We start from the raw sequence: 144,179 nt of genomic DNA, 5'->3' as shown, positions 1-144,179 counted from the left end.
AGAGGCTGCTGCAAAGGAAGTGCTTCTTGCCAATCTTGCTAAGAGCGAAGCCGAACGCGCCTGCACCCAAGCTCTGGTTGCCAAGGAATGGCTTCTTCGAGAAGCGTTGCCTCAGTTATTTTAGCTTTACGTCTTCACGCTTTCCTTTGTACATAGAAAAGGTGTTTTGACACTTGTATATTTTCTTTGCAGGTTGTGCATCGGGTCTTCTCAGAGACTACTTATGATGATGCCATGAGCGCAGCCCTCAACGCTTCTCACGAGGATGGGGAACGGGCCGGCTTCCTGCTTGGTCTAGGGTTCGTTGAGAAAGGCTTCCCGCCTTCCAACTTCCCTTTGTACAATGTTGATACTGAAGCCATATACGACCAAGCAGTAAATCAATACGCCGCCTTCCCGCATCCAGTGGTGGAGAAGGTGAACCAAGTAGCTGCTGCTGATGATGGGCTAGCTATCCTCAAAGCTTTCCTTGAACTGCCACGCTCTACCGATGGGGCTGGTCCAAGTGGAAGTGGCCCTGAAGCCTGATCCTGAAGATCCCTTCCCACTGCTAGGATAGTTTTAGCTTGTATTTTTCTTTTCGTAGGCGGGTAGTTACCTGGCCATTCTTGTAATAATTCATTTGTGAAATATTAATCTTTTTGCGTATAAGATTGTTATTTCCTTCTTTGGGTTTCTTGCTTTATAAACTTATGACTTGCATACTTAGTTTAAATTAGCAATTTTCCAAGTGTAGAATAAGTTAACCTGTTGAACGTGGTTGATAATAGGTGTGAAGTTTTGCTTCCTCTTTCGTGATTGTGCGGGTAGAACCGTCACTTGCACTTAGGATGGCAAAACTTTACCCATATCTGACCTGCGTGTAGGTTTTCCTCATCTTTTGAGGATAAGTTAACCTTTGAACGTGGTTGATAATAGGTGTGAAGTTTTGCTTCCTCTTTCGTGATTGTGCGGGTAGAACCGTCACTTGCACTTAGTAGGATGGCAAAACTTTACCCATATCTGACCTGCGTGTAGGTTTTCCTCATCTTTTGAGGATAAGTTAACCTTTGAACGTGGTTGATAATAGGTGTGAAGTTTTGCTTCCTCTTTCGTGATTGTGCGGGTAGAACCGTCACTTGCACTTAGTAGGATGGCAAAACTTTACCCATATCTGACCTGCGTGTAGGTTTTCCTCATCCTTTTGAGAAATTTGTTTTGAACCGTTCGACGCGCGGTTGTCAATAGGTTAGTGTTCAGTTTCCTTTCATGACTCATGCGGATAGACCGGCACTTTCATTTAATGGGATCATTGAACTCTTCCCCTTTGACTGACCTGCGTGAAGGTTTTTTCCTGTTATTGGGTTTGTGCGGGTAGGACCGCCTTCCCACGCAACGACTTCACGTAATGTGAATGCCGTCACCAGTGTTGCATAGTTAACCGTTCGACGCGCGGTTGTTGATAGGTTATTGTTCAGCTTCCTCATTATGATTCGTGCGGATAGACCGGCACTTTCATTTTTGGGTGCTGAACCTTTCCCCTTCAACTGACCTGCGTGAAGGTTTTTTCCTATTATTGGGTTTGTGCGGGTAGGACCGCCTTCCCACGCAACGACTTCACGTTTAGTGAATATTGTCATATTAGTGCAGAAAAGTAAAATCATCAGCTTCGATGTTCTAAAGAGAATCATTTCCATTAGAAGTGGCTCTTGGCCTTCTTTACAAATTGGAATTGATTTACATGTAAACTGTGTAAATGAGCTCCCTTCCATGTTGGGGTGGGAGTGCCATCGAGCCGATACGCACCTGGTTCGGGATCTCGTTCTTTACGCAGCATGTAGTCTCGATATTGAAGCTGGAATTTTTATTCGTGTTTTCCCCCGCTGGGGTTCTACGCGCACCCGCCTGCTCAGCCTTTATTGCGCCACGAGGTGCGCGAGCGTCCCATCTCTGACAAATGCTTCTACCATGTCTTTTACGTCTATGCATTCTTCAGTGTTGTGGCCTTTTGTCTTGTGAAAGTCACAGTATTTGCTCCGATCAGCATCGTGACGATGTCGGATTATTGGAGGCTTTGGCCACGGGAGCTCTTCAGTGGCGAATATCTCAGTGACGCTTTTGGTGAGTGGCGTCCATCTGGAGTTTCGGTGCGGCTGTACATTATCCCTTCCGCCCAATCGATGTTGCAAGCCGGATGAGGTGTTGAATAAGCAACTAATGTGACATGCTAACTTGATTTACATGCTGTAGGGTTGCGGATAGTCTAGTAAGCACAAATCCTCAACCATATATAATGCCGGTTTTAAAAGGCAAGATGAAGACTCATCATGTACTAGTATTCCTCTTCCTCATCCACTTAGACGGGTCGCTATGCGACGCGGAAGGAGGCAAAAGGGGGCGCGGTGGGCGTTGTACACCGCCGCGGGATGCCGTTGGTGGGGGGATGGAGGAGAGAGGCGAGAAAGAGACGGGGTGGGGCCCACTAACAGCTATTGGACGGTTTTAATTAAAACATTCAATTTTATATTTTATATATATATATATATATCATTCACTCAATCTCTACAAACATCTCATTCATCTTTTTAAACTTTCTAAAACTTTCACCAAAAATATGTCTTTTGAGTCATCTTCGACACCCGACTACTACTCCGATATCGACGATATTTCAAATTCGAATTTAGAGGATGAAGTGATATTTAGTTCTATTCGAGAGGCTACCGGACTCTTAGTTGAGCTTTGAGAAAGCTCACAACCACAAACAAGATGACCTCATCTTCAACGGGATCGTGCAGGTGCTCATGACCGATTGATGAAAGATTATTTTTCGCCGGAAGCGACTTTTGATTCGGAATGATTTCGGCGGCATTTTCGGATGAGTCACCAACTATTTTTACGAATAGTTGGTGATTTAGAACGCGATTATGCAATTTTCCAACAACGATAGGACGCGATAGGTAAACCGGGATTTTCTCCTATGCAAAAATGTGCGGCGGCAATTCGTCAACTATCGTACGGGACTTCTAGTGACGCCATGGAAGAGTATTTACAGATATCGGAGACAATGGGTCGTGAAACATTTCACACATTCTGCGAATGTGAGTATAATTATTTTAATTATTTATTTTAAAACCTTAATATTTTGAGTGCAAATTTTATGAACTTTGTTAAAATCAGGTATTCGTCAACTATATCATAAAAAATATTTGAAGAGAACGACTCAAAGTGACGTACAAAAAATATACAAGGTGCATCAACAAAGACACGGTTTTCCCGGGATGTTTGGTAGCCTCGATTGCACACGCAGGCCTTGGGAAGCCTGCTCAGTTGCTTGGCAAGTTCAATATCATCGGGGTGATCATAATGGACCAACAATTATGCTTGATGCGGTTGCATCATTTGATCTTTGGATATGGCATGTGTTTTTTGGGATGCCCGGTGCAAACAATGATGTAGCTGTGATAAATGTGTCCCCTAATTTTGACCGCCTCATAGACGGAGTTGCACCCTGCACCTCATTTTCCATGAATGATGTCAGCTACGAATACAGATATTATCTAGTCGACGGTATTTATTCGGAGTGGGCCACGTTGGTTCTTAGCTTCACACGCCTGACTGACGATAATCGCCAGTAGTTCAAGAAAAACACAAGTCGGCCAGAAAGGACATTGAAAGGGCATTCGGGGTATTAAAGAAACGTTGGTCTATCATTTGACAACCGGCTTGTTGATACCAAATGGATAACCTAAGAAACATAATGTACAGTTGTATTATCTTGCATAATATGATATTTGAGGACACGGGTTAAGGAATTTGCCAAGGCGAGTACAACGATGAGCCATAGCCGATCTCAACACTAAACGAAGATGAGAAACTTCCTAATTTATTAAGAACACGAAAAAGGGAAACGAATTTCAACCTTCGAGCGAATTTTGTTGAACATCTTTAGAGTAACAAGCAATATGAGGACGACGACTAAAAATAGATGTAATTTTTCTTAGTTTTATTTATATTTAATTTAGTTTGTTTTTTATTATTATTGTATTTTGTATTATTATTGTATTATATATTATTGTGTTGGTTTTTTTTTGTTTTATGAATAAAAAAAATGTTGGGCTTCGATGCCCCTCACTTAGAGGTGCACAAATCGGTTTTTTTGAAAAAACCGGTTCGGTTATTAACCGGACCGGTTTTTTTTATCCAGAAAAAAACCGGTTCGGTTAATAACCGGACCGGTTATTAACCGGTTTTTGTCAATGAAAACTCAAACCGGCCAAACCGGTTTGGACCGGTTTAGAAACCGGTTAGAACCGGTTATTAAACCGGTTTTTTTACAACCGGTTTTTAATAACCGGTCTAACCGGTTAACCGGTTTTTTTTTTTTTTTTTTTTTTTTTTTTTTTTTTTTTTTTTTGCTTTAGGGTTTAGGGTTTCGTTGTTAGCATTCTTTGCTTGGAAGATTAAAAACACATAACTTTCATTTATAGCTTTTACATTAAAAATACAAACATTAAATCGTTATCGCATATTCGTAACTCAAAAATACAAACATTAAAGAATGCTTAGACACGATTACATTAACAAGTTGATGTTTGTTACTCATTTTCTTCGCTACCCGATCCCGAGCTATTCCTTAGGTAATCGTCGTACGCGGCTTCTTCATCGGTCATTGGTTGAGTGTGTCCTTGATTGACCTCGTCTTCATACAAGGCCGCCTCATACTCCATTTCCCCCTCGAGTGAGCGTTGATGTTGTGCCCTATCTAAAGAGTCCAAGTAATCCTTGTAGCAAATCGACATCTCTACAGCTGGTGGAGTGAGTCGAGTCCTCCTAATCGATATAACCCTGCCAGAAACAGAAAAAGCAGACTCCGAAGCTACCGTGGAAGCTTGGACCGTTAGTAAATCTTTGGCCATGGCGGCGAGGATCGGAAACTCATCCTCCTTACCTCTCCACCAAGCCAGCAAATCAAGACTTCTAAATTCATCCGGAGTCATGTGTTTCACAAAGTTGGTACCACCATACCTTCCAAGTTCACTGCTTGGGGTGTTTACCCTTTGACGTTTACCGGCGTCTTCCCAAATCATGTAGTACATCCCCATTTCAAGGTCGGTTTGGGATTGGGATTGGGCAACAGCTCTTAACGAGTCATGAATTTGGGAAGACGACCCGTGTTTTGTAAGGTAAACATCATACATGTTTGCCAAGGTGGTGTTGAAAGCATTCTTTAAAGTTTGGTTATAATGGGGGTTTTGATCGTCGTTTAACTCTAGCTCATCACAAATTTTTTCTATTAAAGCTTCAACACCACCAACATTGATGCAAGGGTTTAACGCAGCCGCACAGGTCAAAACAGCGGGTAGTTGTTGAAAATATTTTCTAAATTTTTCTTTCATTTTTGCACCCATATCAAAATAAGGTGCACCCCTACAATGAATTTCAGTCAACTTTGTGCACATGACAGCAATTTTTGGTAAAGCAATGGGGCTTGTTGGATAGTAAACCCCGGATAAACTAGTTGTGCAAGATTTAAAAATTTGAAGAACCTCCGTAACGATCTCAATCAATAACCAGTTTCTAGGATCGTACGGTGCACATTTACCCCTATTTGACAAAATTTGATGAAACGCAATTAACGATTGTTTTTGTTGGATGGCTTTCTCAAACATTTCACAAGTCGAGTTCCATCTTGTTGGACAATCCCAATTAGGCCCCAACCATTGACAGTTAGCTTCTTCACAAAATTTTTTGTATCTTGAAAATGTTGAATTGTTGCTAAAAACATCTCGTAACATTCTTTTAAAATTGTTTCTTTGCGTTTCGATCACGTTTAACCCATCTTGCACGGCCAAGTTGATAATATGTGCAATGCATCGGCTATGAAAAAACGCTCCATCACAGATAGGTTTATACTTTAATTTTAAATGGCCAACCGCGGCCGTATTGTTGGACGCGTTATCAAACGATATTGAAAAGATTTTATCTTCAATCTTGTATTGTCGAATGACTTTATCCAAGAGTTTAAAAATATTTCTACCCGTGTGCGGGTAATCAAACAATTGAAACGCAACGGTTCGTTTCATCATTTGCCACGACCGGGGGTCAACCCAATGAGCCGTCACACAAATGTATGAGTCGGGCGAACCATTAGGTACCGACCACACATCCGTTGTTAAGTTCACACCAGTTTGTAAGTTTGAAAAGTATGAAATTAGTTCGGATTTAGCGTTTTTCCATGCTTTAAGACAATCTCTTCTAAGGGTCGAACGACTTACGTGTTGGTAGCGTGGTTGAACATACTTTTGCATCATCTCCGTGAATTGAGGGTTGTCGAAGTGGTTGAAAGGAAGTGATTGTTGAATCACAAAGTTGCCAAACTGTTGACGTACCGCTTCAAGGTCGTACGTAAACACCGTTCCTTGATTCGTCATCTCCGGCTGCGAACTACTTCCGGATTCGTCCTTCAAGACCTTGCAAGAGGGCTTTTCTACATGAGCTCTTAAACTGGAGTTTGCTTCTTTGTTATAAAACTTCAAACAATGTTTGCATCTAGCTTTTTGGGTTCCGTTAGACATTTCGCATAGGTCGAAATGTTGCCAAATATCTTGGTTTCGTTTCGTGGGGATGACCCGAACGACGGTTTCTCCCGTGTTCGAGGCACCCATGTTGACCGATGAAGCAGCACTTTGGGAGGCCATGATAATCGACTACGAATTAAGAGTGGTATACTCGAGTATGAAATAAACGACTACGAAAGAAGAGCGTTTGGAGTTGTATAATCGCGTATGAAATAAACGTTTAGAGCGTTTGGAGTTGTATAATCAAGTGTGATCTAACCAATACCCAACCTAAACTATATATAGATGTTTGTGGGGGTAAAATGGTAAAAAAACAAAAAAAAAACGGCTAAAAAACGGTCAAAAAAAAAAAAACGGCTATAAAGCCGTTTGGTAACGTTCGAAAACCGGTTTAACCGGTTAACCGGTTATTAAAAAACCGGTTAACCGGTTTTTTTTATAACGGTAATAAACCGGTTATTTTAAAAACCGGTTAACCGGTTTTTTAATAACCGGTTATTAAAAAAAACCGGTTATAAAAAAAACCGGTTATAAAACCGGTTTTGGCTCCAAAACGTATAACCGATACGTAAACCGGTTACGTAAACCGGTCAAACCGGTTTTTAAAAAAACCGGTTTTTAAAAAACCGGTTTCCGGTTGAACCGGCCAAACCGGTTCCGTAACCGGTTTTTTTGAACACCTCTACCCTCACTATAGAGGGACACTATAGGTTGGGACTTCAATGCCCTCTGTGCTCACGTAGCGCTGATGTGGCAGCTTCGATGCCCCCACCATAGAGACCAGCCTTAGAAGATCATCCCTCTTTTTTATAAGTTCAAATATCGTGATTTTGTAACGTTTCAAGTAAGAACATTTCTAAAACACATGCTTTAGAATACGAATTTGTACTTTATATTTATTTATTATTTTTCTTTAATAGTTAATATTTTCATCATGGATCAAGTGAAATTAGAACCCACAATCTTTTGGTTGAATGTCATACACCTTTGTCACTAAACCAAATTACTAGTTGTTCACATTATATTTTAACAAAAAAAAAAAGGAAAGAAAGAGAAAGGCTATGCACGAATGATCAATAATATACACTTTGTATTTTGAACGAGTAAATATTTACATTTTGTAAGATTTGAACCCAGAAATCATATAAATTACAAATTACAATAATATGTTGTGGAAGTAAATTGAGAGTACATTGTTTTTTATGATTATGATTCTAAACATATTTTTACAGCAATTAAATTATTATGTGTTTTCACCTTCATCACTTTTTTAAGAATAGCTTGAAACCGTGCACCACATAGGTAGGTATAATATTTGGATGATATTTGTATTGGTTAAGACTTTTAATGGTGGGCCCTTACGTTATCAGAGTCGATGGGCCTTAAAAACAAGGTACTTTTTTAGGTAGGTTTGTTGAGGTACGGAAACTTGTACTATCTATTGTGATTTTTTTTTTTTTGGTTTTCAAAACAGGGTCCTTAGGAAATTTTACATTTATTTATCAAAACTGTCTATTTGAAAAAGTCTTTATTAAATTGGTGCATTTTGTAAAATTCAAAGAAAGTCTCGTTTATTATTAGTTATCACCCCTAATTGCCTAAGTGCAAATCATTTTATAAGAAAGGACAGGGCACTAATACGAGTAGGGCGGTATGGCTTCCAAACCACTCGGTAACATCGTCGCCACCTTATATGGGTAAAACGTATGGCTTCATTTTATAACAATTGTTTGCCACATAAAATTTACTTCATAACTAAGATTGGAGAATTAAAATAAACAAATAATTAATTTAATATCCTTTTGAGTAGGTGATGCCAGTAATTTTATAGTTTGTTTAGACTTAAGGGTAAAAATGATATTACAGTGCAGGATTAGCCAATGCACGGGTAGTTCCCATACACGAGCTCCACACCCTCCACCCTAATATCCTAATTCAGATAATTTAGTCTTTTTTGAGAATCAATTTCAAACTCCAAACCCATCAATGGCATGGGTTCCCTTATATTGTGTTTATCGCTGCCACATATGATGCAGTTAACGAAACATTTATGCGTGTACGTTTTCTTGTACTTGTATAGGTCCGTATTGTTAACACTGCATCTGAACTTCCAACTAGCCAATGTTGCAACTATATAATTTTCAATTTCAAATATTAACATTAATATAACAACTCAAATTAAAAACGATAAAAACACATAAAGTTAAAAGAAAATATAACCATTGAGGGTCATCTATTCTATAAAGGGTGACAAAAATGCAAAATGATTTATGGTCACAGAAATATCATAAAAAAAATAATAACTAAAAATTTAATAAAAAAACGAAAAAAGTAAAAACATATAAATGTTTTCACCGTCTTTCTCGTTCTAAACAAAAAAAAAACAATATTGAAGAAAAAAGATCATTGTGTTTTTTTATTACATTGTATCTTTTTTTTTCGTCATTGATCGCGTATTTTTTCTTAACATTCTTTTTCTTGATATTGTGTTATACTACTCAATATTATATTATATCGTGTTAGACATTGTGTTATATTTTATAATTTATTGTTTTTTTTAATTTGTATATTAAGTATATCACAGACACATGGATTGTTAATGGCGAAACTTTTCTAGAAGTATGTTTTCTTGTACTCGCTTAGGGTCGTCTTGATATTGATAATACTATATCCAAGGTTTTCAAACCCGGACCGGCCCGGCCGGCCGGCTGGACCGGTCTGATCGGGACCCGGTACTAATACCGGTCCGGGTCATGGTATTTGACCCGTTTTCTAATAGACCGGCCGGGTTTTGCGGGCGGCGGTCGGACCGTACCCAGTGACCCATCGGATGAACCGGAAAAACAGATCTTGACGGCGGTCATGACTCACATAAACACGAATCATTCTTTGATTTAAGATCTGGGTGGCTCAATCGAGGCCACCTCGACGTTGGGAGGTGAAACTGACACCAAACAATCGATGTTGAAGGCAGTGGTGTTGATTTTGAGAAGCCGGAAAAGTAATCGGAAATCTTGCTGCTGGCGAGCTCTTAACGGTGGTTAATGTACGACCAAATTCCTTTATGCATACATGTTATATTATTATATTATAATATAACTTATATTGTAAAATATGGATGAAGCCAAAGATGATGTAGAGAAGAAGATTTGAAGTTGGCCCAGATGTGAAAGAAGATAAGGTTTGGTTGAAACTATTAAAAAAGTAACCTAGTTTGTAACTTAAATATTTTTAACATTCATGAAAAGTAGTAATTTATATATATCTATAATATATATATCAACGAAACCCCTAAAATCCTAAGTGTCGTGATGCGGTCGCTCCCCCTTTTTATGAAAGTCACCAGATTGATTGATTTTTAAATAGAGGCCTCTCATTGATTTAAGCCGAATTCATGGGTATGGCTCTTACCAAAACCAGATAGCTCTTAAACAGGTTATAACATCTCATTAAATTAAAAATTAATCTTATCAATTATTTAATATGAAAATCCTATAAAATAGGGATATACTAAAATTTAATATCCAATTTAAAAAGAAAGATATTATTTATAATTAATAAATAATTTTATAGTAAAAAACATAAGTGGGTCATGGGTCACCAAATCCAGATAACTTTTAAACGGGTTATAACATATCATTTATTTTTGAAATCCTTTCATCATCAAACCCTAAGTATATTATTAACTTTCGTATAATAAAGAAAATTAAAATTCAAAAAATAAATATTAAAAAATGAAAAATGTAAAACAGCCATCAGATTGTTTTATTTGTAAATGAAGGTTTCTCACATATTTGACCCGAATTTACGGGTAAAGGTCTCACCAAATCCAGATAGCTCTTAAACGGGTTATAACATCTCATTATATTAAAAATTAATCTCATAAAATATTTGATGTGAAAATCCTATAAAATAGGGATATACTAAAAATTAATATCCTATTTTATTTAAAAAAAAGATATTATTTATAATTAAGAAACAATTTTATAATAAAGAGTTATAATAAAGAAAATAAACGGGTAATGGGTATCGCCAAACCCAGATAGCTTTTAAATCGTATTGTAACATATTATTTATTTGTGAAACCATTCTGTCATCAAACCTCTTGTATATTAATTATTAACTTTCTTACAATAAATAAAATTAAAATCAAAATATACATATACAAATATTAAAAACGAATAATGTAAAACAACCCCTGCAATACGGGGGATAAAATCTAGTGTGTGTATATATATATATATATAGGGTTAGGTTAGAATAAAAACCCACTTAAGTTGTGAAAATTGTAGAAACTCATTCTCAACCACATATTTTTAATTAAAGATTAAATCTTGTGATCCACAATTAAAGTTAATAAAAAATGTAAAAGTTTATTTACATTTTCTCTCTCTTGAAAACATATATAAAAATTACTAAAAAATGTAAAAAAATAGCAAAACATTTTTTTTATGTTTTCGATGTTTTGTATTAAATATTACAACATATATTACGTGTAACAAAAAAATAATGATGTTACATAGGGTTTTCACGGGTTTTCTCAACTCAAGAGGTTTTCAAATTATACTTCTCCTATATATATATATATGTGTGTGTGTGTGTGTGTGTGTGTGTGTGTGTGTCTTGTTACATTTAATACAAAACATCGAAAACATAAAAAAAATATTTTGCTATTTTTTATATTTTTTATTAACTTTAATTGGGACCACAAGATTTAATCTTTAATTAAAAACATATGGTTTAGAATGGGTTTCTAGAGTTTTCACAACTCAATTGGGTTTTTATTCTAACCTAACCCTATATATATATATATATATATATATATATAGGGTTAGGTTAGAATAAAAACCCAATTAAGTTGTAAAAACCCGCGAAAACCCTATGTAACGTCGATTTTTTTGTTACATGTAATATATGTTGTAACATTTAAATATATATATATATATATAGGGTTAGGTTAGAATAAAAACCCATTTAAGTTGTAAAAACCCGCGAAAACCCTATGTAACGTCGATTTTTTTTTTGTTACATGTAATATATGTTGTAACATTTAATACAAAACATCAAAACATAAAAAAGAAAATGTTTGCTATTTTTCCACTAAGTAAACCGTTAAAATGATACAGGTCTAACACTAAGGCAAATCGCTTTTTTTTGTTTGATTTCCGACTCTTTAATCTTCAAAAAAATATGTGGCAAAGCCTTGCATAAAAACTTCCCCATCGTACGTCCAAGTCTTTCTATTCGCCTGTGTCGAATATTAATTGGTCATGTCAGTCGGACGTGTCTCCTCATTTCCTTCTTCATGTTGTTCGGCTAGCTTGTTTTTCCTCTTCTTCATCCAACTCGGCAACTGAAGAGCCTACCCATAAGATTGTCTCATGGGCAGGCCCTAGCCCAATAATCCGAACAAGGCCCATTAAAGGCAAGCCCAATAGCACAACATATTCTATAAGACGGTTTGAGAAGGAAAACCATTTGCGAGGGAAACTCCATGTAACACGTCCGATCTGGTGGGTGGCCCGAGGCACGCATGACCCGGGATAGGAGGCAGTGACCAGGAGATAAAGATCTTCAGATTAGCAAGGCCCAAGGGAAAGAAGATCGGACCAATGGACTCGGCCGAAAGAGATAAACCTTTGGATTATATGTATAAACACTCTCTTCTATAAATAGAGAGGAGATAAACATTTGTAATTCATTCACACTCAATACAATACATTCTCACTTTGAATTAGCATTTGATCCCATTCTTGAGATAGTTAGGAGCCTTCCTCGGTCATCCGGAATAGGTTCCAACATTGGTGCCACCCGTGGGACCTCTTGATCACAGGTCTTACCGTAACATCAAAGAATGGCCGATAGCGAAGAAGCAAGTGAAGTAAGTGAAGTTCAACAAGAACCAGACGCCCGGCCGGAAGCCGAGGGGGGCCCATCCTTGTGGAGGATATCACGGGGCGAGAGGATGAAGAAGGGGAGCCCCAAGACGATGAAGGCGAGAAGGAGGGGTGGATGGTCAATCTGGAGTTCATACGAGCTCACAGAGATACCTTAAGAGCCTTTCTTGATGAGTAAGAGAAGAAGGAAAAACTAGAAACACTTCGGACTTGGCTCTCCTTTGAGACGCCCGGGTCACAGTTAAATACAGAAGACCCAGGTGTCCCTGGAGGGGGTCCTGAAGCGCTGGTTGAGTCTCTGGTGACACTCTTATCCACCTCTAAAGGGAATGAGAGAATGTCAGAGAATCCGTTGGAAGTTCCCTACCGACCCAGGGACACATCCGATGTCTCCAAGTTCACCAAGCGCATAGCTGAGGCACTGCTACCCCCGAAACTAAAATATCCCTCCACGGTCGACAAGTATGACGACACGCAAGATCCTGAAGACCATCTGCATGCCTATCGGGGGGCTGGGCTGGTGAGTGGTTGGTCCATGCCGGTATGGTGTCTAATGTTCCCCCAGACGCTAACGGGGGGAGCCCGGGTGTGGTTCGATAGCATAGAGCCCGGAAGTATTGATAGCTACGAGGAATTAAGAGAAAAGTTCCTCCAAAATTTCAGTCAGCAAAGGAAGGCCATGAAAAACCCCAACGAAATCCTTCATAAATGAAGGAGGGACGAGGAAAAAGTAGAACAATTTAATGGAAAGATACATATCTGAAAGCATGAACATAAAGGGTGTACCAGAAGTAATGAAGATTAGTGGGTTCATTAATGGAGTAAGGTTTTCCCAGCTCACAGAAAAGTTGGGGGAAGACTTCCCAGCCACCTTTTGATCAGTTCATGGACAGAGTCAGAGCCTTTGTCAGGGGGAAAGACACGGGTTCCAAATTTAGGGAGTGGGAAGGAAAAAAGGGAGAAACAGTGGGAAGGTATGTGGGTAACCAAGCAGGACGGGGAAGGACATCGGGAGAAGGGGTCAGATTCTCCCCTTACAAGCCCCCACATCCTGCTAGTACATCTTACTATCCCCCACGGTTGTCCACCCCTGGCAGGTCAGAAACTTTCCGTCCTAGACCTCTTTTGGGAGAACGGTTAGGCATGGGGCATAGGGATGTGATGATAGCTGACCGAGCTAAGTATTCTCCCAGACCTCCCACCCAATTGAAACATCCCTAGATACCCAATTCCCAGGGGTTCTATAATTATCACAAAAGTTCAGGACACTCCACCGAGAGTTGCGTGCAGCTAAAGAAATTATGGGAAGCCGCCCTAAAGGCAGGCCAGTTGCCACTCCCTTCCAAGGAAGAGGCTTCGAAAATCAAGGAAGAGGATGCAACAACTCGGGTTCTCCACGTACTGATTATTACTTACTACCCGACTCGTTTTATATTCGGGAAATTTGTAACACTAAAAAGTAGCACGTTTATCGAGGAATTACTATACAATTTATATTTATTTAATATATATATAACTTTGGAAAATTTACATTTATAGCCCAAAACTAAACTTTAACCCTTTATTGTTTCCATCACAAAACTTCAAGGACTAAAATGCAACTTTTACTTATTATCTTTCTAACCCATATAAACAAATCCATGATTCAGGACCCGTTAACCCGAAAGCCGTACCCGTTTAGTTTGCTTGAACCAAAATTGTCGTGCTAAACTAGGAATTGAATCACGTTTGTGATTTCCCATATCATTATCGGCCTAAACAACTCTTTTAATTAAGAAACAAGATCAGATATAAACGTGTATTGATTCTCTAGCTAAACCGTCCTAACCTAAAATTGATTATATAACCTAGGATTCATAATAACTCAATTCCACACGTCTGCACCCCTCTAAGATAAGCGCCAACTAAAGCCCAATATTTAATTTTATTATTGATAGCTCGTTATACCCTGTTTATCATCCTTATAAGCCGGCCCTGTTAATTCAAATTAACCAGTGTTTACTCATCATTTAAGGTAAAAATTTATACATCTGAGTTCGTTTTGATGCGCTTTACCATAACCCTAACATTAATTCGTCGAAGGTTTAGCGGATTGATCGATTGATGGGTTAGGGTTTATGATCAAACTTGGTTTTTATTGGTTTCTGTATATATAAAACTGTTTATAAATCTTAAGCAACTGACACATCAGCACGCATGGCTGGTGTGTGTGTATTCAACTCCTTGGGCCGCCCACTAGCGCGGGTTCCAGTCCCGGCCAGCGATTTTTAGTTATTTTTAGTTCTTTATTGTTTTCATTAGTTTTAATGATTTATAATATATGATAATTAATATTAAATATTAAATAAACGATATTTTATTAAACCGACATCATAAGGTTAAACTTTTCGTGTAAATTAATCTAGTTACAAGTTTTCTTATATATATATATATATATATATATATATATATATATATATATTAAACAAACAATTATTTTACTAAAATCTAAACACCAATATTGATGTTTCTCATCATAAAACGTTTTTACAAATTTGCTCATATTTATTAGATATATATTATAGGTATATATATATATATATATATATATATATATATATATATATATATATCTTTGTGTGTGTGTGTGTGAAAAAATCCCTATATAGGGAAATATGTAAAAATCAGCATTGTACATTTGCATTAAAAACTTGCATTTTGGGAAAATATGTAAAAATCCCTATATATACATATATGTATGTATGTATGTATGTATGTATGTATGTATATGTATTATTTTTAAAACAAAACTATGATAAACGTATTAAACGTATTAAAAGTGTTAACTATATGTTTACCATCGAATTTCGCTAAAATTTTCAAAATATAAATTTTATGATAATTATATAAATAAACGTTTATCATTATAGAATATCTCAACTTATACTTATTCAAACTAATTATTTGTAAGTTCGATTATACGATAAACAATGATTTTTATAAATAAATGATAACAATAATCCGTAGAGATCAATAATTCAATCCATAACGTACCCAATTATAAATATAACTCAAATCATATCGAAATCCTAAATTCATTATATGTATTATATCATTTATAATTCATTTATAATATTATATTATTTAATTAGGATCCTTGTCGATAATTCTTGAATAGTGTGATTTTCACTTTCTTGTGGTATTCATTCCCGTTTGGCTTATTCGATTAGGTGAGTTTATCATTCCCCTATTTTACTCAATTTTCTAAATGTTTTGGGGACATATGCGTACGTATTCGTACTTTCATACTATATATATATATATATTCAAAAAAATGCATACGTGTTATTGTGAGTGATTTAATCAAGCATACGTATACTTGTGTTACCATTCAATCAATCGCATATTGGGATTACTATTCAATCAATCGCATAGCGGGTGTTCCTGCTGGTGACCAATGCCCGATTCGCTTGGCAACGGTCTATATACTTGTTTATGGTTTGATTTTATTTACCGCACTTATCACGTCATGCTTATTTATATTGTTGTGTCAAAACTCGTGATATTCTCACTCAACTTTATGTTGACAAAATCCATTTTATACGCATATGCAGGTTGATTGTATTGAAGATTGAAGTTTGGACATGTAAACGAGACCTTAAGATATAAACAAGTTAATCTTTATTTGAACTTATATGTGTATATTTAAATTGTTTATTGTATTCGGATATTGTGTGTAAAATTTAAATAAAATAATTAATTAGATATTGTCACGTTTATATTATGATAGTATCTTCGAGCTGTGAGCAATCGGATCACGCCCCGAAATTTTCGCCTTAGGTTGGGGTGTGACAGATTGGTATCAAGCCGAAGGTTATAAGATAGGTCGTTAGAAATTATCCTAGACATATGTTAGGAACCCTATACGTGCTTATCTAAATTGCCTTATTTTCTATTTAATAAATTTTTTACAACTTGTTTAGATTAATTATTTAATCGTATTTATCTTATTTATTTATTGCACACACATAAATTCCGAGGCTATGCCTCACATTCAAAATATTTTTCTAAATCTTTTATGTTAGTATATTGCCTCAAATTCAAAATATTTTGTTCCTTCACCTTGAAGCATGCGGGTATGACAAATGTCGTGCAACCATAACTTTAAGTGGTACCCGTAATCAGCTAAACGGTTGGGTGGTAAACATAACCGGCTAAACGGTTATACTTCTAGATTGTGTTTTTAGTTATTTTAAGTTTATTTAATTTGTTGATTCGATATTTAGTTGAGTCTGTAGGACCAATATTCTATATTGTTTTTAGAATTGTGTATGTCGTTCTAGTTTGCTTTTAGTCGGTGTATTACGTACTCGGTACGTTTATTTTGTAGGTTAAAATGTAAACTTTGGATAAATGGGGACCCTATATAAGGGACACTTTACCCATTTCTCCACAACTCCAACACAACTCCAAGACAACTTTGGGAAATAAAGTTTCTTTCTCTCACCTACTTCTCTCTTTTCCTCTCTTTTATAATAACAAAACTAAGATCCGAGATCCGAGTGTCGTTGGTGATTTCTGCTAACCAACAAAACGGATTGATCCGAGTCAAGTCTTGAGATCCATCTAGAGGACCTACAAGTAGTATCAGAGCTTTCGGCTCAACTTTTTATGGTTTTCGGGTCAAACTTTTCGGATTTTGATTTTAGTTTTTGTTGGATTTGAGGTTGGATTTGGATTTGAGTCTGAACACCGAATACGTTAAAGCTGACAAGATTTATACCGAAAAGATCAAAACTCATCATGATGATGTTGCAAATCTCAAACTAAAAATCTTTCAAACATAATAGGAAGTTGTATACTACAAAGACATAGTTTCAAATTTAAAAGATGAAAATGAAAATTTAAAAAATGAAATTTCAGTTAGCAAAGCAACTTCCGAGAAACATGAAAAAGCAGTTGAAAGATTTGAAATAGCATCTAGTAAGTTAAATGATATTCTTGGAGCACAGAGGAGTGCTAAACAAAATTCAGGTCTAGGCTATGATTATCCAGCCGTGCCTCCACCGTTAAATGATAATGATGTGTTGTAAAACACACGTATTTTCCGCACGTTTTATCTACGTATTATATTATATTTTATATGTTTTAACTCGTTTTAGATAGCTTTTACATAATTTTATTCATGTTGTAGGTTTTTGGTGAAAGAAAGAAACAAACCGAGCTTTTGGAGTGGTTTACAAGCCTTTTACGCATACGTTTTCAAGTAAAAACTCAAGGCCCGGCCCGTATGCATCATAGAGGCCCAAATCTTATATTATATTATAATATATAAAAAAATAAAAAAAACGCTAGGGCAGCTACTAACCTGCGATCGGCAGCAGGAGCAAGGAAGGACCAAGAAGAAATCTTTTTTCAGCTAGGGTTTGAAGGTTGTGGCGGCTAGGGAAGGAAGAAGACACAAGAACCAAGCTTCGGGATTGAATCCCCATCGTTTTTGACAGCAAGAGCAGCCCCGGAATTGCCATATCCTTTCGCCTCTTTTTCATTGTTCATACAATTTTAGTTTCTTGCTTAATTGTTGAATTGTTTTGCAATTACTTGAGAGATTGAATTGTTTATGATTAGAATTGATTATTGGATAATTGTTAAGATGGTTGGTATGAGTTTTATGATGATTTTATTGAGTGTTTGCTGCTGTCCAAAGATGATTATAGGCTAATCTTGTTAGTTCTACCTAGGGATGATGATTATTGTTAGTGTTTGATAGGTTTTATGGATTGTTTGATTAATAGACATTAATTGTTATTGTAAAGTTTGATTTAGACATGAAATAGGTTATGTTTAGTGGCTGGAAATTTTGGTAATTCATTACATGAACCCTATGTGTTGATTGATTAGTTTTGTGTTAATTGATCGATGCATTGTTTGATTCTAGACTTGGTGTTTAGGGTTTGTTTGCGGTAGGTACCACCGTAGGGTTTTGTTGCATGATTTATTGGATTAAGTACAGCGGTTAGGCATCTTCTTTGAGACCGAGAGGTGATAAGAAGTAGGGTCGTCTCATTACCTTTGCATGCTAGAATAAGCTTGCGTGAGAGCGAGTTCGTTTCTTGTCAGGTTTAGGTGTTTTGAGCGATTAGTTGATTTATTTTGGTTTAAGTTGAATTGTTCCTCTATCCTTAGTTGTGTAGTATTCATTTCCATTAGAGTCTAGTGTTGGTGAGACCGAGAGGTGATCCTTCATTAGAACACGTTAGCAATTGTTTCCCAGTTTGGTCGTTTTAGGTGATTTTGAGTAGTTTAGGCTTGTTGAGTGAGACCGAGAGGTGATCCAGTGAGCTCGAGCGATCCTTAGTCGTGTCATCTTTAGGAACCAATGTCTTGAAGCCATTCAATCCATTAGCTTGTTAGGCCTACAATTTGATTCAGACCTAGGTAGACGTTTTTCTCTATCCTAAGTTAACATAGTTAGTTCCCCGTTAAGTTTTCTATTTTTGGTAAGTTTTGTCAGTCAGTCTAGTTAGTTCAATTAAGTTAAAAGAATTCAAAAATCAATTAATTATTATTCTTAGGTAGGTCTTGTCTAGGGTTAGTAATCGTTAGCGTCTTACGTGTCCACGTGTTCGATACTCGGACTTCCTAGGTCTATACTACTTGCGATCGGTACACTTGCAGGTTGTGTATGGTTTTAGGATTTTCGTTTTAATATTAAAGCTTAGTTGTGAGGGTCATTATTATAGGATTATTCACCTATGCCTCCACCGTTGAATGATAACTATACTAGCCTACCTCACTTTTGTTACAACACCCCTCCAGAGGAAGAAATGGTATATGGAATTGGTCATGTACCAAAACCAATAACATTTGTTCCTCCAGCTTCTAAAGCAACTGCTCCAATACCTGTAACTGTTGATTCTAGCGGTGATTCATCTTGTTCAGCTGGTTGTGTTGAAGAAAGTGGGTCGGTGGAAACGGACACCAGTTGTGATTATGAAACCGTTTGTGATAAAATTTTTGTTGAAAAATGTGACAACGAAAGTAGGCCTGTTGAGGTGAACATATCAAGTTGTTCATCATTAAGTTGTGAGATTGAGAATAATTCAACTAAAAGCAAAGTTTTTGAAAATGAAAAGACAAGTACTTTGTGTAAATGTGTTCCACCAAATAAATGATCATTTTCTCAAACAACCAATCAATTAAGAAATCCTCGGTCATACAACTTCTATGATAACAACTATTATGGTCTTTATCAACAAAATTTTGTTGATCCATATTACACAAATGTGTTTTATAATCATGTTTCTTTCCAAGGATCACCTTTCCCACCACACCAACCACATTACAGTTTAGATGAGTTCTTTGGCACTCCTAGGAGAAAGTGATGTTTAGTGTGTTGTCACTCTTCTCACCTTGCATGACATTGCAAGCAATGGTTCAAGCAACAGCTTGATATTCAAAGGCAGCTTAGTCAGTCCCCAAAAGGAGCTTTTAGTAGCCCTGATTCAAGGATTGATCAAGCTGATAGTGAACCTAATGAAATGGATGTGAGATCCAAAGTAAATAAAGTAAAACACAAAAAGAAACCTTTTTGGAAAACCAAGAAGGATAAAATAAAAAAGGATCCTAAGACTATAAAGTCTGAGGATTCACCAAAAGCAGTTTCAAAATCAAGAAAAGAGAAGTCCAAAATTGTCAAAACTAAGGAACAAGTTTTTGCTTGGATACCTAAGGACTACTCTTCATCAAGTGAGGCTCCACCAAGAAATAAATGGTTTTCAGGAAATAAAATTAAGTTTGGTTGGTTTACGAATTACCTTCCCAGGACAAAGGTATCCTGGGAACCCTTGTCTATTTGAATGCTTAGTGCATGCAGGGTTAATTAAGGAGGACTATCAATAGTATTCAGTACTTAGATAGTGATTGCACCCTGCATATGATGGGAGACGAACCCTTGCTATTTGATTCTAAACCATTCGATAGAGGATTCGAGTCTTTCATAAGCGACATGGGAGGACAAACTTCAAGGAAGGGAAGCCTTGTTCAAATGGCTAAACCACAACTTATCGAGCGTTTCTCAAACTAACCTCGTCCAACTGCTTATCTCAAGTGATGGATCCAGCATCAGCTGTTGGGTCTCGGTTTGAATTTCTTCAATTTTGTTATACAATGTGATAATGCATGCTTAAGATAGTCCATATGACAACAACTTTGCTGACCTTTTCACTAAAGCAATAGATCATGCCCGATTTGAATTACTTGTCGAATCGTTCAGCAGGATCAATTTTGATTAAAATACCCTATCTATATTTTTGTACGTAAAATTGTAAATATTCTTAAAATGTGTCATAATTTTAGAGAGAGAAAATGAGTTAACTTTAATTCACCAAAAAGATTTTAAATTTATTTCAAGAAAAACAAAAACAAATCATTTGATTTACCAAAAAGATTTTATATTACTTTTAATAAAATCTAAAAGGAATTGTCCCGTTTAGAGGGAGCTCCTACTTAGAGGGAGTCGGATAAGTAAAATTTTCAAATTTTGAGAAATTGATCCAACCCTTGGAAAATAATAAGAAATTATCTCTAACGATTCTAGCACATGAAAAGAATAGATCAAAAGGCAACAAGATCATTGCTTGATGTGCAGATAAGCTTGACAAATGAGTAAGTGTCATCTGATATAAACTTCAATATCTGCCTATGATAGTGGTTACACGTTATGAAGCGGTTTCCGACCCCAATTAAAGTCATATCAATGAAGGCAGAAATGTAAATAACATGTTATACAAGCCTCTCTTTACCTGATCACAGTTGTCTTATATTGTCGTGTGTCTATTTTATGTTATTGTGTGAAGAAAAGAGTCAGAAAAGAAAAGAAAATTGTTAGAAAAGACAAGAAAAGAGTCAAAAAATATATATATTTTTTATATTTATTTAATATATATATAACTTTGGAAAATATACATTTATAGCCCAAAACTAAACCTTACCCCTTTATTGTTTCCATCACAAAACTTCAAGGAATAAAATGCAACTTTTTCTTATTATCTTTCTAACCCATATAACCATATCCATGATTTTGGACCCGTTAAACCGAAACCCGTACCCATTTAGTTTGCTTGAACCACAATTGTCGTGCTAAACTAGGAATTGAATCATGATTGTGATTTCCCATATCATTGTCGACCTAAACAACTCTTCTAATTAAGAAACAAGATCAGATATAAACGTGTATTGATTCTTTAGCTAAACCGTCCTAACCTAGAATTGATTATATAACTTAGGATTCATAAAAATTCAATTCCACACGTCTGCACCCCTCTAAGACAAGCACCAACTGAAGCCCTATATTTAATTTGATTATCGATGGCTCGTTATACCCTGTTCATCATCCTCATAAGCCGGTCCTGTTAATTCAAATTGACCAGTGTTTACTCATCATTTAAGGTAAAAGTTTATACATCTGAGTTCGTTTTGATGTGCTTTACCATAACCCTAACATTAATTCGTCGAAGGTTTAGCGGATTGATCGATTGATGGGTTAAGGTTTATGATCAAACTTGGTTTTTATTGGTTTCTGTATATATAAAACTGTTTATAAATCTTAAGCAACTGACACACCAGCACGCATGGCTGGTGTGTGTGTTCAACTCCTTCGGCCGCCCACTGGCACGGGTTCGAGTCCCGGCCAGCGATTTTTGGTTATTTTTAGTTCTTTATTGTTTTCATTAGTTTTAATGATTTATAATACATGATAATTAATATTAAATATTAAATAAACAATATTTTATTAAACTGACATCATAAGGTTAAACGTTTCGTGTAAATTAATCTAGTTACAACTTTTCGTATATATCTATATTATATATATATATATATGCATTTATTGTATATATATATTAAACCAACAATTATTTTACTAAAATCTAAACACCAATATTGATGTTTCTCATCATAAAACGTTTTTATAAATTTGCTCATATTTATTAGATATATATTATAGGTATATATATATATATGTATGTATATATATATGTATTATTTTTAAAACAAAACTATGATAAACGTATTAAAAGTGTTAACTATATGTATACTATCGAATTTCGCTAAAATTTCCAAAATATAAATTTTATGATAATTATATAAATAAGTGTTTATCATTATAGAATATCTCAACTCATACTTATTCAAACTAATTATTTGTAAGTTCGATTATACGATAAACAATGATTTTTATAAATAAATGATAACAATAATCCATAGAGATCAATCGTTCAATCTATAACGTACCCAATCATAAATATAAATCAAATCATATCGAAATCCTAAATTCGTTATATGTATTATATCATTTATAATTCATTTATAATATTATATTATTTAATTAGGATCCTTGTCGATAATTCTCGAAGAGTGTGATTTTCACTTTCTTGTCGTATTCATTCTCGTTTGGCTTATTCGATTAGGTGAGTTTATCATTCCCCTATTTTACTTAATTTTCTAAATGTTTTGGGGACATATGCGTACGTATTCGTATTTTCATACTATATATATATATATATATATATATATATATATATATATATATATATATATATATTCAAACAAATGCATACGTGTTATTGTGAGTGATTTAATCAAACATACGTGCTACTTGCTTACTTGTGTTACCATTCAATCAATCGCATAGCGGGTGTTCCTGCTAGTGACCAATGCCCGATTCGCTTGGCAACAGTCTATATACTTGTTTATGGTTTGATCTTATTTACCGCACTTATCACGTCATGCTTATTTATATTGTTGTGTTAAAACTCGTGATATTCTCACTTAACTTTATGTTGACAAAATCCATTTTATACACATATGCAGGTTGATTGTGTTGAAGATTGAAGTTTGGACATGTAGACGAGACCATAAGATATAATCAAGTTAATCTTTATTTGAACTTATATTTGTATATTTAAATTGTTTATTGTATTCGGATATTGTGTAAAATTGAAATAAAATAATTAATTAGATATTGTCACGTTTATATTATGATAGTATCTTCGAGCTGTGGGCAATCGGATCACGCCCCGACATTTACGCCTTAGGTTGGGGTGTGACAGAGGACGAAGATAAATATTTTGTTGACATGATGTGATGAAGAGAAGAGGATTAAAGACATGAAGACAAGCTTGCCAAGAAGGGGAAGGGTGAGGCGTTCCCACGGAATCCTGTTTGGATGAATGCCCCTCTATCGTTTTTGGGACTAACTAATGAGGACGCTAGGGAAATGTCGTTGTACATATCGGCCAGCGTGTCGCCCGAGTCCACATAGACGGAGGAAGCGGGGTTGAGGTCATGTACGAGCACTGTTTTGCAAGACTCCCGAAAGAGGTACGGGACTGCTTGGAAGAAGATGTATGCCCCTTGGTGGGTTGCTCGGGGGAGGTAGTTAAGCCTTTGGGTTCCATAACCCTCCCTTTTAACTAGAAAGAAGGAAGAAAGACTCGGACCGTTCAGCTTCGATTCTCAGTAGTCAGGGCTCCTTCAAAGTACAATATCATATTGGGACGTCCTTGCATGAGAGCTCTCTGAGCCATCGCGTCCACAGCGCATGGGTTCATTAAGTTCCCAACCCCTGAAGTTGTAGCAACAATACGGTCCTCAGCCAAGATTGTAGCCAATGTGAAAGCGGAAGAAAAACGAAAAAGAAACACGTAGGGACAGAGGAGTGGGTCCTGAATGTGGAGTTTCCCGAACAAACAGTCAAGATAGGGACCTCGCTGACTGATAAAGGGAAGGCAGGGTTGAAGGAACTACTGTTAAGGAACATGGATGTATTCGCATGGAGGCAAGAAGACATGACGGGGATTCCCCGGAACCAAGTTCAACACATCATCAAGGAATTCCATTGGATGGAACCTGTCAAGCAAAAGAAAAGAAGTCTGGGGCCCGAAAAAAGTCAAGCTGTACTAAAAGAAACCTGGAACTTATTGCAAGCCGGAATAGTTAAGAAGGTAAAATACCCCCAGTGAATATCCAACCCAGTGATGATAGCCAAGTCTAACAATAGTTGGCGAATGTGTATCGACTTCAAGGATCTGAACAAGGCTTGTCCAAAAGATGCATATTCACTTCTTGAGGTGGAAAAGAAAATAGAGTCTTTGGGAGAGTATCCTTTAAGGTGCTTCTTGGACGCCTATAAGGGATACCATCAGGTACAGATAGACCCCAAAGATGAAGAGAAGACAGCTTTCTATACTGACGAGGGAACCTTTTGTTACACCAAGATGCCATTTGGTCTGGAAAAACGCAAGAGCCACATACCAGCGCTTTATGGACCAGCTTTTTGAAGAACAGAGAGACAGAAACGTGGAGATCTATGTGGATGATCTGGTCATCAAAAGCAAACATGAAGAGGGAATGCTGAGGGACATTAGGGAAACGTTCCAAACATTGAGAAGGGCCAATATGAAGCTGAATCTGGGAAAATGCTCTTTCGGGGTGGAAGAAGGGAAGTTCTTGGGGGTGTTGGTAACAAAGGGGGGAATTCAGGCTAATCCGGAGAAGGTGGAGGCGTTGATCCATATAAAGTCTCCCAAGAGCCTCAAAGAACTACAAAGGCTCAATGGAAGACTTGTGGCTCTAAATAGGTTTCTTTCCAAAATAGCAGAAAGAACCATGCCCTTTATGGCTGTCTTGAGTAGAAATACGAAGAAGAAGAAGTTATGCTGGCATCGGGAAGCAGAGGAAGTCTTCCAAGACCTGAAGAAACACCTATGCAACCTCCCTACGATTGCAACCCCCTAACCGGGAGAGACATTGATACTATACCTCTCCCAAACGTTAAAAACAATAAGCTCCGTGCTGATGGTTGAAAGGGGAGAGACGCAGGTACCCATTTATTTCATTAGTCGTACATTGAAGGGACCGGAAGAAAGATATTTGCCGGTGGAAAAACTGTTATTGGCTTTGATTTACACAGCAAGGAAACTTCAGAGGTACTTCCAGGTACACATTGTGTGAATACTCACCGACCAACCTCTACAACAAGTGTTGTCGAAGACTGAAGTCTCAGGCAGATTGACAAAGTGGGCAGTGGAATTGGGGGATCATGCACTCGAGTATCGACGAAGGACAGCCATCAAGGGGCAGGTCCTGGCTGATTTCTTGGCTAAAACAGAAAGGGGAGAGGATAACGAAAAGGGGGAAGGACCTGAGGTAGGGGTAAGGGGAAAACAAAGGAAGGGGAAGAGGAACCTTGGTGGAAACTATACACCGACGGGGCCTCCAATGAAGAAGGAAGCGAAGCAGGACTAATTTTGGTAAGCCCCGAAGGGATAGAGCTAACTTACGGGATACGGTTAAATTTCCCAAGTACGAACAATGAAGCAGAGTATGAGGCACTTTTGGCTGGCCTCAGAATCGCCAAAGAAATAAGGGTAAGAAAAGTGCAAGCTCATGCCGATTCCCTTCTGGTAGCCAACCAGGTGGGAGGGACCTACGACGCTAGGGACCCAAAAATGAAGGAATACTTGAAAGTGATTCAAGGACTGATGAAGGAATTCGAAGAAACATAAGTAATACACATTCCCAGGGGTTCAAATAAAAAAGTAGATGCTTTTAGCAAGCTGGCTGCGGTAGCTTTTGATCATTTGGCAAAAGAGGTGAAAGTAGACACCCTCCAACAGCTATCGGTAAACGGAAGCTATAGTAACCTCTGTGGAAACCCAAGGGGGCAGTTGGATGACCCCCCCCCCCTCATTGAATACCTTCATGAGAGGAAGATGCCAAAAAATAAAGAAGAAGAAAGGAAGCTAAGGGTCAAATCGTTTCAGTATGAAATGATTGAAGGAGGTTTATACAGAAAGTCTTATTTAGGGCCCTCCCTAAAGTGCATTGACGAAGGGGAGGAAGAATACGTTGTAAGGGAGATACATGAAGGGATTTGTGGATGCATATGGGAGCTAAAATGGTAGTGGCACGAGCAATGAGGGCTGGGTACTACTGGCCAGCGATGTTTCTCAGCGCTGTCAAAGAGATACAAAAGTGTGACAACTGCCAAATTGTGACATTCCGCTAAACAGGCCTTTTTTTTCCGTACAATGTTTAATTATGATTTCTTAATGTTAATTCCCACATGATTAAATTTTGTTAAGTTTAATCACGACAAGTCTAGCATAGACCCGCATATGCATGATATATTGCAAATAAGTAGTTTATTTATAATTAAATTACTTAAACTTACGGAACTTGTCCGATGAATACGGACCTTTGTGATATTTTTAAACGGCTCGAATTCATATACTCGAATACATATTTAAACGACCCAATAGGCTTGAACTCTATGATATACGACTACATATATATATATATATATATATATATATATATATATATATATATATATATATATCCGAATAACATATACGAAATGGTTGTTTGAGCGTTAAAGATTATTATAAGATACATGCACCTATATATGAGGGTGAAAAATCTTACACTAAATTATAGATTGAGACTTCTCATCTACAATTATGTAAGTAAATAAACACCTAGACCCATCTATGTACAAAACTTATAAACTAATAAACATTGAAACAAAATTCTAATATTTTGGGGCACTTGTTTTTGTGTGTTATAAAACAAAAGCTCGACAACTTAAATCCTACACAAAAGAAAAGGATAATAATAAAAAAAAAAAAGAGACTAATATACATGATACATGATGCATGCATACATGCATGGACAAAATAAGAAAATCTAATCATCATAATATCTATCGTATACACCACTATCTTAACTCTTTCCAACTTCATATCCTACTTACTCGTATCTTGACCAATCTCTTTCAATGTTACATACTCTTTTCAATGAAAAGGTTTTAACTTATACAACACTCAAAAGAAAGTAACTTGGATTATTATAATTTAAAAACACCATACTCCACTTTCCTATATAAACAAATCCAGGTTGGTTATGAACAAGCACACCCTCAAACTAAAGTCAAAACTCCACTCTCATTCTTCTATGCTACAACCGGCTTCACAGTCCCGCTACCACCTTAGAACAACCACCTCCCTACCATCTCTCTTTCAAGTGATGAAATTTTCACCACAGTACCGCCACCTTTAACCGTCATGACCATCTCCGCCTCCCTCCCTTACTTCACGGTTATAGCTCCACCAACACCTTACCACCTTTCATCGCCATCTTCACAATATGCAGCGGCCACCATAGCACCCACTCCTTCACCGCACACCACCTCCACCGTAAAATTTTCGTAACGTCACCACAACGCATCGCCGTCAGACCTTCACCACACACCTTCGCCACCTAAACATCACCGTAATCCACCGCAAAATCACCGTAACATCCCCGAGGCTACACCGCCACGTAACGAAACTCCTCGTAACGCATCCTAGTACCACCTTAATATGCTATCGACAACTCGTGCCACCGTGAACCACCATCAACATCCGTCACCTTGTCTCTCTCTAAAATCTCTCTTAAGGTAATACATGCACACGCACATTGATTCTCTTTCTCTAAAAATTTACATATATATTCTACCTATTTGTTACAAACACACATCACCATCTTAACCAATCTATATTTCCTTGTGTTTCAAGACCAAGATGGTGTAGAAGATCTCCTCCGAGAAGTTAAACGAGCTTTACGTGGAGAAACAAGCTCGAGATCCTCTAATCTCTATCTAAACCTTAATCCTAAACCTAGAACTAAGTGAGCTAATCTTCACTAATCTATCTTTATGTTTATATAAATCATGTTTATGCTAGTTTTAACATCCAACTAATAATCCACCCACTAACACCTCTGGTTAAAACTTAAGAAACTTGAACATAAAATTTATTTTTCTTGGAAAATATTTAGAGATTTGAAAGGGTTAAAAGATAAGGGGTTAAAAACATGCTTGAATGTGGTTTATATATTACAAAGTTAGTAAGATGGCTAAAAACTTAGTGTCATATGTCTAAGATGTATTTGTACATAGATGTTGGTAAAATAATGTTCTCTACATGCATATATATATATGTGAATATTATTTTCATGGACAAATGATGATATAACGGTGTTATAAATTGGATAACATGGATAAGCGAGTAAAAACTTGATGTTAGTCTAAGACTCGGGTTAGTGAAAAATATGTAAAGAATATTAATTTTGGTGGGACATATGAAATTGTTTGGAAATATTTATATAAATCTTGACATCAAAAATATGGGTTTTAAAAGTTGTAATACGAAAATATGATTAAAAATAGTACATACGGACTATTACAAAAATAAACGTATTCTTAACACCGAAATGCGTTTTATAGCCGAGTAAATAAAATATGCTTTTTAATAAAACTATAAATTTGACATTTGAAAATGGCAAATGAAAAGTATTACCTTTAATAATGATATTTTGTGTCGAAACGATAATTTTTACATAAATATATGTCTTGGAGAAATACATATATGTTAGATGTAAAAATAATATTTTTACGATTTAAACGAACAAAACTATATATAAATTTGTTTTAAAATTTTTGGGCGAAAATATAAACATATTATGTTTCACAAAAATATTGGTCGTAACTTAATGAAAAATTTATCTAGACACGAATATATATAATTAATACTCGCCCAAACGGACATGTTATATCCAAATTACACCGACACTAATAAGAATTTTATTCTTAATATTTATATAGGTATATACATAAACATTAATTCTCCAAAAAGAATATAAAAACTTATCACCAACGGGTCGTTCGAGAATTAAACGAAACGTTCGGTTGGTGAAAGCAACCGACACAAACATAACAAACGAAACGTTTGGTTGGTGAAAGCAACCGACACAAATATAATAAACGAAACGACTAGTTGGGTGAAAGCGACTAGCATAAACCGACTTGCGAGTCGGTAATGAACTAACTTACCTTACGCGTTTAGGACGTGTGAAGGCAGCAGGACCGGGCTAATATAAAATTGCTAGCGAATCGATCACTGAATTCACAAGGTGAGTTTCATGACCCCTTTTTACTGTTTTATTGCTTTTAACTAGGGGGAGAAACATACGCAACTGCTTTTATATACGACAGTTAGAAACAAAACAACCGATCCTTATACGAACTTGAGTTGAACTATGTAGTGCTATAAGTCCCTTGCTTGCATAATATGTAACGCCCGTTAATTCTGGTTCCAAGAGTTAAAGCTTGTAAAGTATGTATTAATCTCGGGATTTAACCGACGTTTCTCGGGAGCCTTTACATCATCCCGGTACGTTAAAATTATGTAACTTTTCATCCAAGTTGCCTTACACTTTATACTTGAGGGGCTAGAATGAAACTTCTTATTTTATATCATAAAACAAAAAGAATCCTAACCCTAACCCTCTCTACTCAGCCGTTCGGAGCTTTGGCAGCCTCATCCCCTTTGATTTTTCTTCTTTCCAGCCAGGTTTAAGCCATAAAACTTCAATTCAAGGTCGGTTTTATGATTCCCCATTTCTTTTACACCTTAATTGATCATATTAACGCGCTTATTGGTCGTTAAAGTTGAGTTTTGATGATAACAGTTTGCTGACAGATTCGTATACGTTTATTGTAGTGTCTGTAACGCGATGATAATCCATTGTTTTTGATCGATTCTTGATTCCATGATGTTCTACTTTGAGTCTAGTTTCCAGAAAGGTATAATACGTAATTTTTGGACAAGATTTGAACGGATTTTATGAATTTATAAAATCGAGTGTCAAAGCTGATGCGGGATGACGGATTCTGGTCTGTCTTGCCGACGTCATAACCTTTTTTCGACAGGTCCAAATTGGTTGGTTTCACTTCTGGAAGTTAGTAGAGTTTGGAACCAAACCCAATTGGAATCATTTAATTTGGCTGGGTAATGATTTTTATAAAAATAAAACCATTTTGTTGCGCACTGAAATAGCTGCACATACCTTTCTGTGTTGGAGGAATTTTTATGAATTTTGTGTCCACTAGAAAAATATAATAAAAATATTTTTATAAACCTAAGACATTTACTAAAGTCTGGTAAAGATTTAATAATTTATTTCAAAGGTTATCCTATATAATTAAATCCATCTTCGCGCGCTAAAATCTGCACGTTTTACTTGTTATTGATCGATAAGTTCGTTTTAGGCTTAACCGGTGGATGTTCTATTGTGTTCTTGTCGGGGCTGTTTGAAGTGAGTTTTTGCACCACAATCTTCCTAGGTATGTCCCGCATATCATACTTAAAGATCGTGTTCATAGGTGTTCGTTAAGTTGATCAACTAGTTGTAGTTTGATTGTTATGTTCGTTTGTCTAGAATTGTAGTTTGGCGCGTTTAACGCAAGGGTTGAAGTGATTAACGACCAATTCAGCTCGGGGACACTTGGTTTGATGTACGGGATGTTCAAAATTCATTTTTATAAGTTATGGGGCTGAATTGGTTGTCGGTTACTCCAATTGAAAACCATGTTGAAAACCAGAAGCAAATACCGCCCAGTTAAGAGTATCTCGGATCTCCAAAGTCTTCCTTCAACCCAAAGCCCGGTCATCACCTGCTTGAAACCTTTAGAAACAATCCACTTTCGATCATCCTCGTGTTTCGAAACGACCCCCTGCAAGCGGGAACACTCTCCCCTCAACCACTCAACCTCTTTAGACAAGCCATCAGCCTTTTGCTCCTCTTGACTCTTGGTAGCCTCTAGCTGCTCCATAGCGGATTTATACTCGGAGCGTTCACGATCGAGCAAGTTTCCAACTCATGAATCCTCACAAGAGAGGGACTCTCTTCAAGCTGCATTAAGCACACAAGACAAAGTTAAGTAAAAAAAGGAGAAAGAAAAAAGAGAGGGAAGAAGGAGAAACAAACCTTTGAGATCTTGGCCTGAGCATCGAGAAGGGAAGATTGAACAACATCAAAATCAGCAACTTTTTCCTGGGCAAGCTGAAGGTTAGTAGTCAAATCAGAAACCTGCTTCTTTGAGGACTCCAGTGCGGCTTTCAACCCAGGAACCTCTAAACTTAGCTCCTCGACCAAGGTAATTCTATTTCGCATCTCCCCGACCCATCGAATGTAACCCTCAACGGACATCTTCAAGCTCGCAGCCTCCTCCTAACTATTATGATACGCAACATTGACATCCACAAACCCTTGACGAAGGGAAGAACCCAGCAAGGTACGATACAGGTAAGTACCAAACTCCCCAACTAAGACATTCGGTAGCAGGGTTTGTACGTGAGCATAATCAACAGGGGAATAAACCACGTTAAGAACTCGTGATCAAGATGGGGTGTATTAACAGAGGAATTCACAGTCAAAGACCATTTTGGGACGAAAGGGTCTGCGGGAGGAGGATCACCTGATGAGGGATTCGGAGAAACTTCAGGGGCAATGGGGGTTTTGCCTTTGGGGTCAGCCTCAGTAACAATAGGATCCTTACTCATCAAAAAGGGAGCAGCAATAGGGTCAGGAACTGCATCAGAAACCTTGAAAGAAAAATCATCATCAACATCAACAACCTCATGATCAGAAAAGGAGCCTTGACCAGCAGAACCCAGGTAAGTACTCTTGGAGTTACAAAGACGAATTTTTAAGGAAAAGTTTAAAAGGTCAGACGCAACATTCTTGCGTTTCAAGGAATCTTGGGCAGCCACAGATGAAAAGCCAGGGGCATCAGAGTCAGAAGAAGCATCAACAATGCGAGCAGTTGGGGTAGAAGCATCAACATGCACCGGGAGAGTAACAAATTCGGCACCCTTCACAGGACGTTTTTGAAGGATCTCCATCAAATTCATTTCTTCAAAAAAAAAAAAAAACAATTGAAGGTTAAAAACAAGGAGCAAGAAAAAGCAAAAGGGCAAATGGAAAGAGGCAAGGGGTCACCAACCTCGGTCCCCGTCAAATATAGCTGGACGTGTCAACGGATCCGGCCATATTTGACTTAGTCCCGCCATGTACAGCAAAGGTACGGAGTAAGTGGCGGCCTCAGTTGGATTTTTAACCAGCAACTTATAAAGCGAATCATGAACAGTAGGGAAGCCGGGTGCAGATCATCGATATGAGAGCCAATGTGACAGCGGCGAGTGAGGCCGGGGGCAAAATAGGAAGAAAAAATCATTCTTTCACTCCCGAGGGTAGAACCCAGAAGGGATATAAGATGTGCAGGGAAGATACTTACCACTCGCCCGCCGTTCAAAAGTATACCAATCGCCATCAGCCTTCAAACGATAAAACTGACGGAACAAGGTAACAGAGCCATCTCCGCCGAAAGCACGACAAGCAACCTCAAAGTGAGTCACTCGAAGAAACCCTAAGGGGTGAACTTGAGAAAAGCATAATCGATGTTGTTTGAACAAGGCCAATTGAAACTCAGTTAACGGGTAACGGATGTTTGCAAACTCAAGATTTTTCGCATACAAAGCAATAAACCCAGGGCGACTGCAAGCCGTCTCGCTTGGACCAGGAAGGGTAGGGGACAAAGATAAAGGAATATGGTAAGTTAAACACAGGGAAGCCATTCTGACGGAGGACATGGTCGAGGTTATGGTAGAGCGACCGTCGCGATTCATAATGAAGTAAAGGAAGAAGATAACAAAACTGAGTAGAGAGGGAGAAATCGCCGGAGAACTATCGGAAGAAGAGAAGATCAATAATGGTGAAAGGACAAGTAAGGGAGTGGTTAATAATTAGCATGGGGAATGTAAAACCGTCAAAATTCAAATCAATAAGAGAGAAGGTTGGGCCGGACACTTCAAGTAGGCCAAAAAAGGAAAATAGAGTGGGTATGTGGTAGGCAGCCGGCAAGAAAAGAAGCCCAGTAACAGAACAACAAAGAAAGGATCGGGAAGGGCAAGACGAGTCTATGGTCCTCGTCATAAATAACGAGAACAATAGACTGGGGGGCTTGAAGAGCCTACCCATAAGATGGTCTCATGGGCAGGCCCTAGCCCAATAATCCGAACAAGGCCTAATAAAGGCAAGCCCAATAGCACAACAGATTCTAGAAGACGGTTTGAGAGGGAAAACCATTTGCGAGGGAAACTCCATGTAACACGTCCGATCTGGTGGGTGGCCCGAGGCACGCATGACCCGGAATAGGAGGCAGTGACCAGGAGATAAAGATCTTTGGATTAGCTAGGCCCAAGGGAAAGAAGATCGGACCAAGGGACTCGGCCGAAAGAGATAAACCATCAGATTATATGTATAAACACTCTCTTCTATAAATAGAGAGGAGATAAACATTTGTAATTCATTCACACTCAATACAATACATTCTCACTTTGAATTAGCATTTGATCCCATTCTTGTGATAGTTAGGAGCCTTCTCCGGTCATCCGGAATAGGTTCCAACAGCAACAATACCTCTTTAGTACGTGTGTGGCCGATTTTCATATTGTGGGTTTGGATCACGATACGCTTATAGGTCAAAAGTGAATTGACGTAGTGCGATTCCTGTTGGCATGTTTACCCTACATTTGAATGAAATTATTGTCTAGAAGTAAAACTTAGAAAATGATAAACTGAGAGAGTTGGGAAAAATGTAACTAAAGGGGTATTTATTTATTTATTTATACTATTACATGGTAATAATAATATCGTTGCGACATCTCCACCTAACCCGAGTTCCACAACCCGGTATCTCAACTCGCATATCATACTCGCACGAGAGGGGCTGTGTGCTAGCGCTATTTAGGCGAGCTAGCATGGTGCGAATAGGATGTTTCGACAGTTTCGTCCACCCTTACGGTAGCAAATTTTGAAAATATTAAAAGGAAACACAAAAAGGAAGTACGTAAGACTGTCTATAATCATTGCATCCCCTAAGAAAAACTTAATTAGTCAACTAGTCTCTAACATGTTGCGAGGGAAAGATATTTTTCCTAATTTTTTTTTCTCCTTTTTCATGTAATCCATCTAGGATATGTTCATATTTTTTTTCATTCAAACCTGGCCTAAAAGAACACACGTCTTCACACCAACTGGCCAAGTTGACATTACCTTCCAAGTTGTCGATTGGATCACTTTTCTTCGTATGAACACCAAAAATGACATTGTCTTACAAGTAGTCTTCTTTGTTAAGTAGTCTTCTTTGTTAAGGTTGTCGGTATTTTTTTTTTTGGTTGAATTAGCAATGAATAGTTAAAGCGTCATTGTCACGTAGACAGTGGAGTTTTAACTTGCTCAACCTTAAGCAGTGTGTTGCGGTTTAACTATTATTTAAATACAAGAAAAAAAGTAAATAAATGTTTGTGTGTTTGCATATGATTGATGAGTTTGAAGTGGACCCAAATGGTGAAGCTTTGACAAATTGGACGAAAACGCGAGATTCGCGCGCAGGTGGGGGGGACCTCTAGGCCAAAAGGAAGCTTTTACTGTTGGTGGAACCCACACGCCAACAGTAAATAAATGTTTGTGTTTGCATATGATTGATGAGTTTGAAGTGGACCCAAATGGTGAAGCTTTGACAAATTGGATGAAAACGCGAGATTCGTGCGCAGGTGGGGGGGACCTCTAGGCCATAAGGAAGCTTTTACTGTTAGTGGAACCCACACGCCAACAGTGATAGCGTTGGTGGGTTAAAAATGGATGGAGTCGGCATGGGTATTAATCGGTGACATTGTGGTTTGGCGAGATCTTTGGCATGTCCGCAATGAGGAGCCTAACTATTCCTATTATAACGTTACGCCAATAATTGTTAGATAAAGGTAGGCCCAAATAAAAAAAAAACATAACACAGTTTAGATAGATAAACTTCCCAGTTCCCATCATATAACATCAAAATACAACTTTCAAACAAGAGACATAATTAAAGCATCAAAACAGCCAATAAGGTTTAGAACATTAGAAACCAAATAACAAATTTATATATGTATATGTTTTATGACTGTTATCTTCTGATTAAAAAACCAATATTTAATCTATACTATTTAATTTGATGTTGCGTGCTAAAGTTTTGGTTAACACATGATGCACCAATTGAATATTTGTATTGGGTTGAAGTTATTTTAAATATTAAAATTACCGCTAAGAAAATCACTTCTAAACTTTAATACTCCGTATTTGATTTTGTTGTGGATTTTTCATGTATGAAACTAAATTAGTAATAAAATATTTCGACCCTTTGATAATTGGGTACGTGATAGAAATAGGGTTGTTCAAAAAGCTCAAACCGCGGGCTCGTTGCTCGCTCGATAAAAGCTCGAATAAAAAATTAGTTATAAAAGTTGATTTGAAACATCCTGAGTTGATTTGGATCATTTTTGTAACCGAGCCAAAATAGACCCAGGCTCGGCTCTAGTCATGGCTCGGCTTGTTAGCTGAATGTTAAGCTCGTATAACTTCAAAATCGAGCTAGAGCCTAGCTAAGTTGTCTTGTTTAATTTCGAGCCTGAGCTCAAAAACCACCAGACTCAATTCGGGCTCGACTCGTGAACATAGCTAGGTAGTAATCGACTTTGTGATAACCTAAAAAAAACTAAATATCAAGAATAAACTATTATATCTTGTATATGTGATTTACATTTATTAATTTATGTTATTTCTATTTGAAAACTTCATGCGTTTAGTTGAAAACTTCTTACGCTTGATCACCCTTAATGTTTCCAAAATTTGTCATTTTCATTCAATCCGTTAGCAATATCCAAATTTATTTTCTTTTTTACTTATTTTACAAATACTAATATATATATATATATATATATAAGGAGAAGTATAGTTTGAAAACCCTATTGAGTTGAGAAAACCCTATGTAACATCGTTTTTTTTGTTACATGTAATATTTGTTGTTACATTTAATACAAAATATCAAAAACATAAAAAAAAATGTTTTGTAATTTTTTTTACATTTTTTTAGTAATTTTTATATACGTTTTCAGGAGAGAGAAACTGTAAACAAACTTTTATATTTTTTATTAACTTTAATGGTGGACCACGAGGTTTAATCTTTAATTAAAAACATGTGGTTCAGAATGGGTTTATAGAGTTTTCACAACTCAAATGAGTTTTTATTCTAACCTAACCCTATATATATATATATTGGATGGTTCAGGCGAAAAATAATATTAGTCTGAAAAATACGAGAAATCGATCTGGACCATTAACTATATGTAATCAATGGCTTAAATTTACTAGTGGCAGCTTTCTAATAATTAAGAAAAAAACTGGCATATTATTATTTATATGTGCATTTAGACAGCAGCATAGTTTTAATACGCTTCTAAAATTGTGTGCCTAAAAATCATCTTGAACGTTAGGATTCCCCATATCCTTCCATTATGTTTTTTGGAATGACCAACTAAGTAAAACCGGGTATTTCGTACACGGCACTCAATAACTAAAGGTAGCCTAAGCCGGTCACGAGTCTGGACGGACGGAGCACCTAGCGGTCCACCTATTGAGGGATTCCCCGGATAAAACCCGACCCCCACGCTCGTCAAACGACATGACAACGAGAAGCCGGTAAAACCGGGTGAGATCAGGACTCGAACACTGGCAAGCCATGGTCATCCCTCATGACAACAGGAAGCTTTTACTGTTGGTGGAACCCACACGCCAACAGTGATAGCGTTGGTGGGTTAAAAAGGGATGGAGTCGGCATGGGTGTTAATCGGTGACATTGTGGTTTGGCGAGATCTTTGGCATGTCCGCAATGAGGAGCCTAACTATTCCTATTATAACGTTACGCCAATAATTGTTAGATAAAGGTAGGCCCAAATAAACAAAAGACATAACACAGGTTAGATAGATATACTTCCCAGTTCCCATCATATAACATCCAAATACAACTTTCAAACAAGAGACATAATTAAAGCATCAAAACAGCCAATAAGGTTTAGAACATTAGAAACCAAATAACAAATTTATATATGTATATGTTTTATGACTGTTATCTTCTGATTAAAAAACCAATATTTAATCTATACTATTTAATTTGATGTTGCTTGCTAAAGTTTTGGTTAACACATGATGCACCAATTGAATATTTGTATTGGGTTGATGTTATTTTAAATATTAAAATTACCGCTAAGGAAATCACTTCTAAACTTTAATACTCCGTATTTGATTTTGTTGTGGATTTTTCATGTATGAAACTAAATTAGTAATAAAATATTTCGACCCTTTGATAATTGGGTACGTGATAGAAATAGAGTTGTTCAAAAAGCTCAAACCTCGGGCTCGTTGCTCGCTCGATAAAAGCTCGAATAAAAAATTAGTTATAAAAGTTGATTTGAAACATCCTGAGTTGATTTGGATCATTTTTGTAACCGAGTCAAAATAGACCCAGGCTCGGCTCTAGTCATGGCTCGGCTCGTTGGCTGAATGTTAAGCTCGTATAACTTCAAAATCGAGCTAGAGCCTAGCTAAGTTGTCTTGTTTAATTTCGAGCCTGAGCTCAAAAACCACCCTGACTCAATTCGGGCTCGACTCGTGAACATAGCTAGGTAGTAATCGACTTTGTGATAACCTAAAAAAAACTAAATATCAAGAATAAACTATTATATCTTGTATATGTGATTTACATTTATTAATTTATGTTATTTCTATTTGAAAACTTCATGCGTCTAGTTGAAAACTTCTTACGCTTGATCACCCTTAATGTTTCCAAAATTTGTCATTTTCATTCAATCCGTTAGCAATATCCAAATTTATTTTCTTTTTTACTTATTTTACAAATACTAAAATATATATATATATATATATATATATATATATATATATATATATATATATAAGGAGAAGTATAGTTTGAAAACCCTATTGAGTTGAGAAAACCCTATCTAACATCGTTTTTTTTTTGTTACAAGTAATATATGTTTTTACATTTAATACAAAATATCAAAAACATAAAAAAAAATGTTTTGTAATTTTTTTTACATTTTTTTAGTAATTTTTATATACGTTTTCAGGAGAGAGAAACTGTAAACAAACTTTTAAATTTTTATTAACTTTAATTGTGGACCTAAAGATTTAATCTTTAATTAAAAACATGTGGTTGAGAATGAGTTTATAGAGTTTTCACAACTCAAATGAGTTTTTATTCTAACCTAACCCTATATATATATATATATATATATATATATATATAAATATATATATATATATGTATATATATATATATATATATATATATATCGGATGGTTCAGGGGAAAAATAATATTAGTCTGAAAAATACGAGAAATCGATCTGGACCATTAACTATATGTAATCAATGGCTTAAATTTACTAGTGGCAGCTTTCTAATAATTAGGAAAAAAAACTGGCATATTATTATTTATATGTGCATTTAGACAACAGTATAGTTTTAATACGCTTCTAAAATTGTGTGCCTAAAAATCATCTTGAACGTTAGGATTCCCCATATCCTTCCATTATGTTTTTTGGAACGACCAACTAAGTAACACCGGGTATTTCGTACACGGCACTCAATAACTAAAGGTAGCCTAAGCCGGTCACGAGTCTGGACGGACGGAGCTCCTAGCGGTCCACCTATTGAGGGATTCCCCGGATAAAACCCGACCCCCACGCTCGTCAAACGACATGACAACGAGAAGCCGGTAAAACCGGGTGAGATCAGGACTCGAACACTGGTAAGCCATGGTCATCCCTCATATCTTCTATATAAATTGGTGATAATAAGGTTTGAACCCCTTACCTCTCACTTGTAAAATGTGTGCTCTATCATTAAGCCACATCCAATTTATTACTTCCATTATTTATATAAAAAATGTTCTGTACCGACACCATAAAATTATTATTATGATTATTATTATAATTATTATTAATTTAAGTATATTATGTGTAGAGAGTGTTGTCATAAAGTTTCACTTGTCTTTTTTTTATTCCATTTATACAAATTGTTTATTATTTTTTCCTATGATGGGTAGGTATTATTATATACATTAGTTTCGGTATATATATTGTGTTATGTGTAGGTTATACAAGGTTTATCTAAAAACATTTATGTTGTTTTAGTAATAAGAGTATATATTATGTTATGTGTAGGCAGTGTAGGCTTCATATGTAAATTATGTAGGGCTATGTAGGTGTAAATTTAAGTATATATTATGTTTAGAGATGAGCGTTTGGTACTTGGTACCGGTACTGGTACCGAAATCGGTACTGATTCGGTACCGTCGATACCGAATCGGTACCAAAGTTTTGAGTTTCGGGATCGGTACGGTACCGATATTTCCTGAATTTTTGCCTTCAATACCGGTACCGAACCGTATATTTCGGTACCAGTACCGGTACCAAGATTTGGCGATTTTCGGGATCGGTATTTTCGGTACCGAGCTCATCCCTAATTATGTTATGTGTAAGCTGTGTATGGTTTTATCTAAAAATTGTGCACTGCATGTCGGTAATTGGTTTTTATAAAAATTGTGTAGGGTTGATTGAAAATTATGTAGGTATTAACTAAAATTGTGTAGCGTTATTTTTTTTTATAAATATTTTTGTAAATTGTGTAGGCTGTGTAGGTGTTAATTTAAGTATATATTATGATATGTGTAGGAATTTTATAAAATTGTGTAGGGTATCTGAAAAATATGTATCGGTTATATGTAGGCTAGTTATGAGGATACTAAAGAAAATGTGAGCTTATTTACAACTTTGAAGAACTTGTTTTTTACCTTCACAAAGGACGACAAGATCATACTGTATATTTATAATGCGTATTTATTCAATTGCAACAGTAATATGCATTCATTCTCAATTAGCCAAAGATTGTGGGTAGGAAGTGGTCTACATGTCAAAGGGGATGTATTAAGTTGATAATTTGATGTGTAGGATGAAGTAGTTGACTTTGTTTAGGACCTGACCTATATTAAAATAACTAGAATTGATAACGATTAAAAAAAATTGAATCAGGATGTTTTATTAATTTCATTAATAAATAAATATATTAATTAAAGAATAAGTAAATTCATTTTTCTTTTTTTTGAAAATTAAACTTCATTCAACAAAACAAGCAACATGCGGGAAAATTCCCAAAATAGCCCATTTTATAAAGAAGATTCTCAAAATAGCCCTTTTTCCTCAAAATAATTTAAGATTTGGACAGGCCAGACGCATTGAGAAAAAATAAAAATAATGAGGGAGCAGTCCAAATTTTGAAGGAAAGTAAGATAGGAGATGGGATTTGGGAAAATAATGACGGTAAAGTCCAAATTATTTTGTAATCTTGGAGCAAAAGTCTAAATTTTTTCAAAAACTTTTTCTTTCAAAAAACCGTCTTGAGAGACTGTTTTTTTTATATTTCCTACCTTTCCTATCCATATTTTCAAATTCTTGAAAAAATATATTTTTTACAATTATACCCCTGAACCACCACCACCACCTTGAACCACCACCATCACCGACGCTGTCGGCCCCACCCCATCACCACCACCGTCACTATGACCATAGTCGCCTCCACCGTCAATTTCCGTCGGTGGTGCTAGTTTTCTCCGGCGACAGAAATTGACGGTGAAGGCGGCTATGGTCATAGTGACGGTGGTGGTGATGGGGTGGGGCCGACGGCGTCGGTGATGGTGGTGGTTCAAGGTGGTGGTTCAAGGTGATGGTGGTGGTTCAGGGGTATAATTGTAAAAATATATTTTTTCAAGAATTTGAAAATATGGACGGGAAAAGTATGAAACATAAAAAAACAGTTTTTCAAGACGGTTTTTTGAAAGAAAAGGTATTGGAAAATTTTGGACTTTTGCTCCAAGATTACAAAATAATTTGAACTTTATCTTCATTATTTTCCCAAATCTCGTCTCCTACCTTACTTTCTTTTAAAATTTGGACTGCTCCCTCATTATTTTTATCTTTTCCTTGCCAGTCCAAATCTTAAATTATTTTGAGGAAAAAAGGGCTATTTTGGAATCTTCTCTCTAAAAGGGCTATTTTGGCAATTTTCCCGCAACATGCCTGTCCTCAAATCAAGAACCGCATGGAAAACCAGAAGTTACAACAATATAAGAGGGTAATCGTACCAGCCCTTCCATTCTATACATTTGAATTTAGATCTATTTCTAATCCAAAAAAACGAACTAGCTTTAATCTTCGCGATAACATTCACCACTTTAACTTTCTTCCTTTGAAAAACCATCTCACTTCTGGCAATCCAAATACACCATAAAGTCGTTAACACAATCCCGTGAACCGTCCTCGTCTCATGTTTCTGCAACTTCAAACTTTTTGTTAAAGAGAGTAAATCCCTAACTCAAACGCATAGAGAGGAGGTAACCCACACCAGCTCGCAACCCATCCCACACCTCCAATGCAAAAATGCAAGCAGTAAATAAATGGGCCAATGATTCTGTAGAATCGCCACACAACGGGCAATTCCACCTAGGCTTTTTACATTCACGGGACCGAAGAGATCCATGTGAAGTAGGTCTAGGGTACTGACTATTGAATTAACCTTCTTGGTGTGATGGGATTTCTTGTGTTGCTTTCCCTTTTTGCACGATAAGCATTGGTCTTCAAAGTTGAAATTCTTCAAGGGAACACCCAGCAGCAGCCCATTCTTGACAATGTAGTTCATTTTCCGAAGATGAATATGCCCCATTCTTCTATGCCATAATTCGGACTCCGATTAAGTTGCTTTTGACAGAGGACACGATTCTTCTGTTGCCATCTCCGTCGACCTCATGTCCATAATATACGTATTCTTTTCTCTTGGAGCCTTCATAACTATCCAATCCTCTGGTATCTTGAAACCAGGATACAGCACGATCGCTTCATTCTTGGTAAAGAGCACAGTGTAATCTTTGTCACAGATCTGCGAGACACTCAGCAGATTATGCTTCAGTTCTTCAACAAAATTCACTTTCTCTAAAGTCATTTTTCCATTAGTCACCGTCCCAATTCCAGTAATCCTTCCACCGCTCTCTCCAGCAAAACTCACTCTTCCTCCCTGAACAGGTTTCCATTCGTGTAACAAACTCTTGTTACCCGTCATGTGCCGGGAACAGCCGCTATCCACAACCCATAGATTATTTGCAGCCCTGTTCAACTGTTCCTGCACGATTAAAGCAGAGGATTAAAATCTGGGGACCCAAGACCAATAGGTCTTGGGTCGATTAAATCTGTTAAAATGCATCCCGTACTTTGGCTGTCCAAAGTTAGTATTAGTATGATATCTGTAAGTCCTAAAAGGATACCTTCTTGTAGATTGACTATGAGGCCATCCAAACCTTCGTGAATTAAATGAATTATTGCTTATGGTTTGGTTGTTAGCAGTGAAAAACTGAGATCATTTTCTTTGAAAACCTGGATTAGTCCAATGTCTGAACTTTGATGAGTTTTCATTTTTACCGTTATAGTGATTACTGTTAGTTCTGTTCTCAGTTTTCGAAGGCCTCATACCTCTGAATCTCTGCTTCAGAGGGCAATTAGCAATCAGGTGTCCTAATTGATTGCATCTGAAACAACTCATGTGTTCAACTTTCTTTTCAATAGTTGTTTTAGATGTTGAGGCTGCATTACTGCCCGTTTGTCTCACATATGGTGGGACATACGGGTTTAGTGAAGAATTCTTTTCATTTGATTTATGTTTCTCTCCACTTTTTGGTAACACTGCCTCTTCTTTTGTCTCACTCGACTTGGATGACTTGTCCGAGTTTGATGAGACAGGACTAGGAACAGAAATCTTAACACTCAAAACAGGCTTACTTGTTTCGCCTTTACTAACTTCTGGTTCTTTAATAGTAACCTTAACCGGAACTGTCTGACCAAAATCAACATCAACAGATTTCTGATTACTAGGATCATAAGTATAGTTATGATTGTAAGGTGGTGGAACTTCATGATATCCAATTCCTCCTCTTTTAACTGAGGAACTTTGATCACTAACGAGGTGATCAAGTATAGCGGAGGAATTTCTAAATTGCTCAAGCTTTCTGTTAAGTTCCACCACTTTCACCTGGTGATCAGCTATCTGTTTATCCCTTTCAGCTATTAGTTTGGTTTTCTCTTCTAACACTTCATAGCTAAGATCAATTACTTGAATTTTTTCAGCTAGATTTGCTTTAAGACTTCTAATATCTTTCTCACTAGCTTTTATTTTTACCTTATAACTGTTTTCTCTAGCTTTAGTGAAATGATGATCTTCTTTTAATGTTTTAAATTGAGCATCCAAACTAACAAACTGATTAGTTATAGTTGTCAATTGTTCAGACAGATTTTCACATTTAGTACAAGGGAGTTTAGTACTTACCTCGGATAACTGGTCTGTCACTTCTACCATGTAAGCTTCATTTTCTCCAATCACTTTCTCACTTCCTGCAGTTTCGATGTTCGCCAAATTGGCCTGTTCGAACACTTCTTCAACATGCAGATTCCAGTTGTATTCCCCGTCTTGTCTGGATATCATGGCTCTATTCTCACTACCACTCCCACTCTGTTGTGTAGACCTGTTTTGACTGCGTTCTACACGTTCATTTGTGCACTCCTTCGCAAATTGTCCATTTTGTTGACAGTTATAACATCGCACCTTTGACTTGTCAAAACCTGGTCTTTCACCAACAAACTTTCTACGTGTCTTCTTCATAAACCTCTTAACTCTTCTCACAATCATCGCCATCTGCCACTGCAGATCCATCTCTTCCAGATCATCAGCATCGATCTGATCATAGTTTTCGTCCAAAGTTGCAGGATCAACAATCTTACCCTTAATGTAATTTTCATACGAAGCAATGAAAGATGCATAGAGAGCAAACTGCTGTTCAGTAGATTTAACACTCATCGGCATCTTTGAGTAGTTGTTGTTCGAAACACTTGGAGAAAAACTACCCTTGGTTGCTTGAGGTTTAGAAGCATTTGATCCACCAGCTACAAAACACACATCACCATTCATGTTGAGAGATACATGACCTTCATGTGTTGAGTTACCGCCCGAGTCTCCTTTTGAGTTGTAAGCAGATGATTCAGACTTCGAACTTGAACTTGAGTTAACTTTTGCACCATACATTCCTGGATCTTGAACCTGATCAGTTGGTGTCTCTTTTCGAACCGTGTTAAGTTCAAACGCTCGTAGTTTGTTGACTGCTGTTTCCAAGTCATAGTCGGCAAACTCTTTGTCTTCTCTCATCAAGACAGTGTACATCTCCCATTTCGGTGGGAGAGCATCAAGAAGCTTTTCCACGATCTCATCTTCTTTGTAAGCAATGGAATAATTGCTGAGTTCGGTCATCAGATAATAATATCTCGTGATGATATCATCAAGTGATTCATTCTTCAAGTACTTGAATACCGAGAATTGGGTTTTAAGTAGTTTAATCTTTGATGCACGAATCCCCACATTACCCTCAAATCGGTTTTCAAGCGCTTCCCAAAGTTCTCTAGCAGTTTTATACTTTCTGAAGGTGTGAAGAATCTCTTGTGGAAGAGCCATTGTTATCGCTGCATGAGCTTTGCTTTCAGCCTCATACATTTTCTTTTCTTCTTCTTCCATCTTGTTGTATTTCTTAATCTGATCACGACCCTCATACTCAGCAGTTGGTGGAATGTATCCATCTTGAATGCATACCCACATCTTAGCATCTTGGTATTTGACATATTGTTCAAACCGATCTTTCCACGCTACAAAATCGGTTCCCTTAAGCATCTTCGGTGCCTTAGTAGCTGAACTCGCTTCCACTTCCATCTTCACCAGTTCCGTAATGTTTATAGAAGTCATCTTTCACGAAACACAAAGAAACCCGAAAAATAAAAATTTTATTCTTAACAGTACTGTAGGCGAAGTTGAAGTTAACTTCGCTTAAGTCTGAACTTCGCTTGAATTCGTAACTTCGCTCTATTTTCTAAATTCGCTTGATTTGGCGAAGTTGTGGATAACTTCGCTTAAGTTAAGCGAACTTGTGAGGTAGGCGAAGTTGTGGGTAACTTCGCTTGAGATAAGCGAACTTGTGAGGAAGGCGAAGTTGTGGATAACTTCGCTTAACCTTATATCTTCGCCTAAACCCTACAAACAGTAGCGGCAACTTCGCCTGATGAACACGATGATTTTGCAGGTTTGATTTCTGGATTTTGCGAGGTATGCGAAGGTGTTATGGGTTGTTTTTTATGGTGGGAGGTGAGTAGGACACAAAAACTCGGTAAACTCGTCCCGCGAATAGTCGAACGGAACGATTTCTACACCCGCGTGATAATCCCGAACCACACAATCACGAGCAAAAGCTTTGATACCAATTGTAGGTTCCCAGCCGGATCTACACGGAATATCTCGTTCTACGTAGGTGCGGAATCCCTACGTAAGACGTTACGAGCGTAGGAGACGATACGAGTTAACACGATCAAACACACGTTACAATAAACAAAGACACGTTGTATTGCAACCGAAAACACGTGATATCAATCACAAACACTGGACTCGTAAACTCGATACAATGAATAACCCCCAAACTGTATCTTTCTAAGCCGTAACCTAACAGCTTATAAAGCACGACAACTTCGCCTAGCATGTTTAGGCGAAGTTGTCCCTAACTTCGCTTGTTCCACAAGTTCGCCTATATCAGCGAACTTGTGAGAACTTCGCTTACATCCAAAACACAAATCCAACTAACTCAGACACTAGACACTGAACTACTGACATCATGTACCAACAAGACGATTAGCAAGGACCTTAGAAATCACTTTACTAATAATCCCTATAAGGGTAATAGGTCTATAATCTTTAAGACATAAAGGGGTGCAAACTTTAGGAATTAAAGTTATAAAAGCCGACCCACAACCAAAACTAATCAAACCTGCCTCATGAAAGTCGGAAAAAATATTAAAGAAGTCATCCTCAAAGAAACTCCAAAATCTCTTGACGAACTTGAAATTAAAACCATCCGGCCCCAGGCCTTGTCTGCCCCACAATCAAAAACTGCATCCTTAATCTCTTTTCTAGAAAATGGCTCGATCAAACTCTCCTTATACTCCATCTGCACCATATTAATACCATCACATTCCAAAGGCGGTCGCACTTTAAATTTTTCTTTGAAATGATCTCTAAAAAATTTTAATACATGTTTCTTAACTAGTGACGGTTTAGAAACCCATTCCCCATCAATCTCCAAGCCAGGAATCACATTCCTAGCCTTTCTCCCATTAACCATATTGTGAAAGTAAGCTGAGTTGTCATCTCCAAAAGAAGCCCATTTGACCCAAGACTTTTGCTTCATATCTTTACATCTAAAAATTTCAATCTCTTCGATACTTTTTCTACATTCCATCCACACCCACAATTCCTCCTCTAATAAATCTCTCTCTTCCATACGCAACTCAAGATCTTCTTTTTCCGCTTTAAGAATCACCATCTCTTCCTTTTCCTTAGCATAATAGTCTTTCGATCATTTCCTAAGCCTGTCTCTTAGCCTCTTGAATTTTTTAAAAGAACCGTATCCGAAGGACCATCACAGTATACCCGTCCAATGCTTTACTAACAACCTCTTCACAATCAGGCCTACCCAGCCAAGAATTGAACCAATGAAAAGGTTTCTGACCAAAATATCAACTAAAGAAAGAACCAAAGGCAAATGATCCGACCGTTCTCTAGGAAGGGCTCTCAAACAGGCATTTGGCCATTTGTTGAAAATCCCAGAGCAAACAAACACCCTGTCTATTTTACTTAATTTGCAACCTTCCCTGCTAGCTCAGTAGGTATATTTCATACCTTTCATGTTGTACTCCCTAAGTTCTGTTTCAAAAATAAAATCATTAAAATCCATGGCCCCCACCGGATCAAACAAAGTATTTTTCCTGTCTTCAGGAAAGCGAACTGAATTAAAATCCCCCAAAACAACCCACCACCCTGCCCCGATTGAATCACCTGAATAATCTCCTGCCATAGAACCCTTTTAATTGTATTATTCTGAGGGGCATAAACATTCATTATGTTCAACCTGTGATTCCCATCCTGAAGCCAGCCCGATGTAACCAAAAAATTATCATGCTTAATCGAACTTTCCTTTTGAAACACATTTGAATCCCACATACTGACCCCCCACCCCCTGATCTACCATCGGCGTTAACCTAGTATAAAATTTTTAATCTTACCATTATACCCATGCAATTAATTAAATGAAAAAATAAAAAGAAAAATTTTGATTGCTTGTAATGATTTCTCGCATTTCTTGTACTAAAATCATTTCTCGCCTGAAGTTAACCCTATATATATATATATATATATATATATATATATATATATATATATATATATATATATATATATATATATATGTAAAGAGAGGGAGATTTAACACCCCCTCCCCTATAGGTATATTCTTTTAGAGCTACCATTAGCCACCGCTGTTGCTACCAACATCAGCAAACACTACAACCATAACTACTGGCAACCATTTTCGACGGAAAAAAGAGGCGATGTGTAGCCCAATTTGGGAAATCAAAGTGGTTTGTGTTTAGGGTTGTGATCAGAAAGACGAAGAGGTTTGTGACGTTTTAGGTCAATGAAAATTTTTGGTCATACTATATGTATATGGTATCAAACATGGTTTACAACAGAAAACTAAGTTATGCTATTTTCGTCACAAGATTAATTGGATAATATTAGCATTGATTATGTTACAAGTATCATACACTTATTGTAATGACAATGTTGGCTCAGAGGTGAGGCACGAATGCGCCAATGCTTAGGGCCCATTCTGGCGGGGCCATGAAACTTATTTTCCTAATTATATATATAGAAACAGGATCAAATACATTTTATTTTTAACATGAAAACAGTGAGAACCAATTTGCTGTTATTATTAGGTTTATTTTTATAAGTGTTTGCTGTTATTTTTTGTTCGTATTTTCTAATTTTTGATTATGAGACGTTATAAGTATTTGCTTGTTTATATTTTGTTGTTATTATTAGATTTTTTTCTTTTGCTGATATAAGTATTTGTTGATATTTGCTGTTATTATTTTGTTCTTGATTTTGATTCTTTTGTTGTAATTTTTAGGTTTTTTTCTTTGTTATTGCAAATAATTGTTTATGTAGATTGGTATTGTAGTTGATTTTGTTTCTTACGTTTTCATTTTTGTATAAATTGATATTATTTCCTACGTTCTCATGTTAAGACTAAAATGCACATGAACCTTCCCCTATATATATATATATATTGCTTGGTAAAATAAAATAAAAAACAATTTAATAAATAATATATTGATTTGTAATCTAACTTACCGTTACTTAAAACTAGTTACTAAAAGAAGAACATTAATATTTTACTAACATACCCTTCTATTTAACTAATTAGAAAATAAAAATGAAATTATGTGATCGGTTATGTTCAGTTCTCACACTAAAATCATTTCTAACATAACCATACATACACACACACACATATATATATAATATTTCAGGATCAAATACATTTTATTATTAAAATGAAAACAGTGAGAAACAATTTGTTGTTATTATTATGTTTGATTTTATAGTTGTATGTTGTTTTATTTTCTTCGTGTATGCTAATTTTCGATTATGAGACTTTATTAGTATTTGTTGATTTATATTTTGTTGTTACTATTAGGTTTTTTTTCTTAAGTTATTATTTTGGTGCTGATTTTGATTCTTTTGTTGTTGTTATTAAGTTTTTTTTCTTTGTTATTATAAAACATTTTATGTAGATTGGTTTTTTAGTTGACATTGTTTCCTACGTTCTCATTTTTGGTAGATTAGTAGTGTTTCCTGTGCTCTCATGTTAAGATTATTTTGTACATAAACCTTCTCATATATATTAATTTTTTTTTATAAAATATAGGTTTTAAATAAGTCACTCATTTAACCCGGCAATCAATACACCTTTAACCCACCATATTTTGTTGTAATTTTTAGGTTTTTTTCTTTGTTATTGCAAATAATTGTTTATGTAGATTGGTATTGTAGTTGATATTGTTTCTTACGTTTTCATTTTTGTATAAATTGATATTATTTCCTACGTTCTCATGTTAAGACTAAAATGCACATGAACCTTCCCCTATATATATATATATATATATTGCTTGGTAAAATAAAATAAAAAACAACTTAATAAATAATATATTGATTTGTAATCTAACTTACCGTTACTTAAAACTAGTTACTAAAAGAAGAACATTAATATTTTACTAACATACCCTTCTATTTAACTAATTAGAAAATAAAAATGAAATTATGTGATCGGTTATGTTCAGTTCTCACACTAAAATCATTTCAAACATAACCATACACACACACACACATATATATATATAATATTTCAGGATCAAATACATATTATTATTAATATGAAAACAGTGAGAAACAATTTGTTGTTATTATTATGTTTGATTTTATAGTTGTATGTTGTTTTATTTTCTTCGTGTATGCTAATTTTCGATTATGAGACTTTATTAGTATTTGTTGATTTATATTTTGTTGTTACTATTAGGTTTTTTTTTTTTCTTAAGTTGTTATTATTTTGGTGCTGATTTTGATTCTTTTGTTGTTGTTATTAAGTTTTTTTTCTTTGTTATTATAAAACATTTTATGTAGATTGGTTTTTTAGTTGACATTGTTTCCTACGTTCTCATTTTTGGTAGATTAGTAGTGTTTCCTGTGCTCTCATGTTAAGATTATTTTGTACATAAACCTTCCCATATATATTAATTTTTTTTTTATAAAATATAGGTTTTAAATAAGTCACTCATTTAACCCGGCAATCAATACACCTTTAACCCACCATATATTATGCTGAAGCAATACATTATGCCCACAAATTTTAATAGGTCGGGTCTAGTATGGGAATCAAACTGCAATACTACACTACCATTGTGAACGGTGAATGGATCTGCTCAAAATCATGCAGTCGATCAAACATAAAACGACTTCCAATTTTCAAACATAACATGTCAAAATCTGAATTGCTGAATACAACATTCGATTACGATATCCCTTGGAAGCAACCTCTTTATTCCATAGAGGTAAGGTTTACCTATATCCCACCCTCCTCAAACCATACTAATAGTTTTGCTATATGTGGGATTTATTGGATATGTTTGTTGTTGTTTTTTATGGTTTTGTTTATTGATGCAATAACTTTATTTTATTTATTGTTATTACATTTATTGTAGATAGCATGAAAAAAAGTTATATATAAATGTTATTTTTAGTATTGTTTGAAGCATTCAAAATCTACAATGTTGTGTATTATGGACATAAATATCATACATGGTTTTGGACATGGAAGCCAGTTATATTGTATGGTCCCACACTCCCACAGCTAGTGTAATGCTGCTATACAAAATGATTTGATTTCATTTGACTTATTAAATTGATAAGTCGGATTAAATATAACATGTACAGTTGCTTTCCAACTTGAAATATGAGTCATCTTACACCAATCTACACCTATAAATAGTGCCCATAGTTTGCTAAGTAATGTCATCCAAACCTGCACGATTTCTGCACCTCTCTCTATATATCTCTCTCTAGACATGGGCATTGGGGATGATAGTTTCTTGGTGAAGGTGATTGAGAATGAAGTGGTACATGCAAAAGAACCATGGGTTGACCACTGGTTACCCTTCACAAACTTTGATTTACTTGTGCCACCTTCGGATATTGGCTCAATCTTTTTCTACAAGAAGCCCTCCCATGAAAATTTTCCCACCATTGTAAACACCCTAAAAGCTTCACTATCTCGAGCTCTCACCCTCTACCCTCCCCTTGCGGGTGAGATAGCATGGAATGAAGCTGCCGGAGAGAATCAAATTCACTGCAACAACCGAGGCATTTGCTTCATTGAAGCTTTCGCCGACGTAGTGCTCAAGGAACTGGATCTTTACAGACCAGATGAGTGCATAGAGGGTAAACTAATGCCCAAGAAACTACAACATGGTGCTCTTGGTATCCAGGTAGTAACTAGTTCTAACCTATTACGACTTAGGCCATACGTAATGGGGTATCATAGGGGTGGTGGATAAAGCCCCTACACCACTGCTTGCGGCAGTATAGGGGCGTGATGAATTGATGACATGGGAAAAAATGCCTCTTAAGGACCATTAACCGTTACCACATTACGCTTGTCATTATGGTTTAAAAATTACGCCTTACTAGCCACCCTTTTTAACTCATCACAGTATCACCTTCCACATAAAAGTAGTATAGGGGCGTGATGAATTGATGACATGGGAAAAGATTGCCTCTTAAGGACCATTAACCGTTACCACATTACGCTTGTCATTATGGTTTAAAAATTACGCCTTACTAGCCACCCTTTTTAACTCATCACAGTATCACCTTCCACATAAAAGTGTGGAACTGATATATCTAATGCATTTCTAAACCTATACTTCACATTTTAAAACATCTTTTATTTGCATAATAAAATTGTTACTCCTTACAATAACTATCCGTATGCTATTAACTGGATGTCGCTTTTTATTTATTGGTTCATAATTAATTAAGTCATTAAAATAAATTATTTGTTTTTTATAAATGTTATATATATCATTAAAAGAAAATATTGTGTAATATTTTATTATGTGTTTTGAGAAGCTGTTTCTTAACAAACTTAATATATAAAGATGAAATTATAACATTTCATATCTGCATAACTATAGCAAGTGTAACCGATAGTTCATAAAAATTTAAACTTAAAATTGTTAAAACTTAATTATTATCATCCCCCCAAAAGAAAGAAAAAAAAATATGTCTGAGCATGAAATGAATGCCTTCTTTTTCTTCTTTATGGTGTAGTCGCAAAGTATAGGGTTTATAAAAGAATTTATTGGTCCATTCACATCGAATTAATAATTAAAGAGAATAATAGAAAATTCTTAAAATAAACCTATTCATATATATATAACTTATTACTCCATTTATCCACCTTCGTACAAAACACAAAAAGAATAAAGCTATAGATTGTCACACATATAATGTGCCTACGTGGATGCATACATCTTCTTCGCACAAAAGTGGACGAGCGGGTAGGTGCGTTTTCACATAAAGGTCAACTTCTGGATTTGGTTTTCAAATTAATCAGACAAATTCATTTTGTAAAATTAAGAAGTGAAGTGTATTTTGAAAAAGTTGACTATTCTTATTATATATTACTTTATATCTTACTATGGGAATTTTCATCAAATCTAGAATTGCCTTCTAACAGTTTGGCAGTTTGCTATTATTATAAATGAACATATTGCAATAGATTATTAATCCTTAATAAAAATGCAGGTTACGAAATTAAAATGTGATGGAATAGTGATAGGGGTTATGGTTGATCATCGAATAGTTGACGGTTACTCAGCTAACATGTTTATTTCAACATGGGCAGACATGACTAGATCGAAAACCCCTTCCATGATCCCCTCCTATGGGAGCTCACACCTAAAACCAAGGTCCCCAACATTTTATTCACCATTAATAGACAATGTATTTGCTCCATTTCTACCGCCACCATCCCACCCCGACAATGACATAGGCATAGATGATAAGTACCGACTTGTTAATCGTGTATACTACATTGAGGGTGAGCAACTTAACAAATTACAACTATTGGCGAATGAAAACGGGTGTAGGAGGTCTAAGTTGGTGGCATTCACCTCTTTCTTGTGGAAATCAGTAGCATTGAGCATGGAAAACTCAGGAAAACAAAACCAATCATGTAATGTGATTATCGCCGTAGATGGAAGAAGACGGTTGAGTGAGGAAGAAGATAAAGAGAAACAAAAACTTATGGTATCACACTTTGGAAATGTTTTGTCAATGCCATATGGGTCTAAAACACCAGAGGTAATAAATTTTCTTTAGGATGTTTATAAGCTTTGATAACTATTACAAAATTGGCTAACAACAAATCAAAGATATGCATATACACCTTTTGCTTGTTTTCTTCAAAACGTAAATCTTAAATACTAATACCATAAAATGATGAAACGATGATTGTGAACCTTATTAACCAACTCTTTTGACTAATTAATTAGGAGTTAAAGGAGATGTCACTATGCAATGTTGCCACAGAGGTACAAGAGTTCTTGAAGCCTGCCACTACGAAAGAACATTTCTTGGACATAATAGATTGGGTCGAAGAACAAAAGCCACGACCACTCATATCAAAGGCTTCGGTCGGTGAAGAGATCACGTCATTCACAGTTTCAGCAGGACAAAGATTTGAGACCATGGATGAGATAGATTTTGGGTGGGGCAAGGTGACATTCGGATCATGTCATGTCCCGTCGTCAAGGAAGGATTCTTTTGTGATGACGATGGGTAGTCCGAAAAACAATGAGGATTGGGTGGTTTACATGCGTATGCCATTAAAGTACACGATTTTCATCGAGGAACATGCCAGTCATGTGTTCAAACCCTTTGATACTGACTACATACAGATTTGATATTGACTACATCCAGATTTAATGCATGGAGCCTTATTCTCTGGACCTACATAAATTTGATCAAGTGTGTTTCAATGGTTTTTTTTTGTTACAAATGGCATTGTTGTTTACTTTGTGTATGTGTTGATATTCCATAGTGTTTGTATGATCTTAAAGTTTATTGTATCATGTTTTGAATGATAATGAATGTCATCATTTAATCTTTAGTTTTTCATAGTAAATGAATATATATGCTTGTTAATTCAGTTGTGATGTTACTGAACACAAAGGATTACTACTTACGACAAGAGCCTTATTTGTGTCAAGTCAAGAGTTACGTAGACATGTTGTCATAGATACAAGTCTTTAGGTTGAAGTTCGTTTTATATTCAAATTTGTTAGTCTATCTCTAACCATCCTAAACCCTTGTTATGGTCATCTGTCACCCCAATATTTTTAAAAAATTTTATTTAACTACAGTTACTAACTTACTTTTTAATAGAAACTAGTAGTATTATTACCCTCGCGTTGTAGCGGGCACGTTAAACCATAAAACAGGTCGAGTTTGCATTATGTGTTCGAATGGACAAAAAGTTCAACATGTGACAAACACCTAAATGATGTTATGCTTCGTTTTAGTAAAGCAGTATATAACACTTTCATAATACCTGAAAGCAACATAAAATAACTCTTATCGTTCTGTACGTCCAGAATTATGTTCGTATACATTGATAACTTAATGCTCTAAATAGTGATGAAATCTTAAAATGATACTTATAGAGCTTTGAATTACAAAACATCAAGTATACTATAGCAATCAAAGAAAAAAATTGTTCTTTTTTTTTTGTTTTTTTTTTTTTGTTTTTCGTTTTTGTTTTTGAGTTGAATGGTTAATATAATTGTGGCTGCTATATACATAACTTAGAAGCCCTAAACAATATACATGAACTCTAACTCAAATTGTTGAGAGATGTATAAGTTACTCAATACCAGAGAAAAACAAAGAATAAGCCCCAAACAACGCACGACAATTAGTATCAAACCTTGTAGAAGAGAAGCAAGTTTGAAGGCAGTGGAAATGGATAAAAAGGGAATTAAACACTTGGTAGGGAGTTGCGAAACTGGTGTTATTCGTTGTTGCGGGCGAACCATCGGATGATGCTGCCCTGCTGGTTGATAGGAAACGGCTAGTCGTCGTCTCCTAGAGAAGTAGAAAATAATAGAAGCTGCTAACCATCATTCGGTACGAACAAAGAAAACACGCATACAATGACATATATGTACAAAAAAAATTAAGGGACTTATATGTACAAAATAAATAGAAGTTTTAACTACCCATGTGAAAAGATAACTTCTATGCACACATGTATAAAAGTTAGTGGTTAATGTTTATAAATAGTAACTTTTGTGAGTTAACTAACGCTTGCTTTTTAATATATATATATAATAACATAACATTAAATAAAAAAACATTCAGTTAATTAAAAGCTTACAAATTAAAAATATAATGGAACATTAAAAACTAAAAATCAAAACTAATTGGAACATTAAACATCAAAAATTACTAAACTCGTCAATTCACAGTAAGTTGGTATACCACATATGCTTGATAAGAATAAATCGCAAAGTAATAGTTATGCAACACACTAACGAAATTTTCATCCGCCACATGGTTGTTTGGAGGATCGGGTATGTATTCTGGTTACATCGTCCTACGTACCATCATCCTTTATGATCATGTTGTTTAAATGACGCAAGTACATTCTCTTTCTTATTTTTCTAAGATGCATTGGCCATGCCGGTAGTCGATTTATTCCTCATTTTGCTTTCAAAACACCTAAAGACCTTTCAAAGTCCATTATAGCTGCTTCTTAAACCTTTGCAAACTTCTGTTTTTTGGGTTCCATCGAAAACTTAATGTTTATACGAAGACCACCCAAATAGGTTATATACCAGCATAGTAACCTAAATCAAGTTGGTTCCCATTCACATCAAATGCACACCTCAGTGCCATCCCATGCATTTGCCCGTTGAATAATGGCGGCTGGATAGGACGTTTAAGTCATTGTTCGACCCAGCGACACCAACAAAATATGCATGCCATATCCATTAAATCTTTCTTGTGAGGCAATCGCTTAGAGGGATATCGTTGGGTACTTGTGATCTCCTCACATGAATTGTAACACCCCGGCTTAAACGGAAACGCCTGAGTGTGACGTACAGATTGCTCAAAACACATGTAAGACTATTAAGTGACAATATTTTCATTAATTAATTTAAACATCAAGTACACAAGTTTGTAACAAGAAATACAAGGAAAATACAAGAACAATTACACAACTTTTCCAATTATTTTGATAACCTAAATCTAGTGTGCTCATCAAGCTTCAACCCCTAATAATTGTACCTGTAGCATGTGTATAAAATAAAGTCAACTAACAAGTAGTTGGTAAGAATCACACAAGTTTGATATATACGTAAAGAAAATCATGCAATTCTATGAACAAAGTATGGGGTAGGGCCAAAATCCTATATTGTTATTAGGATTGTGTATGACATTCTATTTTGCACGTACTCGGTATGTTTATTTTGTATGTTTATTATGTAAACTTTGGAGAAATGGGGACCCTATAAAAGGGTCACTTAACTCATTTCTCCAAACAACCCTAACTCTAACAACTCATTCCACACAACACTTTGGGAATTAAGGTCTCTCCAACCTCTTCATTTTCTCTCTTTCCTAATAACAAAACTAAGATCCGAGATACGAGTGTTGTCGGTGATTTACGTTAACAAAAACTATGGGTTGATCTGAGTAAAGTTGTGAGATCCCTCTAAAGGATCTACAAGTGGTATCAGAGCTTTCAGCTCCACTTTTTGTGGTTCTCGGATCAAACTTTTCAGATTTTGATCTTAGTTTTTTTTATTTTGAGGTTGATTTCGTGTTACTCAGCTCTTTTGGAGTCCCTTACACCTTAGAAATACACAAGAACCACCAAATCTAAGTTTTTAATGTCTTAAGTTTTTGTGTCTGAGCTCAGATTCGGCTTAAAAACTCAGATATAGGCCGATTTATTGATTTTTAGACTAAAGTCTTTTTGACTTTTTGGAAGTTTAAGTGTTATATTTAAAAAAAATTCACTGTAGCAGTCGCATCCGGGTACAGTAGAATTCGCATCCAAGGGCTGTAGCAATCGCATCACACCGGGTACTGTAGCAACTCGAGTCGCATCGCACGGGTACTGTAGCAACTCTAGTCGCATCACACAGGCACTTTAGCAACTCAAGTCACATCACACGGGCACTGTAGCAACTCGATTCGCATCGCACGAGCACTGTAGCGACTTGGCACTGTAGCAAATAAAAAAAATCTAATCGAGTTAAAAACATGTCTTAAAACCTGAGCTTGGAGGAAATATGGATATGGGAGAAAGCCGAAAGAAAATGTTAGAAGGAGAATTCGACATGTTTAAACATATTAAAGGAGAATCGGTTGCCTCTCTCATCAACAGATTTGAGTTGCTCGTCACCAAAATGAGAAGTGTCGGTATCATCAATGGTTTGTCTGAGATAAACATGAAGCTGTTGGATTCACTGCCTTATACATGGAACATCACTGTCATTACCATCAAGAGAATCACAAACCTGAATACCATATCACTCAAAGTTGACTTCTACCATCAAGTGTTTTGAAATAATGGAAAATAAGCTCCAAAATGAACAATAAATCAAAAGAAAATAAAGTTGGGACAAGTGTTGCAGATGAAAGCAGTCATGCATGTCCTATCCTTCCCAAGGACACACAAATCTGGGCACACAAGGTTGCATTAATAAAGTTGAGTTCTATAGACACAACTATGATGTTGTTATAAAAGAGAACTCACAGTTAAAAAATCTGAACAAACAATATGTTAAAGCTGATGAGATTTTACATCACTAAAATCAAAACTCACCATGACGATGTCGCTAATTTGAAACTCAAAATTTTTCAATCTCAAAAGGAAGTTAAATATTACAAAAATATAATTACAAAATTGAAAGCTGATATTGAAAATCTAGAAACTGAGCTTTCTGACAAAAAATCAGCTTCTGAAAAATATGAAAAAGTGATTGAAAATTTTGAGATAGCATCAAGTCATTTAGATGATATTATTGGAGCACAGAGGAGCGCTAAACTAAAGTCAGGACTAGGCTATGATTATTCAGTTGTGCCTCCACCATTGAGTGATAACTACACTAGCCTACCTAACTTTAGTTATAACACACCTCCAGAGGAAGAGATGGTATATGAAGTTGGTCATGTACCAAAATCAATGACATTTGTTCCTCCAGCTTCTAAAGCAACTGCTCAAATACCTGTAACTGTTGATTCTAGTGGTGATTCATCTTGTTCAGTAGGTTGTGTTAAAGAAAGTGGGTCGGTGGAAACGGACATGAGTTGTGATTATGAAACCGTTTGTGATGAAACTTTTGTTGAAAAATGTGTCAATGAAAGTAGGCCTGTTGAAGTGAACATATCAAGTTGTTCATCATCAAGTTGTGAACCTGAGGATAATGCAAGTAAAAGTAATGTTTTTGAAAAATGAAAAGGCAAGTACTTCGTGTAAATATGTTCCACCAAATAAAAGATCATTTTCTCAAACAACCAATCAATTAAGAAATCATCAGTCATACAACTTCTGTGATAACAACTACTATGGTCATTATCAACAAATTTTTGTTGATTTATATTATACAAATGTGTTTTATAATCATGTTCCTTTCTAAGGATCACCTTTCCCACCGAACCAACCACATTATAGTTCAGGTGAGTTTTATGGCACTCCTAGGATAAAGGGTTGTTTTGTGTGTGGTCACTCTTCTCACCTTGCAAGACATTGCAAGCACTGTTTCAAGCACCAAATTGATATTCAAAGGCGGCTTAGTCAGTCCCCAAAAGGAGCTTTTAGTAGCCGAGATTCAATGACTGATCAAGCTGATAGTGAACCTAGTGAAATGGATGTGAGATCCAAAGCAAATAAATTAAAACACAAAAAGAAACCTTTTTGGAAAACCAAAATGTATAAAATAAAAAAGGATCCTAGACTGAAAGTCTCAGGATTCACTAAAATAGTTTCAAAATCAAGAAAAGAAAAGTCCAAAATTGCTAAAACCAAAGTACAAGTTTTTGCTTGGATTCCTAAGGGCTGCTCTTCATCAAGTGAGGCTCCACCGAGAAATTAATGGTTTTCTGGAAATAAAATTAAGTTTGGTCGGTTTACGGTTGATCTTCCCGGGACAAAAGTATCCCGGGAACACATGTCTGTTTAAACGCTTATCAATAGTATAGATACTTAGATAGTGATTGCACCCGGCATATGATGGGAAGCGAACCCTTGCTATTTGATGCTAAACCATCCGATGGCGGATTTGAGTCTTTCATAAGCGACATGGGAGGACAAGCTTCAAGGAAGGGAAGTGTTTCATATGGTACTTTGTGCTTCAACAACACCAGTCTTGTTCAAATGGCTCAACCACAGCTTATCGTGCGTTTCTCAAACTAACCTCGTCCAACTGCTTCTCTTAAGTGATGGATCCAGCATCAGCTGCTGGGTCTCGGTTTGAATTTCTTCAACTTTGTTAACAATGTGATGATGCATGCTTAAGATAGTCCATCTGACAACAACTTTGCTATCTTTTCACTAAAACCATCGATCATGCCCGATTTGAATTGGTGGTTGAATCGCTTGCAATGATTAATTTTGATTAAAACAACCCATCTATCTTTTTGTTTTAAAATTGTAAATATTTTTCAAGTATGTCACAATTTTAGAGGGAGAAAATGAGTTAAATTTAACTCACTAAAAAGATTTTCAGTTTGCTTTCAAGAGAAACTAAAGTGAGTCATTTGACTTAATAAAAACATTTTATGTTCTTTTAAAAAATCAGAAAAACGTTTCTAAAAGTACTATCCCGTTAAGAGGGAGCTCCTGTTTAGAGAGGGTCGGATAATTAAAATTTTCAAATTTTGAGAAATTGATCCGATCCTGGAAAATGATAAGAAATTATTTTTAACTATTCTTGCACATGAAAAGAGTAGATCAAAAGCCAATAAGATCATTGCTTGATATGTAAATAGGCTTGACAAATAAGTAAGTGTCATAGTGATATAAATTTAAATATCTGCCTATACTAGTGGTTACACGTTATGAAGCGATTGTCGACTCCAACTAGAGTCAGATCAATGAAGGCATAAACGTAAATAACATGTTATATCTAAGCCTCTCTTTACATGATCACAGTTGTCTTATGTAATCAAGTGTCAATTTTAATTCTGTTGAGTCAAGAAAAGAAAAGGAAAAAGAGTTAGAACAGAAAAGAAAAGAAAAAGAAAGTTTAAAAGTTGTCTATCTTAGGATTTTTAACTTTCGATTTATTTCTACATTTATTTTTATTCAATCTATGGATTTTCTCTGCGCGGTAATATGGTATTATTCGACATGATTGTTAAGGCCCTGAATCTTCTGCTTTATTTTATTTTCTTTCTTTTGTTCAAGCCCTAAAACATCGATTTGAAACTCGGGAAAAAAATGTAACGACGTTAAGTGTCTTTTAAAAGAGGTCCATTGAGACAAAAATAGTTGAAAGTTGGGACCGCTGATAGTGATTTCTAAAGTTGGGATTATTATAGGCCAATACACAAAAGTTATGATTATTTATTTCCAATTAAGCGAGTCATTAGTCACCAAACCCAGATAGCTTTTAAACGAATTATAACGTATGATTTATTTGTAAAACTCTTTCATTATCAGACCCTAATTATATTGTTAACTTTTTTACAATAAAAAAATTAAAATCAAAATAATAAATATTAAAAAGAAAATTATAAAATAACCCAATAAAATCTAGTTTGGTGTATCCCATCTGCTACTTTTACTAACAAAAGATACAAAACAAGATAGTTAAAAACATTAAATGCAAATAAAGATGGTTTAGAACCATGTGTTACGGGTTCGGTAGAAGTGAAGGTGACCCCACATTGATGGTAGGGTGGCTCATACAGTGTGTTGCAAGTCTTGTGGAACTACAGATGGGTTCCGCTCTTCATCTTCACTTGCAGTATAAAGTATACACGTTGTTGTAACTAACTTGCGTCGGGTGACCTAAGGACCTCAAAACCAGCTACAACGGGAGTTTCCTATGACACAATGGGTAACAGATCAAAACGGGTTCATGTTGAAAAGGGTGATTTTCAGTGAACCAAATAATATAATATTAAGGATAATTGCATATTAAGTATAATCCTAATTATATACAGTTCAAATAATTTATGTATATCTTAAGTATACCCTGTATTACCTCCTTTCCCATTCTCTCTAAAGCCACCACCATCAGCCGTTTCATCTTCTTCTTCGTCTTCCACCATATTTCCACCATCCACCGAATTGCTGGAAGATTGCAATGATTAAACCCTTGGGATTCTCATGCGGCAAGGACTCGGACGGCTGGAAACAGGGCTTGCTGGAGCTCAGGGTTTCTCGCCGCCGCATGGTTTTGGATGGTTCAATTAGCGTGGAACGATACCGGTTAGAGTTGGAGGGATATGCGTTTGCATGTGGTATTGGGTTTTTTTTAATTCTTTTAAACGACAATCTTGCCATAACAATCCCAAATCAGGCAGAATACCTGGTAGAGAGTCCTAATCTTGGTTGAAATAAATACTACGACTTTTATCTTTATCAATAAAATCATCACGTAGTAAATCAACAAACCCCAAAGTGATGTCTCTTTTCCCTTCAAGTTTACCTACTATTGTACCGAGATAACATCTATATGGATTCAGTTAGTTCTTTTTATTCTTGCTCAAGCCGGATGATGAAAAATTTATCATGTCAGGTTCCTTCAAATGATGGATCTATAAGAATTCACCTATTCCAATAACAAAAAAAACCCGGCTAGAATGATCCTGTATTAAGAGCTAAATTGGCTAAAAATTTTAGTAAAGATGAGTAAGTATGCAATTAAAATTGTAGGCGAGATAAATATGCATTTAAGGATGGTTTGTTGGGGGAATATGCAATTATCTTTATTATTTTTCCCTTTAATTTAATTAAGTTATTAGCTAAAATTAGTACATCCTTGTGAAAGGGTGATTTAGTTAAAAGCTCACAATTTATGTGGCAGCTTAACATGGCATTTAAGTTGAAACCACAAAACGTTATCTTAGAATTAGAAAATACACACATAAGTCAACCCGTGAGCAAGTCGAACTAACAAAAACTAGTTTAGCCAAACGGGTTCGCATCATAAAGTGGTTATATACTTATAAAGTTGCACACTCCATTTGGTTCTCGAAGGCTTACATGATCAAAAATATTAATGACCCTTTTTCTTTTATATTTTAAGGAATGTGATCGCAATATTCGAAGTTTTATGGGTGGTAACCCTTATTTGACAATAGCAAATGCTATTAGGCTTATTCACCAATATTAAACTAATATTAACTACAAATAGCATTGGTTCACCATTATGTGCCACTATCAAAAGGCATTAAGTTTATTCGTCACTACCACAAGTAAGGGTTACTAACCTCACATCATGTATTTGTGATTTAAAAAAGAGTCATGTTGTTCTGCCATTAAACATCTCAAAGTCTCAAGTTAATTGAGATGGCACCACAATATCCATAATATTAGCAACGCTTTAGCATGCCCCAACATTTAGCATGCTTCAATATTCTATTGAAGATGGTTTGCTTGACAAGAAACCTTCAGAAAATCTTTAATCAAGAGACAAGAGGTAACCATCATGTTGATAAATCAAGCACTCAAGGCGAGGACTCACCCTAACAAATAGGCAGAATGTTTAAAAAGAAAAAACATGAGCCTATTTAAATATTTAAAAAAATTTACTTAAAAATCAAGTTCATATTTCACTATTCCTAGATCCTTAATTGCATATTCACCTAAAAAATAAATTCAATTGCATTCTTTCACTCTTTAAATGAAGATTTAATATTAACATCTAACAGAATTAACCTTTCATAACTTAAAAGACTCATCCAAAATTCCCTCCAATTTCAAAATAAAAAAGTAAACAAATAATTCAAAAAAACCCAGAAAAAAAAGTGATAACCTAAAATCAATCGTTTTCTAAAAAAAAAAAAAAAAAAATTTGATTTTAGTTTAGCTGTAAGGTTGAATTTTTGGGTGTTTAGATTTTTTAGTGTGTGAGCCTTTTAGGGTTAAAATTTTGGGATTCAGGTTTTCGTGAGTTTTGGTAGAAAACACACCAGAAAACGAACAAAATAGAAATTTTTATAACTATTTTTTGTAAATAAAATAAATTAAATTGGGTAAATTTGGAATTTATAACTAAAGAGAGCATAAATATACAATTAAGGTTCTATTTATTTTGCTTAAAAGGTTTGCAAGGAGTTTATGTCTGCGGGCATGCAGACATAAACTTCTGAAGACTGTTTGTTTTTTTAGAAAAAAAAAACCTGAAAAATGCTTTTATGGTTTTAAAAAATAAAAGTTATTGTTCAACTTATTCACACTTCTTCACATCCTATCAACACCCACTACCACCGTCCGCCACCACCCACCACCATCACCGTCGGTCACAACCACCGTCCCCTACCACCACCCATCGTTCGCCACCACCGCCCCCCACCACCATTGTCCAACACCACCACCACCACCGTCCACCAGCACCCACCGTCCACCACAACCGTCCATCACCCCCCCCCACCGTCCGCCACCACCACCACCACCCACCACCACCGTCCACCACCACCACTCACCACCATCGTCCATCACCACCACCCACCGTCCACCACCACCACCATTCGTCACCACCACCCACCGTCCGCCACCATCATCGTCCACTACCACCACCATCGTCCACCACCCAACACAACTATCCATAACCACCACCCACCGTCCAGCACCACCATTCACCGCCTACCGCAATCGTCCACCACCACCCACTTCCACAGTTCGTACACTACCACCAATTATTTTAGCAGTCTACAAACGTTAAATAAATTATATCCACCGTGTTTTCTATGACAGGCAACTAATTTTCAGCTTATGCAGGACAATATCTAGTTTATAAAATAAACAGTATTATATTTTCATATTACAGATCACATCTTAAGTTGCAGACATGAAATCAGATTACATACAATTTTCGTCTTAAAAAACATATAGCACCTAAATTTACGAATTCAGTAAATATGCATTTAAAAAGTTTTAAGTAGAGAAAATACATAAGAGCATTCTCATCCGATTCTCCAAAATATTTTGTGAGGAGAGTTTGTAAATTATAGGATGAGATTTTGAGTGATTGAGAGTGTAAATTATAGGATTAAAAGTGAAAAAATAGTGATTTTTTGTAAATTTGGGTAAAAGGTAGTGATTTTTTGTAAATTATAAGATGAAAAAAGAAAACTGCAATGATTAAAGTAAAAAAATATATTTAAGGTTTATTAGATTTTAATAATCTTTATTAAATGGTATTGGCTGATAATAATCCCTATTAATTTTATAGCCAATGACGGTCCCAAATTTTAAAAAGTTGGCATCCATTGGTTCCCGTTAAAAAAGACTTAACGGCGTTACACTTTTTACCGAATTTCAAACTAATGCTTTAAGGTTTTTGATCGAAATGAGGATACGAGTCAATTAGAATAAAACTTAACTCGAAACGTTAATCCAAACAACTTGATTTTTTGTTAATTGTAAGTTCAAAGACCCGAATTGAAGCATTGTTTCGTCGTTTTGAAGCGTCGTTTCGAACTAAGTTTTGCGTTAGTTGACTCGTATTCTGTTCCGATCAAAATCCTAAAACATTAGCTTGAAATTCGGAAAAAAGTATAACTTTAAGTTCTTTTTAACATGGAACCATAGCTTTTTTAAATTTAGGACCGCTAGTAGCGATAAAATGAATACAGTATCAGCCAATACCATTAAATATGAATTATTAAAATCCAATAAACCTTTAATTAAACAAAAAAAATAAATAATAAGGATAAAAAATCTTGTTGAGACTAACACAACCCCAAAAAGTAAATATAAATAAAACACATTAAACATTAGATTATAATAATGTAACGACACAAAATATATAATTATAAAATGTTATTGTCATGGCTAGTCTCAAGAGGTAATCGCATAAACTGCTCCACAAGGCGATAGGATATGACAACCCACAACAGGCCTTCAACAGGATCATAAGCCTTTTGCAAAGTAAAATCTCAACCGTTAAAAACATGAAGGGTTTATTATTCAACGATTCTTTTATTTGAGTTTTACGAAATGGTAACAAATTTCGCCTCAATTTTTATTAAAATGAAAAACGTCGTAAAAAACAAAAATTACAAACTTAAAAATTAAACAAATACCAAGTTTTAAAAATAAGAATGATGACCCCAAACAACATAACCTGTTAAAAATTAATAACAAAAATAATAAAAATAGTTATTCTTAATAATAATATTGCTAAAACTAAATATAACAAAAAAAAAATGAGAAAAATTGTAATAATGATAATAATTAGCGAAATAAGAAAATAAAACAGTATAACGTTAAATATAGACAATAAACAAAATAATGAAAAGTTATAATTAGCAAAATAATAATAATAATAAGCCTCTTCAGTTCAGGTCTCCAATAATTGTTTCCGCATTGAATAATCCTCAGAAGAACGAAAGTATTATTTTGAATCATCATCAGAAGCTATTAAATAACATAACTTAAAAGACAAATCATTATGCAATTGAATACGAATCTCTTCAGTTCAGGTCTCCAAAAAACTTTAAACACGGTTAATATCAGAAGAACGAAAGTTATTAATTTTGAATCATCAATAGAGATAAAATTCCTATAAAAAGACAAAATAAAATAAGCAATGAGAACAAAATTAAAGATAAACCTTAATAATATTGTGAAGAAGCAGCTGAATTGAATAATATTTGAAGCTAAAGGAAGCCAAATATTTTGACTAAGGTGTGACGAACGTTTTATAAGCAAAAGTGTGATTTGGGGATTTAGGGTTTTAAAATGGGCTTGGGTTGGGCTGGGCTGTGATTATGGGCTTTGACGTAATGTGGTTTTGTTTTTAGGAAAATTTTAAGAAATAAGTTAATTTGGACTTTTGGAGTAATTAATTTTGATGTGTAAACGTGTTAAAAGGATTTTTTTTTTCCTTTCACCATAATAAAATTAAACCTAGGATTAATACCAAAGGAGAAATTTGTTGTAGGCCGAACGAGCCATGTAGCGTTGATCGGAGAATCAAGTGTTGCGATTGGTTTTAGAAACTCGATAATAGGCGACGAGTTTGTAATGCCTTGGTTTGCTTTGTGGTTGCCAAAATGTCATCGTAAAACCTGGTAGCGGGCGACTCTCTCTCTCTCTCTCTCTCTCTTCTGGTTTAACCCACATGTCTTTTTTCGCATTTTTAAATCATTGTCAACTCAAAAAAAAAAAAAACTCAGACAACGTATTTCAAGTGCAAATTCATATATTTGGATAAAGATGCTAGAGAATAAGAAATTTAACCGAATTTAGCTTTCACTAACTTAAATCATCAAATGCAACATCCATCTTTTTCCGTCTCATCATGCAAATAAACATATACTTAATTATTGGTAACTCTTTCTCCACCCTCTTCCTCTAAATACTTTAAAGAATCGTCTTCTAACCCAACGTAATCATCGTCATAATTAGGTGTGGAAGACGATGCATTCTTTTTTTTTTTTCTCATTTGCTCCATTATCTTTCACTTGCAATGATCGAACTTCATTGACGCCTTCCCCTTTTAGTAAAATATTGGTTTAAGTATTTTTTTTTTTTTTTCTTTTGGTCCATTAACTCAAAAAAGTCCTTTTTTGGAAGTCCATTAGGTGAGCCCATGAAGAAACAATATAAAATTAAAAAAGGGCTTCTCATTATCACTGGTCTAATACTCTAATGTCTAGGAATTGGGTATGTGAAAAGTAGAGGTGCACAAACATTGTATTTTGTAGAAACCAGAACCAGGTAGGAATCGGTTTCGGGTATGATTAAATTGTTCGGCCTTTGTAGGGGAATGGAGTGAAGTACACGTTAAAAATCTAACCTGCATTTTGAGATGTTTTTATCTTGTTTCAGGGCTAAAGATTAGTTTAAAAAAAACACACTATACACAGTGAAGGTTGAGGATGTAAAGGTGGGCATGGCAAAGATTCTAAATTTCAGCTCGGTTAAATTTCTTTGGCTGTGTCATAGGAGCACAAGACCGAGCCTAGATTATAAGAATTGGTGTCGGTTTAATTTCATGTAAATTTCTTTCAAATGCGATCTTTAATTTATGTTTCTTTGTAATGTAATTTCTTTTTGGGCTCTACACCTTGCTTGAGTTCCCTTTTGGTTTTTTATAGAGACAATTACAAAGTTACTCCATAACGTTTCCCTAATTTAACAAGATTGAATACTAAAGTTTAAAGTTGCAAGTTTAGGTACTAATGTTTTAACTTTGTAACAATGTTAGGTACTAACTTTAGCTCCCGTTAAAAGTTAACGAAGATTGCGTCAACTCGCATTCAATGATCGGATTTTACCAATGCCTAATTTTTAACAACCGAATAAACATCGCTTTAAATATTTTATTGTAATTTTTTTGTATGTTAATCTTTTTATATGTTAATTCAACAAATTTATATTTTGAATTTATTAAGGTACTTTTAGTCTTTTACTAATGTAACAAATACCCACCGAATATGAGTCAACTCGTTGCTGTAATACAATGCTCGATTTTACCGGTCGAACAAATATTGTTTTAAGTATGATAATTTTAAAAATAATACGTTATATGAGCGCCACTATTTTTTTTAAAGCATGTTAATATTTTTTTTAAAGTATTTCAGTAAGATGAACTTATTTTTTAGGTTTAGTTCTGGTGTTGTAACGAATAGCGTAGTCAATACAGACAGAATTCACGTTAACTCACAATTGCAACGCCTGAGTTTTACCTACCAAATTTGCTGCGTAATGCACGGTAAATCACTAGTTGTCATACTAATTACAACGTGAAATTCTAATATATTTCTAAACACAAATATGCTAAATAATTTAGTGAGAATGTGTAATGACAATAATGCTGTATTTAAAACAAGAAATATGTAACATCTCGGATTTTCCATAATCGTATTCGTTTGTATTTAACCTGATTCGGGAACATTATTCGGATCCTTATTATTAACAATTATAAGTATTTAAGATTTGTATTTTTATTTTGTACCCTTTATGTTCTTAAAGTTGTTCATTCTTTGTTTAAACTTTAAAATAATCAAGAAATAGCTATTTTAGGAAGTACATAGACTAAAGTTGTCAAAAAGCCAAAGTCCCCCCCCCCCCACCCGGAGCGCCGCACGGCCACAAGGACCCTAGGCCGCCAGGCGCAGCCATGGTAAGTCTGCACAGTTTGTTTTGTTTATTATTCTTTACTAGTTCGTTTTTGGCACAAAATCGTTTATTTTTAGATCGTATCTCATGTTTTAAGCCCCAAGAAATCTCACATAGACTAAATACTTGTCCACATACATCACCCCTTCCTCAAGATTGAATTATGGCTACACTTTCAGTTGATTTGATTATTAAAACTTGATTCGGTTTCTTAAACGAGTAAATTAGCTATATTTGGTTCGTTTTTGCATATATTATATAAACAACACATATTATACCTGCCACAAACTTCCCCTAAACCCTAAATATTCATTCCCAGCCGTCACTTGCCAACTGTTCATCATATTCTTCTTCAGTTTTGCCATAATTCTCGAATAAATAAGCTTTGGTGTTTGACTTTCAAGCATTCTCAACCTTTGACTTCTGTTTCTCATCGATTCAAGCATTATCCGGGTAAATTTTCTTCTGTAAATCATTCATATATATTCCCTAGTCAATAACCTTTAATCAATTTCTGAGATTGAAGGGTGTTGACTGGTCAAATCGATTAACACCCGTTCAACGGCATAATAGTCAACAAGTTTGACTACTCGTTTTCTCATGCTTCTGGTCAGAACCGACGTTCGGTGTAACATCTCGGATTTTTCTAACTCGTATTCATTTGCACATAACCCAATCCGGGAACATTTTCAGATCTTTATTAGTAATCAAATTAAACAATTTTAAGTAATTAAGATTTACATTTTCATTGTATACCCTTTAAGTTCTTAAAGTTGTTCATGTTTTGTTTAAACTTTAAAATAATCAAGAAATGACCATTTTTGAAAATACAAGGGTTTAAGTTGTAAAAAAAATCAAAGTTTCCTCTCCTAGGTCGGAGCACCGCGCGATGGGGGGGTGCCTAGGCCTATCGCGCGCCGCCACCACACACCTGATCAGTTTGTATTTCGTTATTTGTTTCCTAGTTCATTTTTAGCAGGCAAATCGCTTACTTTAGGCATAAATTGAGTAAATTAAGGTCCAAGAAAGTGATTATAACTTAAATACATGTCCATATTCATTACTTACTGATCAAGCACGAAATCTACATATTATTTCATTGATTCCGTCATTAAAAACATATTCGGTTTCCTAAACGAATAATTTCACAAAGTATGGTTCGTTTTTGCTTATTCTATACAAACACCTCATAATTATTCTACCACAAACTTCCCTAAACCCTAATCTATCATTCTCAACCATCACATGCTTCTGACCTTCATCATTCTCTTCGGTTTTTCCATAATACTCGATTAAACAAGCTTTGGAGGTTGACTTTGCTATTGTATTAACCTTTGACTTCCGTTTCTCATCGATACAAGCATTATCCGGGTAAGTTGTCTTCTATGAAATCGTTCATAGTTACTCTCTAGTCAGTAACCTTCAACAAATTTCGGGGGTTGAAGGGTGTTGACTGGTCAATTTCATTAACACCCGTTAAAGGGCAAAACTGTCAACAAGTTTGACTTTAAGTTTTCTCATACTTCTGGTCGGATTCAACGTTCAGTCCAGAAGACTTTTATTCTCATAACGAAATTTTAAGGCTACTGACCAAAACTTGACTTCCGACTCGCTGTTCGGATTCTGGTCAGTACCGACTCGTTTAAATCTTAAATTTAACATAACCGCAGTTCTAAACATTCGTTTGGATTGATTCTAGCGGCAATGAGTTCGTTTTTACTTATATTATCATATCTCAAAGTTTCAAGTTCTAATTGTTTATCTCGTTTGACGCGTTAGTAGACGATTCACTTAATCATTAATTCCTTTATTCGTAATTGTATTCATTTGCCTTTAGTCTAAGGTGAGTTTGATCATTCCCCTTTCTTTTACTGTTTTTAAAAAGTTTTGGGGACATATGCGTACTTTTTAATATTTTCTATCATATAATATACAGAAACTCGCAAACATAATCATTGTGTGTATATCAATTAAATGTTATTAGCTAATTTCTACTTGTTTAATTGCTTACTTTATTGCATTCGGAGAGGTCCAATATATTCTCATTATAGTATGATGTCACACCCCGACTAGCACAATGCGGAAGCGAAAACGGGAATGTAACAGACACCTCTTATATCAATACATTATTTATAAAGAAACATTACAAACTAATTTACAATATATTACAACTCATTGTTCTATCATTGTTTTACAGTCTAGGTGATATAACAAAACTAGTTCGTTAACTATACATTCTTACTACTAACGCCTTTGCTTCTATTCACATAGCATCAACCACACACATTGGGCAAATAACGGATCACCAAATCAATCCAATTTAGGTACACCTGAAAAGCAGTTTAAAACGGGTCAACTACTAGAGTTGGTGAGTTTCACGAGTTTCAAGAAATCAGTAACGAGTATTCACAAGTCAACACTTGTAATCATGAAATAAGTATGTATGTATGTAAATGATGTATGTGATGTAATTAGACTAAGCTACAGTGAAGCCTGGACTATTCGTGCTGCATGCCTCCATTTCCCACGCTTCATCAACCACTGTGGCCCTTTTCCGCCCACAACATGCCCCGGTAGCTATGTCTAACACTACATAGCCTGTTTGTATAAATATGGTCATGTGCAAACGGCGCTATGTGACACTGCAACCAGGCCGATTCCGTTTGGGTTTGTCAAACCAATAGTACTATTCACAAGCCACCGGCTCGAAGTTAATCACTGTAATCGTGGGGATTTTCGTATGTTAGCACTTAGATAATTCACATCAGTACATGTTTCAGGTATATATATGTAATCAAACATGCTTTTCACCCCAAAAGTTCGTAAAACAGTTTAAAAGTGGGGTCATGAAACTCACGGTTTAGTAGATATTCAGTACTGTATCAGCTCGTGGTTTGTTCGGTCTGCTATCAGTAGTTCCTATCATCAATATTATAATAATATTAATATTAATATTTTAATATTATTATAATCTTAATACTAAACTGGGCTGTATAAATAATCTGGGTATAGTTGGAATGCCCAGAAAGTGGCAATAGGCGTAGGTTGTGATGTTGAACTTGGCTCAGATTCCCGTTTTCCCAGCTGGGCCAAGTTGTTCGTTTACGCTTTCAGAAAACAGTTATGGGAAAATAAGATTGGGTAAATGTATTGGTTAATAAAATGATTAAGTTATAAAGAAGGATCACATACTGGGGTCCCATATTAGCCACGGGGCCCATTTCCGTTTATTCAGTTTGATTTAAGAAGAACCGCGCACAATCCATCCGGATTGTCTAGGTTTTTCATAGAAAATTTCGTTTTCACTTAATTAGCACAAAAATATGATTTTTGATCATTCTTGGTGTTTTGATATTCCCGCAGATTCGTTATTCGCGAACTTGCCGGTTTTTATAAAAACTGAATTTGTTTAATATTCAAATTAGCATAGTTAATTAACTGTTAATCATTAAATTATGAAAATTTAACCACTTATCAATTAAAATATGTAGATTTTTATAAAAATATTTCTGGAATTTATTTACTGATTTATTAATTTATAAAAATTCATTTTATTAGCTATATTTCGCCTGAAAATCGTCCGTTTACCCCAAACAATTTCCAAAAATTCACCAAAAATTTCTGAATACTCAAATCATGTCCTAAAACAACCTGTATCAATTCCAGAATGTAAAAAGCTCATGCAATATTCTTTTCGGCCCAAATTCGGCTGTAAAAATTCACACGAACGCAAATAAACAAAACACCTTTAAACTTCTCTAAATGATCCCAAAATTCATATGTGATCAAAATACATCAAATATGAGTTCCCAGAAAACTTTCATAATTTTTGAAGTATTTTAGCTATTTTTCCCAAATAAACATCCCAATTCGGTAATAAGTTCGCCAAATATTCTCGGATGGTCAAAAAATTACCAAATTTGAACAGGGACTCATTGACATGGTCCATGATGTTCCTGAAAAATTTCAAGTCCTAAAAATATGCACATAACCTTAACCTAAATAGCCCGTAAGCGAGTGTTTCGGCATTACCTTAGCGAGTTTGGCTCGTTTCCGACTTTTTAATCAAGTTTTCAGGTTCTTGTGCTTCTAAGAAAGCTAGGTACAAGTCCTATATCACAAACCAAGCAATATTTCATGAACATAACAGCCCTTAACTTAGGGTTTCGGCTAGTGCACAAAAACAAACTTTTGAACCGTAAAAACGTCGTTTCAACCCTTTAATCCGTGTTTATGGCCAAAAAAACTATCAAAACAGGTTCCTTACTGTGTTTATGATCAAAACATGTTTATGGACCATTTTTAGGATTTTTACACAGTTAGGAATGATTTTTAGTAACCAAGACATGTTTTTATGGTATTAAACAAGTTTAAACAAGTTCAAAAGCTACTTATTTAATCTCTTTACCTTAGGGGTTGAAGGTTTTTGGCTGGAGCAGAACTTATGTCCAGAGTTTTCAAGAAAATGAGGTTGAAAATATCTTGGATCTAGTTTATATGTGAAAGAACAAAAAGGGGGGGCTGTTGTTTGCGATCGGAGGTCCATGGGCCCATTTTGGCCCAAGTTTCTGATTTCTCAAGCCCAAATACGAAAATCCCGGTCCAAATTTAGTTCGGGTTCAGTTTTTGGCACGAAAAACTTATCGGGTGCGTTAAACAGCGCGAAAACAAGTGTTTTTTGGCTAGTTTTGTGTAAAATTATAAAAACATACTATATGTTTGTAAAAATCAAAAATATTTTCACGGATCGCTTAAAACATTTCAAGTAAGGGTTTGGTAAGTCTTTTTCGGCTTAACGGATGATACAATGCTTGGTTTGTATAACTATCTTTTGCGTTTAAATCTATAGCGGGTAGTTAAACGAGCATGTTTTCATTTAACTTGTTTGCTATCAAACTAAGACCATATTTCTAATATTTTAGCTTGTATAGATTGTACATCACCTATAAATGGTCCCCCGAGATATCTGGGTTATAACCCGACCCGTTCGGTTAATCGTTCGTTTGTTATGCAAAAGGCGTTTATTTGCTTAATCGATAAATACGTACCGAGGTGTACCTTGTTTTGGCTCAAATGTCACATATGATCATACGAACGTCGTAGTAACCTGAGCCCGATTCGCTTCGCGATGGGAAACCGGCAATCTCAGACATTGTAATCAATGCCCGATTCGCTTGGCAACAGTTTAATGGCACACTAGCATGCCTATGGTTTGTATATGGTTTTGATTGATTACTACTCGCATATGTTTGTTTGCGCATTTAACATTTATCATATATTATATACATATTATTGTTAGTGTTAAAATTGGTGATCATCTCACTCAACATGTGTTGTTGACAAACTCTGTTATTTTCTACGCATATGCAAGTTGCTTTGAATTGAAGTTTGACGTGAAAAGGACACTTAAACAAGACCTTAGGTTTTAATGAAGACAATCGTTACTTATGTTTATATTCACTTATTTGAATTGTTTTGTCCTATTTGTAAAACTGTGTGTACTGTTTGAAATAAAATAATTAAATAGATATTGTCATATTTTATTTACGATAACATCTTCGAGCTGTGAACAATCATGCTCACGCCTCGGCATTTTCACCTTAGGTTGGGGTGTGACATTCGATCCAGAAGACTTTTATTTTTGTAACGACATTTTAAGGCTACTGACCAAAACTCAACTTCCAACTCGCTGTTCGGATTCTGGTCAGTACCGACTCGCTTAAACGTTTAATTTAACATAACCGGAGTTCTAGAAGTCTGTTTGGAACGATTCTAGCGGCAACGAGTTCGTTTTTACTCATATTTATTTATATCAAAATTTCAGGTTTATTTGACTCACTTTGTTCGACGCGTTAGAGGACGACTTGTTTATTATTTAATCGTTTATTCATATTCTTGTTTACTCGCTTACGCAATAAGGTGAGTTTTTATCATTCCTCTTTATTTTACTGATTTTCATACGTTTTGGGGACATATGCGTACTAGTAGTAATATCTAACTCATATTTTCATACTATATATCTACACAAAACCAGCAAACGAATGGTTGTGTGTATTTCGATCAAATGTTATTTGTTACTTGCTTATGTGCTTATGTGTTTATATTCTATCATTTCTCGGAGAGGTCCATCAAAAGTCTAACAAGTCAGTATGATCATTCGCCGTCGTAGTAACCAAAGCCCGTTTGCATGGCGATTGTAAACTGACAATCTCAGTCAGTCATTGTAGTCAATGCCCATTTCGCAAGACAAAGGTTAAATGGTTGTTTATGGTTTGATTGTTTGTTACCGCATTTATTTCGTTTTGCTTACTTGTTTATATTATCATGCAAAACTGGTGATAATCTCACTCAATCTAGTGTTGACAAACTCTATTTATTTTCTATGCATATGCAGGTTTATAGTTGACTTGAAGTTTGACGTGAAGGATATCTAGAAAAGGCCTTAGGAAATTTATGAAGACAATTTATATTTAAATTTTGTTTGGATTATATTTGTCATGTTTGGATATTGTGTGCAACTTTTGTTTGAAATAATTAACTTAATAGCTATTGCCATTTTATTTATGATAGTATCTTTGAGTTGTGAACAATCGGCTCACGTCTCGGCATTTCCGCCTTAAGTTGGGGAGTGACAAAATATTCGACCGGTAAAACCAAGCATTGTGTTACAGCAGTGAGTTGACACATATTCGTAGCTATTGATTACGCCAGTAAATGTACCTTAATAAAATACAATATATAAATTTGTTGAAATTACATATAAAAAGATCAACATACAAAAAAATTATATTTAAAATGATATTTATTCGTTCAGGAAAAATCGGGCATTGTTAAAATTTGAGCATTGAAGCCTAGGCATTGGTAAACCTGAGCGTTACGGTGATGAGTTGATGCGAATTCCGTTAACTTTTAACAAAAGTTAAAGTTAATACCTAACATTGTCACAAAATTAAAATCTTAGTATCCATACTTGTAATTTTTAAACCCTAGTACCAATCTTATTATTTTAAGGAAACCTCATAGGCTAAGTTTGTAATTGTGTGTTTTTTATATAAGTTGCCTTTTATAAATAAAGTAAGTACAAAATTCAAATTAAATATTTAAATATTATTTTGAGTTTTTGAATTGAATTATAACATTAATTGATATCTGATACCAATTCAACCAATGAATCACTCAAATAGTGTCATAGTCTGTTTGATCTCTATCAGAGCATTCATTTGCAGTCCCTTATTACTATCTCTACAATTATACTAAAAAACACTGCATTTTTCATTCATGTTTAATTAAATAATTTTTTGTATACATTTATCATTACAGCTTCTCATTATTTTACTCACAACCAATTTCAACAAATATTATGCACAACCAATTTTAACAAATATTAAAAAATAAAGGGGCGAACAACATTTCCCCAAATTTACAAAAAAAATCACACATTTTCTCTATTCACTCTATAATTTATATTCACAACCACTCAAAACCCCACTCTATAATTTGCAAAACCCCCTTACATAATTTACACGCAACTCAATTTCGCACTTCCTTCCATGACGCTTGTTGCCACCACCCTTATCATAATCTCGTTTACAAAATACGCTTTTTATTGGTTGTAAAAAACATATATACATGTGTAATTTTGTTAATTACATGAATGGTTCACATCGTATATGTTCCTATTACAAGTTTGGTTTTTTTCTTTTTCAAAAGATATAGATACAATCATACAATTCACACTATTTACCAATTCGTTTACATTTTAATCCTTTTGATTGACTAGCGAATGGATGGAACAACTGATGATGTCTAATGATATATGAAATAGAAATATATCTTTGGCTATAAAATTCTCAAAATACACAAGGAAATACTCTCCAACTAATTTAGACAAAACCAATGAGATTTGACCACGTAACCTTCTTGGGCTCCGCTAGGTGCCAAGGGATCCTTGCATGTCTTTCATTCGAAATGAGTTAGCACCTCCATATACTAGCATGTGCCTTGTACGGGCTACGAAGGTGCCCAAAAGTGAATAAACAAGTTACGAACATCTAGCAAGGTTCAAGAGGTGCCCAACATACCTTGCAAGGAACCTTCCTAGCCTGGGCTAGGATGGTGCCAGCCGTCAAACAAGCAACACTCTTAGATTTTTTATTTACCATTGGGCGCCTCTGTATCCTATCTAAGACACATGTAACAGGGAGGACTGCGGGGCTTCCTTGGTTCCAAAGGAGCTTATGTGGCCAAATTCTATTAGCTATGCCCATAATGGTTGGGCTAAAATTCTTCACCTATTTTAAGAATTTTCTGGTCAAAGATGTCTATTTTGGTAATTTTCTCATGAATACATCATCTCCTTCCTTGCCCATCTCGTCAGTGACCTCTCTCCAACAACATCCAAATCTACCGATGATCATGTACCATGTGTCTGAACATGGGGAACCAGCTATGACACTTAACTTAGAACCGGTCTCAACGGGTGTACTAGCTGGTTTGCAGTTTGACATTTCAGCTCGTAATAGGATGTCCGTTGCATATTTGGATTGAGATAAAAATAGATTATTCTTCTGCTGCTGAACCGTTATGCCAAGAAAATGGTGTAACGGGCCTAGGTCAGTCATGTTGAATTCGGTTGAAAGGGACTTGATGATGTTGTTCAACAATGAAGTGCTTGAAGCCGTGAGAATGATGTCATCAATATATAAGAGCAAATAGGTCATTTGATCACCTTTCTTGTACACAAATAAAGATGTGTCACATGTACTACTTTTGAATCCACACCGAGACAAGTATCCTGCAAAACGTTCATACCAAGCACGTGGTGCTTGTTTAAGGCCATAGATGGATCGGTTTAGCTTACAGACATGTTTCGGATGTGACGGAGAAGAAAACCCCGGAGGCTGGAACATATAAACTGTTTCTTTAAGGTGACCGTGCAAAAATGCATTTTTGACATCAAGTTGATTAATGGACCACCCTTTTGAAATTGCAAGACTTAACACGGTGCGAATTGTTGTTGGTTTTACCACCAGACTAAAGGTCTCGTCACAATCTACGCCCACAGTTTGAGTTTTACCATTAACGACAAGTCTAGCTTTGTGTTATTCTAATGTGCCATCGGCATGAAATTTGTTCTTAAAAAGCCACATACACCGAATGATAGGTGCGTCAGTCTGACGCGGTATTAATTCCCACGTATTATTTGTCAATAGAGCTTCATATTCGTTTTGCATGGCATGTTTCCAGTTTGGGTCCGAGAGAGCGGTGAGATGAGATTTTGGTAATGGAGAAATAGACGGAGATGTGAAGGTGTTGAGGGACATGGGTTGTCGAGGTTTTAAGATGTCGGATTGTGACCGGGTTTGCATGGGGTGGATCGATATAGGAGTTGGAGGCGAGGGGAGCGGTGGAATGTCGATGTGAGGTTCCACAGTAGGTGAGGTTGGTTGGTTTTGGTTGGGTGGGCTGGACACGTGGGATGGGCCTAGTGTGGGTGAAGGGTCCGGTGGTATTGGGCTAGTAATGTTGGATGGGCCAGGTATGTTGGGATTAACATGAGGTTGTGGGCTGAGGGTTGAGTGGGGTGGAGTTGGGCCGTGAGTTAGGGTAGTAGGAGATGAGGGTGTTGTGCTAACAGGGTTGGCAGAAGTGGTAGTAGATGGAGTAGTGGGTTGTGTAAATATTAATGGTGAGGAATCAAGAAACGAATGTGTGGGTGGAGGTTTAGAGGTGAATGGGAATTTGGTTTCGTCAAAGGTTACGTGTCGGGAGAAAATGGTTTTACAGGTGGAGATATAGAGACACCGATACCCGCGAAAGTTAGCCGGTTATCCAAGAAAGACACATGGAGTGGAACGAAATGCAAGTTTGTGAGGACGAGTAGCGGAAAGGTTAGGATAACATAAATAACCAAATACTCATAGATGGTCGTAGGAGGGTTGACGAAGGTATAGACGGGCGGTAGGTGTTTGGTTGCTGTGAAGTTTGGTGGGTAGGATGTTGTGGAGGTATGAAGCCGTGTGTAAAGCTTCAACCCAAAACGTGGATGGGAGACGAGCATAAGTGAGGAGAGGAAACATGATTTCGTTAAGGCGACGGATCATGCGCTCGGATTTACCGTTTTGTTGATATGTATGGGGACAAGAAAACAGATTTGAATACCGTGGTGGGTTGTAAAGTTTTTAAAATTGGTGTTGTCAAATTCACCTCCCATGTCACATTGGAAAGATTTAATTGAGAGATTGAATTGTGTTTTGACAAATTGGTGAAAGTGGGTGAATTTTGTGAATGTTTCGGATTTAAATTTTAACAGGTATACCCATGTATATTGTGTGTAATCATCCGTTAAAACCATATAGTACTTATAACCTGCATGACTCAAAATTGGAGAAGTCCATAAATCACAATGGAATATGGAAAAATGTAACAAAGTACGAGTAGTTGAATCCGAAAAAGGCAAATGTTTGTGTTTAGACAATTGACACGACTCACAAACAGGTGGAGTCTTTATTTTAGTACTAGAAATAAAATTCTTAGAACTAAGAAACTCCATGACGGGTTGACCCAAGTGTCCAAGCCGGTCATGCCAAAAGGGGGAGTCTTTAGTCAAAGAAAAACAAGCAGTTGCGGAAGTAGGTGGAGTGAGCGGATAAAGTTCACTGGTGCTGTTGTGACAACTCAGGATCGTGTCATCCTTGAAATCCTTCACTAAAAAACCAAAAGGGTCAAATTCAATTGAAGTCCAATTATCAACATTGAACTTACGAACAGAAATAAGATTTTTAATAAAATTAGGATTATAAAGAACCGATTTAAGGTGTAACGGTTTAGAAGGCGTGTTTATAGATTTGGAACCCGAACCCAAAACTGGAATGCTATTACCATTACCAACAAATATTGACGATATTGGTGAATACGAGGAAAAAGTATTAAGTTTTCCGTGATCAAACGTCACATGAGAAGACGCACCTGTGTCAAGATGCCACGAATCATTTCCCGAGTCCATGGACAGCGCATGGACAGCTTCAGCTAACTGAGTGGGCTCGAGTGGGTTCGTCTCAGTTATGTGGACCTGCGCCGGCGGCTGCCGTGAGGAACTTGGGCTGTTGGAGGACATTGAATTGGGCCTGTTGTCATAGGGAAGAGCCCAAATTTGTGTGGGATACGGACAAGGGGCGGGGCCTAGTAGGGTGGGTAACCGGGTGGAGGCCAAAACGAATCATATGGCGGCTGTGGATAAGCCCGGTTCGATGACTGCCCGGTCCCCCGCTGATTGTTGCGACCCGACCTGTTGGAACCCTGACAAGGCTGCGAATCCCGATTGTAGGAGCGACGGGGTTGATAAGACGTGTCCCGATTTTGAGAAGGTTGCTGGTGGCGGGTGTTTTCTTGTGGAGAACTAACAACAGCAGCAACCACAAGAGTCGGTGTAAGAGAATCACGAGCCGCATGCGTTTAGCCTCCGAGTCAAGTTGATTGCTTGCATTTTCCCAAGAGGGAAGATTGTGGTTAAGGAGTGCGGCCGCGGTGTCATACTCACGAGGAAGTCCCTTAATCAAATGAAGAATTCTTTGGATGTTATTAATAGGACACAATCAACAGTGGTAAGTTGATCTGAGAGATCCCGGACACGTTGACAGTAAGCCTCCAAACTAGGCATGGATGCTAAAGTGATATTGTTAAGTTCCAACTGTAAGGCGGCGGCCTATGATGCCTTGTTGTTTAGAAACAGGTTCTTCACCCGAACCCATGCTTCATGAGCATTGGATTCATTCTCCAAAACACGAACCAAGAGATCATTACTCAGGGTGTCGTATATCCATTGTAATACGACAGCATCAATCTTTATCCATGACGGATATTCTGGTGAGGTTTGGGTGGGTGACGGCGAGCCGTCAATGTGGAAAAGGACATCGTAGCCGGTGGCGTGGAGGGTGAAGAGCTTCACCCATGTAGGGTAAGAGACTTCAACACCGTCGAGGACGTGGACCTTGTGCTGTATGTTGGTTGTCGAAGCATGAAATGAATCTGACCTGATCCATGACGATGTTTCCACAGATTTTCGAGATGAACGAACCACGTCTTGATCTTCTTCTCCGGTTGCTTGAGACCTGCAATGGTTTTTCGAGGGTGTGGAGGTGACTGCTAAGAAATCTCAAAGATCTCTTGTTTACACACACAAAAAAGTGGTGGTGGCTCTTATTGAGCATGACCCTTTAATAAGGAGGTGGAGACCTCCTTATATAGAGAGCCTCATGGCCACCATCATGGTACCCTAATGGGCCTAGCCCAGTTAGGGTTACCTCCACAAAACCCCCTCAGCCCAATAACATTGTATTAGTCCATATAATAAAATAAGCCAAACATAATAAATTTAGGGTCGTAAAACCGGGTTTAGTACCATATCCCTACAAGCCCCCCAAGTCCAGCGTTGCTCCTGGGCGCGCAAGCGTCTAGGTGGAGCGCTGGACTTTATGAGGTGTGTTAGGCTATGAGGCGGTTTTTTCCCTTTTCTTTGGCCTTGTCTTTATTGTCTTTGAGTTTTGGGAGGTTTTCTTCATGATGGTGACATGTTGCGGTCCTTGTGATAATGATGGTGCCCTGGCATAAATAAGATATAGCACGCATCATAGTGGCGCGAGGCCTGATAAAAGATGGAGCGCGCATCTCGATAATAATGTAACATAACTTGCGCGCGAGGCAGCTTACGAGTTATGAGAATAATAAAGTCTGCGCGCGAGGCGACTTACGGATCTGAGAATAATAAAGCCTGCGCGCGAGGCGACTTACGGATCTATAAGAATAATAAAAAACTGCGCGCGAGGCGACTTACGAGCTATAAGAATAATAAAGCCTGCGCGCATGGCGACTTACGAGCTATAAGAATAATAAAGCTGGTGCGCGAGGCGACTTATGAGCTATAAGAATAATAAAGCTTGCGCGTGAGGCGACTTACGAGCTATAATAATAATGGAGCTTGCGCGAGTTGCGGCTTACGAGCTATGAGAATAATAAAGCTTTTGCTTGAGGCGACTTACGAGCTATAATAATAATGGAGCTTGCGCGAGTTGCGGCTTACGAGCTATAATAATAATGAAGCTTGCGCGAGAGGCGACTTATGAGCTATAAGAATAATAAAGCTTGCGCGTGAGGCGACTTACGAGCTATAATAATAATGGAGCTTGCACGAGTTGCGGCTTACGAGCTATAATAATAATGGAGCTTGCGCGAGTTGCGGCTTACGAGCTATAATAATAATGGAGCTTGCGCGAGTTGCGGCTTACGAGCTATGAGAACAATAAAGCTTGCGCGTGAGGCGACTTACGAGCTATAATAATAATGAAGCTTGGGCGAGTTGCGGCTTACGAGCTATAATAATAATGGAGCTTGCGCGAGTTGCGGCTTACGAGCTATAAGAATAATAAAGCTTGCGCGTGAGGCGACTTACGAGCTATAATAATAATGAAGCTGGCGCGTGGCCATGTGGGATATTATTAGGCTCCCGCCCTAAGATTCGGATGTCTTTTATTGCGATGACGTGGTGGTGGGATACCACGACATCCCCTAATTCATTGCTGCTAAATGAGATTGTCCTTATCCTGATTTGGGATTAGACTACTCATTTGTTATGTCGCTTGCGCATAGGCTCTGGCTTTGTGCTATGCGCCACGCGCAGATGTTGCATGCGCGTGCGCATAGGCTCTGGCTTTGTGTTATGCGCCACGCGCAGATGTTGCATGTGCGTGCGCATAGGCTCTGGCTTTGTGTTATGCGCCACGCGCAGATGTTGCATGCGCGTGCGCGTAGACTTTGTGTCATGCGCCATGCGCAGATGTTGCGTGCGCGTGCGCGTAGACTGTGATATGTGTGAGCATGTGATGCGTAAGCACATGTAATATGCGTGAGCATATGTGATGCGTGAGCATATGTGGTGCATGAGCATGTGATATGCGACTGCGCTCAAGCATCATGGTGGTGTGCATGTTGAACGGAGCGGAGCCGCGTTCGGTCTTGTACTCGGCGCGAAGCCGTATGGGTTTATGAGGATTCCCAATAAGTTTGGCGCTTGGCCTGATGGGTTTATAAGGATTCCCAACCTTTAAGTTTGGCGCGTGGCCTGATGGGCTTATGAGGATTCCCAACCTTTAAGTATGGCGCGTAGCCATATGGGATATTATGAGGATTCCCAACCTTTAAGTATGGCGTGTAGCCATATGGGATATTATGAGGATTCCCAACCTTTAAGCATGGCGTGTAGCCATATGGGATATTATGAGGATTCCCAACCTTTAAGCATGGCGTGTAGCCATATGGGATATTATGAGGATTCCCAACCTTTAAGTATGGCGCGTAGCCATATGGGATATTATGAGGATTCCCAACCTTTAAGTTTGGTGCGTAGCCATATGGGATATTATGAGGATTCCCAACCTTTAAGTATGGCGTGTAGCCATATGGGATATTATGAGGATTCCCAACCTTTAAGTTTGGCGCGTAGCCATATGGGATATTATGAGGATTCCCAACCTTTAAGTATGGCGCGTAGCCATATGGGATATTATGAGGATTCCCAACCTTTAAGTTTGGCGCGTAGCCATATGGGATATTATGAGGATTCCCAACCTTTAAGTTTGGCGCGTAGCCATATGGGATATTATGAGGATTCCCAACCTTTAAGTTTGGCGCGTAGCCATATGGGATATTATGAGGATTCCCAACCTTTAAGTTTGGCGCGAGGCCTGACGCGCGCATGCACGGCGATGGAGTGGTGACTCGCGAGCGCGCGTGCGTGGCGGAGGTCTCTTGCGCAAAACCCACATGGTGGTTTCCGTGGTTTCCACGGGCGCTCACGCATGTCGATGGAATGGTGACCCGCTGGCGAGCATGCGTGGTGGCAGTCTTCTGCGCAAAACCCACATGGTGGAGGTATTTTGCGCGAAACCCACATGGTGGTTCCCGCGGCGGCACATGCATGGTTGCGGGGTAAGAATCCGCGGGCGCGCATACATGGCGGCGGAAGTCTGGTAATTTTTGGATCTGCAGCTTAAGAGTTAGATCTGCAATTTTAAACCTAAAATCCAGGTCTGTAATCTAGATCTAGATATGTGAATCAGATCTAGATAGATCTGAAGCTCGTAGCGGATTTAAAACCATCACAGATCCGGAGACTTGATCATTCGAATCAGGCCGTTTCTTTTTGCACAGATCTGGAAGCCTCCTTTAGATCTATGGATCTTTTTGAGCTTTAATAGAACAAGCCTTGAAGCCTTTTTCTGTAAACTTCCAGATCTGGGTTTTTCCTGGGAGAGATCTGACAACCGGGAGGGAGATCGAAGGGTAGTTCGTTGCCGTCCCACGGATGGCGCCAATGTCGAAGCATGAAATGAATCTGACCTGATCCATGACGATGTTTCCACGGATTTTCGAGATGAACGAACCACGTCTTGATCTTCTTCTCCGGTTGCTTGAGACCTGCAATGGTTTTTCGGGGGTGTGGAGGTGACTGCTAAGAAATCTCAAAGATCTCTTGTTTACAGATACAAAAAAGTGGTGGTGGCTCTTATTGAGCATGACCCTTTAATAAGGAGGTGGAGACCTCCTTATATAGAGAGCCTCATGGCCACCATCATGGTACCCTAATGGGCCTAGCCCAGTTAGGGTTACCTCCACAAAACCCCCTCAGCCCAATAACATTGTATTAGTCCATATAATAAAGTAAGCCAAACATAATAAATTTAGGGTCGTAAAACGGGGTTTAGTACCATACCCCTACATTGGTTACAGTATAAGCGGGGTGAAGAGTTTGGGTTTTGGGTTCGGCTTTATCAGCCATGGTGATGAACAAAAAATAGATGAAGGATGGATGGTAATGGCAAGGAAGGATGATACCATGTAAGGGAATACCATTCCTTGATTGATAATGAAGATTACAATCCCATATATAATACAAGAGAATGGGATAAGAATGGTAACTAATTAATGAGAATCAATCAAATCCTAACAAACTATATGATATATAAATATACAAAATACACATGCCGATAATACGAGATACTATCGGCTATAGTAGCAATGAACCCTAACCCTAGCCTTAATAATTCGCTATAGATTGGCATTGTGTTAGAATAACAAGACCCGCATTATAGAAATAACACAAGGTTGAACATTATGCTGGTTTAGATGTCCCATTATAGGTTGCTTGCTTAAAAGATGTTCTAGTGGTAGGCCAAAAAATGTACCTGCCATTCTCATGGTAGGCTTGACCTTTCTGGTTATCATTAATTACTTTGTTTTTATTTCATAAAATCACTTAAGAGGAGATGCTTCAAAAGAAATAGAGATTCTCTATGATTACAGTTGTGAGTAGAGCTTACCAAGATTCTCCATTTGCTCAATTATTTGGATATTTTTCTGTAGTCATTATTATTGGTAGTTGATATTTGGAGGACTGTTAATGTACTTTACATTTCTCTACTGTTAATTTTATGACATATAAAAAAAAAATCAAACATGAAATGATGAATTTATGTATTAAGTCATTTTTTGTATTTTTTAAAAGCCAATGTCTCTATCAAACTTTTAAGTTGTCCAAAACAAGATAAAAAGCAAAAAAGTTCCACTTCACACGCGCAGCTGAGGGCCACAAGAATCAGCATCCATGGCAACATGCCTATTGTCTTGACATTGATCAACAGCACCTTTAGTTATATTTTATTTATGTTATTAATTTTGTTCATGTTAAAATTAAATAACTTATCTCAATAGTCTCTCTTTCCTACATATTTCAATCTCTTTTTTACACTAGTACAAAATTATAACTAAACTTCAGGTTGTGAGAAACCAATCTAGACTGAGGCTCATATCGACCAGCTTGTTAATCGTTTTGGTTAAAACCAGTTAAGGCTTTAATGTTGGTTCAGAAACGAAGAAAACAAAATCAATGAGAAGCCTGAGACCTTTGATTTCTTTTATTACAATGTACGTTGATTTATGAGTAAAGGTGTAAACGAGCCAAGATGGCCATGAGTTACTTGGGCTTGGCTGGCGAAGCTTAAATTAAGCCAACTAGCCAACTTTAAACAAGTTCGAGCGTCTATTGTGTTAGTAAATCAGAAGCAACACACGAATTGAGATGTATGCGACAAATATGTGCAGTAAGAAGAAGAATAATTTTATATGAAAGTGATATATTATTGATGAAAATGATGCTTGTTTACATGAGAATTGCCCTATATATACTGAAGCGTCGCTTCTAATTGACGCTAACATTTTAAACGGTTTTATTCAATAACCGTCATACACCCAAAATATCTTAACAGGCCTAATTCTATTATTTACAGTTCTAGCCCTTCTACTTAATACACAATGATAATAATTACATAACTAAATAACTAGCATACTTTATGATTAAATTCCAATGCTTTCCCTAATCATAAAGTGTTCTTCAAGCTTCAACTTCTCTTCTTTCTTTCAAGCGAGACTGCTTCGGGACCAGCTTCTTCTTTCTTGACTTTGACTTCAATCTTTCTTCCTAGCATTGTTCCATGACACCTTTCCAATGTCTCTAAATAGTGCTTGTAAATTGTTCTTACTTCAATGTGCATATATCTTCAAAGCCATCTTTCATTGCTATTGATTTCCATCCATTCTGTACATGGTTTCTTCATATCCACCGTAGAGTTGCACCAACAAAAACATATCAAAGAGATCGATTTCTTCCCATTAGTTAAGTAAGGCGGTATCGGTCGACTGAAATACGAGTCTATATACATGTTGTGGAACCAGTCGAGTAAATCATAAAATCCTTTTCTAAACTTATAACCAAATCTTTTAATTAAGACATGAGTTTGTAACATGTCTAAAAATGTCATACATTCATCAAATGATGTCACAATTGGGGGGGGGGGGGTAAAATCCTTTCTCCTGTTATCTCTTTCAACCATGATATCTTTTTTTTTTCAAAATAACTTATCAAATCTTCATCAGTTTATATTGCCCCATTTGATATTCTATTATAAAACATATACCACCATCTACTATTATATCAAAACCATTTTTCTTCAACTGTTTCAAACTTAAAAAGATTTTTTTTCTAGGCTTGGAATATAAAACACATTTGAAACACTTATCTTTGTTCCATTAAAATTTAGGGATACTATACCAGTACCGTTAACAAACAATAATTCTTTTCCTAACGAGGTTTTAGTTCCGTAGCTCGGTTCAAATGTATTAAACACTGTCATTTTCCTGCCATATGATTCTGACAGGAAGTGTTTAAGTACCAAATTCTATCATATGTTTCAAATTGGGTTCCATGAATCATAAACTCCTTTTCTTCATTTAAATTGAAATCTTTCAGAGAACATTCAAATGTTAAGTGACCTGTATCTTTACATTTGTGGTACTCAACGAGTGATTTTCCTGTTTGTTTTGACGGTTCTGTCATGTTCACTTCTTCCAGTACTTCAATTTTTCTGTTCGTACATGGCTCGTTACAAAACGAATTACTTTTTGGTTCTTGCATCTTCTTTGCTTTTGCCTTCGTTCTTCTTCGCAAATTCTTTGCTCAAGTTTTCGTCAATCTGCGCCCATCTTTAAACTTTAATCTATCATCTTCCAATTTTAGACCTTCCAATTCCCTTTGAATTTTCAATGGCGTGGTTAGTGTTACCGAACATAATTTCTCAGCGGTGTTAGTGCTGCCACACGTGATCCCATTATGATCCTTCTGAGGCGCGAATTCTGCATGAAACTTTTGGCCAATATTGACACTTTCATGACTAACACCCAGGACGCTCCTTCGTCCAATCTTCTTGAGATCTCTCATGAGCTCGACTTCAATCGCCGCTCTCTGATCGGGCGCAGATTCTGCATGAAACTCTTGGCCAACATTCATTCTTTCACTCCTCCTTTGCTTTCGATCTCAATTGACACAAGTCCTTTTAACCGTGGGCTCTGATACCACTTGTTGGTAAATCAAAAGCAACACACGAATTGGGATGCATGCAACAAATATGTGCAGTAAGAAGGATAATAAATCTTACTATATTATTAAAGCAAAACAAGATGTGCACATGGCCTTCAACTAGCATGTCCACATAGGCTTCCAAGTCATTCGGTTTCCATCTATAGAATTGCCACATAATTTACTAATTAATGTTTTCTAGAATCATAGCATCACTAATTAATGTTTTCTAAAATCATAACCAACTATTTCCTTTCAAATGATTTAAAAAACAATTTTGACTACAACTAATTATTTATAACTTATATTTTGTTCCTTTTTTTAGTACAACTATTATTTTAGCAATTCAATGATTTGTATATTTATATAGTTTCTTATTCACACCATTTATACATATTTTTCCTACATCTTGTGATATTATAGAGAACAAGGTAAAGAATCTTATGATATCTAGTATATTACCCTTGTTTGTTTAAAGCCAACCAAATTAAAAGTTGAAACCAATTAAAGCCCAACCAAATTTAAGCACAAACTAAATAAAACCATTTGTTTGTTTTTCCTTTATGCTTAAACGTTTAGTTTAGGTCGGACATCAACAGTCAACAAACCAAAGTTTCATTCAGTCGTAGCTTCCACCCCACACTGCCCCAACCCCCTGCATGTTACAGCCAAGTAGCTAACGATCGGTGCTCTTTTAGTCCCTCACTCCCTCGTCCACTTTTTGAATTCTACTTGTTTAATTTAGGTATTCTTCTACTTCTACTTAAAATTGTAATTGTTTATTTGTTTGTATAAATTGTTAATTTGGAATTGTGGGCAATTAAATGATTTTTTATTAACAATGAACTTTTAATTTTTGTTGTCTTTAGGATTTGAACCCAAGACCTTCCCTCCAAACCCAGGTGTTTTAAAGGCTTTGCCTTTGGCAATGGAGCACCACCCCATCTGTAGCAATTAGATGATTGATTATGGTTTGTTGGATATTCAGATAATATAAATTAGAAATTGTAATTTATTAGGGATTTAGGGTTTATGTGCAAATTGAAATTGATTATAGATTTATAGTTTAAATTTTCTCCCTTCTAAAATTAGGAAACCTAGAAGATGAAACAACAAAGTCTTATTAGCAAACTTTTTAAACGAAAATTACAAGAAATGATGATATCAGTCCAAAGGCAAGTTTAAAAAGCAAAAACTATTGTATGAAATATCGTAAAAAAATTCAGTTATTACATGAAATACGGTAAAAAAAATTCGTTTACATTGCATGAAATACGGTTAAAAAAAAATTTTTGAACGTCTCCTGAGATTATGGTCTAGATCCACCACTGCGCCCGTGTGTAACACGGGCCACTATCCTAGTTTATATGAAAGTGATATATTATTGATGGAACTGATGATTGTTTACATGAGAATTGCCCTATATATACTGAAGCATCGCTTCTAATTGCCGCTAACATTCTAAACGGTTTTATTCAATAACCATCATAAACCCTAAATATCTTAACGGGCCTAATTCTATTATTTACAGTTCTGGCCTTTCTACTTAATACACAATGATAATAATTACATAACTAAATATCTAACCTACTTTATGATTAAATTCCAATATATTGAAGCTCATGTAATAAACGATGTCGGCCCAAAACTTCACCTATCAAACTCCATTAAGTTCGGAGCCTAAGTCTGCTGTTTAAATAACATTTATTTAATATATTAATTTATATATTTAATTATAGTGTATAAGAGTATAATAAGTTAATAAATACCAAAAGAGTCAAGTCAAAGCTAATCTCGAGCTTTATAAATAGTGCTAGAATGACACGAGCACTCGAGCCCTTGTAAATTAAACGAGCCAAGTTAGAGCCTAGTAGAGTTCAGACTCGGGTTGTTTACATGCCTAACTATGAGATTACTTATGCATCAAGATTACAAGATGTTCGCACTTAGTAGTCCACTCTTTCCTCTAAGTATTTGTTGACTTTCGGTCATCGGTCCAGTCCGGTCTGGTTTTAAACCATGAACGGTCCTAGTTCGAAACTTTGAATGGTTTACGTTGTAAAGCATACAATAACATAACAACCGGTTTTTGAAAGGGCCCACATTTAATATCCAAAGTACAAAAGCAGCATGTTTGACTTCAAAAGTCAAAACAAAACAAACACAATAGAATGTAACAATTAACTACCCTTGTACTGCCTTAGCCATACCAAAAGCAGCTGCAGATGCTATGGCTCCAATTAGGGCTGTCTGAAGAGCACTCCACACTGGTTTGTTACCCGTAAAGTAACCTTTGGCGAACCCGAAGACCAACAACGCTAAAATGGTCACAATGACCGATGCAACCACGGCCTTTTGGGCCACTGGGATGAACATGTAAGGGAGAAGTGGGACCAATCCACCCAATATGTACGCAACCGCTATTGTGAACGCGCTTTGAAGTGCTCTTTTTGGGTCGGGCTTTTCGAGCCTGAGTTCAAATCTGGATAACAAATAGAGGAAGTATCAGATACATGAACCAGAATACGACACACATGTTCACAGGTTGACTCGAAAGTTTTATTTTTTATTGTTTTCACATATTAATATGTTAAATTTACAGTTCTGTGCCACAATATATATACATATATATATATATATATATATATATATATGTATATATATATATATATATAAATTCATATAAAGCAATTACATTTTAATTGTAAAATCTTCTATCAATTTCCTTTTCAATTTTTAATTTTGAAATAAGATACTCAATCATTTTAATTTATTAATTAAAACACATTTTAAAAAAATAAAGGAAGTATCATCCAATGTTGCTGATTTTAGATTTTGTTATTTGTTGTATAGTATCACCACCCATAAAAGAATATATAGCAAATAGCATGCATAGAAGCCTGACAACTTTTTTCTCAGATAAACTTTATTTTTGTTTTTAACTCAATAAAGTGTGACTAATGTGTTAAAACAGCCAAAATTTTACTGAAAAAGAGCAGCTTTTGATCAGTTTTAGGTACCTAAAGTACTAAACAACAACCCATGAAATGAGTTGTTTTGATAGAATGGCAAAGATACCACATGCATAAGTTGTTACACAATAGAAGACAAAATTCTCAATAAAGACATACAAAAAGACAAATGTTTAGCATATCCATGTGTAATTTATTTATACTACTTCAGAAAATAACCAAAGTTTCATAACCATGTTATATAAAGAATCCATTTGTTTAATATCAGGAGATAAGTGCCAATTTTACTAATCTAACCCTAGAGAGAGTTCATTAACTTAGGTTAATATTATAAAAAAACCAGCATAGCTTTTTATTAATGTCCCAAAACTGCAACTATAATAAAGTTCTTACACTTGTTTAGAATGCATGCAACCGCAAAAAAGTATTTAAAATATTTGTCAAAATTTGAAGAAGTGAAATCCAACATTAATTTACAATATAAATGTGTGTAATATTATTTTAATTAACTTAAGTGGTGACATTCATTATTTTAAACACTGTTTCATAAGTATACGCAATTTATACAGATATAGACTTCAAAATAGCAAAATTTGACTTGAGTGACATTTTCGTGTTATCTTGACACGTTTAGGGACTTCAATATGTCAAAATTTCTTTTTGGAAGACCTTTTTTTGTTAAGTATAAAAAATTATGTTGGCAGTTTTTAAGATTAATCGAATTGAAAGTAGTAAAACTTACTTCATCATGAAATCAAGCCACGCTTTCGGGTTCTTCCTGAGAGCATTCACTACAGGCGCATACTCATGCGGCTCCACCCCATACTCTGCCAGTATCTCCGCAACTTCGGCCGCCTCTATAATTTGTAAACAGAATAAAATCACCAATTAATGACAGCCAACAATGTATTCAACATAATATGCATATTAAAAGTTAACCTGTATCAGGTATGGTATCAATTTCATCTTGTTCCCTTTGTAACTCTCTGGTGTAATGATCAGCTTCACTTTTTGCAGCCAAATACCTAACCAATATTAAAACCACTTTTTGTTAAGACACATGACCAGACTAGGGCATCAAATTGTAATCAGCAAACGAAAAGTAACTAGTTACTGGTTCTAATTCATCAAAAATCGACATCAGACATCAGGAATCAACAATGTGCAGTACGTTCTACTAGGCTCGAGCTAAGCTTGTTTTAATTTACGAGAGTTCGAGATCTTTTCCTAAAGCTCCAGCTCAGCTCATGAATTATTTATTAACTAATTCTTACAAGTTTTTAATTATTTTATATATTTTGAGAAAAAAACCTTACTTATTAATTAATTTATATAACTTTTAGTTATTTTTATATATTTTGAGAAAAATCTCAAACGAGCCGGCAAAGTACAGTATGTTTGAACTGATTATCTCAAAATTCGAATTCTAAATCCAGACAACAACCGCATGCAATTAAATAAACGTATTGTGAATTGTAATCATCATAACTCTGATTCGATTCTAAATCCTGCGCATTACTATGACGAAATATGCATATTCGAATAACGTGATTAGCAAACAGTATATTTTAACTCGTGATCTCAAAACTTGAATTCCGAATCCTGACAAAAACTGCATGCAATTAAAATCGCTTATTGTAAATCGTAATAAGTTAAAATCATAATTCTGATTTGATCCTATTAATTCCTACATCCTGAACATTATTACGAATAAAATATTCATTTTCCAATAACTCCATTATAGAATATACACACTAAATAACATTAAACCTAAAATCAAAAAACCAGAATATGCATATTAGTTCCAATAAAAACATTATGTTTCAACTGATATCTCAAAATTCAAATTCTCAATTGTATTTATAATAATAATAATAATAATAATAATAATAATAGTTATTATGATTATTATTATTAATTAAAGCTAAAATAACAGAATTAGGTCAAAGTAGTATATATATTATAGATATACCCGCCGAGTCCCATGGAAATGGCACCAGCAGCAACTTCTGCTATACCAGCAGTCAGAATAATCGAAGACGAAGCATTAGCACCGGAGAGTCCAGCCGCAAGAGCGAACGGAACCGTAAGGCCGTCGGATACGCCGATGATGACGTCACGGACGATCTCACCGGCGGTGAAGTGAGTCTCCTTGTGGCGGTTGAGTAAGTACTTGTCAGACTCACCCACGCTGCCCATTGGTTGATGATTTGATTTGATTTTAATTGAATTGAATTAAACGAGTGTGAGTGTGAGTGTGTGTGTGTGTGTGAGTGGAGTTTGTCAGTGGAATATATATAAAGAAGATGGTGAGGGTTTTGTTTGTATGATGGGAGGAAGATGAAAATTGAAAAGTGTTTTGTGAAAATGGTCCCATACAAATTGGAAAGTTGGCAAGAGGGGAAGTTACACTAATAGCCCTTCAAGTTTACTAAGTGGCAGAAGCCGAGCCGAGCCGAGTCTAAACTCGTCTAGGCTTAAGCCGGTGAGTGATTTTTGAAGCTCGAGCTTAATTCTTGAGTGGTTAATCAAATATAATTAATATATAACAATATGTGTTATCTTTTAATTTTTTCATAACTTTAAACATAATAATTATTATAAAAGTATACATTCAATACATTAAATGAAAATTATATAAATAAGGGCTCGTTTAGAAACACAAGTCGGCTCGAACTCGACAAGTAAAGCTAGGATTGATTCAAGTTTTTAACGATCCGATCTCGAGTAGCTCACAAGCAGCTTGCTTGCTTGCATCGTAATTATGCATTGATTTAATGCATAAAAGTTAAAAGTATTTTACTATGTGTACACCCTTAAAAAAAGATTTTAATATGTGTAACTAGCCAGCCAGTGCCACCACATCTTTTAGTCAATCAACCTTAGTATGGTGTATAAAATTTTAGGCAGTCGTATGCCGTTATAATGGTATATAAATGCCCTTTGCTGAGAAGCCTGTATATGAGCGGGCGCATACATATGCCCTTGACAGCTTGACTACTTCTATATTGATGTATGCATGCTCTATACGAGCTAGCGAATACCATCAAATCTTTTGCATTTGTACGACTATATAACATTGAATCAATAGGGTGTTGAATAGTAGTAATTCAAGTAGGGTGTCTATAACCTTTCCTAAGTTAAAATGTTAAATAGTTTAGCAATAAATATAAGGTATATTTGGTATTTTAATTTATGTAGGATATATTTGGTATTTTAGTAAAACAAAAAACCATCCGTTCATGATGATGATATTTCTTATATATGGTGTATTTTTGGTATTATTAAAGATATGGTGTATTTATAGAAAAATAAATAAATATATATGGTACTTTTGGTGTTAAAGAGAAAATTTAATGATTATTAATGATTAATGTCGAAGACAACTTTTGAAGGATATTAAAAGATTTCCTTTTTATGGGTGAATAAAAGAGTGAAGCATAATTGGTTAAATTGGTTTTCATGGTGTAAATTTGTTTAGTCTGAGCATATTTTGATTATGTTCTTTTGCGAGCTCTAGCTTCTTGCTAGTCCTGAGCTTTTATTTTAAATAAAGCTTTGCTGTTCAATAAAAAATATAATATGTAAGATCGGTAACGAATAATTGTATTAATTAATTTAATATTTATACTCGCATGTGAGTTATGTACAATGTCACAATAAAATGTAGCTCAGTCATTTATGGTGGTATGTGCATCCTTATTGCTCTTCACGCACCAACCGGAAGCCCTCTTATTTAGGGGTTTTCAGATTTCGATTTGCATTCGAAACATTTGAAATTCGATTCGATTATTAAGAATCGAATTCGGTTTTAAAAAATTCGAATTTGATTCGTATTCGAGTATATTAATCGAATACAAATTTATTATTTATTATTCGATTCGAAATTCGAATTCAAATTATATATACATATATGTATATATACAATTATTATTTTTTATTTGTGTCAAATCCATAAAAAATAATATCCATTACATGTTATTAAACCCAATATGTCATATTATTGTTCCTAGCCTATACTAATATGAGTGTTATCTACTTCTCGTTTTGAATATTTTGAATTTTATACTATACTATTTGTAGTTTAGTTTTGAATTTATTATCATATGGTATTGTAGTACGCCCTGCTTGCGGTGCGCGCATATAATGTATATATGTGTGAACCCTCGGGTGGGCAAAAGTAAAATTGCACTAATTTTGACGTTATTTTACTAATCTCGTGAAAATAACGTTAAAAGTGGCGGAAGGTTAATCAGGCATCATGTGGTGGCGTTGATAGCCGAAAGACAAGGGCACATGCACCGATCAGCCGGTGTCCCGATGATTGAGTGCTATGTGCCCTATGTCCAAGGCTTGATGCAAAACTACTATCGAGCCGGGGGTCTCACCAGAAGCAGCCTCTCTATCCCTATGGGATAGAGGTAAGGCTGTCTACATCTTACCCTCCTCAGACCCTACCATAGCATTGCTATTGGTGGGATATACTGAGTACGATGATGATGATGATGATGATATATCATATGGTATTGTAGCTACTTTAAACTTATATGTTTGTTTTGCAATTATAATTATGGTTTTCGAATTTTTGTCGTATGTAAACTTGAATTAGATTGTGTTTGTTTGAATTAAAATCAAATTTATTCGAATTGATTTTCAAATACGAATTCGAATCGAATTTCGAATTGGGCATATAATACGAATCGAATAGTTCAACTTTTAATCGAATACGAATATCGGCAAAAAAAAAACAATTATTCGTATTATTCGATTCGATTTAACCTGAAAATTCGTTATTCGATTCGATGAATGCCCGTACTCTTATTCTCTGTTGTCACTATAACGTATAATAACACAATTAATATTTATAAATAACACGATTACAAGGTTGAAAAGAAAAAAAAATAATAATAAGGCAAAATTCAAAAAATAATAGGTGGACCGCTAGGGGCTCCGTCCGTCCTAACTCGTGGCCGGCTCGGGCTACTTTTAGCCATTGGGGACCGCGTACGGAGTGTCCGGCGTTACCTAGTTGGTCGTTTCAAAAAGAAAAAATAGAGAGATTTCATTTTTGTCTCTATAAATAAAAGTTTTCAGAAATGACTCATATACACACATCTTTGACAACATGTTTGGGCTCAACGTGTCTTTCACAATATATTTGGTCTCGATGCGTCTTTCACAACCTGCTTGGTCATCAAACACGCCTTTCACGACATGTTATCCTCAAATGCACCTTTCACGAATCACGATGTGTTTGTCTATTTTGTTTTTGTTTTTTTCAATATTACATTATTGTAACTAATTCTACTCCAACTATTTGTAACTTTTAATATATAAAGTTATATATAATTTCAAATATGTCATTGAGACGTGTTTATTTTTATCTGCATATCATAAATTTTACTCAAAACCCAGCCGTGTCAGAGTCATATATTGAAATGTTCAATAAATGCTTAATAAAATTTGACCAAGCTCGGTTTTAAGTAAGTTTATGTCAAAACATAGATAAAAATAAGTATGTCTCAACGGTAATTTGGAACTTAATAAAACTTTATACATTAAAAATTATTAAAAAAACAAATATGAGTAAAATTAATTATAATAATGTAATATTTAAAAAACAATTAAGAGGCCAACATGTCGTGAAAGACGCGTTTGGTGGCTAAACAGGTCGTGAAAAACGCGTTGATGCCAAACATGTCGTGAATGACGTGTTGAAACTAAACATGTCGTCAAATACGTGTTTGTAGAGAAAATTTCTGAAAACTTTTTATTGATGAAGACAAAAATAGAATTTTTTTCATTAATAAGACATTTTAAGAATTCTTTTAAAAAATATTATCCTTTAAAGAACCAAGAAAAGCTAATGCACAAGACTCCCGTCCTCTATGGGGGAAAAAAGGCAAAGTAACTAACTAAACATAGTCTTAAAAGCTCAAAGTGCTCAAAAGTAACTAAATATACTAGCAGAGCATCTCCTAATTTAAACTATGATTTTTATTATTATTTAATATTGTGTGTTTATCTTATTTCTAAGTCTATCTTATTTGTATTTTAGTATAAGTTTTTGGTTGAGTATTGAATTAAAAAACACTGTTCTTGGAATCTATGGTTCATTTTATCAGTCTTTGATTAACTAAAACGTCATGAGCCATTTGAATTCCGGCATTATAAACCAGAGCTACTTTTATTAGAAGCTCAAAGTGCTCATCCAACTATCCACGTGTATACTTTCTCTTCTACAAGTCATGATGTCCCTATGTGGCCACAACATCCATCAAACGACCACAGTGACACCCTAAACGAAGTCTCTAGCTTTGGATCATGATGGAGATAAAGGCACTTTTAGTATCCTTTACTATTGCTATAGTAGCATTCCTCTCTAGTGGACTATGACTCACATGATAAAAATACTTTAATAAAAGTTAAGTAGTAACAACAAAAACAAATGCTAGACATCCTAATGACAATATAACATACAACGAATACAATGATCACTGCTAATCGTTTTTTGCCCTAAATTTTTGGGGTTGCTTTCTCCAAATCACATTATTATATATGTAATCGAAAGAGGATCTTCTGACTGCACCCACTTCCTTTTCTTTGTATTTCCTACCGGTCTTTATTACAACATTAACTACCCGACATCATATTAACATACCTCAAGTGAAAAGAAAGAAGAGGCGCACCCGATGCACCGTGCTCCCACGTTCTCGCACTGTATGAGGAGTTGGATCACTTAGCGTACCCTACACTTTGTGTAAGAGGCCATCTCCAGTCTCCCCGGCTTGTACCCATGACATCCAAATCACAACGCAACAACCTTACAAGTTGCTCCAAGACATACAAAACTAATTTTAAGAACCATATAATCTCCTCAACGTTCTGGTTGTCGTATAAGATGGAAGAGGGGTAGTTATGACCGTTATACAATTACATATATATGGTTAAACCAATAGATAAAAGAGTTTTTAAGAAACAGTAACACAAGTTGCTTCTAAGTTATGTTGGTATGATTCGAAAATTTTATCAAAATAGTTCCCAAACGTCTATTAACTGTTTACTTAAAATAAAATTCGTAATACCAGGAACGTTTTGACACTCGCATCTATAGTTTTCAATACTGCAAAACGACACCGTTTTTATCTGTCAAAACGTTTCCAAACTCATATAATAACAGTCATTGTATTTCTTCCTACAAAACCAAATCTTTCCTACACAAAAATGTAAAACTTATTAACTATATCAAACCAAATTCCAGGTTCATCACCATAACACATTCCATGCCTATTTGGAGACAATAATAAATTAAACTTACTACCGATATTTATAATATTATCATCTATCATTCCAGAAATCTATAACCTTACAAACTGTTCGTCCTGTCTTAAACAGCCGTGCCTCATGATTCCATGAAAACAATATGCGAATATACGTCTAGTTGTATTGTCAGATAATAACAGGATATAAACCGTACTTTATGGAGCTGATGCACGAGGAACATGGCCCATAGTAGCGATGGTGATTTTTAATCCAACGAAAATGCTCCATTGCAGTACCTACATGATATTGTAATACTGATCAACAAGATATCAAAGAGTTGTCATTATAGATTGACCGATGAAACTAGAGGTGCAAACAAGCCAAGTCGAGCCCAAGCTCGGCTCGTTTAAGTGAAGAGAGCTAGAGCTTAGATGAGCTCAGGCTGCGTTTGTTATTTATTAATTATTTACTTAATTTATGTAACTAGTTTATATTAAAGTTCTTAAACAATTTAAGAGTTCTGTAATAAAACTCATCCTATTTTAGGATCGCGAGCCTAGTCAAGCTTCTCAAAATAGCATGAGCTATTTTCATTCAATAATACTCATGAATGAAAATAGTCAACTGTATTACCTGTCACTAAACTTCTCAACGGCATCTGAGGCATAAAGAAGAGTCTCATTGGCCTTTTCAAGAACTATATAAAGTTGTTTCCCTCTTGCAGCCCGAGCAATCACCCACGAATTGTTTTTCGCTCTAATGCATATTTCTAAATCGTCCCCTTTTGTTCGGCTTCTTTCCAAATCAACATCTTCCCGAACCTTATTTAACGCAAGTAACGATTCCTGCAAATGAATTACAACCGGATGATATAAACTAATAAAGTAATAGAGGCTGGGTAAGTTAGGCATGAATGAACAAAGTTATAACAAGAGAATAGATAGAACACGAGTTTGACCTTTGTTAGGGTAGTTACTTTTCCAGAGGGGGAAGCTCGGGATATGTTCCGGTCACCATCTACCAGTAAATAACGGTAACCTTTGACATGATAAGCATTTTCACCACCCCATCCCTTTGCAAGCTTCTCCTCCACTTTATGTATCTTTGAAGATGCCTGATTGAAAAAGAATATGAAATATATAAGATATCAATAATACGTGTTTCGCTTCCTACACAAACATGCATATCACACAAGTTTATCTCTCTAAGTCTCTATAATCATAACATACATGAAATTAGTTTGAGCGAATCTGACGATACACAAAACTAAAGTAGATACGTGAAATTTGTTTGTGTATTTCATGGGCATAAAGATAACGTGTTTAACATACTAACGTATAAATAAGTCTAAAAATAAACTATTCGTGATTTATTCAACAGCTTATTATGTTTTAAACTATGTGATAGAATCTAGAGATTTGACTCAACGAATGATTCAGATGCAGAAACAAAAGATCCAATTCAAGAAGGGTTAATCTCCGATTACCAAGAAAACTAAGATAATTAGCACATCGCCCCTAACCCTAACATCTACGGTACTATTTACGAAAACAAAGAAGATAAATAACTGCCCCCATGTTAAGCTCCTCCATTACAAGTACCTGATTAAAGCATGTGTGGGTATCTGAAACTACTCCAACGAGTCAGATGGGTTGACCCGAATTGACCCAACCTGACCCGCCCGGTTTGAAATAGTAAAACTTATATTTAACTATTTATCCATTTATCCCTTATTTTAACTTAGGCTGAGAAGCTTTTACAGTCATTTCTCAAAACATCTCTTCTTTCTTCCATAACGATGTCCTTTTTGGTCATTACACACACAGATGTATCTATATCTATATATATATATATATCTATACCTAATAAATAAGTAACTATCCACTGCCATGTGTCACAATTCTGTGAGCCCAACCAACCATTTTCCGGCTTCCCTTATTTCACCCTTCACCCCATCGTAATATATAAATTTGCAACTTGCAAAACTAAAGAAAATTGATTTCAGTTTGAACAACAAATTGGCAAATAGAGAAATAATTTCCATGTCACCGGCCCACTTTCAATCACATCTTATCTCAAAAAATCGTTTTAAAATTCTTAAATCTTCATTACTAACTATTCAATATTTCATTTATTCAACCTTTGCAATACACAGGTTTCTACCTATTGTGCACACACACAAGTTCCCTAACAATTACAATTTGTGAGGTATCAGCTATTTACTGCAACTTCATAGAACAGATGCACATCCAAAAACTATCTTCTACGACATTGATTAATATTTGATTATCTTATTCTAATCATTTAATATTGCATAATCACTTTCAAAACACATCCAAATACATGTGTATAGATCGAAGATAAATAAACTTACATTTTCAATAAGTTGTTGCTTCAACATGGAGATCCCTTCTTCCCCATTAAGCATAGATGTAACAGGTATAAGCATAATTATAGTCAAGCTTTTATACTGATAAGCACAAAGATACATTTTATGCTCTATTTCCTGAAGCCATATTGTCGGGGTGGTGGGGACCAAATTACCAACTTCTACACCCCAAATATCAGTAACTAAAAACCCATCTTTCCCTTTGGACCACTTGCCATGCTGTAATGGCCTTACTATTTGAAAATTATCACCTCTTGCAGAAGCACCATCCTGGTTGCCATGTAAGCGGTCCAATGCTGACTCAGCATGAGAAGAAGTGTTCCCTTTTCGCAAGTAAGACCAGGTACCTCCTCCCGATGAAAGTATACGTGGGGTCAACCTTGAGATACCGTATGAAAATATATACGTGGGGTCAACCTTGAGATACCGTATGAAAATAGATTCACAGTGTCATCCTAAAATATTTATAAAAGATCATTAACAAATGAACAAAAAATTTTGTTCATTTAATTACATGAATCAACATGAACATATGTCTCATTCATTTACGCTCGCTTAGAATATAAACAAAAGAACATAAACGAACACAAACACGTTCATTTTCTTAACAAACGAACATGAACGAAAGAAATCTGTTTGCTTATGTGTTTGTGTTTGTTTGTTCGGTTAAAGTTAAACGAATGAACATAAACACGCCCAGCTCGTGTTTGTTCGGTTCATTTGCAGACCTAAGTATTTCACAGGGAAATTCGTTTATATAACGCACGAACGAACATAAACAAAAAATTTCGTTCACTTAATCAAACGAATGGACATGAATATAAGTCTCGTTCGTTCAATTACATTTGTGAATGTTCATTCATTTGGATACGTTTTCGTTCATTTACGTTCGTTTATATTCTTTACATACTCAGTTAAATTTATTTATTAATTACTAGTAACATTAAATGGTCCATCATGCATTAACTCATCATCACAATCAAATTTTAGAATCATATACTCAGTTAAATTTATTTATTAATTACTAGTAACATTAAATGGTTCATTTACATTCGTTTATGTTTGCCAAATTATGTTTGTTTATGAGCGTTCATTCACGCTTATTTAGAATATAAACTAATGAACATAAACGAAGACAAACATGTTCATTTTCTTAATAAACGGACATGAACAAAAAAATCTGTTCGCTTAACTGTTCGTGTTCAGTTAAAGTTAAACGAACAAACTGAACAACCCTAGCTCGTGTTCATTACAGTCCTATGTATTTCTGTCTCTGAGTGCATGTGTGTGAGTGAGAGGGGGCTTAGGAATGAAAGATACAACATACAGGGGTCAGAGTTGTAGACACCAGCAGGTCCTGAAACAAGATAACCGAATAGCCTAAAGCGTTTCCCATGCATGAATCTAATGTTCCAACAAGAGACTGCACAAACAAAAAGTAGTTTAAATTTTAAAAAGTATTTCTGAGTAATAATTCCTCCAAAAGAACAAACAAACTGCTCTTGTGAAGTCTATGAAAAAAAACAGCATGTTTCATAATCACACGTGCTGACCTGTACTTCAATAGCAGCCTCTCGTCCAACTGTCAACATCTGTACAGTCCCACGTTCCTTCAATGAGTCACGAAAATTAGGTAACAAAATCTTGTTACCCGTGAGAAAATCTGCCTCAAAAGAAAAAAGCATATATAAGAAATAGGTTAAAAAAATTATAAAATCAAAGAGACAAACTGTATATGACTCATGTAATACACGATTCAGAAAAGCACTTACCACTAAGGTAATCCATGATGAAAGTATACAAATGACTACGGATTAGTCCTCCACCAGGTTCTTTATCAAGCAACATTCTTATAGAACCATGAAACATAACAAAAAGAGAGTGTATTTCCTTAAGAACACTTCGTAGTGCTTCAACTCTCCATATGGCTTCTGTCTCTTTGTTCTTTGCAATCACCTACAACAAATAGCCTGTGTTTAATTTGACAGAGAAACATAGAACTTATTTATATTACTTTTACAAAATGATTTTTGGCAATGTCATTTTTACAATCACCTATACAATGTTATAAAATTTCATAAACATGATACTGGGTATGATTGCAATGCCGTCAAGGAAGAATAAGATGCTGGTGTACGCCGATATGTGACAAATAAGAAAGCATGATAATAGGATTAAGAACTAAAAGGGCATATGGATTTAGAAAATATCAAGGGATGAAGATATATATACATCTTTGACCATTATGAGCAAGGTCATAATAAATGAGTACTTACAAAATGTGTGACCACTGATGGAAGGTTATAATTTATGTATAGAAAACATTACCCAGATATCTAAAATGTGACAAAAATGTGATTGTCCATGGACATGCTTAGGAATACAGAATATATCAAGGGATGAAGAAATAAAGACATATTTTACCATTATGAGTGAAGTCATAATAAACGAGTACTACCAAAATGTGTGACAAGTGTCCATGTGATGGAAGGTTATAGCAATATGTGACAAGAATGTAAATGCTTTCTGGAAACATTCATAGAGAGTATGGTGAAGAAATATCAACATGTTTGAATTATATTACGACAGATCCTCTTATTCATTGAATAATAAACGATCATCTAAAGCATACAGACAATCTAATAGGTGTATCTTTAAATTTTACATAATCAAAATAAACAACAAGCATTAATAATGTTTTAAATGAAAAACACACTTACCATTATCATCCAAATATCAGGCTCGGCCTCAAAGAACACATGTGAATGCATTTCTGCTTCTATCACCTCACAAGCTGCTTCAGGAGAAAAGATTCTGCAAAAACACATCCAAACCAGATTTACAGGTTTCTGCCAAAAATTCAGACCATTTTGATTACAAATCAAAACCTTGTGAAAGTGATGGGTCCTTCACTGAGACCAACGACAGAAAGTTGAGCAGGAAATGGCAAATCAGCCGGGAAGAAGAACAAGATTTTCTCCAGTTCTTCCCCTTCATGTTGTCCTCTTCTCAGATCAAATATGCAAAATTTCAGTGGTTCACTGGGAGGACTAGCAGCAGAAGCTGCAGATGATAAACCCATACTATAACTTCCTTATCATTCACCTATGAATCAAACAAAAACAAATCAGAACAAGACCAGATATCTTGCGAAAAACACATGCTTCAAAAATGAATCGAAAACCCTAAATCTAAACAATCAATGATAATTCTGTTCATGTCGCCCTAAATTAGAAATTAAGACTACAAACACTTGCAAAACTCATTCCAATTAGCCGAGTCCAACAGGTTAGGCATAGTAATGTTATGGACTCCAAGAATCCAAGATTAACCAATGTAGTTTATAAAAGACTTGGTTTTGCAATCCAAAGGGGGCTCGCAGGTTGTGGCGCAGCTTGTTGCCCGTTTGCCTTCTAATTCGATGCAAAATAATATATATTATTAAAATGCATCTTTTGAAATTTGAACTATCTTTTGATTTAATTCAAGCAATTTACAGTCAATACAATTAACAGAAAGTACACGAATCGTATATGCAATACACATATACTTTGAAACTGAATCAGAAACCCTAAATTTGAATGATCAACGGTACTTCTGTTCGTATCAACCTCGATTTAAAAATTTGGTTACAAACATTGACATGACTCATTGCAATTTGCAGAAACTTTTAATTCAAACAATTTACAGTCAATACAGCTAACGAAAAAGTACACGAATCATACACGCGGAAGACATATACTTTGAAACTTAAAACGGAAACCCTAACTTTGAACGATCAACGGTAATTCTGTCAGTATCGACTTAATTAAAAAGTGAACTTACAAACATTTAGATAAATCAATTCAATCTGCAAGTTGCAACTACCTTTAATTCAAACAGTTTACAGTCAATACACTATACAGTTAACAGAGAGTACAAGAATCGTACATGCAATACACTTATACACGTATACTTTGAAACTGAAATGAAAACCCTAACTTTAAACGATCAACGGTAATTCTGTTAATATCGAACTAAATTAGAAACTGAGGTTATAAAAATTGGCATAAATCCTTCCAATTTGCAATTACCTTCAATTTAAGCAGTTTACAGTCAATACACTTAACTGAAGCTACACGAATAGTATACGCAAGACAGTCTACTTTGAAACTGAAACAGAAACAGAAACCATAACTCTAAACGATCAATTCAATTGGCAAACACCTTTAATTCAAGCAATTCACAGTCAATACAGCGATACAAATCGTATAATTGAAATGGAAACCCTAACTTTGAACAATCAACGGTAACTCTGTAGGTATCAACCTTAATTATAAATAAGGTTACATTGACCTAACTCATTCATTACAATTTGCAAATACGTTTAGTTTACAGTTAACGGAAAGTCGAAAAGTAGACGAATCATAAGAAATTTGAGTGTGTTATGTGCGATTGCGATGGTGAAGTGCGTTCAGAGGTAAAAAGTGAAGAAGATTACCGGAAAATCGAATCGATCGGAGAACCGGCGGTGTGTGGGTGAAGAGCCACGCCGGGCGATGGTTACTACGACGAACTGGTGCGAAATAAACCCAAAGTCAAAGAGGTGTCCCGTGCCACCAACACAACAGGATACGAATACGCAGCAGTGTTGTGTTTAACGACTCATTAGTTTTGTAACGAGGGGGATTTTTGCACGTGGACACAATTAAAAAATAACCGGATCGGACATCGAACTGGTCGACCGGTTAGACCGGCTGAACAACTTTTGCCTAAAAATGATGTTAAGGCTGAAAAAAAGAATTTCAAAAAAATAAGAATTTTTTTCATGGTAAATCGGCTCAACGGTTCGGTTCCCCTGTCGGACTGGTGAATAATATGTCGGTTTTCTGGGAACCGAACGAGATACATAGAACCAGACCAATTGATTGATTGAATCCCGGTCGGAGCGGTTTGACCGGCCGGTCCGATCCGATCTCAACAACACTGTGTGGCCAACGTGGGGGGGGGGGGGGGATATGTAGCCCGGGGGGTGGTATTGTAGCCCACAATCGCTCCACCCCCCAGTACTTGCTCGCTACCTCACCAAGTCCATCAAACAAGTCGGCGGCAAAATATATGCCCCCACCCCAGTTATCGCCCAGGGGGAGGGGCGGTGTTCATGCCACATATCGCCCCAAAATTGAGGTATTTATCACCCCATTGCACGCTGTCTAAGGGGGTGTTTGGAATTGCCTTTTTTGAGTAACTTATGACTTATTAGTTTTGAAAAGATTAAACGGTGTTTGATATTGTGATTTATTATGAGATGATAAGTTAATAAATAACAAAGTTGTGACTTACGAAAAAGTCATAAGAAGGTAAAAGAAAAAAAGAATCCCAAAAAATTCAAGATCTTATCCGTATCGTGTATATTAGTGGTTAATGTAATGTTGTTATAATTGTGTTACATCAAAGCAATAGATTAATGTGATAAGGTGAAAATGATAGTAAAAATTGATTTTGGTAAATTCCATTAATAGGAAAAACATAAAAACTAAAAATTAAGATTTGTAGGAGATGCATATGTAAAAACAAGCAAGGAGAAAAGAAACTATAGAAATTTTTGTTTCATACGAAGATTAATTCGTAAACAGATAGCTCTAGTCGTAAACAAACCTTATGTAATTGTATATAGTGCAATGCCTCACGTCTTGGCTTTTGGGACTAAAGCCTCGGAATTTCTCACATGTTTTTAAAACAAGCTTACCAAGAGTTATTTTCTATTAAAGTAACATGTTAGAAGTTTTCAAGCGAGGTAGCATATTATATGAAATCATATGATTCATGTAACTAGTAGATTCTTCGGCGCGTTGTGCCGTGGTTCTCTGACGTATGCAACTTTTTACCAGTTTACTCAAGTTATAGATTTGCATTTAAACCTGGTATGAGGTTGAAGATATCGCTTAAAATAAGCACGCTACTAAAAGAGCAAAGAAGTATGCTCACTGCTTCCGAAACCATAACACCATGAGGTAAGTATCAAAAGTAAAAAGTGTAGTATGTCACTTTAATTTTCCTTGATGAATGATGCACTTGTACAATAGGCTTCCAATCTCAACAATTGATCAGTAGCCACAACAAAGTTAGTTTTTTAATAGCAACAATAAAGAACTAAATAGGCAAACATCATAAGTGTACTGTAGCAATTAGTTTTCTCCTAAAACTCGAAGGACTAAACATACAAATATCATAAGTGTACTGTAGCCATTAATTTTCTCTTCATATATAGTATAATAAATGATCTAGAAACACCTTTTTTAATATGGCATCTTGTTAGAAGTTATGAGGCTTACTAAGAGTTATGGATTTCTTTTAGTTTGTTTCATGTGTATCCAATACGAGACTTAGTCAACTCAGATCCACTAATTCAATACCCAAACTAGCATGAAACTCAAAAAAAAAAAATGAAATGAAAACTTACATCATATACAAACTAAATAAAATAAATAACATGCATATCCTTACATAGCTCGAAATCAAAACCTTAACCGGAAAGACACTTAAAACAAAGAAGGAATGAGATGTGAGAGAAAAGAGAAGATAAATCAAAGAAGGATGAAGACTTGAGCTATTTGCTGAATGTTAGATTTTAGCACCAAACCAAATGGCTTTAGCATTATAGTCGTGTTAAAAATGTAAGAGTTATTTAAAAAATATTTAAAATTTATATATTTTAACGACCGTTTACGAATAGCTCATGCTATTTTCATTGACCAAACTTCACATGATACGAATAAGATTTGAAAAATGTATATATCAGACGTGGCGAAATGTATTTTATAGAGAAATATATCAGTTAAAATCAATGTTAAAATGATCAGTTAAAATGATCATTTATTTGACTTTCTTTTTTCTTAACGACCAACGAATCCTTCAAATGAACTATTGACTAAATTCACCAAAACGAGATACACTCGACTTTCGACCAGGGGAAAACCTCTATGTCACACCCCGACCAAAGGCGGCGGAACATGCCGAGGTGTAACGATTGTCCATAAGCACATGACACTAATTAAAGTGACGGTATTTAATAAACTCATTTCATTTCACAACATCGAAAATGTCACATAACAATTATCCATAAAATAACCATAAACAAGATATCACAAAATATGGCAAATTTGATATTGTTCATTTTTACTAATATCCTAAGGTCTTTGATGTCGTTTTCTTCACAATCATAAATCAACCAAGATGCAAACGTGCAACATTTCAGAAAATAAAGTTTGTCAACACAAAGGTTGGTGAGCAATTCATAAGTTTAATCATATTAGTATATAATAAAGATAGCCACAAAACTTGCATACGAAACGATAAATAAAAATGGTAATTTGGATAAATAGATATCGCTAAATACATTAGCGACACCTAGCTATAAGGGGATGCCAAATAGTCTAGGATTTTATAGTTATCGTTAATTGCATTACGTTAACGACACCTTGCTATAAGGGGATGCCAAATAGTCTAGGATTTTATAGTTCCACCAACCAAAAGCGATAAACACATAGGCATATAAGCATAGAACACCAAATCGAGCAATTATTTAGGTAAAGTATACAACTACGTTTGTGGTTTAAGATTTAAATATAAAGCATTTTGTTGAATAAGTATGAAATGTCACCCCCAAAATAAAAGATGGAAAATGGGGTATGAAGCACTCACCTTCAAGTAGTAAACTTGAAAGATGATAATTTGGAGATTTGTCGGAACGACAAGTTTAACGCACAATGCCTAAAAAGAAAAGAAGTCTTGGATTTAGAAATGTTGTCTTGAAGGTCTTTAAACAAACTAAATTTTGAGAAATGTAAATAATTAAAGTTCAAGGTTTTGAAATGTAACTATTTAAAAATTTATAATAATAACCCTTTAAAAATGTAAGTTTGCTCGAAACCGAGTTAAAGTATCTAACCTTATTTACTCAACCTATGTTAAGTAATAAGGTGGATAAAATGCAAGAATGCAAATCCCTTTGAAATAAAGATACTAAAACGGTTTTTTTTTATCGAGTGTTCGGGTTGTCGGTTCGGGTCTTGATAATTGGTCAAACCCAAAGTCAACTTTCCAAAATATTGAATGTTATGAGATAACTCAATAAAATTTAGTAAGACTTAACCAAGTATGTAGTTCCATTGTTTTATAACTAACAACGCACGTTAAGCGAGTGTTCGGTTTTGTTTGTCCAAACTTTGTTATGAGATCAAGTTGGATCCAACATTTCCAAGTACTTAAGAAAATATTTAAAAATCAATTTGTAACTATTTTTAAAGAAATATACAAGTCTTGATGGCTAAAAAAAACACACTTGTGTGTCTTAAGCGAGTAAGAATCGGTTTAGTTCGGTTTCCATCTCACAACAAGTTCATAGATGGTTTCCATATATCCAAACATTAAAGAACTTGTATAATAATGTACAAATAAAAAATACCAAAAGTTAACAATAAAGTCTTTAAACAAAAGTTCGGTTTTCGATTCGGATCTTGTTTCGGGTTAAGACCGAGGTAAGATTCTACAAACCCATAACCATAGAATTTGTAAAAATGATTTTAGAAACTTAGATCTAACAATAAGTATGTTTAAACAATTATTTAACAAAACTAGTAACAAAGTTCGGTTTACGGTTTAGAGCTATTGACGGTTAAACCGAAACATGGACTCTTAAAAACCCATAACCATGGAACTTGTAAACATGACCAACAAACTAAAATAAGCAAGATTAATATGTATGAACAAGTTATATAGATGTATATATATCAAGGACAGGAAGTCCTCCATGAAGCCTTGCCTTATGAGGTCCGAAACCTCACCGACCGGAATCGGAGAAGTAACTACCAAAGGTAAACAAGGGGTGTATATTATATATATGTTGCACAACCATAAACAAGTATTAATAAGGCTACATAAACTAATTTAGATGAAAGACTGAAAACCTGTAAAAACACTTAAGAAGATAACCTTGAATCTTTGATGTTTGAGAGAGTTTTTTTTTTTTTTAGTTGTAGCAAGAGAAAATGAAGAGGAAAGGTGGTGTGTATATAGGGTAATGTTGATGGTCAAATATGGGTGTGAGACACAAGAGTTTTCATGCAAAATGGATCAAGACAAAAACACAAAACAACAAAATAAATAAATAAATAATAAAAATAAAAATAAAAATAAAAATATGATGTTTTCAAGACCCAACAAGTGTGAAACAATATTGTAACATAAATCCATCATTTTGATTATAACATAAGCTTCGGTTTACAAATCGAGTCGATTTACATAATAAACAAATACAAAAACGAATACAAACAAGATCCGAAATTGACAAATGTCACACTCTACCCAAGGTCAACGTCCGTAACCACTCGTTCAAAAGCACGACAGTGCAATAAGGTAAATCCTGCCTAGTTCAAAGATCTAACTAGTAAACACCACTTACTCCCCTAGTCTCACATCATCATCCGATGCTACCAAAGCTTAATGCTGAAAGACAGAAATCAAACCCAAACCACATAGAACACAATGCTCTCTCTTACCACTCCACCATAAACTCATAAAACATAATGCTCTCCCTTTCAACAATTTGTTCCGCTAACTTTCACTTAAAAAAATTGGCTTACACTTAACATGTTATAAAATAGAAAGTATAAACCATCACCACTACACATTTGCGTGTTAGTTGTATACACTTACATATGAACGTGAAAACTGAAAACGGTTATGCCGAGTAGGTCCCACCACTACCCCTAACCGCTTTCACAGTTTCACTTCCTACTCGTACACAAACTCATCACTCACCATCTTCATCACTTCAATTCAATACTCAATCACAATGAAGAGGCTCCGATCAAAGCTACCATGCCGTAAACGCTCACACTGCTCTCCAATTCTCAAACTCATTAACAATCCTACTTCCATCACCAACTCCTCTTCAAACCTCACGCTCGAACCTTCACTCGCATGCGACTCGTCCAGTCGACTCTCAACAAACAAGAGAAGCTTCACTTCTAGTTTCAATATCACCGATGGAAACGACGTCGTTAGCGAGTTCCGAAGGATTACGAGATCCTACAGCAAGCGAATGGAAGCTATTAAGACAGCAGCAGCTGAAACGACGTCGTTGAAGAATATTATTAATATAGATAATATAAAAGGATCTACTGTGAGTGAATTCGAGTGTTCAGAAGGTACGAATCGATCCGACGTCGTTTCGGTCACGTCTCGACGTAAATTCGCAACGATTAACGAAGTGGTTGGACTCGAAGCTCAGTCGGAGTTCAAATCAGGTGAAATTACGTCGTGTGTTAATAATTCAAACTCGAAGACGCAATCTGACGTCGTTTCGGTTACTTCTCGAGTTAAGTTCGGATTAGATTCTGATTTGAAGTTATTAGATGCAGCAGTTAACGAATCGGTTGGACTCGAAGCTGAATCGGAGTGTTCTAAACCGAAGGACTATGCGGAATCAGGTGAAGTTACTTCGTATGTTAGTAATTCGGTAACGAATGAGCTTGAAGCGGAGACTTGTGGTGAATCGAAGCCGATAGCGGATGATTTTAACCTAACGTGTTCGGAACATTTATCCGGTGATTATGAAGAGTGTGAGTTTGAGTACTCGTCGGTTGAGTGCACGGATGTTAATATGGAGAGTTCTGAGGTTGAGGTTGAAGTTTCGTCGGAGTTTGATACGTCGTCGTGGTATGATTCTGGAAGTCAGCTTTCTGAACGGTCGTTTGGTGATGTGAATCCGTCACCGACGTTTCAGTTGTTCATGAACTACCGTCAACTGTTTTGTAAATCGGAGTTTGATGTAAAAGTTTCTGCACAATATGATGATAATCAGCCTTCTAACGGAGTTGTTGTAAGTGATTTTGCCTCGGATTTAATTACATTGCCTAATTTTTGTGTATGTTAGCTGCTCTTACTTGTATAGGATAGTGCTGCTTTAAGATGTTTGAGTTTTGATGTGCTTTGTTAGTAGTTTACTGGATTGCTTACTATAATAAGTTAATAATGATAGAACCGGATTACTTACTATAGTAATGGTAGATATAATGATAAACTTAAATATTGCATTATTGAAAGAGTAGTTTGTTGCTAACTTGCTATATGCAGATTCATACTCTGTTCAGAAGTAGTACTCTTGTATGATAATTATAATAAACTTAATTATATTAGTAAAACTATTGATCAACTTTTCTCATATATGTTAACATGTTAAGTAATAGACATATAGTGCTCCTTTGAGATGTTTGATGCGCTTTGAAGTCGTAAACTGAACTGCTTACATAATGATGGTAGATAGTTAGATATAATGTTGTTTACTTCACCATTGCTAGTTTCTCCTTTAATTATTGCAATAAGTTTGGAAAGAATAGTTTGTATTACAAGCAGATTCATATTCTGTTCAGGAACTGTACTCCTTAGTGATAAACTTAGTTTTATTTGTATAACTATTAATTAACTATTGTCACATATGTTAACATATTAAGTATAGACATTTAGTGCTCCTTTGAGATGTTTGATGCTGCTTACTGGATCGCTTACTATAATAATAAAGTGGTAGATAATTAGAGAGTTTTTGTTATCAAATTGGAATGAGTCATGCCAATGTTTGTAACCTGAATTTATAATTTGAGGTCGATACAAACATAATTGTTGTAAGTGATAATTATTGTAAGTGATTATGCCTCGGATTCAATTACACTGCCAAATTTTTGTATATCCACATTGTTAGTTTCTCCCTTAATTATTGCATTGAGTTTGGATAGAGTAGTTTATTGTTATATGCAGATTCATATTCTGTTCAGAACTAGTACTCTTTTATGATAAACCTAGTTTTATATGTAATGCTGTTAATTAACTTTTCTCATATATTTTAACATGTTAAGTAGGCATATGGTGCTCTGTTGAGATGTTTAATCATTAAAGTGCTTTGCAGTTGTTTACTGGATTGCTTACCGTAATAATAAATCAATAATGATAGATAATTAGATAGAATGTTGTTTTAAACTTAGTATATTTGTAAAATACTAATTAACATTTCTTATATATGTTATATCAAGTATAGACATATAGTGCTCCTTTGAGATGTTTGATGTGCTGTGCAGTTGTTTAGTGGATTTCCTACTGCAATAATGGTAGATAATTAGATAGAATGTTGCTTACTACAATATGGTTGCTGTTGTTGTAATTAGATAGAATGTTGTTTACTTCACTGTGTTCAGAAATTGTTGAGCCCTGAAGATGAAGAACACGAAGAAAGCTACCAGATGCTGAAGAAAAGGGAGAGGAGGCAAGTGTATCTACACAACTACACTGAGGAATACCGCATGATGAAGGAATATGGTGATCTGGTTGTCCAGCAAAGGTCGAAAATGGTGCATTGGATAATGAAGGTCTGTTAGAATTGCTTTATAATGCAAATTACTTATCATAGAAATTTGTTTTCTCATGTAACTCATACTTTGTAAAAGCAGCAATCAGCTAGCAAGGAGTTACAGAAGGAAACCTTGTTCTTAGGTGTCAGCTTGTTAGATCGGTTTCTGCGCAAAGGATACTTCAGAAACAAAAGGGAGCTTGAAATTGCTGGCATTGCCTGTCTCACACTTGCAACAAGGATTGAAGAAAACCAGCCCTACAACAGGTCCGATCCGTATTTCTTATTTTGCAAGCTTTCGTTCATAGTTAGCATGTGTGATAGCAATTTGGAAATTGTTGTGTATTAATCTTATGCAGCATTAGGCAGAAGTCTTTTAATGTAGGAGGCAATGAATACAGAAGATCTGAAGTGGTAGCCATGGAATGGCTGGTCCAGGAAGTCCTCAATTTCCAGTGCTATTTACCAACCATCTACAACTTTTTATGGTAAACTATATTCTCAATCTATTACAACTGTATCTACACACGCCATTTTTTTAAATGAAGTTCAGGTGCATAGCCATTTTGACTAAATATTAAGCCTGTCAAAACGACCAGCTAACAGGCAACAGCTTTGAGTCAAAATAAGTCATTTTAAAAAGTATCAATTTGTTCAAGTCAAAACTGGTTCTGATCAAAACTGCTTTTGGGTTGAATATGTCGTTTTAGAAAAAAAAAAGTATCAAGTTTTATAACACTGACCTATTTTGACTGATTATATAATTCGAGTAGACAAAATTTCCTAATTGTATAGTTTGAGTAAAACCAATTTGACTAATTATGTAATTAATAACACTAACTTTTGGGCCGTTAGACATTGGCACTCTCGTAAGTAGCAGAACTTGTCATAATGTGCACCATTGGTGTGAAACTTGATACACGTGGCTTGTTTTGGCTAGATGTAATCATTTGTAACGGTCGATTTGATAGTAAGCCAGTGGCTATTTAGATAATATGTTCACATTGCTTGTAATGGTCAAATTGGTAATTTCTTTTTAAAAAGTCAACGACTAATCTGGATAGCATTTTCACACAAATGGATTTTCCTGTTTTATCACCATTGGAGCACAGGATTCTTTATTTCTAATGCAAAACATCAATCAAGTAACACAGATAATCTACTACTTGTTCTTATTCATTGCCATGTTAAATATATGAAAAGGTTCTATCTAAAAGCTGCACGAGCCAATCAACATGTTGCTAATACTGCAAAGTATCTTGCGCTTCAAGCACTATTTGGCCATGAACAGCTGTGCTACTGGCCTTCAACTGTTGCAGCCAGTTTAGTGTGCTTAGCATGTCTAACTGAAAACAAACAATCATCTCACCAACACATCACACGGGTATAAAACTCAAACTTATGTTTATATTTATATTTGTATTTATAAATATAACTTAAATCGCTTCATATGCAGCCAAAGTGTTCTCAATCCATTTATTAATCCAACTTTCTGTATCTTCTGTTTACAGATACGGAACGGGTTGAATGATAAGGATCTATCTGACTGCATAAAGGTAATTAACTATAAACAATTCAGACTCACGGTCCGGTTTGACTAGTTTTGACAAAAATTACTAAACTGATATTAAACTTTAAAACTAAAGTCATATTTGAATTAAAAACATCATATTAGTTTCAAATATGTAAAATATTACAACAGCAAAGCTAGAAAGAGGCACACCTTGTTTACTGGACCGGTTCGAGTATATAGCTTACCTACACTGCATACAACTTCCTAATTATGAACTCCTATGTTGACAGTCCATGGAGTGTTTGGCTCAATCCATACACTGACACGGAACAGAATGAAAGATGGGCGATATGTAAAGGTTAATACATTTTGTAACTAGCAAAACGACAATGATTATCAAATAAGCGGAACAAGGCTCTAAAACATACCTTTTTTTTCTATATTCTCGGTTTTAGTTTGACTCGGTTGTTTATAATAGCTAATAAAATGAACCTTCACTGATTTGGTGGAAGGCGGTTATTATCATTAGATGGTTTGACAGGTGTCACAGTAGAGTCTTTATTCGAACCCTCCTCAGGTTTCTGAACCTTTTCTATAATGTTTGAACCTTCCTCTTCACCTCTTTGAACCTTCTCGGTAGACTTTAACCCTTCTTTTTCCTCTTCAACTTTGTGAACCTTCTCTGTAGTTTTTGACCCCTCTTTTTCCTCCTCGCCTTTTTGAACCCTCTCTTCCTTTTTCGACCCATCATTCTCTGTAGTTTTGGACCTCTCTTTTTCCACTTCAGCTTTGGTAACCTTCTCTTTAATCTTGGACCCCACACCTTCAGCTGCCTTTGCAACCGCAGCAAACGCACCCGCGACCCACACAGCTCCACTCGACACAAATTTATTACTCATGAGAGCCGAACCGGCGGTGTTGGCCTTCTGCTCCGCCACAGCAATGGCAGATTTGGATTTTTCCGACACCTGATACCGCTCATTCACTTCTTTCATCCGTTCATTCATGGCAGCGGTCCCCATACTAAACTTCTGGGTCAAACCCATACGGCGGTCAATGGATGCAACCTTAGCCGATGCATTAACCGTTAACTGGTGTTTTTCATCAAATGACTTAGCCTTTTGTACTGCATCTTTTCCCAAAACAAAACCCTTCGCGAGCATTGTGCTTACTACTTCCTCGGCCTTTTGTGCAACTTCGCGTGTCCTATCTGAATTAGAACCTCTCTGGTTCAGAGTTCAAAGGGGTCAATGAATTATTATAAACTTGAAAAATAGTAGATATATTAGTGAAAAGGTTAAGGGGGTACCGGTGATAGAGGAGGAGCCCCTGCGGGCATCTGATAATTCTCAACATGGCTTACTGAAACCGGTAGATTCCCAATTATGGCTCCCTGTAAATTAGTTTTCAAAAAAGTATGTCACAGTCTTCTAATAATTGTTAGTTAAAAAACCGCCACTCAAAAGTCAAACATCGACTCTTTTAAGGGAATGATCATGTGTAGGTGTATATAGGGGTGACAATATCTGACATGAAACGAAAATGACAAGGTTTAAAAATTAGGAAAACGTTTATCAAACATTGCTAAAAGGGGCGTGTTCACATTACATGCTAAACTCTTTTAGTTAAACAGGTTAATCCGTCAACCGGTTTAAAATTAGGAAAAACTTAAATATATATATATAGGGTAAGGATCCTAAGAGAACCATTGGCAAATTGAGAACTTTGAGAACCATTTTGGACCACTAAAAAAACCCTTTAAAAAAATATTAAAAAAATTATAAAACAAACAAAACCGAAAATTTTAAAAAAGTAAAAAAAAATCAAAATTCTTATATTTCATTCCGGTTTCATTAAAAAAAAAACCGATTTTTTTTTTCTTTTTAATTCGTATTATACCTATACACATATGTATACTTTCATTTAATCTCTAGTTACGTAATATACACATATGTACATTATCATTTACCTTAAATTATACATATGTGTATAGGAAAAAACATGTGTGTACATATTATACATATATGTATAATAAAAAAAACCGATTTTTTTTTCTTTTTAATTCGTATTATACCTATACACATATGTATACTTTCATTTAATCTCTAGTTATGTAATGTACACATATGTACATTATCATTTACCTTAAATTATACATATGTATATAGGAAAAAAACATGTGTGTACATATTATACATATATGTATATTTAGCTAAACCGAGAATTTTTTTTTTACGTTTTTTTTAAGAAACCGGGATGATAAATAAGAACTTTGGTTTTTTTACTTTTTTTATTTTTGTGTTTTTTTTTGTTTTATGATTTTTTTTATTTTTGGGTTTTTTTGTGGTCCAAAATGGTTCTCATAGTTCTCATTCCCAAAAAGTTCTCACATGATCCTGATCCTATATATATATATATATATATATATATATGTATTTATAAGGTTAACTTGTCAACTTGTTTATGATCCGTTTAACTTGACAACCTCATTTAACACATTTACAGCTTTATTACAACTCGTTTATAACCCGCCAACTTGTTTGATGTGTTTAGATAAATATTCAGCCTACACGATTTTAACCGTTTGGGTGAGGGCTGATGTCTTTGACATGAAAAACTATCACTATGGTACTCTTTCAGGTTATACCAACAGGAACTGAGAAAGAATTAACAGACAGACATTAATAAAACTTGTTAAAAAGTTAACTCACTGTCAAAAGAACTGCTGTATTTGCTCCCTGTGCTTCCTTAAAGGTGACAAACGCGTGTTTCGTGGCTTCACTATCACTGCAGAGTCAAATTAACCATCTAAACTCATAAGGCTACTTAGACAGTTAAAAAGTGGCAGACCCAAGATTTTTTACTGACATTACTTTTTGAAAATGTTCGATGAATTGGTACCACTCGATCATAGAATACGTAAATATTTGTAACACATAAAAAACATGCATCTCAAACGATTAATACATTAAAAAAAAAGTTACCGTGTTTACTATGTGGGTCCGCCCCAGTAGTTACAAATGACAAAGAGACTATAAATGTTATTCAAACCTTTTCATTTCAATATAATGGATATTTCCTGAAAAAGAGAAGAATTCCCATATATCCTTCTCGGTGACAGCCATCGCGATGTTACTTACTTCCACCGTTTTAATCTGTTAATTTGATATCACCAAATCGTTATAACTTACAAATATGATATAAAAACAGTAACTTAACTAAAAATTTGTTTTGATTCAAATTATTCATAATGAAAGCAACAGAGTGAGTTAAGTTCTTACTTCAACATTGATTGGTGACTTAGGTGTAGTAGGAGAAGGAACATTTTTTTCGGTTCTTGCTTCGGTAGCAGCAGCCATGGGAACCTGCAATTTTCAAATGTTCAGTCGCGTGTTTCAAAATAATCTAAAACGTATCACACTGGCAATAGCTACTCAAGTTGCTTTTGTAACATCCGACCCATACCAACTGATATTGTTTGCTTAATGTTTGGTTACCCGAGTAACTTTTCAGGAGGTTAACCATCACAACCAATGAGTCCAAAAGGCGTCAGTGATATTTATAGCGAAACATTCCATACGTCCTGGTATCACTTTGTGAACGAACAAAGTGGGCCATTTCACTGGACGTAAATTTGAACCAACTACCAATGTTTGGTTAAGTGGTATTAACTATTAAGATATATTAGAGTTGTTCCAATAGCTTGTGGTCAAAGCTCACTCGAATCAGCTCGTATAACTTTTGAGCTGAACCGCTCTAGCTCGCATAGTTTCGAGCCGAGCCGAATGGAGCCAAAGTGAGCTAAGCTGGCTTGTTTGTTTTCGAGTTCAAATCCTAGCTCAACTTGTGAATAACCCAAACCACAAATTGCCTAGCCATTTGCTTAAGTTTCCTCATTCAAATACGATGCGTTGATTCTTAGAGCATTCCCTACCCATTCCCTATCCATATCCACATACTCACAACAGCATGTAACCATACCATATAATATACAAAACCCGCTCACATAATTACTGGGCATGCCACCAGCATGTACCTAAAAGGTCAACATATACATTCACTAACTTCTTAATTGTAGCTTATACAACCCCTCTAAAATCAATACACAACCCCAAATTATTTGACCAAATTTCAGTCAAATGGGCTTTTCATTGAATACAAATAAAATCAATATATCTTTCCACAAGAAATAGGGTTCTAATCAAAATCAATAATTTTTAATAATGAAATCTATTAATTGAAAATAACATAAGCAATGGATGGGTGTGAAACGTACCGATAATTGAAGATTTCAACGATCGGCAAAATGGGATTATTATTATTATTATTAGCAAATGTCGATCGTTGTGAAAAGAAAGAAAGAAAGAAAGAAGACGGTGGCCGTTGGAGGCATTAAAATTGATTAACAGCGAAAAGTGGTTTTCGCGGGAACTTCGGATGCCTCCGTTAATTTCATCCTCTCCCATTTCTGTGATGAAAATCTATGCAATCATGTCTTTTTTTGACAAAATAGAAAAAGAAGTACTTTATATTTTATCGTCTTTTTAATAAACGTCTTTTAGTAAAAAAAAATATAGGAGAAAACATAATGTATCAAATCTTTTTTACATCAACTTTTTTACTCTAATCCAATTAATTTTTCTTATTAAATATAATCATATGCAAGACACATGAGGTATTTTTATCTTTTACTCATTTAGGGATTATGTAATTTAGTTAAAGCCAAAATAAAAATTTTACAAAAATAAAAATAGATATACTTAAATTAGAAAAAACAAAGTATACAAAATAACTCAATTCTCTACCACAACAACCAACTCCCACCCACAACCCACCAACTCCCAACCACCCGTCGCCATCACTCGCCGCCAACACCCCACCACCACTCGCCGCCACCACCACAACCACCATCAGGGGCAACGAAACTGAACCGTCGATTCAGATAAAAAATGAAGATGAAGCAAGTTCCCTAGATCTAGAGGGATGAATCGGACCATATCAGACTTGAATCGAAGACAAATTATACCTGAATCAAAACAAATCAAAGTTTATTTGATGAACCAGACATAAAAGATCCAAAACCGAACCTGAAATTGGGGGTTCAACATTATCTTCTTCGGCAACCCCTCTGACGACGACGGAAATTGGGGGTTGATAGCTCCGGCGACGACAGAAGCAGGTGGTGGCAGTGGTTAATTGCGTCAGCTGTTTTGGAGGCTGACGGTGGTGGAGAAAGAGCTGGAGATTGGGTTTGATAGCTCCGGCGATGACGGAAGTAGGTGGTTGCAGCAGTTAAGTAGGTGGTAACGACAGCAGGTGATTAGTGGTGGTGGTTGGCAAGTGGTTATGGTTGTTTGGTTCCTGATTGTGGTGGTGGATGTTATAGAGAGAAGAAGGAAGATGGTGATGTGAGAGAGAGAGTCATTATCTTTTTAAGTTTTAATTATTAATTATTAAATAATTATATAAAATTACAAAAAATACCCTCATGCCTTGCACATGATCATATTTAACGAGAAAAATTAACTGAGTTAGAGCCAAAGGACTTAACGTGAAAATAATTTGATACATGAGTATGTTTTCTGCTATATTTTTTTTGCTAAAGAACGTCTATTGAAAAAACAATCAAACATAAAGGACGTCTTTTGCTATTTTTCTTCTTGTTTTTTTTTTTTACAAAATGATGTCCTGTAGCTTTAAAATGAATTAAAAAAACACAAAATAGCAAAAATCGTCCTTTACTTTTAAATGATTTTTTAGTGGACGTTCTTTAGCGAAAAAAATGTCAGAAAACATCCTTTATGATTAAAAACCTTGTCACATTTTATCCTTTGGCTCTAACTCAGTTAAGTTTTCTCGTAAAAACTGGTCATGTGCAAAGCACATAAGGACAGTTTTGTAAGTTTATAAATTTAATAATTAGAAATAAAAGAATAAATATTTTTTGATATTTAGAAATTAGAAAAAAAAAAAACAAAAAACCATCAACCATCAGTATCACCACCTATGCATATCTTCTTTAACCCTCCAAAATCCAAAACCATCACCTACCACCTGACGTCAGTATGACAGTCCCCTTCATATTTCTTCAAGCCCAAATTCACCCATCACCTGTCGCCATCATCACCACCCCCTTCATCATTCACGTCCTCGTCTTGTTTGTGACCAACCTTGGAGAAAACAAATCCGGCCAACTCCGTCGTCGTTAAACGCCACACCCACTAACCTCCTCAACCACGTCGCTGATATGTGGATCTCGTCGTTGCCATCTCCGTCGCCATTGACCCCGCCGCCGGCACACATCACTACCTCCTCAACCTCTCCGTCAACCGCTGAAAACCGTCCACAGCTTCCTCTCCGGCTAGCTCAACAACAACAACATAACATACACCAAAAACCCCCATTTTCCACAACCAATTTCTGAATTAGGGTTTCTAAACCCAAAACCAAGGTATTAGAATATAAAATTATGGGATCTGGATGTTTGTTTGCTCGTTGTAAAACCTTAACTTAAAAAATCAAACAATAGCTACACTACAATGGTTCCACAACCCCACTCGTTAACTCGTCATTAGACTCCTCTACACATCTAAGGTTCAATAGATCTGAGTAAACCATCCGCTACCGCCTCCCATCCGCTACCGCCATCCACAGTTGAAGTGTGAGAAGCTCGAAAGCTGAGAAGCTTTAAGCTCGAAAATAGCATTTAAAAACAGAGTAAAGAAGAGAGAGAGGGAGTATATGGTGGTGGTAGTTGCGTAGATAAAGAGAGGATGAGTTGCAGAGATAGAGAGAAAAAAATTTATCTTTAAATATTTTCATCTTAGCTCAAAGTTTGATTTATCTACACAAATAGTCCCTCAAAGAGTAAAAGACGAATTTACCCTCATGTGCTTCGTACATGACTAGTTTTAACGAGAAAACTTAACTGGATTAGAGCCAAATGACAAAACATGATAAGGTTTTTAATCATAAAGGATGTTTTCTGACATTTTTCCGCTAAAGGACGTCTACTAAAAAATCATGTAAACGTAAAGAACGAGTTTTACAATTTTGTCTTAAAAAAGGCCAAATAAAAGAGAGAGAGAGAGTAGATGTGTGCAAAGCCGACTGGACCGACCTGCACCGGAACTGTTTAGACAAGATTTTCAAACCCGGAACCGGACCGTTTATATATGGGTTGGTCCGGGTTTTAAGCGGGTTTTGGAACCGTATTTAAACAGGTTCACCATGAGAACCGGTTTGCAAATGGTCCATTTAAAATGGAAGCACACTAACACTAATTTTGGCAGGACCGTCTCCGAGAATTTATATGTCTCGGCCGAGTCGAAATAAAAAGACCCATAGACTCTAACGAGTAACGAAATAATATAAGCAAAAAAATTTTTAGGTCTTATGTAAATGGTTTTTTTATTTGGTTTAAACAATTAAATTTTTAAATAAGCTTACTTGATTATGATTTAGGTTGTATAAAAAATTTTTTGTATAAAAATAAGATTAAAAAGTCTCAACTAAGACTAGAACCTAAAGCCTTTTGGTTGGAAGTTATACCTTTGCAACTAGTCAAAGCTAGTTATTGTAAAATTAAAGTAAAACATTAAATACACATATTTCTTTTTCACATATATATATATATATAATTTTGTGTCCCCAAAAATTAAGTGCCCCGACCAGTTGCCACATTGCCCTATGCCCGAGCTGGCCCTGTATTTTGGCTTGTTTGAAGAGAAAACATTCATCCAAAATAACACATGCACACACCTACTGATCTGCATATGATTCTGGTCCGTTTGCACATTTTGCAAATGGTTAATTTGAATTGGAAACACACTTGCAAGGATTGATTCTTGATGATGATGAAGAATAATAGATGGATGTTGGAATATTGGATAGCGTGAATGTAGTTAAGGCTGAAGAATAAATAGCCGTCAATTCCAACGTAGGGTTTTATAAAGTTGTTCCGAAGATTGTTTCCAATAACATGTACGTGAAAATAGGAGTGGTGAAAAGTGGCTGCCTTTTAAACTTCACGTGTATAACATGTCCGGCGGATACAGAACCAACCTCGACCGCAACTTATTTAGTCATGATTTTCAAACCCGAAACCCGGACACGGTTTTTAATCCGAGTCTGTTAGACGGGTTTGGTGGGCCGGGTACACAGGTTTGGCGGGTACAACCCGTGAGATGCTCACCCCAAAGCGAGAGAATTGAATTTTGGGTCCATGTGATTTGTGGCAAGGTAGGGCGCGTCTCTTCAAAACTTTTGCACTGGTTGACATTTTGTGGGTTTATGGCAAGATGAAATGCGTGTTATCTGTGATTTGGTTTAGGCCGGTCCATCGAGCATACGGTGGATTAGTAACTTGGGGACCAAGTCAAGCACATTACTTGGGCTATAAGTTATTTAATTAATTGTTTAAATATGTTTTTATACTGATTAGTATTTGAGTATAAAGAGTTTGCATTTTAGTCTAATTATATTTTCATGCTTAAACTAGTATATATATATATATATAGACACACCCGAGCTCTTGGGTTATATCACTGTATTATAATTTTTCGAGCTAATAAGAATTACAAGAATCGAGTTTATGATCTAAAATATTGTTTGTGTTTTCAGTTCTGGTTACCAAACTTCAATGCATCCCTCCGTCTATTTTTCTATCCAAAAGGTGATTAAATTACCACTATGCCTCTAATTATTAATAAGAATAAACCATTTCAATGGCCACTATCACTCACCTCCCACAACGCATTTTCTTCGCACAACACCGTAGGAATATCATGTGAGCCAAGAATTCTAGGTTGACTTGACCAAAAACAGATGGAATTTTGACGGATGGACACATTTTATCCCGCATGAAAATCATAGGGACTCAACTAGTTAAATTTTTTTGAGAGGGACGCGACCGCCCCCGTCCCAAACCACATGGACGTGAGGGTTGTAGTGGTTGCAACATGTGCGACAGCTGTAGCAAAAGGTCGCAACATAGCAGTTGCGACGAGTGTTTTTCCCACCGCATTGTTGGTTGCAAAACAGTCGCTACAGGGCAATTGCGACCAGAAAGGTCGTCACAACCGGTTTTCTTAGTGATATTACGTGACCAAAGAATATATCGCAGGTTCACTTGAACAAAAATGGATGGAATTTTGACTGTCAGACACATTTTATCCCGCATGAAACTATAGGGACTCAACCAGTTAAAATTTTTCGAGAGGGATGCAACCGTCCCCATCCCAAACTACATAGACGCAAATTGCAATTCTCTCGTAAAGAAAACCCATAATTTTCTAGAAGTTATAGTTTTGTGGTATGTAACATATTATTAAACATCACCTTTTCTTTTATGACCTAAACTGAAAGAAATAATAAAAATTTTAAACTTACTTTTTTCTACTTATTAATGTAAGATGCCAATCTATGAATTTATTAAAATATCGAGTTTATCAAACAATTTGTATTTGTATCAAATAATATAACAAGAAACCTAAAAATCAAAATAGATAATTACATCAAACATGTAATTCTCTCTTCCATTTTTCACCCAAATTCACTCATCTCACACAGAAACAATGTCATCATGACATCATCTCCATCAAACCAACCCTAAATCACTCACCTCCATCTCATTCATTCAATCAACCCACTCCAGATCCATCCATCACACAAATAATGAAACCCCATGCACGTACCCAAACCCGGCCTCCGTTTCTCATACTAATCCTCAACATATTCACTCTTTCACTCATCACCGTCCACTCGCAGTCGAATCTCAATGATTCCGACGTAATGCATGTCTTAAAATCCCACCTGGAACCCTCAAACGCCCTCGGCTGGACCGGCCCGAACCCATGCAATTGGGATCACGTAACATGCTCCAAAGACAACCGAGTCACCGGCATCCAAGCCGGAAACCTAAACCTTAAAGGCTCTCTTCCACAAACCCTAAATAACCTCACTCAACTCCAAATCCTAGAGCTTCAATTCAACCAACTCACCGGTCCACTCCCGAGCCTCACCGGGTTAACTCAGCTACAAAATCTATTAATCAACAACAACAATTTTACATCAATACCTTCGGATTTCTTCGACGGTATGTCCTCGTTACAAAAGGTTTATCTCGATTACAACTCGTTTAACTCATGGCATATACCGTATAGTTTAAAAATGGCGTCGAATTTGAACACATTCTCCGCAACTTCCACGAATTTAACAGGCAAAATCCCTAATTTTTTCGGTAGCAATACGTTTACCGGATTAATTACTCTACGATTAGCGTTTAATTACCTCGAAGGCGGGCTACCCACCACGTTTTCGGGGTCGTTAATTCAAAGCTTATGGCTAAATGCACAAAAGAGTAGATATAAATTAAATGGCAGCATTGAGGTTTTACAAAACATGACACAATTAACAGAAGTTTGGTTGCATGGGAACATGTTTTCGGGTCCGGTTCCGCAAATATGGGGTTTGAATCACATAAAAAGTTTGAGTTTAAGAGATAACATGTTAACAGGCCCTGTGCCTTCTTCTATAACCGGTTCACCGTCTTTAAAAGTTGTTAATTTGACTAATAATATGTTTCAAGGGCCAATGCCAAAGTTTAGTGATAAAGTTGCTGTTGATTTGTTTGGGATTGATAGCTTTTGTTCACAAGTTCCGGCTTTCGAGTGCGATTCACGTGTGAATTTGTTGATTGCGGTTGTGGAGTCGGTCGGGTACCCGCAGGTTTTTGCTGTGAGTTGGCTCGGGAATGACCCGTGTGACTCGTGGTTGGGGATAACGTGTTCGACTGACGGGGAGATCACTACTGTTAATTTTAGGAATATGAATTTAACGGGTACTATTTCGACGAGTTTTTCGTCGATTTTGTCTTTAAAAAGGTTGGTTCTTGCGGATAATAATTTGACTGGGGTGATACCTAATGGGCTTAAGGATTTGCATAATCTTGTGGAGATTGATGTTTCAAATAATCAACTTTATGGTGAAGTTCCAAGTTTTAGACAAAATGTTACGGTGGTATGTTATGGGAATGAGAAAATCGAGAAAAACGAGTCGTTTATACCGCCCATTTCATCTCCTATCGGTGGCGGTGAAAAAATCGGCGGCTATGATGGCGGTGATGGTGACGGTGGTGGTGATCAAAGAACCGGTGGTGGTGTAGACAGTGGTAGTGGTGGTGACGGTGGTAAAAAAACCGGGTTGATTATAGGGTGTTTTAGTGGGGGTGTAGGTGCGGTTTTGCTAATCGGGTTAGTGGCGTATTGCGTTTACAGGTTAAAAAGTAAACGACCCGGAAGTCCGGTCAACCAAAGTACCCCGGTGATTGACCCGGGGCACTCGGGATCCGAGGGTGACGGGGTTAAAATTACGATTCCTAGAGAGGATCCCGAGAACCTGTCCCGTAAAAATAAAAATATATCGTGTGCTGGTCCCACTGACCATGAGATTGAGCTTGACAATTTTGTCATCTCAATCCAACTCTTAAGAACTGTCACGAACAACTTCAGCCCAAGTAATATTCTCGGGCGGGGTGGGTTCGGGACGGTTTACAAAGGCGAATTACACGACGGGACGAAAATTGCGGTTAAAAGAATGGAAAGAGTGGAGTCTAGTTTCACAAGTAAGAAAGCATTAGACAAGTTTCGGTCCGAGGTTACGATTTTGTATAAGGTTCGACACAAACATTTAGTTGCACTTTTAGGATATTGTTTGGATGTGAACGAACGGTTACTTGTGTACGAATATATGCCACAAGGGACTTTAAGTAGGTGTTTGTTTAATTGGGAGAGTGAGGATTTGAAGCCACTTGATTGGACCACAAGATTGTTGATTGCTTTAGATGTGTCTAGAGGTGTTGAGTATTTGCATGGGTTCGCACATCAAAGTTTTATTCATAGGGATTTAAAACCATCTAATATTTTATTGGGTGATGATATGCGGGCTAAAGTTGCGGATTTTGGGCTAGTTAAGCTCGCGCCGGATGGTAAAACTTCCGCTGCTACACAACTGGCAGGGACGTTTGGGTATCTTGCACCAGAATATGCGGGTAATGTTTTTTCAGAAGGAAAATTTCTTTACATTTAGGTTGGTTGTAGAAACTAGAAAGTAGCATTAGATTCGTGTAAATAGGTAATTTTGTTATACCGTTAAGGGGTTTAAGTGTGTTGGGTTGGCTGGTTGCTGGTTGAGAAGTTGAATTGTTCAACCTAAACACAACACATGCTAAAAACGTTAATCTAACACGCACATAGTTAAAATGGTGTAACATGAACATGCCTATTCAGCTACTTCATTTAAATCATTCTCATTTCATCCCTTATTCCTAACCTAATCTTTTAATTTAAGAGAAAATGACTAAAAACATATAAAACACCTCAAAGTCCCATTCTCATACCCGCCCTTCATATTTTTATGAGAAAATGTTCAAATCCTCCAAATTTGTTTCTCATTATGCTTTTCTTTATGGTTTTTATGAGTTGATTTTAGTGGAAGAAAGAAAAAAAAAACAATGAAAAGAAAATAAAATATTATTTAACTGAATAGAGATAAACATGAGAATTAGTTGTAGAAGTTTTAAAAAAAGTAAGAAACAAATTTAGAAAAATATGATTTTTCAGTTAAACTATAGGATTAGGAATGAGGTGTGAATGCTCTAAAGGTATTAAACCGATTGGTGGGTGATAATCATGATGTAAATGTATTAATTGGGTTGGTGGGTTGTAAAAACGGGTTAAGCAAGTCGACCTATATAACTAAACGAATTAAACAGGTCAACCGAAACACAGACCGTTAATCCATTGGTCTAAACGTGTTAAACGGGTTGGTGGATACTAATTAAGGTGTATACAAGTAATTGGTTGGTGGGTTGTAAATAGTGGGTTAGACCGGTCGTAAATAAGTTAGCGGGTCAACTTGTTTAACTAATAGGTTCACAAATCGATTTATTTAACTAAATGGGTTAAACATGTCAACCCAAACACAATCTGTTTAACCCACTTATCTAATCATGTCAAATAGGTGGGTGGGTAAAAATCAATATGTAAACATGTAAATCAGGTTGATGGGTTGTACAAAATAAGGTTAGGTTGTGTTGTTATTTGCCACCCGAATACGAAACGAATTATTAACATTTTAGATTTTATGTTTTTACTTTTTTACTAATGTATATATTAACATTCATTTCAGTAACGGGTCGAGTGACCACCAAGATCGACGTGTTCAGTTTCGGGGTAATACTAATGGAGCTAATCACAGGCCGAAAAGCGCTAGAAGAAACCCAACCCGAGGACAGTGTCCATTTGGTCCAATGGTTCAAAAAAATGCACATAAACAAAGAAACCTTTAGAAAAGCAATCGACCCATGTCTCGAACCGTTTCTAGACGAACCGACTTTAGCCAGTGTGACCATCGTGGCTGAGTTAGCCGGCCACTGCTGTACCCGTGAACCATACCAAAGACCCGACATGTACCATGCAGTTAGTGTGCTCTCGTATCTCAACGACTTTTGGAAACCGGCTGAATCAGACCACGATGATTTTTATGGAATTGACCTTAACCGGAGTTTGCCTCAAGCCCTCGCAAGGTGGCAAGCCATGGATGGGATGACAGGAGTTGACCAGTCGGGGTGCATGGAAACTGTTAGTTCGGATGGCGAGATTCAGTCTTAATTTGGTTTAGTTTGTGTATTTTTATGATGCTTATTTATCTTCTATCTTTTATTAATTAGGAGATTGTTTTATGGTAGTATTTTGCAATGCACAGATTTAAACAAGTGGGTTTTTAGATGCCAACATTGTATTACCAAACCAAATGACAATCTTAACTATGTGTCGATGTATCCTTACAAGATCCGCACTAGCACTGGTCAAGCTCAATATAGAACGTTTGCTAATTAATAATGGGACATGGATTCTTTTGCCTAAACCAGCAGGTGCTCATGTATTTATTTAGGCTATGCGTTATGGAAGAGGTGAAAAAACCAATGTAAAAGGCAAAAATCTCGACACCATGAGGTGGCAAAAGTATTTTCATTACCCAATTATGGGAGGTGTGAGTGAGAGGGACACAATAATCATTAGCCAATTATTATTGTTACTATTACAATTATTTGTTACTTAGTTTCTAAATAAAAACATTAAGTTTACGGGGTAATTTCTATGAACTTCTTTTTTTTTCTCATCGTATGTTGCCCGATCTGTCGATGACATATGTTCTGTGTTAGTTACGAAAATGATTATACCATACATTTCTTCTCTCAAGTTTGTGTTTTTTCTTTTAACTTCACGAATTTTGCCATCTTTCTCTTAATTTTATCAACACCTTCTTTGTATTTGGCTTTAAACTGACAATGATCCACATTTCCCTTTGTTAAATGTTTTTGCTGCCACGGTTTATTTAGTTAATTCGGTATTGAACTATTATGTTTATGAATTGTCAACTGTAAAGCCTCTTGGGCTTGGGGTCTTACAAATAAAAATGAAATTAAAAGGAATTTACAATTTTACAAAATCGTCCAAATTAAATGATCATGATTAAAGGATATAGTGGTTATGGCAGTTTTTGGCATGCGTTAAGCCGACAATCCATTGTTCATATATCATGACTTCATAGATGGCTAAGAAACCTAAGAACAAATTTAACAAAACATCATAATTTGTAACACCTTTATTATTTTTATAAATTTCCAACCCAAAAAAAACATATAAATTAGTCGTTTGTTTGAATCAAATCCATTAACATTTGTTTAAGGGGCTATTTTCTTCTTAGAGGAAGAGCAACAAGAAGACCAACAAATATCCCAAATAGTAGTATCAACAATCCTATAAAGTTGACAACAAGTGCTTCTTGACCATGCTTCAACTTTTGGAAAATGAATTTCTCGATTAACCCGGTCTCCACGCTCAATATCACCAATGCAAATATGACTAGACCGAAGAATATATGCCATGGAGCGATTCTATCCCGTGTTGCTAACTTAGCGCCAGGGAACAAAAACACGATGAATCCCAATAGCAACTATCATATAAAGTTGTGTTAGTACATATTCACATTGGTAGATTACATATGACTTTTGGGATTATAGTCAAGAAAGGTTACTTGAAGCCCGAATAAGCAGATGGTAGACAAACCGATCCAGGAATGTAACGTGTACATATGTGGGATATCGAGTTCGTTATGATACTTGAAAACTGCGTAAGTGCCCAAGGCTCCGGTTGCAAGTGCGACCAAATGAAATAGTAGGTGAATTAGTTTAAGTGTGTGTCTCGTTCCAGGGATCGCTTTGTATGCGATCAATGCTGATTCAATATAGTGGTAGGCATTAGCGTGTATGTTGTCATGGTAGTATTGCAAAAACGTAGTTCTAGACCCGACCCGAAACCAGTATACCTAACTCACGTGTACAAACCAGGTTTCAGTTTTCATAGAAACCGTACCTGGAATCGACTTGGACCTATTGGAACTGGTTCTACATCTACCCAGTCAAAACCTGAAGTGACCAGGACAAAACCCGATAAAAATTCAGCAAAACCGGTAAAAATATCAGACCATACCCAGAACTAGTTCCTACCCAACCGATTCTTGACTTTTGTTAACCAAACCAGGAACCAGTTCCTATCCATTTCCGGTTCCTGAAAAAAAAACTCGATTTTCCTACCTCGATCTAGTTTAAGTTGTAATTTGTTTCTTACCTTCTCCAGAAAAGATAATGAATCCAAGTATCATTAGAAGTGGTTGCAACTACAATCAAGCCACAGAAAACAACTTAAACTAGGATTATATATTTAATCTCATACTTTTTTTAATATACGTTCTATTAAATACATATATTTATTTAAAACTTACATTAAAAATTTTGAATTTCACGTGTGACGTAAAAGCAAAGCCTTCTCTGAAGTTAACGAGCCAATACAACACCAAGAGAGTAATCGATACACCTAACAAATGGGTGAATATGGTAGCGAGTAATATTGTCACCCGATGGCTTGACCGATCATACGCCATGATACAAATGGTACCTAAGAGATTTGTGAAGTACTAAAGTGTTAAGTTGCCCTGAAGAACAAAAGTCTATGAGAAATGGAGATCAAAAGAAACAAGGAACAATGGAGTTTTAGGAAAACTTGTGAAGACGGCTAACCTTAAAGATTTGGTGCCTGCTATGAAGTTGGATTGTTGGAAATTTTGTTTTGTTGGGATTGTGATTTTATATAGCAAGGTAACGGTCCTTGGAAAGAAGAATGCAATATGAAATTTTGTAAAATTTGGAAATAAATAGTTTTAGGAAATTGTTTGGTAAAAATAATATCGCCCTATGATGAAGAAGGTAATTATGAATAAGCTAGGGAACTTATTTTGTATAAAAAAAACCCATTGTAATATGATAATTTTACAACTAAAAAAAGATTGAAAAAAAAGAGTGTTTTTGTGATGTAAAGATAAAAGTGTAACGAAATTGTTTATGGTGTGTTATTATTTTCTAACTTTTATTGTATATATATAAATTAACTAGACTAAATTAAGGTGAAGTTTGGGATTCTTTATTTTACCTTCTTATAGCTTATAACTTATAGGTTATAAGTTATAAGGTGTTTGGGAAATTTAGGTTTTGTAAGTATATAAGTCATAAGTTATAACATTGACTTATATAAGTTATAAGAAAGTAAAATAAGGAATTCTAAGCACCCCTAAATTGATATTGAAATATGAAACTTTTGATATTAGGGTCGGTCGGGAACTTACATGTGTGAGATGGAGGGCAGTTGCCCTTTTTAAAAGAGTTCTTAAAGTGATATTTTTATATAAAAAAAAATCACAAATGCCTCCTAAAAGTTTTGATTAGGACCCCTTATTCATTGGGGGAGGGGGGGGGGGGTCCATCACTGATTAGGGCAGATGGTGTCATGGGAATGCAGCATAACGGGTTGGTGCATACCTGCCCCTTGGTGCCAAAGAATCACACCTGGATTAGGAAAAAACATATGCAATAATCGTATTGTTATGATAAAATTAGGTACAAAACACCACCCTCTGAAGTGTGCGTGTGTGTGGGTGGGTGGGTGTGCGTGCAACCCTAAAGAGGCTCAGAGGTTGAAAAAGTTTGATCCGGTGACCTTTGGCAGTGACCACAACCACCACCATGGGAAGAGGTACAGTCATAGTCGGAGCTCAATTGTGTCTAGTTTCTATTATAATTATCCTTGCATTTCAAAGTTCCTGATTTTGTTCATCTTAATCTGTTGTTGATTTATATGTGAATAGAGGTGATAAACTAGTGGGAAGGCATGCATTTGTTTGTGATAAATCTCACAATATCGATTTAACGTTATTGGGAGGGAGTGCACATGTTACAATGCTCTTAATGGTTAGGTTTGGTGTATTTACAATAGGATCTATATCTTCATTTTTAAATTTTGAAAATTTCATATGTTTTGCATTTTTGTTAGGATTTCTATTCTTTTTATCTTAAAGTTTAGAATTTTGATAATGATAACTATCCATATCTAATAAAGAGAAAAAAATAAATAAGATAAATATCTATGAGTTGGATAGAGAATGAAACGGGAAATAAGACGTGACAGGTTAAACTAAATTAAAAGAAAAATGATATTTAATATAAGGGGAGAAGATGAACAGTGTCGATATTAAGGAAATCTGAAAATTGACTGAAATAAAATGATTAGGAGAAATTAGTGGAGATTGTAAGGCCAAAAATTGTGACTTGCGATATCAATGTGTTGAAACTCGTTATTTATATATTGGTTAATCAAAAGTAAAGTTGTCGAGAAATCCGGATCCGAGACGAGAGCTTCGGCGCACGCGTTTAGCTTTAACGGAAAAAAGCTTCTAGATTATTTGTATTGTTTAGCTATAAATAGGACTTTATTGTCATATTTATGTGTGTGTTTTTGAAGGTGTAATCAACCACCCAACGGGATCTCACCTTGGGTGGAATCGGTTGGTTTTAGATTATATCTCATCATTACTGATTACGAAGTCATTCAATATTATCTTTATATTATTTGTTCAATCGTTTGATTTCACCGCACCCGTCTCGATCGTTTATCAAGACCAAAAACCGTCTGATTTTAGATCCAGCGTTAGGGAACCTACTAATGGTATCAGAGTGGGTCGTATCAGTTGATTCAACTTTATTCTTGATATTCGTGTTCTAATTCCGCGATTATCCAAACCAAGACGTTAATTTCTTGAAGTTTTTGAAGATCCGTTGAATCTTTGGAAATAAAGTTTGAAAATTTGGGGAAATAAAGTTGCTCGAAGTTCGTCCTGTATTTGTAGATCTGAATTTGCAGCCGTTTTTAAGGTCTGCCTTCGGGTTTTTGTGCAAAACACGAAGAACATTGGGTGTGTTCAAAAGAGTCGATACTGATAAAAGTCAGATATGTTCTTCATTAGAGATATCAAAAGTTTTTCCTAATAAACTAGGAATTGCTGAGGCTTCGTCCTGAAACTCAGGATCCCTCTGCCTTAAACAATTCATTGTTTTGCGAACATAAAAATAAATTATTCAAAAGATCACCGCACGACAGAAAAAGTAAACTATTTAGTCACAACCAAGCCTATAAAAGATTCATAACTTATTTAACTCTTTGCTGATATCTGGTATGTATACTGTAACATTCGTTACTTTTCAAACCCGAAAACTCGACCTATCTCGATTTTTCAGTTTTGTTTATATATATATATAATTATAATTAATTAATCTCAAGTTTCGTTTTATATATTTTATGTGATATTCATCATTTTTATATACATATTTGTATTCGTTAAACCAACATGTTTCGTAGTTTCATTGCATTCGTGTTCAACGTTCATCGTTAATATAATATTCACGAGGAATTACATTCGTTTGTTTTCTTTTTCATTTTGTTCAATTAACGAAACTACAAGGTTTAAAGTTTATTAAAGTTACGCGAGTTACAAATTATTCGGGTATAATACGATAAATATCCAAGTTTATAAATTCCATTTTAGCATTAAAACATTTGAAAAGTTCAAGGCTATTAATGTAATTATATTTATTTATTGTTTTTAAAAGAACTTTAAAAGTAGAGGGGCTGATTGTGTAACGTGTATTTAGATTATATTATTTTATAACCCCAACCCACTTCAACCTGTTTTTCCAGTCGACGCTTTTCCGGTTATCGCTACGGCTCCAACGAGCCATATTACACCCAAAATATCGCTTCTTAATCCAATTAATTTGTATAACGACCATAGGCTACAATGAACCAACTTTAATCGTCGTCAATCATACGTTATAACAATAAAAAACGACCAATCTAATCCGGGTAACGGCCGGAATACTTTAAAATCACAATTAAGAGAATTAATCATTATACGCTCCAATTAGTGCTATAAAAAGGATGTAAACCTTCATCTAAGCACGTTCATGCAATTAACTTCATCAACTATACTCTCTGTAATCCCGTAATCATGCTCCCAAGTTTGTTTTTCTGGCAAACTCGTTCACCATCAATCAATAATATTTAGAGTTAAATTTTATATGGTTTTGCATTGTTTCTAGCCGCTAATTAAAACCCCTAAAACAATTAAACTAAACATGGAACGGATTTAGAGTTTTGGATTCTAGGGTTTTGAGGTGGAAGATGATGAACATGCATATACAGTATGATCAGAAAATTGTACTTAAAAGAAATCAAACAAATCTTCAAAAAACACTATTTAAACTTTAGTTTACTAACCAATGAGACAAGAATTTAGATATGTTCATAAAACAAACTTATTAGATGATAAATGTAATAAAAGAGTCCATTAACAGTATCACGTGCAAACAACAAGTAGGTGATTCACGCTATGAACAATGAGCATGTTTTGAACCATTAACAATCATTGTTAAGAGTTTATAACATACTGATTGTTCGTAGCTAAAACACATGCTTTTTTACTACATATGGTGATGTTAGTGGATTACTTTATTTGCGACTACAAAAGAATGAAAGATGAGTTAATTAGGGATTTATTTCTTGGTGGTGAAGTTTTCAATTTAACATGCTGTTAGCTTTATTTAACATATCTCATATAATTAATGCAAAATATATTGTATAATTAATTCATCTTTTTGTTGAAATAATAAGTAATTGATGCATCATTTAAATTGTAGTATATAATTAATGCGTCTTTTATTATTGCACCATTTTAAATTTAACTACTCTCTCTCACATATAAGTTATTTAATTTCCTTAATTTCTTAGATGCTTCAAATTCATCATTCGTGTGGATCAAACAAAAAGAATGTTTTTGTATAAGTAGCCTAGAAATGCATCTATGTCTCTCAGTTTAATCAATTGTTAAGATAAAAGTGTAGATGGTATTTTCAGCATAGCCACTTTTGCTTTTTTTTTTCAAATTCTCTCAATTTTTTAAAATGCCTATAATTTTTTCATACAACATTATTATTAAAAAAAATTACATCATAAACTCGAGCACTCTTTTCTATCTTAAATTTGAGTAACATATTGCTACATAAAAAATAAAAATTGAAATATACAAAAAAGTGGCGATAATGAAAAAGCAATCAAACAAATCTTCGCAAAACACCATCTAAACTCTAGTTTACCAACCGATGAGACACGAATTTAGATACGTTCACAAAATAAACTTATTAGATGATAAATGTAATAAAAGAATCCATTAGCATTACCATGTGCGATCAACAAGCAGGTGATTCACGCTATGAACAATCAACATGTTTTGAACCATTAACAATCATTGTTAAGAGCTCATAACATGCAGATTGTTCGAAGCAAAAGCACATGCTTTTGTACTGCATATGGAGATGTCAGTGAATTATTTTATTTGTTGACGGCCACAAAAGAATGAAATATGAGTCAATTAAGGATTTATTTGTTGGTAGTGAGGTTTTCAATTTAACATGCTACTAGCTTTATTTGATATGTTATATAATTAATGCAAAATATATTGCATAATTAATTCATCTTTTTGTTGAAATAATAAGTAATTAATGCATCATTTAATTTATAGTACATAATTAATGCGTCTTTTATTATTGCACCATTTTAAATTTAACAACTCTGTTTCACATATAAGTTATTTACTTTCCTTTATTTCTTAGGTGCTTCTTGTTCATAATATTGCTACATAAAAAATTAAAATTAAAATATATAAAGGAAAGTAATCAAACACCGATTATGATGAACATGAAGCACCTAAGAAATAAAGGAAAGTAAATAACTTATATGTGAAAAAGAGTTGTTAAATTTAAAATGGTGCAATAATAAAAGACGCATTAATTATATACTATAAATTAAATGATGCATTAATTACTTATTATTTCAACAAAAAAATGAATTAATTATACAATATATTTTGCATTAATTATATAATATGTCAAATAAAGCTAGCAGTATGTTAAATTGAAAATTTCACCACCAACAAATAAATCTCTAATTGACTCATCTTTCATTCTTTTGTAGCCGTAGGCAAATAAAATAATCCACTAACATCACCATATGCAGTAAAAACGCATGTGTTTCCACTACAAACAATTAACATGTTATGAGCTCTTAACAATGATTGTTAATGGCTCAAAACATGCTAATTGTTCATTGCGTGAATCACCAACTTGTTGATTGTACATGATACTGTTAATGGATTCTTTGATCAAACATCGATGTTGATGAACATGAAGCACCTAAGAAATAAAGATAAGTAAATATAACTTATATGTGAAAGAGAATGGTTAAATTTAAAATGGTGCAATAATAAAAGATGCATTAATTATATACTACAAACTAAATGATGCATCAATTACTTATTATTTTAACAAAAAGATGAATTAATTATACATTATATTTTGCATTAATTATATGATATGTCAAATAAAGCTGGCAACATGTTAAATTGAAAACTTCACCACCAACAAATAAATCCCCAATCGACTCATCTTTCATTCTTTTGTAGCCGTAGACAAATAAAATTATCCACTAACATCACCATATGCTGTAAAAAAGCATGTGTTTTCACTACGAACAACCAGCATGTTATGAGCTTCTAACAATGATTGTTAATGGTTCAAAACATGCTGATTATTCATAGCGTGAATCACCTACTTGTTATTGCACATGGTACTGTTTAGGCCTATTCACAAGCCGAGCCGAGCCAAGGCCAGCTCGAGCTCGATATTCAATTAAGCTGAAAATATGAGTTCAAGCTCTCAGTTTTTAATCTAGCGGCTCGACTCGGCTCGATTTTGATCGATTTTACTAGTAATAATAACAATTGGTGATTGATAGCAACAGCTGAGCGTATTGGTGACGAAATGGTCGCTGGCGGAAAAGGCAAATAAGCAGAGCTTCGTGCGCCGGCCGATCATTGGAATAAGCAGAGCGTCGTGCAGCTTGTGGCGGCCATCAGTGTGGCATCTGCCCCGATCCGACCCGACCCAGGTACCCGTTTCTCTGATTCGATCTCTTTCCTTTATGATTTAATATTTATTTATACTTATATTTTACTTTTAATAATAATAATATATTTTCCTTCCCGCCTCTTTCTCTCTCTTTCTTTCCGCCGTCCCCTCCCTCTTCCTTCTTCTCTCTTTCCGCCTTCTTTTCCCTCTTGTCGCCGTCCTGCCCTTAAGCCTTGTTTCCCTCTCTCCTTACTCTTTGCTGTCCTTTGTTCCTTCCCGCCTAAGGTTGTCTGCGCAGTTCCACGCGCCAGACTCCTTACAAGGAAGCCTGCGTGAAGACCACCTGTTACTGCGATACGCGAGACGAACTGTCCCCGCAGCGCGCTAAGGATTTTAGTTCTTCCCGCGGCGCGCTATGGATCCCGTTCTTCCCGCGACGCGCTAAGGAATATAGTTCTCGCGACGCGCTTAGAATTGAAGTTCTTCCCGCGGCGCGCTTAGAAATATAGTTCTTTCCGCGGCGCGCAAAGGTTGGTTCTGTCTGCCTTCGCGCTCGCGCTCTCTTGACCTTCTGTGTCTGCCTTCGCGCTCGAAGCTTTCTCGCGCTGTCTTGTGTCCTTTCTTCTGTTTTAACTTGCTTGTTTGCTTTTGATATCTTATCTTTTGTGCTGTTGACCTAACCTGTCTTATGTCTGAAAAGCCATTTTTGGCGCAGCATGCGCACCAACCCCATTGGTTGACAGAAAAAGTGACTGACATTATCTTTTGAGATCTGCTTTTTCCATGCTTGACCAGTACCTTTATCTGACCCTCCTATGCCTGTTTACTGTTCCCTGTCAGCTTTCTCTTGTCCCCTGCAGCTGCCATATCTTTTGATATCTTTTGCCTTTGGAATCTTTTACTTTTTGGAGATCTTTTCCCCTTTTCTAGGGATTGTGTTCCCTAGGGTTTCCCTATAAATAATAATGTTATTTTCCTAACACTACACACACAAAGCACTTAATCTCTCCTGTTCTCTCTTGCTCCTTGCCGTTGTTCTTCCTCTGCCGTCTCCTCTCTCTTTGCCTCCGTCTTCCTCCCTGTTCTGCCCTGCTTTTACGGTAATATATAATATATATTATATAATAAGTTACTTATTAATTATGCTAACTTGTAATCAAGACTAAAAATCAATCATTAAAACAATAATCTTGTTTATAGGTTAACTTGTGCTTGTTTAAAGTTGGTTCTTGCTTTATCTTACACTGCATCGTTTATCAAGTGAGTAATCTCGTACCTAATCCCTTTTTATTTTTAATGTTTTGGGATGTTCATGTGTTCGTACAAACTTGAGTCTTAAACTGGTTTATGAACTTTAGTCGCGCAGTATCCCATGTGTTGAGGACGTTTACTTGGCTGTTTATTTGTATGTGTGTATCATTAACCGCTTTGTTCGGCCTATTCCGAAGTTTTCATGGATCCATTAGATGAACACGGGAGACCTATCGTTTACGGTTTTCTTTGTTTACACTTGCACAGATGTTTTCTTGTTTTTGTGCTCATTTGGGAGCACGGATTGAACTATGAACTATGATCTATTTAGGCTTGATCACAATCTGATTACACCCTTGTTAAACACCAGACATACACGTGTTGCGCGCAGATTTATTGTTATCTATGTATTGTATTAAACTTGATTTCTCACCAACACGCAAGTGTTTGACGTTTATTTTAACACATGTTCAGGTTTGCAGTAGCTGTTTTGGAGCTTGTGGACACGTAGGAAGTTTTCTTTATTTTGGACCTAGATTAAAATGTATCAAGACAAGTTATTGCTGTTCGAATATTATGATTTATAATATATTGATTTATGATGATTTATGTTATCTTATATCTACTTTGCGCGTGCGCGAATGAATATATTTATTAAATATTGACACCAATAGTGTCACGAGTAATGAAACAATACGTGGCGCCCCGATGTATAATCCGCCTTTGGTCGGGGTGTTACAGATTGGTATCAGAGCTCGTTGACTTTAGGATAGGTGGTTAGACGTAACGGCCTAGATTACCTAGGAGTCCCTTCTCGCGCATGAGAGAAATCTCATGTTTGCGCGCTTATTGTTAATTACTCGTTATTTATGAATATGCTCGCGCCTACGCAGTATATGATTTTATGTTCTATTCCGCGATATTTCGATTTTTGTTGAATTTCGATTTTTATTGATTTTACTTACATATTCGTTTGTTGGATTTGAAAATCCGAAAAGTCATGGTGATACATGAATAGTTGATTTTCAATTTCCATTTACGATTATGTTCTGAGGTTGGAGACTTGAAAAGTCATGGTGATACATGAATTGTCAACCTCCAATACTCATTTTCTTGTATATTTTATATTGAAGATTGAAAAGTCATGGTGATACATGAATCGTCAATCTCCAATACTCGTTTGCTCGTATATTTTAAATTGGGAATTCGGAAAGTCATGGTGATACATGAATTGTCGATTCTTGATTCGAATTTTTTACCTTTATTAAGTCTGCATTTAGGGTCATTTATTTTACTTTAACTTTTGACAGTAACTGACTCCGCGAAACCGAGCTTTTCGAGGTTATACTTTGCGCTAAAACCAAGATATTAACTAAAATTAAAACTTTTATAGAATGCCTCCGCTATCTCGCCGCCATCAGAGGAGAGAAGCCTCGCGCAGACGCAGGCAGCAACGTTCCCAGGAAATGGCCGCCGCAATAGCCCAAGCTTTGAGCCAAAACAATGCTAACACCTCTGGTTATAACATTAAGTCCTTTAACGCGGGTAACCCTCCAAAGTTCACAGGGCTTGAAGGAGCCACCGTGATGCTCCAATGGCTCGAGAAGATTGAAAACACTTTCCTCCATACCCAATGCCCTCCTGACAGACGAACCCTATATGCCTCCAGTGTCCTGGAATCCAGAGCGCTTACATGGTGGAATGGAGTAGCTCATGCGCGTGGCGCAGAAGCTGCTTCTAGCATGCTCTGGGAGGAATTTAAGGAAATTCTGACGCGAGAATTCTGCCCTCCCAACGAAGTTAAGCGCCTGGAGGAGGAATTTTGGAATCTTAAGCAATACAGCAGTGAAGCGCGCGAGTACGCGACGCGTTTCCATGAACTAAGCCTACTTGTCCCTCACCTTGTTACCCCTTCCCGCCGAGCCATCGAGAAATTCCTTGGGGGTCTCCCCATGGAAATTCAAGATTCTGTATGGGCCAGAAACCCAGTAACCCTCTCTGACGCCATCGAGTTGGCCGCTGTGCTCAGCGACAACCATGTCAGAGCAGGAACCCTGTTCCTGCGGGGATCTGAGAAGACCAAACTCACCAAGACTGTTCCTGAACCAACAGAAACCAAACCAGAACCCTCAAACCGTAACAACCTCAAGCGCAGGCGCAAAGCCTATGCGCTTACCAACCCGCCCATTGTCCAGCAACCCATCTACCAACCTCCAGTTTACGCGCCTAACCCACTGTCAACCTACCCAACACCTCCTGTAGTCCATAACTATGCCTTAACCAATCCCGCACTCCCTGCCCCGCCACCTAAGAAACCTTACACAGGAACCCAACCCTTTTGCCCAACCTGTAGACTTCACCACCCAACCCAAACCCCGTGTCGACAATGTAACCGATGTGGCCGCGTTGGTCACTCTGCCGAATACTGTAGAGTCCCTCCCGCCAACCCAATTGCGCCAACACCACCAGTCTACCCGCAGAACCCACAACCAACATACCAAAACCCACGACCCAGGTCGTGCTTTAACTGCGGTGATCCCAGTCATTTCCGGAACGCATGCCCGAGACTACAAGTTCAGATTACGCAAGCGAATCCGGTGAACCAGATTTCGAACCAAGTGACCCGCGGACGAGCTTTTAACATAACCGCGCACCAAGCGCAAGCGAATAATGACGTAGTTAATGGTACATTTTTGCTTAACGGATTTTATGCTTCTGTACTTTTTGATACTGGCGCCGATCGAAGTTTTATCTCTCGCGCGTTTGAGCAGAAGCTTGCGCAACCGCGCAACGATTTAAAAGAAAACTTTTCAGTTGAATTGGCTAATGGCGAAACTGTTTTAATTAACTCAGTGATTAAAGATTGCACGCTTAACCTTAACGAAAACGATTTTCTGATCGACCTCATCCCCATGCCTCTTGGAAGCTTTGATGTTATTATTGGTATGGACTGGCTCTCGAAGAATCGCGCCGAAGTTATTTGCGCCAAGAAGTTGATTCGCATTCCTCGAGAAAACGGTGATCTTCACATCTACGGCGAGAAACCCTCCCGCGGTCTTAAACTTATGTCTTGCGCCGAAGCCCGAAGGCTCATGCGGAAAAGGTGTATTGCATTCTTAGCCCATGTGGTTAAACCTGCTGAAGAAAAGAAGCTTCGCGATATCCCTGTTGTGCGTGATTTCCCTGAAGTTTTTCCTGATGATCTTCCTGGTATCCCTCCCGCTCGTGAAGTCGAGTTCCGTATTGATCTTGTCCCTGGTGCTTCCCCCGTAGCTAAATCTCCTTACCGTCTTGAGCCCGCTGAGATGCAAGAATTGGCAAGCCAACTTCAAGAGTTGACTGCTAAAGGATTCATTCGCCCTAGCTCTTCGCCCTGGGGTGCTCCGGTGTTGTTCGTTAAAAATAAAGATGGATCGTTTCGCATGTGTATTGATTACCGCGAGTTAAACAAACTCACCATTAAAAACCGGTATCCCTTACCGCGTATTGACGACCTCTTTGATCAACTCCAAGGTGCCTCTTGTTTCTCGAAGATTGATCTCCGCTCTGGCTATCACCAGTTGCGCATCCGCGATGAAGATGTTCCGAAGACTGCTTTTCGAACTCGTTATGGCCATTTTGAATTCTTGGTCATGTCCTTCGGTTTAACCAACGCACCCGCCGTTTTCATGGATCTAATGAATCGGGTGTGTAGGCCTTTCTTGGATAAATTCGTGATTGTGTTTATCGATGACGTTCTGATTTATTCTAAGACCAAGGCCGAGCATGAGCAACATCTTCGGTTGGTGTTGCAAAAGCTTCGAACCGAGCAGCTCTATGCTAAGCTTTCCAAGTGTGAATTCTGGTCTGATGAAGTACAGTTTCTTGGCCATGTTGTGAACAAGATGGGTATTCATGTCGACCCATCCAAAATTGAAGCAATCAAGAACTGTATTACGCCGACCACTCCTACCGAGATCCGTTCCTTTCTGGGCTTAGCTGGTTATTACCGGCGCTTCATTTCGAACTTCTCGAAGATCGCTTTGCCTTTAACAGCTCTAACGCACAAAGGTAAACCGTATATTTGGGGCTCGAAGCAAGAAGAAGCCTTTCTAACGCTCAAGCGTTTGTTGTGTGAAGCTCCTGTCCTTGCGCTACCTAAGGGTAATGATGATTTTGTCGTGTACTGCGATGCCTCCAACCAAGGTCTCGGTTGTGTTCTTATGCAACGAGGCAAGGTTATCGCTTACGCATCAAGGCAACTCAAGGTTCATGAGAAGAATTATACAACTCACGACCTCGAACTTGGTGCAGTTGTTTTTGCCTTGAAAATCTGGAGACACTACCTTTATGGTACTAAGTGTATCCTCTACACTGACCATAAAAGCCTTCAGCATATCTTTGATCAGAAGGAACTTAACATGAGGCAACGCCGATGGAACGAACTCATCAGCGATTACGATTGTGAGATCCGGTATCATCCTGGTAAGGCTAATGTGGTAGCCGATGCGCTCAGCCGAAAACCCTGCCAGCTTAACTGTATCTTGCCGCGCACGCAGCTTCACTTCGCGCCGATCCAAAGCAACCTTGAATCGCGTATTCGTGAAGCGCAGCGCGCATCCATCAGTAATGGTAACCTTCGCGCCGAGTTAGCGTGTGGCGCGGAAGCGCATTTTGTGCCCAATCTGAGTGGAATTCTCTGCTACCTCAATCGCATCTGGGTTCCCTTTGATGAGAATCTTCGCGCTGATATCCTGAGTGAAGCCGCACAAATCTCGGTATTCTATTCATCCCGGCGCTGATAAGATGTACAAGGATTTGCGCATTACTTATTGGTGGCCTGGTATGAAGAAGGATATTGCTGTGTTCGTAGCTAAATGCCTGACTTGTTCTAAGGTAAAAGCTGAACATCAACGCCCATCTGGTTTGCTCGAACAACCAGAAATTCCTATGTGGAAATGGGAAAGTATAGCGATGGACTTCATTACCAAGTTACCTTTGACAGCAAGCAAACATGATAGCATTTGGGTAATAGTGGATCGTTTGACTAAGTCTGCTCACTTTCTGCCCATTCGTGAAAACTACCGTGTTGAGCAACTCGCGCAGCTTTATGTCAAAGAGATTGTCTGCCGTCATGGTACTCCTTTGAGCATCATATCCGATCGCGATGGCCGTTTTATATCCCGCTTTTGGAAATTTCTCCAATCTGCGTTAGGAACTCGCTTGGACATGAGTACGGCATATCATCCTCAGACTGACGGTCAGTCCGAGCGAACTATTCAACTCATGAGGATATGCTCCGATCTTGTGTTCTTGATTTTGGAGGTAATTGGGATTCACACCTGCCTTTGATCAAGTTCTCTTATAATAACAGCTATCATTCCAGTATCGGTTATGGCCCCATTTGAAGCACTTTACGGTCGTAAGTGCCGCTCCCCGATTTGTTGGAGCGAAAGTGGGAGAAGCTCAAATCACAGGACCCGAACTAGTTCAAGAGACAACCGATAAAATCGCCAAGATCCGTGATCATCTGCTGACTGCCAGAAGCCGACAGAAGAGTTACGCAGATCGCAGGCGGAAGCCTCTCGAATTTCAAGTGGGTGATCTTGTTCTCCTCAAAGTGTCGCCCTGGAAGGGTTGTTTGTCCGCTTTGGGAAGAAAGGTAAGCTTGCTCCTAGATATGTTGGACCATTTAAGATTCTCGCGCGTGTAGGAAAAGTTGCCTACAGACTTGACCTGCCGCCCTGCGCTCAGTAATGTGCATCCAACGTTCCATGTATCCAATCTCAAGAAGTGTTTAGCTGACGAGAACCTTCACATTCCACTTGATGAAGTTCAAGTTGATGAATCTATGCATTTCGTTGAGAAGCCTGTTGAGATTATGGATCGCGTAGGTTAAGCAAACCAAGCGCAAGTGGCATCCCTATCGTGAAAGTTCGCTGGGAGTCCAAGCGCGGAGCGAGTTTACATGGGAAAGGGAAGATCAGATGAAGATTAAGTACCCGCACCTGTTCTCTGCGCAACCTACTTCGAGATAAATTTCGGGACAAAATTTCTTAAAGTAGGGGAGACTGTGGCATCTGCCCCGATCCGACCCGACCCAGGTACCCGTTTCTCTGATCCGATCTCTTTCCTTTATGATTTAATATTTATTTATACTTATATTTTACTTTTAATAATAATAATATATTTTCCTTCCCGCCTCTTTCTCTCTCTTTCTTTCCGCCGTCCCCTCCCTCTTCCTTCTTCTCTCTTTCCGCCTTCTTTTCCTCTTTTTCGCCGTCCCGCCCTTAAGCCTTGTTTCCCTCTCTCCTTACTCTTTGCTGTCCTTTGTTCCTTCCCGCCTAAGGTTGTCTGCGCAGTTCCACGCGCCAGACTCCTTACAAGGAAGCCTGCGTGAAGACCACCTGTTACTGCGATACGCGAGACGAACTGTCCCCGCAGCGCGCTAAGGATTTTAGTTCTTCCCGCGGCGCGCTATGGATCCCGTTCTTCCGTGACGCGCTAAGGAATATAGTTCTCGCGACGCGCTTAGAATTGAAGTTCTTCCCGCGGCGCGCTTAGAAATATAGTTCTTTCCGCGGCGCGCAAAGGTTGGTTCTGTCTGCCTTCGCGCTCGCGCTCTCTTGACCTTCTGTGTCTGCCTTCGCGCTCGAAGCTTTCTCGCGCTTGTCTTGTGTCCTTTCTTCTGTTTAACTTGCTTGTTTGCTTTTGATATCTTATCTTTTGTGCTGTTGACCTAACCTGTCTTATGTCTGAAAAGCCACTTTTGGCGCAGCATGCGCACCAACCCCATTGGTTGACAGAAAAAGTGACTGACATTATCTTTTGAGATCTGCTTGTTCCATGCTTGACCAGTACCTTTATCTGACCCTC

General features: G+C 36.2%; 6 protein-coding genes, 2 non-coding genes and 1 pseudogene across 8 annotated transcripts; 3 read left to right on the top strand and 6 right to left on the bottom strand.

Moving 5' to 3' along the window:
* The first annotated feature begins 50,722 nt into the window (after positions 1-50,722).
* LOC143636460 (coniferyl alcohol acyltransferase-like) lies at positions 50,723-53,771 on the top strand. The gene is made up of 3 exons (XM_077104046.1): positions 50,723-51,290; positions 52,612-53,169; positions 53,361-53,771. Exons 1-3 carry the CDS (start codon positions 50,871-50,873, stop codon positions 53,769-53,771), a joined length of 1,389 nt encoding a protein of 462 aa, XP_076960161.1. The 5' UTR covers positions 50,723-50,870.
* An 11,611-nt stretch (positions 53,772-65,382) lies between these two features.
* LOC143636498 (small nucleolar RNA Z159/U59) lies at positions 65,383-65,471 on the bottom strand. Its single transcript, XR_013154249.1, has one exon. It is a non-coding gene; the product is annotated as a small nucleolar RNA Z159/U59 (small nucleolar RNA).
* A 49-nt stretch (positions 65,472-65,520) lies between these two features.
* Positions 65,521-65,608, bottom strand: LOC143636499 (small nucleolar RNA Z159/U59). The gene has a single exon (XR_013154250.1). It is a non-coding gene; the product is annotated as a small nucleolar RNA Z159/U59 (small nucleolar RNA).
* Positions 65,609-89,253: 23,645 nt separating this feature from the next.
* LOC143636459 (vacuolar iron transporter-like) lies at positions 89,254-92,328 on the bottom strand. Its single transcript, XM_077104045.1, has 4 exons — positions 92,088-92,328; positions 91,055-91,140; positions 90,858-90,972; positions 89,254-89,625 (listed from the first exon to the last, which is right to left on the bottom strand). The coding sequence occupies exons 1-4, from the start codon at positions 92,312-92,314 to the stop codon at positions 89,328-89,330; spliced, it is 726 nt and encodes a 241-aa protein (XP_076960160.1). The 5' UTR covers positions 92,315-92,328; the 3' UTR covers positions 89,254-89,327.
* A 5,215-nt stretch (positions 92,329-97,543) lies between these two features.
* LOC143636458 (vacuolar fusion protein CCZ1 homolog B-like) lies at positions 97,544-104,276 on the bottom strand. The gene is made up of 11 exons (XM_077104044.1): positions 104,248-104,276; positions 102,656-102,872; positions 102,488-102,581; positions 101,540-101,723; positions 101,321-101,430; positions 101,095-101,190; positions 100,185-100,222; positions 99,753-100,146; positions 98,337-98,492; positions 98,012-98,223; positions 97,544-97,674 (listed from the first exon to the last, which is right to left on the bottom strand). Exons 2-11 carry the CDS (start codon positions 102,847-102,849, stop codon positions 97,644-97,646), a joined length of 1,509 nt encoding a protein of 502 aa, XP_076960159.1. The 5' UTR covers positions 102,850-102,872; positions 104,248-104,276; the 3' UTR covers positions 97,544-97,643.
* Positions 104,277-109,602: 5,326 nt separating this feature from the next.
* On the top strand, positions 109,603-114,013 carry LOC143636481 (cyclin-SDS-like). The gene is made up of 7 exons (XM_077104066.1): positions 109,603-110,631; positions 111,998-112,168; positions 112,250-112,416; positions 112,509-112,637; positions 113,353-113,533; positions 113,661-113,705; positions 113,953-114,013. The coding sequence occupies exons 1-7, from the start codon at positions 109,603-109,605 to the stop codon at positions 113,983-113,985; spliced, it is 1,755 nt and encodes a 584-aa protein (XP_076960181.1). The 3' UTR covers positions 113,986-114,013.
* Positions 114,014-114,155: 142 nt separating this feature from the next.
* Positions 114,156-118,022, bottom strand: LOC143636457 (binding partner of ACD11 1-like). The gene is made up of 6 exons (XM_077104043.1): positions 117,939-118,022; positions 116,944-117,027; positions 116,714-116,817; positions 116,374-116,449; positions 114,972-115,055; positions 114,156-114,888 (listed from the first exon to the last, which is right to left on the bottom strand). Exons 2-6 carry the CDS (start codon positions 117,019-117,021, stop codon positions 114,157-114,159), a joined length of 1,074 nt encoding a protein of 357 aa, XP_076960158.1. The 5' UTR covers positions 117,022-117,027; positions 117,939-118,022; the 3' UTR covers position 114,156.
* A 5,315-nt stretch (positions 118,023-123,337) lies between these two features.
* Positions 123,338-127,332, top strand: LOC143636480 (receptor protein kinase TMK1 pseudogene; annotated as a pseudogene).
* Positions 127,333-128,166: 834 nt separating this feature from the next.
* LOC143636456 (putative ascorbate-specific transmembrane electron transporter 1) lies at positions 128,167-129,986 on the bottom strand. The gene is made up of 4 exons (XM_077104042.1): positions 129,509-129,986; positions 129,355-129,403; positions 128,762-128,961; positions 128,167-128,680 (listed from the first exon to the last, which is right to left on the bottom strand). The coding sequence occupies exons 1-4, from the start codon at positions 129,665-129,667 to the stop codon at positions 128,417-128,419; spliced, it is 672 nt and encodes a 223-aa protein (XP_076960157.1). The 5' UTR covers positions 129,668-129,986; the 3' UTR covers positions 128,167-128,416.
* Positions 129,987-144,179: the final 14,193 nt, after the last annotated feature.

Source organism: Bidens hawaiensis, unplaced genomic scaffold (assembly GCF_021521415.1).
Source record: "Bidens hawaiensis isolate Kalapana, Puna unplaced genomic scaffold, B.hawaiensis_p1.1 tig00007983_1, whole genome shotgun sequence".
In the NCBI taxonomy this organism is placed as follows: Eukaryota; Viridiplantae; Streptophyta; class Magnoliopsida; order Asterales; family Asteraceae; genus Bidens; species Bidens hawaiensis.
Note: the sequence above shows the minus strand (reverse complement) of the source record. Positions and strands in the feature narration are given on the sequence as shown.

Coding starts and splice junctions, on each gene's coding strand:
- LOC143636460 (XM_077104046.1), top strand. CDS start 50,871: ATGGGCATTGGGGATGATAGTTTCTTGGTGAAGGTGATTGAGAATGAA. Junction 51,291..52,611: donor ATGGTGCTCTTGGTATCCAG/GTAGTAACTAGT, acceptor ATAAAAATGCAG/GTTACGAAATTAAAATGTGA. Junction 53,170..53,360: donor ATGGGTCTAAAACACCAGAG/GTAATAAATTTT, acceptor CTAATTAATTAG/GAGTTAAAGGAGATGTCACT.
- LOC143636459 (XM_077104045.1), bottom strand. CDS start 92,314: ATGGGCAGCGTGGGTGAGTCTGACAAGTACTTACTCAACCGCCACAAG. Junction 91,141..92,087: donor ATTTCCATGGGACTCGGCGG/GTATATCTATAA, acceptor AATATTGGTTAG/GTATTTGGCTGCAAAAAGTG. Junction 90,973..91,054: donor TGATACCATACCTGATACAG/GTTAACTTTTAA, acceptor TACAAATTATAG/AGGCGGCCGAAGTTGCGGAG.
- LOC143636458 (XM_077104044.1), bottom strand. CDS start 102,849: ATGGGTTTATCATCTGCAGCTTCTGCTGCTAGTCCTCCCAGTGAACCA. Junction 101,724..102,487: donor CTGATATTTGGATGATAATG/GTAAGTGTGTTT, acceptor TATTTGTTGTAG/GTGATTGCAAAGAACAAAGA. Junction 98,224..98,336: donor AAGTAACTACCCTAACAAAG/GTCAAACTCGTG, acceptor ATTCATTTGCAG/GAATCGTTACTTGCGTTAAA.
- LOC143636481 (XM_077104066.1), top strand. CDS start 109,603: ATGAAGAGGCTCCGATCAAAGCTACCATGCCGTAAACGCTCACACTGC. Junction 112,417..112,508: donor GAAAACCAGCCCTACAACAG/GTCCGATCCGTA, acceptor AATCTTATGCAG/CATTAGGCAGAAGTCTTTTA. Junction 112,638..113,352: donor ACCATCTACAACTTTTTATG/GTAAACTATATT, acceptor ATATATGAAAAG/GTTCTATCTAAAAGCTGCAC.
- LOC143636457 (XM_077104043.1), bottom strand. CDS start 117,021: ATGGCTGCTGCTACCGAAGCAAGAACCGAAAAAAATGTTCCTTCTCCT. Junction 116,450..116,713: donor CATTATATTGAAATGAAAAG/GTTTGAATAACA, acceptor TTGACTCTGCAG/TGATAGTGAAGCCACGAAAC. Junction 114,889..114,971: donor GGGCTCCTCCTCTATCACCG/GTACCCCCTTAA, acceptor ACTCTGAACCAG/AGAGGTTCTAATTCAGATAG.
- LOC143636456 (XM_077104042.1), bottom strand. CDS start 129,667: ATGGCGTATGATCGGTCAAGCCATCGGGTGACAATATTACTCGCTACC. Junction 128,962..129,354: donor CATTATCTTTTCTGGAGAAG/GTAAGAAACAAA, acceptor ATATTGAATCAG/CATTGATCGCATACAAAGCG. Junction 128,681..128,761: donor TCTGCTTATTCGGGCTTCAA/GTAACCTTTCTT, acceptor TTTATATGATAG/TTGCTATTGGGATTCATCGT.